This window comes from Ipomoea nil, unplaced genomic scaffold, assembly GCF_001879475.1.
Source record: "Ipomoea nil cultivar Tokyo-kokei standard unplaced genomic scaffold, Asagao_1.1 scaffold2926, whole genome shotgun sequence".
NCBI classification, from domain to species: domain Eukaryota; kingdom Viridiplantae; phylum Streptophyta; class Magnoliopsida; order Solanales; family Convolvulaceae; genus Ipomoea; species Ipomoea nil.
The window spans coordinates 2,220,975-2,337,500 of NW_017619354.1; the positions used below are offsets into that span (position 1 = coordinate 2,220,975).

The 116,526-nt window shown below is 32.0% G+C and overlaps 7 protein-coding genes and 2 long non-coding RNA genes across 19 annotated transcripts; 5 read left to right on the top strand and 4 right to left on the bottom strand.

Moving 5' to 3' along the window:
• Positions 1–781: 781 nt before the first annotated feature.
• LOC109162027 lies at positions 782–2,293 on the bottom strand. The gene is made up of 5 exons (XR_002050996.1): positions 2,201–2,293; positions 2,027–2,092; positions 1,878–1,943; positions 1,342–1,452; positions 782–862 (listed from the first exon to the last, which is right to left on the bottom strand). It is a non-coding gene; the product is annotated as an uncharacterized LOC109162027 (long non-coding RNA).
• A 7,014-nt stretch (positions 2,294–9,307) lies between these two features.
• LOC109162023 (transcription initiation factor IIB-2-like) lies at positions 9,308–12,791 on the bottom strand. Its single transcript, XM_019310665.1, has 7 exons — positions 12,183–12,791; positions 11,822–11,846; positions 10,896–11,025; positions 10,675–10,805; positions 10,425–10,513; positions 10,054–10,130; positions 9,308–9,742 (listed from the first exon to the last, which is right to left on the bottom strand). Exons 1-7 carry the CDS (start codon positions 12,524–12,526, stop codon positions 9,603–9,605), a joined length of 936 nt encoding a protein of 311 aa, XP_019166210.1. The 5' UTR covers positions 12,527–12,791; the 3' UTR covers positions 9,308–9,602.
• Positions 12,792–30,648: 17,857 nt separating this feature from the next.
• On the top strand, positions 30,649–33,208 carry LOC109161982 (EGF domain-specific O-linked N-acetylglucosamine transferase). Of its 2 annotated transcripts, XR_002050982.1 has the most exons (4): positions 30,649–31,104; positions 31,223–31,300; positions 31,711–33,000; positions 33,031–33,208. XR_002050982.1 is itself a non-coding variant. In XM_019310587.1 (3 exons), exons 1-3 carry the CDS (start codon positions 30,906–30,908, stop codon positions 32,934–32,936), a joined length of 1,503 nt encoding a protein of 500 aa, XP_019166132.1. In that variant the 5' UTR covers positions 30,649–30,905; the 3' UTR covers positions 32,937–33,208. The 2 variants fall into 2 exon arrangements, 1 of the variants encoding a protein (XP_019166132.1); XM_019310587.1 differs by having other exon boundaries at positions 31,711–33,208.
• Positions 33,209–34,906: 1,698 nt separating this feature from the next.
• Positions 34,907–38,973, top strand: LOC109161980 (F-box/LRR-repeat protein At5g63520). 2 transcript variants are annotated; one of them, XM_019310586.1, is made up of 10 exons: positions 34,907–35,246; positions 35,323–35,430; positions 35,723–35,815; positions 35,914–36,060; positions 36,202–36,303; positions 36,468–36,501; positions 36,662–36,814; positions 37,109–37,290; positions 37,571–37,689; positions 38,105–38,973. In XM_019310586.1, the coding sequence occupies exons 1-10, from the start codon at positions 35,031–35,033 to the stop codon at positions 38,559–38,561; spliced, it is 1,611 nt and encodes a 536-aa protein (XP_019166131.1). In that variant the 5' UTR covers positions 34,907–35,030; the 3' UTR covers positions 38,562–38,973. The 2 variants fall into 2 exon arrangements, with proteins under 2 accessions (XP_019166131.1, XP_019166130.1); XM_019310585.1 differs by having other exon boundaries at positions 34,908–35,246; positions 36,462–36,501.
• A 1,806-nt stretch (positions 38,974–40,779) lies between these two features.
• LOC109161985 (MADS-box transcription factor 23-like) lies at positions 40,780–43,684 on the top strand. Of its 2 annotated transcripts, none has more exons than XM_019310592.1 (7): positions 40,780–41,125; positions 42,307–42,388; positions 42,507–42,598; positions 42,953–43,052; positions 43,140–43,181; positions 43,270–43,311; positions 43,405–43,684. In XM_019310592.1, the coding sequence occupies exons 1-7, from the start codon at positions 40,944–40,946 to the stop codon at positions 43,531–43,533; spliced, it is 669 nt and encodes a 222-aa protein (XP_019166137.1). In that variant the 5' UTR covers positions 40,780–40,943; the 3' UTR covers positions 43,534–43,684. The 2 variants fall into 2 exon arrangements, with proteins under 2 accessions (XP_019166137.1, XP_019166138.1); XM_019310593.1 differs by having other exon boundaries at positions 42,519–42,598.
• Positions 43,685–45,042: 1,358 nt separating this feature from the next.
• Positions 45,043–47,894, top strand: LOC109161983 (short integuments 2, mitochondrial). The gene is made up of 8 exons (XM_019310588.1): positions 45,043–45,251; positions 45,335–45,439; positions 46,191–46,268; positions 46,342–46,483; positions 46,613–46,683; positions 46,975–47,071; positions 47,185–47,402; positions 47,544–47,894. Exons 1-8 carry the CDS (start codon positions 45,084–45,086, stop codon positions 47,784–47,786), a joined length of 1,122 nt encoding a protein of 373 aa, XP_019166133.1. The 5' UTR covers positions 45,043–45,083; the 3' UTR covers positions 47,787–47,894.
• Positions 47,895–52,009: 4,115 nt separating this feature from the next.
• LOC109161673 (pectin acetylesterase 8-like) lies at positions 52,010–54,531 on the top strand. Its single transcript, XM_019310164.1, has 10 exons — positions 52,010–52,076; positions 52,170–52,249; positions 52,324–52,410; positions 52,761–52,885; positions 53,039–53,102; positions 53,502–53,555; positions 53,648–53,725; positions 53,934–54,024; positions 54,215–54,357; positions 54,454–54,531. The coding sequence occupies exons 1-10, from the start codon at positions 52,010–52,012 to the stop codon at positions 54,529–54,531; spliced, it is 867 nt and encodes a 288-aa protein (XP_019165709.1).
• A 447-nt stretch (positions 54,532–54,978) lies between these two features.
• LOC109161988 lies at positions 54,979–75,118 on the bottom strand. The gene is made up of 4 exons (XR_002050988.1): positions 74,791–75,118; positions 74,132–74,702; positions 72,533–72,669; positions 54,979–55,806 (listed from the first exon to the last, which is right to left on the bottom strand). It is a non-coding gene; the product is annotated as an uncharacterized LOC109161988 (long non-coding RNA).
• Positions 75,119–96,996: 21,878 nt separating this feature from the next.
• Positions 96,997–104,106, bottom strand: LOC109161986. Of its 8 annotated transcripts, none has more exons than XR_002050986.1 (9): positions 103,804–104,106; positions 103,502–103,573; positions 101,423–101,561; positions 101,044–101,139; positions 99,333–99,400; positions 98,130–98,209; positions 97,612–97,694; positions 97,361–97,452; positions 96,997–97,284 (listed from the first exon to the last, which is right to left on the bottom strand). XR_002050986.1 is itself a non-coding variant. In XM_019310596.1 (9 exons), the coding sequence occupies exons 3-7, from the start codon at positions 101,531–101,533 to the stop codon at positions 97,674–97,676; spliced, it is 429 nt and encodes a 142-aa protein (XP_019166141.1). In that variant the 5' UTR covers positions 101,534–101,561; positions 103,502–103,573; positions 103,804–104,106; the 3' UTR covers positions 96,997–97,284; positions 97,361–97,452; positions 97,612–97,673. The 8 variants fall into 8 exon arrangements, 3 of the variants coding, with proteins under 3 accessions (XP_019166141.1, XP_019166139.1, XP_019166140.1); XM_019310596.1 differs by having other exon boundaries at positions 98,130–98,262; XR_002050987.1 differs by lacking the exon at positions 98,130–98,209.
• Between the last annotated feature and the right edge of the window lie 12,420 nt (positions 104,107–116,526).

A 116,526-nucleotide genomic window follows, 5' to 3' on the forward strand; every position in this document is an offset into this window, starting at 1 on the left:
AAGGAAAAAAATCATATCAAGAATGTAAATGTTAAAGAAAATAACTCTGAGAACTATTTTAAAAATTAAAAATAACACTTCAAAAAGGTGAAAATCATTTTAAAAACTAAAAACAACACTTAAAATGAGAAAAACCAAAAAATAAATAAATAAAATTAAAAGAACACTTGAAAATGCAAAACATACCCAAAAAATGAATTAAAAACTAAATAAAGGAACTAAAAAAGTGCTAAAAAGGAATGCTGCAAATCAGATAAAACGAAATTAAATATTCCTAATAAAAAGAGATCAAAAATCGAAAATGAGACTGATTTTCATTTTAAAATTTTAAAATAAATCCTGAAAAAATACTAAAAGAAACAAATAAGTATTCAAAAAGTTTCGAACACCTACAACCATACACCATAAATGGGGAAAAAGAGACAAAACTTGTTAAATATATAAAAGGCTGAAAATCTTTTTAAATGTTCGACACTAATTGGAGTAATTGCATTGAAGTAAACATTCATCACACAAATAAACAAATCCGGGCCAAGATAGTTACAAGAAGCATAAACAAGGAGATAGCACCTCTCAGTAAAGTCGTGATACAGCTCTGTAAAGTCCTCCCCCAACCGGTCTGATGGTTGACCAGTTACAATCTTATAGCTGCAAAGACTATTTGTTGCATTAGGAATTTAGGAGTCTGTAAAAATAATAAATTAACAGAATGTAAATTCATTTGACTACACATAAAGAACAGCACAAAAGAAGGGCGCAAAAGCTTGATTCTTACCTTATGAGCCAGATGGTGAAATGCATACAACAAGCACTCAATATATGTAAAGTTTATTTCTTCAGTCTTTCTCTGAACCATGTATTTCTGAGACAAAAATTAGATACTGCAAGTTTCAATGAGAATGTTAGTATCCCGATACGAAAATGAAGGTATAGCAACTGCATAGAAGAAAAACAGATATTATTGTCTCAAAAAAGACCTAAGATCTGTGAGTAAAGGCCAAGAATTAAGGGATTGCATTCTAAAGGTGCAAAAGAACATAAACTGCCCAATGAATTGGTAAAACCAAAAAATTGAAACACTAGATCACATCTAAAGCAAGGATCCCATATGCAAGTCCCATGAATAAGACTACTACTATAACTAATCTCGAAACGCAAGTTCCATGAATGCATTTTAGCAACAGGTACAGCATTGTGTAATTATTTGAAGAAGTTTGAAAACAGCAAAGTCAAATGATCACAGAAAATTGCCATTTCAACTCTGCCAAAGCACCAAACATGCAGATTCGCATAGGAGGAACAAGCAAATATGCAAGTCTCTTTCACATATTATGGCATTACCTTTAGAAGCTGAACAATGGGTGAAAGAAGCTGACGAGAATCTTGTGGGTTTGCATAGGGGGAACAATCTGCTACATCCTTCAGCAAGTCCAACTTTCGCTCTTCTCAAAGCTGAGTATATAAAAGTATTACTTGCATCTAATAGTTCCAAAATAATCCAAGATGAAGAAAAGAAAAAACGAAAATTGAATTATGAAATACACGAAGTTCTACAAGATGTATTGTAGTTGCTGAACAAGGCCTTGTGAAAGCCAATTTACATCATAAAATAACATTTCATCATTAAATAATTACCAGCACATAAACATCATAATATGTTTTATCTCCAAAATGGAAATTCATTAACCAGCTTTCATAAAACATTTCAAATAGCCAACTTGCAAACATAGTCCTTGCAATAGGAACACAGATTATATACCAGAGATAATTCACAATGCAGAAATAAAAAGAAAAATAAATGAAGTATCCCTAATTATCATATTATTATTATTATTAAAACAAAATGAGAAACATAGATTATGTCACTCAAGCAGTACCTTGTCAAAAACAGGAAAAAATTGCTTGTTCAGATAGTTAAGAAACTTGTTGCTTGATGCTCCCCTCTAAAAAAAATACATTAAGAGGTAACTGAATGCAGAAACAAATTGGAGACTGTCAAATATTCAAATGCTTAAGTGGTATTTACCTTGAAAAAGGGAATGGCCATACAGAGGCCAGATATGAACCGCATAATATGATCCGCATCAGAAACCTATTGGCAAGATAAAATTAAATAACATGCAATCAGTACACAAAATCAGACTATTCAACATTAAGAATTTCATAGCCAAGGCAAAATCAATGTGCACAATGTAGGTACCTATCCCACACCCAGTGGCAAAATTAGGGAAAGGAGGGGGAACCTGCCCCTCTAGCTTTTTGAAAAATCTAAAAATTTAGAAATACTCCATATCTACCAATGAAAATCATTTAAAAACTAAAAAGAATACTTGAAAACACTGAAAATCATTTAAAAAAAAAAAAAAAACTAAAAAGAACACTTAAAAACACTAAAAAAAATTATTTTAAAAACTTATAAGAATACATGAAAATTCTAAAAATCATTTTAAAATTAAAAAAGAACACTTAAAAACGCTAAAAATCATTTTTAAAATATCAAAGTGAAAAGAACCCAGAAATGAAGGAAAAACAAGATTAAGAAAGTAAATGTCAAAAAATAACTCTTAAAACAATTTTAAAAAACTAAAAAGAACACTTGAAAACGCTGAGAAACATTTAAAAAACTAAAAAGAATACTTCCAAATGCTGAAAACCATTTTAAAAACTAAAAAGAACACTTAAAAATGCAGAAAAACATTTTAAAAACTAAAACGCTGAAAATCTAAGATTACTACCATTAAGTTGTTAAGTAGTCACAGGAATGTTCACACTCGTAGACTATATTTTCAATAACGGACAATGGTTGTATACAGTAAACATCTAAGATTACTACCATTATTTCCATGATCCTACCACAGAGAAGTTCAAATTCATTAATCAAAAAGCATTAATGACACAAGGTGATTTACCTGTTAATATCTCATCGGCTTTACTGTTTAATTCTTCAAGCTCTTTCTTTTGCACCTCCCACATAGCCTTCAGTTCAACCTGATCAATTATACAAAGAGTAACATTATATACAAATATAATGTCAACTGGATTGAAGAAAACACTGCGCCCCTCTGGGAATGTAGAGTATAAATTAAAATAATCAAATATGATAAAATATTACCCCCAAGGGAGGTTGAGGGGATTACGATTTTGATGACCTTGCCGTCGACGGAGATGGAGTCGTATTTGAGAAGGTGAGAGGCCTGGTTGACACCGGGTCCGGTGTCGTTGATGGCAATGACATCAAGGGGAGAATCCTTCCTTCCATGCCAGCACCTCAAGAAGTTCCTTCCAATTCTTCCGAATCCATTAATGGCCCCTCCTTTGCTTCCCTTCTCTGCCCTCTTCTATAGCCGAGACAGAGCAATCGGAAATAGGAAAACCTAAATAAATAGCCGAGTAGCCGACCTTCGGCGCCGACTTAAAAATTTAATCCGTGGGAGATTTTGAAATTTAAAGCCGGAGAAGGAAGGGATCGAAGGAGATTTGAGATACTTTAGAGAGAGATGAGAGCGTACGGACAGATCATAGAGGGGGAGCATTATGCTTTGCAACCGACTGCATCTTGTAAGGTGCACACAAAATTGGATCAATAATTTATATATTATAGATCTATAATTTCATATATTATAAATTCATAATTTTTATACTGTAGATTTATAATTTCTATATTGTATAATTATCAAATTATGAACATATAGTTCAGTGATTTGTGAATACAAAGTTCAATAATTGAGAATATGAATATTGAAAATTATGAACATAAAATTTTGTAACTGTGAATATAGAATTCAATAATTATGAATCTATAGTATATAAATTATGAATCCAATTCCGTGTGCACCATGCATGGTGCACACGGTTGCACGACATAATTTGCCTCATAGAGAGAGAAGGGGCTTGTGGTCTGCCTGTCCGAACAAGGGTTAGGCTTTGGATATTTAGGCAAATTATATCGTGCACCACGGTGTATAATCGATTATGCACCGCGCATCAAAACGACGTCGTTTTATTTAATGAAAGAAAACGATATCCGTTTCTCGCTATTCTGTACCATTCCGCAAAAAGTAACTCTGTTATTCAGTTTCATTTTGTATACACTGCAGTTTTAGTTCAACACAACTACAGTTTCATTTCGATATAACTACAGTTTCATTCGATATTTATAAACTCAAATATGTGAAAATGTTATTTAATTTTATTTTATATACACTATAGTTTTATTAAACACAACTACATGATCATTTTGATATAATTACAGCTTCATTGTACAATATACACTCAAATATGTGAATGTTATTCAGTTTCATTTTATATATACTGCAGTTTCATTTCACCACAACTACAATATCATTTTGATATAACTGCAGTTTCATTTGATAATATAAAAATAATATGAGAGACAGTGTCTATTTAGGTATATTGTAGTGTCAGTTGGTAATTAACATACAAAAAAATACGCTATCCGTTAAAACTAACAGCGCGCCGTTTCTTTTTACTTAAAGAAGTGACATATAATGACTCGGATATTTATACGTGGGCCGATGGTTAATGAATTGGGCTTAGCACAGAAAGGTACATGGGTAATTAATTAGGAAAATTATACTGTGGACCGCGGTCCATAATGTATTGTAGTCCATGCATCAAAATGACGTCCTTTTGTTTAATGAAAAGAAACATCACCCGTTTTGCGCTGTTTCACGCCTTTCCGCAAAACATAACTCTGTTATTTAGTTTCATTTTGTATATACTGTAATTTCATTTCAACATAACTACAGTTTCATTTGATATTATACACTCAAATATGTGAAAATGTTATTTAGTTCATTTTATATACATTATAGTTTCATTAAAACACAACTAAATTATCATTTCAATATAACTACAGTTTCATTGCACAATATACACTAAAAAATGTGAAATGTTATTTAGTTTCATTTTATATACACTGCAGTTTCATTTCAACACAACTGCAGTATTATTCAGATATAACTGCAGTTTCGCTGGGGCAATATTCACTCAAATATGTGAAATTGTTATTCAATTTCATTTTGTATACACTGTAGTTTCATTTCAACATAACTACAGTTTCATTTCAATTCAATTGCAGTTTCATTTGATAATATAAAAATAATACGTGAGGCAGTGTTAGTTTAGATACACTGTAATTTCAGTTGGTAATTAACACACCAAAAAATATGCACTCCGTTAACTGTAACGGCGCATTGTTTCTTTACTTAAAGAAACGACGTCGTTTTTGAACCGCGGTCCACACTATAATTGCTGAATTAATTAGGCCATTTTTAAATTATACTCCCCCGTCTCATTTTATGTGTCTGGTTCGATTAAGGAGGCTTGACTGGAGTTATTTTATCAATTTTTCATAATGTTAAGTTTAGTATTAGTATACAAAATTTATATATTTAGAAACTACACTAAAAGAACTATTAAACACAAAAAAAAAAATCAAATTTAAAAATAATTAAAAAATACTAAAGAATATAAACAAAGAAGAAAGAGTTGGTTTGACCAATGAATAGTAAAAATTTTCAAATATTCTTTTTAGCTTTAAAAATAATTTTCAAGAGTGCTCTTTAGTTTAGAAATGATTTCCAAGTGTGCTCTTTAGTTTAAAAATAGTTTTCAAGTGTGTTCTTTAGTTTTAAAAATGATTTTCAAGTGTGTTCTTTAATTTTAAAAAAGATTTTTAAGTGTTTTTTTTAATTTTATTTTTTAGTTTTAAAATAATTTTCAAGTGTGTTCATTAGTTTTAAAAATGATTTTCAAGTGTGTTCTTTAGTTTTAAAAATGATTTCAAGTGTGCTCTTTAGTTTAAAAATGATTGTCAAGTGTGTTTTTTAGTTTTAAAAATGATTTTCAAGTGTGCTCTTTAGTTTAAAAATGATTGTCAAGTGTGTTCTTTAGTTTAAAAAATTATTTTCAAGAGTGCTCTTTAGTTTTAAAAATGATTTTCAAGTGTGTCCTTTAGTTTTAAAAATGATTTTCAAGTGTGCTCTTTAGTTTAAAAATGATTTTCAAGTGTGCTCTTTAGTTTAAAAATGATTTTCAAGAGTGCTCAAAATGATTTTTAAGTGTGTTTTTTAGTTTTAAAAATGGTTTTCAAGTGTGCTCTTTAGTTTAAAAAATTATTTTCAAAAGTTCTCTTTAGTTTAAAAATGATTTTCAAGTGTTTTTTAATTTTAAAAATAATTTTCAAGTGTTCTTTATTTTTAAAAATGATTTTCAATGTTCTCTATTTTAAAAATGATTTTAACATTTTCAAGTGTTGTCTTTAGTTTTTAAAATGATTTTCAAGTGTGCTCTTTAGTTTAATAATGGTATGACTTATGAGAAGACTGTATCCCGTCTTAAAAATCGCATTTAAAAAAAAAAAAAAAACTTCATCGAAGTTTGATAGGACACTTGTCATAGTAGCAAATGTCATGCGCTACTCAATATTTAATTTTTCTCCATAAAGCAAGTAATATTCACTGACTTGTATATTATATTCTTCTAAAATTTTTCTATTATACTTTTCTTGGATTGATAGTGATAACTTTTTATCGACTAAGTTAAAGTCATCAAATATTTTTTTCATTTTTTCCACATTTATCATCAGTATGTAGTTTTGTGTTGAGCAGATCTTCACGCATGTATGACTTATATTTATTCCACAAGTTGTGGGGATTTGAGATATATCACAAAAAAATTAGAAGATTTGCAAATAATCTCCTACCTTGATGGCATTTGGTAGATTTAATTTTTTTTGTTATAGTGTTAAATGTAGTATTTGGCAAAAATTTTACAAAAATTAGCAAAACATCATATGAGGTTTTACAAAATTGCCTCATTTGAGGTTCTATGAAGTTGTATAGTGTGTTGTATGTGTTTTCTTTTAGGTATTATAATGTGTGTGTGTGTTTTGGGTATTATAATATCATTGAAGTGTGATTTATATGCTTGGTTTTATGTCTTGTTGTTTTTTTATACAAATTTTAGAATTTTAACAAGTTTGTAACGATTCAAACAGATTGTTTGCAGCTGAGAAATGCGATACGGCAGAATACAACTATCATAATGTCCTATGTTGGAGTAGTAGTTGACCAGTGTAGGACTTTAGCTTCGTCTTTTAATTATGTCTTGTTTAATCATGTTTCTAGGCAGATTAATGCGCATGCGCACACGTTAGCTTCGTTAGCTTTTATTCAGGATCAAGCTATGTATTAGGATTCTATCCCTCCAGACTGCATTGCAGCTTTGATTCATTAATACAATCATTCATTGGTTGGCTTTCAAAAAACAAGTTTGTAAAATCTCATTAAGATTTAGGGTTTCCAATTGTTGTGAAGAAAAGTTCAAATTCTCTTTTCTTGTTGTCCAATGCATACATTTATACAAATGCATGATGCAATAGACAAATGATTTACAGAGTGCGAATAAAGACATGAAAATGCCTACTAATAAAGAAGTTACTTTTTTCTTGCTCATAAATACGGAGAATCTTGATTATTTAATTAAACATATAAAATAGAGAAACAACTTATTTATGAATTTCGCAGCTTGGAAGTGGACGAATTTGAGATTTTAGAGCTTGGGGAAGAAAAAGACCTTTGATTGTAGGTATAAGAAGAAAAGAATGACGGTTGCACAATGAGTTTCAACATAAGAAGGGGATTATAATATGAAATTCTTATTTTACCCATCTATTATTAAATTGTTTTGAAGTTTTCCGTTAGCTGCAAACAAAATATTAACGCTATAGACCAAACTCGCCACTTTATTCGTAATTAAGAACTAAACTCGGATACGATCATAACTTAGGGACTGAATCGGAACTTAATTATAACTCATGGACTAAAGATACAATTTTCCCTAAAGAAAATAAGGGTACAATTAAATATATTAAGTAGCATGTGATGTATGAGGTCCGGAAAAACATTACAAATACTATATAGAAGTAATAGAACATTGTAATCAATAAGCTTCTCGTCAATTATATACTAATAATTTAAAAGATTAAAATGTAATTCATTTAGTAACAAATATACTTTTATTACATTTCATACATATAATATTGATTTTTTTTATTTAAAAATTGAATTTGAAAGAAAAAGAACAAATAAGCAAAGAAATGAAATCCTCTCTTGCTTTAGGGTTCTCTCTAGGTTTTGCTTGCGCCGCTCAGTCATTCACATGACCACCGCTTTTGCGAAGCAAGCAGAGGTGGTGTTTGATTTCTTCTCTACTCCTCTCTTTCGTCGCCAATTACCCCCTCTTTAGCCATCTCCATCTAGACGGTCCGCCTTCATCGTTTGCTCTTTCAGTTTTCACCTTGCTCCGCTACTAATCGCTTCTCCCTCCTTTTGGTACTATTACTTCCCTTTGTTTTAGTTTTGATTTTAATTTTGGCTTATAATTTTCTATGTTTCCCAATTGTTTTTCTTTGCTTTGTTTTTGAATTTTTAATGTTGCCAGCAGATCTTGCCAGCAGATCTAAGTATTTCTCTATTTCTCTTTGTTTTGTTTGCTGAATTTTAATTTTACTAGTTTTTGTATATTTCTCTTTACTGTTTTGGTTTAATTGATGAGTAACTCATAAGTTTGTTTGCTGAATTTTAATTTTACTAGTTTTTGTATATTTCTCTTTACTGTTTTGGTTTAATTGATGAGTAACTCATAAGTGTGAAACGATAAAATTGGTCATGACATATGTGAATGTCATCTTAAACAACGATAACGACAATAAAAAAGAGACTGCTCTAAACTATGACATACAGTTCAGCCCGATTAAGATATTCTCAATGAAAAGAAGAATGAAAATAGATACCTAGTTTGTATGCAAGACCTTTCAACCATCGGTTTTGAATACGTTTAACCATATCATTAATGATATCAAAGAAGTCTTAAATTCCTCCAATTCTAATGAATTTAGCTTCAAATATGTAAAATAATCTACGAAACAAGTTTGCTGCAACATTACTAAAAGAATTATTTCTATATCTGACTGTAAAGAATATTTTTCATTCCATTGATCTTCATTGTTTCTATGTCTGTAAGGAATGTTTATTTGTTCATTCCATTGATCATCATTGTAAATATTTCAATCTATAATTAATAAATTAACTTCTTTAAGGTCACTTTAACCAGAGAGTAGCCTGACATCCTATTACTATTCAAATTCAGAATACTGTAAACTGAAGTCAACTCCTTTGACCGAAAGATGAGTAAACTCGGCATACAATCCATCAAAGTCTGCTCTTAACCGGCCTGCGTTAGATTAGAATAATGCGAAGAAGGGTATTATAGCACATGGAAAAGAAGACAAATAAATCCCTTTCTCCAATCAGGGACCACGTCAGTCAATTGATTAATCAAAGTTCAAAATTGGATTGCTATCTGTATGGATTGAAGAAAGGGATAAGAAGAAGGATCATGAAAACAATGTAACAATGAAATTTCAATCCATTAACTAAATAATTCCTTCTCTTTTAAATAATCCCATACCGGTAACCAAATTACCCAGCTAAACTCCTACTGCCTACTGTTTCTGATGCCTCAACCACACTTGACTCTCGACATCAATTCGAAGGGAAGACTCACTCAGGCTGTGTTTATGCCTTGGGACTGCAAAGGTTCTTGGTGTCCTTGTCCTTGGTATACCATTCCGGTAAAATTTTTGTAGCATGGGGATATAGATCCTTGTACGCATTCTTGATGGTCCCCTCTGCAACTGTAGTTGCAAGTGAAATATCTGCACACACACTTTCTTTAATCAACAAAATACCATCTTAATCACAGCAAGCTTAACTACCAACTCCATCCAATTCTTGGCATTATTGACCTCAAAAGGTAAGATCAACAACTCACTTAGAATTTGAGATTTGAACGTAAATTATACCATAGAGAAAAAGAACAGTAGAGGGTACTTGATTGCTAATGTTAATCTACCAGACAACCACTTTATCTTGTTTTGGTAAGGGTTTGGTTGGGGTGTAAAAAACCTAATATGCTCTTCTTAGTTCTACAATATGCAATAACAAATTGGAAAACATGTGCTCAAACCTCTCAATGGTTTCTTTGAATCAGAAAGCTGTGTTATCATGTATATAATTGCAGCTGCAATAGATATAGGGCTTCTCCTGCAGAGGAAAAAGGATCAACATTAAGTGAATGGAAAATATGAATGGTATAAGCCTATAACTAGATAGCAACGAGTGATTGGAATTTGGAACGAACTCTTGTTTTCCTAAATATCGATTTCATTCTCATCCACATATAGTGCGGAATTTTGTCAACATACAAACAATGACATTTCAATCTTTTGTACAGTCCCCATACTAGATAGAAGTTGACTAGGGAATAAAACTCACTAACTCAGAGATCTTTAAATAATGGAATTCATCATAATGAGGTGCAAAAAAATCTTAAAGTACCTAATGTCAAACTCCTCTGACTTCTGGACAGTCTCTTGAACAGCTTTAACTTCTTCATTGCTCATACCAAGATTAGAACAAAAACGTCGCTGAAGAATAAAGGACAAAACATGAATTGCACTAATATTGAAAGAATAGTTTATTATTAAAATAACAAAACAGTGCAGAGAAAACATAAACAATTCAGCACTTCCATCAAAAGACTAATTAAATGAGATTGTTTTGAGTCATAGCATTCATTAATACCCACCAGATAGTCCCCTGCATGTATGGTTCCCATCTCCATTGACTCCCCCATTTCAACCTTCAATTGTTTCACAATGAATTCTTTTGCTCGACCAATTTCCTTCTTTGTGGCTCCATTGGCAATCGAGCAAATTTCTAATAAAATTCAGACATTTTGTCAACTTCATAAGCAGTAAGAGTACACCAATAAAAAAGCAACATGCCCAAGTAAAATCTCAGCCGCACCTTTTACTGTGCGAGGTTTGCCTTCTTGTCGACAGGCAATATAAATGCAAGCAGCCACCAAAGCATCCAGATTTCTTCCCCTTGTACACTTCTGGTCTTCCAACCTTTTATAAATCTCACTTGCACGATCCTGCAATTCATAAGTACAAGATGAGATACAATGTTCTTGGCTATTTTGAAGCACCGCATTTGCTCATAAACCCATTTACGAAGTGTTGCAAAAATCCCGTTTCGGCACCGATTAATCGGCGCCTAGGCGCTAAGCGCTGGCCGGCCGCCTAGCGTATCACCGTAAACGGTGGTCTAGGCAACTGGCCTGCTAGGCTGCCTAAGCGCCGCCTAGTCAACCAATTAGCTATTGTTCTCTTCTTTTTTAAATGAGTTATTTCACACAAAATAAGTGACATTGTTTTGAGCAAAATAACCCTAAATTGTTCAAACTCAAGATATTTTTTTGGTTAATATTTAATATTTTAGTATTAACTATTAAAGCACTAGTTTATAATTATCTAAAAAAATTTAAAAAAATTAAACAAATTTTTTAAAAATAAAATAAAAAATACACGGGCGCCGGGTGATCGCCGTCTAGGCGCTCGAGCGCCTAGCAATTTTTTCAACACGTTTATTAGACATCAAAGTTAAAGTGCGGATAAGTACTACTATATTCAACTATGGAGTAAAAATATATTGGCAGATTTATGGTAATATAAATAATACAAATCACTCCCTCAAAATCAGGTGCAACAAATCAAACCATCCCTTGCCAAGTCAGGATTAGTTATAGGATGCCCTTTATGTACAGACAAAATTTCCTCAGGTAAGAAATCATCATGTTCTAAAATTGTAAGCAGAACTCAACGTAAACCACAGAACACGGCAACTGAAATTGAATAAGCAGCACTTGTGGATAAGCATTTTTAAATTACCTTTATAGTAGCAACAAGGCTCAACCTGGAAAGAACAAGAAGGTTAGTTCAATTATATGATCACAAATCTATTTTTTTTAAAAAAAAAAAGTAAAAAAAAATTGAACCAATTTAGGGCAAATTCTGATATTTTATAACCACAGCCCGTAGATGGACTTAGATTGACTAAGATGGACTAAGATGATTCGGGAACCGTCAAGTATCGAAGAGCCATATTTCAATTTGGCCTGATTACCAATTTAATTAGCAACATTTATCATCAGTTAATCTCTGAACTACTCTTTTGATCTCATTGCCGATTTTCTCAATTAAAACCTTCGAAGAAATTATATAAAATAATACATGTATTTCAGAGACCGACCTATCAGCCATGTTAGCTATGGCTTTGAAAGCCATAACGAGTGCTCGGTCAGGATCACCGCCCCGATTCTGCAAGCGGGCCACAGAAGCGTCGCCATTAGAATTTGGGCCCTTGGAAATGACGGTGGAGAGGCCAACATCGCCGAGCAAGGGGTTAACGGGTCCTCCAACACGGTTCGGGTCGTGATCACCAGAATCATCTGCAAACGTACGCCACTCAGATGTCTCGTCGATGGAGCGGGATTCAAGCACGAGCCCGCACTCGGAGCAGACGGTGTCCCCGGCGGCGTGGTCGAACACCACCTCCGTGTTTTTCTTGCAGTCCGAACAGTAGGAGTCAGCCATAAGATCAGATCCGATTGAATTCCCAAACTGAAAAACCCTAGAACGCAGCAATCGGTGCTCGGTGCTTTATTTATATATATATATATATATCGAGAAACAAGTATATGTATATATTTATGTTGAGTAGAGTCTAGAGAGAGACAGAAGGGGGAAGAAGGTTTTTGTTGTTTTTGATCTTCTCTCCCTCTCTCTCTCTCTCTCTCTCTCTTCTCTCTCTCTCTTTCTTACCAAGCTGTCTTTGGTAATTGGTATGGGAGAGAAGAAGTAAACTGGCAGAAGCGGCGTCAAGGGTCTATATATAGACAAAAAAGCTAAGACTCCAGTCGGTAACCGGTGCCATGTGGGCCCAACCGCTCTCTATTTTCGGTTTTTTGTTTTTATCTGTACAAGATATATATTTATTAGGGTGCGTTTGGTTTACAAATCATATTACCTTCCTTCGAGAATATAAAATTCCTGAGAGTGTGTTTAAAATGTGTTTGTTAATATTAGAGGTACGCAATAATGATATGTTTGGTTAAATGTTAAAATCTTTTATACAAAATAATTATGTTACTTTAGTATAATAATAATAATAATAATAATAACAACAATATATATAATGATTTTAAAATTTATTTAAATAAATATTAAAAATACAATACAAAAGTGGGCCTAAATAGTAGTGATGAATGATATTTTTTAAATAGAGGCGGTGTAAAAAATTTAAATTACAAGAGAATTTTAAATAACTTTAAAAAAAATTTTAAAAATCACATTCCTTCATGACAATAGAAATAGCTTATGTGGAGATATAAGACATTCCTTTAAAATCCCAAATAGCCTAAACCAAACACATGTTAATGGAATTCTAATGTCATATATTCCTTGGTAATTTGAGATAACATGAACCAAGCACCCCTTAAGTTATACAATATTATTTAAAAAAAAAAAAAAAGTGACCTTTAAAACATACTATTTTCATATTTAATTCAAGATATACTATTATTTATAGAGAATGTAACAATGTATCATTTCACGTGATATACAAGTTTGCACTTATGCCTTCAACATTAGATCTTGAACGGATTGTTCCTCACTTAGAAAGTCATATGTTTTTTTAAAACTCTTAAGTATATTTACTTATTTTGACATTTTAGTTCTAAATTATTATTATTATTATTATTATTATTATTATTATTATTATTATTATATATGACGAATCAGAGACCACATGCCCAAGAGAGAACTGAGAACAAATCGCAACCGTTCACGTGTCCAAATCTAACGAATTAGAAACACTATTTTAAAAAAAAAAACATGGTGACATTTTTATAAATAATTAATTATTTTGTATAATAGATAACCTTTAACCAAACATGTAAATATTACATACCTCTAATATAAACTAAACACATTTTCAATAGATACTACAATGTAACAGAGTCAGTAGCATTCAAAAAAAAAAAAAAAAAAAAAACACATTTTGAACACAGTCTCATCAATCTTACATTATCTAAGGTAATGAGATATGTGAACCAAACGCATCCTAATAAATATATATTTTGTAAAGAGTAAAAAAATAAAAATGAAAATAGAGAGCTGTGGGGCTCGCATGGCACCGACTACCGACTTGGTTAATACATTGAAGTGCCCACAGAAGCAGACAAGCCGTTACAATCATCCTATATTTGCGCGCTAACAAACATTAATCATGAAGAAATCATCTATGGGCACACGTGTCACCGACTACCGACTTGGTTATTATTAGCCCCCTTGTAAAAATTAGATTCCATCTTTACTTATAAGTATCATGCTAGTGTACTAATTAAGTTAGGGACCGACACTCTACTGATTGGATAATATAACGTTTTTAGTTTAACCCAACCGCCTAATGATTATATATTTATCGTCTTTACTCATGTAGTCATGTGTGGTCAAACCAAAAACGTTATATTATCCAATCAGTAGATGATTTTCTCATGATTAATGTTTGTTAGCGCGAATATAAGATGATTGTAACGGTTTGTCTGCTTCTGTGGGCACTTCAAAGGTATTAACCAAGTCGTTAGCCGGTGCCATGCGGACCCCACAACTCTCTATTTTTGTTTTTATTTGATTCTTATTATTATTTTTACTTTGTACAAAATATATATTTATTAGGATGCGTTTGGTTCACATATCACATTACCTTAGAGATCAAATGTAAGATTGATGAGAGTGTTTTCAAAATGTGTTTAGTTTATATGAGAGGTGTTTAGTTAATGATTATCTATTATACAAAATAATTATTTTAATTTAATATCCCGATAGATTTAATAATAACAAAAAGTGCGCACATGCACACGTGCGCGCACGCGCGCGCACACGCACACACACACAATGACACAAGGCGATGATTGAAAGTTCATTTTATAATTATTGTCAACTTGAAAGTTCACACACACACACACACACACGCACACGTATATATATAAGGCGAGGAATGAACTCAACCATCCATCAGGATTCATCAATAGTTGAATATTTTAGTTAAAAAAAATACAGAGTCAATTTTATAATTATTGAAAAATATTAAGAGTAGGGTTCATTTTATAATCATTGTAAACTTGAGAATTAGTAATAGTACGTAACTAGTAAGATTTTAGCGTTTGATTTATCAAAATGGAGGGCGTGGATGCGTCCACGTGTTCTCATCTGAACCTATACATATATATAATGATTTTAAAATTTATTTAAATAAATATTTAAAATATAAATAAAAATAAATACAATAAAATTGATAAATCTCTTTTTATTCAATGATTACCATGAATCGGTTGGCCTTACACCGTGTTAAAAGAATGAATTTATTTATTAATCAAATACAATTCATATATTGTCACCTTACATAGCAAAAAAAAATTGTCATTGTCTAGTTATTACAAATCATGTTCTAGTCTTATAGTATACTTGTAGTGTTCTTACATTAATCCACTTATTATTACTACGTCTTTTGTACTGTTTTATCCTTATATTTTATGCGGAATTAGTTGATTCATGTAGCATATTCCGAGTCAATTAGTTCTATCACTTTGTAATAAAATTGTTGTAATAAGTGTAATATATGCTTGGATGTTCCAATCCGGCCGGGCTGCAGTTGGTCGGAAGCACTTCTAACGTAACATCAAATCGACTTGATTGGGATGATCACATTCTTGATAACAAATCTCACCCTAATTGTATAAATAACCTTTTTTACTTAAATTATTGGACCTACACATGGAGTAATTAATGTCTAGTAGTAAATACAATATTTGGTTGAGTCATAAACCTTGCCTACAAAAGGCAAAATTTCTTCACCCCCATATCCCAACCAAAAAGAATATTAAATAAATCATGTTGACTTACCAGCCATTAGGTGGAGTCATAAATCTAGTCACCTCTACCCGACAGAACATCCGGGAGTATGTATATAAATCATGATAATTCATCATGGTAACTCAACTGCACCATAGAGGCTAAACTTTTGCTTTCCTCCTCACTTTGAGAGGCTACTCCCACACTGCCGTTGCAAAGACTCGATCCTTGGTCATTCTTCCCAAACTTTATCCTTATGACCCCCTAGGTAGTATTAAGTAATCATGTTCATATATTAGGTTAACAAATTAAAAGACAAATGTCACTAGGAGGAGTATATATAAAGTATAAACAATGTTAAAGAAAGCTGCACACTTAGATGATTCATGAGTATGTAGCTAAAGTATAAAAGTATGAGGTTAGTAAGTGATTCATGAGGATGTAGCAACTAAGAAAGTTAAAAAATGGAGCAAATGACAATGATGCACGTAAACTTAGCTTTCGTATTGTTAACACTGTTAGTCTCTATTTTAACAAAACATCCATAGTTTTAGTAGATGGTTTTAGTTTCTAAAATTTTAATTATTATTGACTCTATTACAATCAATGTTACAAAAATCTCGTCGAGATACCGATTAATCGGCGCCTCTAGGCCGTTTAGGCATCCGCCTAGCGCCTAACTAGGCCGAATTCGACTGAGTAAACTCGTCCATTTCGATCGAGTTAGCCGAGTTAACCTGGCCGACTCGGCCTTGCTAATTTTTTTCATGTATATGACATATATATGTGTGTGTGTGCACTATTTTTCTTTTTTTTTTTTAGTTAGCCGCCTAGGTGCTAGGCGCTACTCTACCGCCCGCCTAGCGCCTAGCGCCTATTGCAAGCATGATTACAATGCAGTATATGTCCATAACTACTTTTTCAATCTACTGAAGTACAAAGAGTTAATATCGCCTTCACTAAAGCGAAAAAGTCTTGAACCCAGTCACAACCTCCCATATGAAAAAGATTAGAATAACTAATTAACCTTATTAATTTTTGGATATCTTTGTATTATCATCTTTGAATAGATATTATATTATTTATTTTATATTTGTAATAATTATATAAAAGAGGGTTTTAGTATTAAAAAAATATAAAAGAGGGTTTCAATTAAATTATTTTACAAAATTTTATTGAAAGTTATAATAACCGTTATAAAAGAGGGTTTCAATTAAAGTGTTCAATGAACTAGCTAGTGAATATAAGATGATTTAATTAATACGGAATATGCAATATGTTTAATTTATATGATCAAAAATTCCATTTTGTTTACAATAAGATATTTAAAATTTGTTACAAATTTATAAATTACAATTGCATCGTTACAAGCAAATCATAGAGACATATGTTTTTGTGATCCATGAGGCGTGGATGATATAACGTGTACCTCTTCTCTATTAACTAGAGGTCTCAAATTCGAGCTTTGGGAATCCTTAAAAACTCTACCCGACACGAACAAAATTAGACTTGATATGCAGACTTGTCTCTAGTTGACTAATTTATTGAAATGAAATATATACATTAGTAAGTACAGAGTAGTTATGTATTTAATACTTCAGAGATTAGGAGAATAGGTAGGCTAGAATTTTATTGAGAACATATTTTCTCAATGTGCATTAAAATGTATTACATTTTAACTAAAAAAAATATTACTCTTATATGAAATAGTAATTTAAATGATCAACTATTGACATGAGCAATATGGACCTTTTAGTTATCGCAGAATGACGATTTTTGTCTCTCTTTTTGCTATGTGACAATTTTTAAAGGTTTGATTCATCAATTTGTTAATGGAGACTTTTAATAGTTTGAAATTATAAATCATAGACTAACATGCTCCATACGTGCAATGTAAAAGGTTATAAGTTTAATGTTTCCCTTGGTAAGAGATCAAAATTAATTGCCACCTTATGACAAATTAAGTGTTCATATACAGTTTAGAAATTATGAATCTACAGTACATAAATTATGAATCTACAGTACAGATATTATGAATCTGCAGTATAGAAATTATGAATCTACTGTATTTAAATTATGAATCTACAGTTTAGAAATTATGAATCTACAGTATAGATTTTATGAATCTACAGTATAGAAATTATGAATCTACAGTATAGAAATAATGAATCTATAATATAGAAATTATGAATCTATAGTACAGAAATTATGAATTAAAATCGTGTGCATCTTATATGGTGCAAACGGTTGCACAGCATAACGTTCCGTAAAAAAAAACAACAACCTTTTTATAAGAGCACTTGAACATACACATACTCACTTTGTTTAATTTTTATTGAAAAGTTGGCATTTTCAATTTCAAAGTTACACACATGGTAGTATAAAATCCATTTTTATTTGTAATGTTTAATATCTTGGCATCAAATTAAATTTTTTTGAATGTTACTGACTCTATTATCAAATTAATTTTTCTTTATTTATTTTTTTTATTTTAGTATTTATTATAAATCTAAATTTTTTGTTTCTATTTAATAGGGGTTTTAATGTAATTAGAAACATACAAAGTATTTTTTTTTTTAAAAAGTAAATTAATTCATATAAAATATTAAATTGTAAATAATATAAATCATTTTTAAATATCATATCTGACATATAAAATGATACAAGCAAATGCATATACTTTAACACAAATATGAAACCAAAGGAAAATAATCTTTCCTTTCAAAAAAAAAAAAAAAAAAAAAAAAAGGAAAATAATCTTAATATCTTCGATTGATACCTAATACGGAAACACTTTAAATCCAAATTATTAACAAATTAATGGAAAAAGTATAAACCTTAATTTGGCAAGGTTTTTTTTTTTTTTATAGTAGAAGTTATCTACGAAAATTTGAAAATAATTTATTAATAACAAAAAAAAAAAAACATGTTTATTGTTCTAAAGGAAAAAAATCCTTATTGCATTTAATCTTGGACTATTTCTCGCACTTTTTAGAATGGAATGAAGTAAGCTGGCCAAAACCTTTGGTAGGACGGAGAAGGTTATGCAAATAACCAAAAAAAAATGTGTTAAATTAGAGCTGAAGCCTTTTTTTTTTTTTTTTTTTTCTCTCTTAGTTAAATAATCAAATCTAGCGTATAAAATGAGACAAACAAATATATACTTTAACACAAACATGAAACAAAAGCAAAATAATCATAGTATATTCTATTGATAAGTGATAACCCAACACGGAAACATTTTAAAACCAAATTGTGAAAACTCATGAAGTTGCACTATATATAGTAAATTATTAACTACCAAATACTATACCATATTTTGTAAGGTACAAATGTTATATATACAATAAGTCGTAAAAGTTTAATATAATCAATAGCATATATATACGACCAAGAAAGGAAGATGTCTTTTATTTATATGATTTTGGTGAATGTTGGTAACATGGTCCATAATAATTATATTTTGTCTAAACAACACGATTTTCATGCTCCGTGAGGGGTGCAGTGACTGAGTGGTATACCATGATTGTTATACTTAAAAATTACGGGTTTAATGATGTCGAATTCTGTTTTGTAAAACGGTCTGCGAATCGGGCTGCCCACATTCTTGCCCGGGCGGCTGTTTCTATGCCAGATTGTGATGAGTGGTTGGATATGCCACCAGTTTATCTTGTAACTTGTCTTGAAGATGATTTAATGCATTAAGGTTACTTTCTCAAAAAAATTACGGGTTTAATTCTTGCTAACACTCCCTTAATCGAACCATCACATATAGTTTAGTCTTAATTTCTTAGTACGATTTGTCTCTCATGTTGTTGCAATTTTTTTTTTTTTTTTAAGTTTCTAAATTTAGGATATCCTGTTCTAATGGAGCAAAACGTGCTCGATCTCCATGGTGTTCACACTACATACCTTACTAAACATTATATAGTTTTAGTATGCAGAACATTACATGATTTACCTCCTCCACAAATTTCGATGAGAGATCTTTAAGTTAATTTGGGACTTATTACAAATTATTACTCCGTATTAATTTAAAATTAAAATCGAGACATTAAACGCTTTTCTTCACAAGAGATTCATGATTATAAATATCCATAACAAGCTAAGGTAGTATGTAATTTGTGAAGGGATACATATTTGAAGTGAATAAGATTTTGTATATAATTCACTAACTACTTTGCTAAGCGGTGCATCTTCCATGATCACATGCGTGGTGCGGAACGGCGTATAGCTATTTGCATCGTCTTTTCTTAGAATGCTTTATTTGTTCGGTTTTTTTTTTTTTTTTTTCTTTTTTAAATCTTGATTGATCATGTGCTAAACAAGTAATATATAGGGTTTTTAATCTAATATATTTTGAAGCATGGTAAATGGAGTGTTAATATAACTATAAGATAACGAATAATTAATTAATAGTAAATGCTTACTTGAAACCTTATTCCACCATCTCTCTATATATAGTGACCAAAATTGCATTTTGCTGGAGTGGCATTTTTCCACGGGATCATAAATGGAATAATTACTTGTTCATAATTTCCACATAATTTGACTTATCTTAATATTACTTCTTAATTTGAATGAAATATGATCAAATTTCAAAAATTATATGTAAACTAAAAAGCATATAATTTGGTAGTTTTTGATATAAGAAATATATTAGGAATTGAATAACATTAAACATTCTTAATCTAAATTATGGGACGTTTGGTTCAAACATCATAAATAAATTACATTCGTAATTAGAATTGAATTTAGTAATTTGGATAATTTTATTTTATTTTTGGTTCAAGAGGAGGGGATATCCAAAAACACTAGCTAAGGACACTAGCAGCCCTGTTTTGCTCCCCGTAGACATGTTGAAAGTCTACTTCGTTTAGGCTTTCAGCTTCTCGTTTGCATCTTCTGAGAACATTAAGGTTTGGAATCTGCCCATACGAATCCCGCTTCGGGCTCTTTATAGTGGTCATTGAATCGCATTAAAAACAATAGTATATTTGTTTGATAATAAATATGTATCAAAATTGAATTAATTAATTATAAATAAAAATAAGCAACTATATAAAATTAATAATATAGCACATACCCTACATACATTCACACACATAGCTCACTACTCAATGATGTGCGTTCTGTAATCATGTTCTTGCGTAATAGGCCACAAACCACTCAGCAGAGGTAAACGAATTAAGGATGTGCACAGTATAAATCACGCTTATGTGGTGCGCACTTGGTAAACCACGCTCAAGTGTACTAGTCTACAAATCATACAGAAAAGATAAACCACATTAGGAAGTCCTTATGCGACAAGTTTGGTGTTGGCAATAATCGAACAAGTGATATTTTGGTACAAGAATTATGCTATATCCGCTCACACACCTTTTTCAAGGCAAATAAGCATATTAAATTCGAATCCAATAATAAAATATTAAAGTATCCAACCAAACCTAATCTATATTTACAAGTTATTTTAATTTTGTAATTCATAAGTGTCTTTGTTGTGTCCATCCATATGTTAATATATTATATGTACTTATTATAAGATAAATATAATATTCATATTCATAGATATAACATTATTGTTGAGTACGAATTTGTGCTCATAGAATTTACTAATCAAATATCACGCATTACACCATTTAATATATGTTTAATGAAAAAAAAAAAGTAATAAAGGTATAAAGAGGAAAAAGGACACAAAAAAATGAAAAAAATTATTAAAAAATAAAATATAAGAAATTAAAATATGTATAATGTACAAATTATTATATTCAATGGTGAAAATTAACAACTTATTAGAGGAAATAAAAAAATGGAAAATTAAAAATAAGGGAAATTGACACTTTTCATCTATGAATTATAGGAAAATATCACTTTTTCGTCCCTTAATTATATAGTCTTCATTTTTGTCCTTTAATTATTTACAAAGTGTTTTTTTGTCCCTCAATTATAATGTTGTCATTTTCGTCTATAATTGAGGGCATAGTGACTTTTTAGTCCATCAATTGCATGTAAAGTGGCTTTTTAAATCGAATTTTAACAAAAACTTAAAGGATGAAAAAAGCTACCTAGTAACAATTATGTATGAAAAGTAGCAATGAATACGATTAAGGAACAAAAAATGTTATTTTCTTATAAGTTATGGAGTATAAATTAAAAAAAAAAAAAACACAATATACAAATTAACACTGAAATTGATTATGTCAACACAATTCCTATTGATGTTAAACTTTATTATTATTTGTTTTTATATACTTTTAGATTAGATGCCTTAAAAAAAAATGTAATTTTAGATTAGATTGGAGGTGGCAAATTATACTGTGCATCCGTATGCACCATGCATGGTGCATACGGATGTAAAAACGACGTCGTTTTAATAAAACGCGCGTCTCCCCTTAAAAAAAAAAAATTAGGTTCGATTCCCAGCAACAACATATGAACTAAAATTCCATAATCGATGAACTATAATTCCATAATCGATGAACTATAATTTCATAATCTAATCTATGAACTAAAAATTCCAGAAGGAATGAACTAAAATTCCATAATCTATAAACTAAAATTTCAGAATCGATGAACTACAATTCCATAATCGATGAACTATAATTCCATAATCGATGAACTATAATTCCATAATGAATAAACAATATAATGTTGTTGCTGGGAATCGAACTTGAATTTTTTTTAAAGGGGAGACGCGCATTTTTTAATAAAACAACGTCGTTTTGGCATCCGTATGCAACATGCATGGTGCATACGGCAATCGTTATACCCTACACCACGGCGCACATAGCACTGTGCGCCGCGCTCCTCCCAAAACGACGTCGTTTTGGGGTCGTTTTGGGAGGCGCGGTAGGAAGTTGCTGGGATTATGTGTATTTGTTCACACAGTTATGTGTATTTGTTCATACAGTTATGTGTATTGGTTCATACAGTTATGTACATTTTTTATACAATTATGTACATTCTTTTTATACAATTATGTACATCCGAATCAGAAAATTTGTGTATATTATGTTAATAGTTGATGTGTATTATGTTAAAAGTTTATGTTTATTATGTATTATGTTAGATTATGTGTATTATCTTTTAAAAAGAGTATGTATATTTTGTTATATAATTATGTACATTCATGTATACAATTATGTGTATTATAGTATAACATTATGTACATTCTTGAACAACGGTTTTTTTTTTTTAAAGAAAAAACTACTGCCATTCACTGGGGAGGGAAATTTCAAAAAAAAAAAAATTAAAACGACATCGTTTTGCATCTTGACGCATAGTGCAACGCACGCCGTGGTGTAGGATATAAATTGCCTGCATACGGATGCACAGCATAACGATTGATTAGAGGTGGCGTCTAGGAATTTATATGGGCCAAGCATATTGAAGGTTACCCTTAGTTGGACTAGGATAAGGCCCTTCTATTGACTGCTAAACTGTTTACGTTTGGAGAAAGCCCAAAATATTTAGAAGTCGACATCATTAGATCTCGATCATTATTGTGTGGACTATATTTTGTATACTGAAAAATAATGTATATTCAGTTTAAAAATAATGTACATTATATTCATGGGATGTACATTATTTTATACTGAATATACATTCAGTACAAAAATAATGTACATTTAATATATTAAAAATGTACTTTTTGTTATGGTCCACATAACACCGTGTGGACCATGGTCCACACAATAATTTGACATTAGATCTCTTCAATTCCTGGCATGGAAGTTAAGTTGCGATCGTCATTCTTTGGCAAGGCGTTTGATTGGAAGGAGAGAATTAAGTAAAAAAAGAAATTGTAATTTTATGGGAGATAAATAATTTGAGAATAATATGGTAATTCAAATTTCAGTATATTTGGTTTGTAGAAATAGAATTATTGAAAATTTCAATTTCAATATTTGATATACATGAAAATTGAAAGGGAATAAATGTATAGTATATATAAAATCCAATATGCCCGCCCATACTTATTATTATTATTATTATTATTATTATTAATGACCAAATTCAAATTTTGATTTAGCAAATTATGTAATACGTTGTAAATAAACTCTAGAATTGCATAACGAAAACAATAAAATAGATAAGAAATATGAAGTAGGGGAAAGATGGATATCGAAGAAATGGTAGGAAAAAAAGAGAGGATTTAGAAAGGAAATAATCCGGGGAATTAAAAAAGTTAACATTTTACGATTAGGCAAGGTTTTGAATCTTATTAGATTTTGAGCAATCGTTATGCCATGGAACCGTGTTCACTATTCATGGTGAACATGGTTTTAACGGTGTTAGTATACCGTTATCTTTTTTTTTTTTTTCTTAATTAATTGCGTGATTTTTCTTCTTCATTTTCACATTTCGCGGTTTCACTTTAATTTGAGGTGAGCAATGATTTCGGACATTCATAAATTATGAATTCATGCATGCACATTCACTTTGGAACCATGTCTACGCATTCCTGTCCGAAATCACGGACATTCATAAATTATGAATCCATGCCTGCACATTCACTTTGGAACCATGCCTACACATTCACTTTGGAACCATGAGATTATGAATTTTCTATTATGAGATTATGAATTTTCAGTTATGAGATTATGAATCTACATTACATTCATAATCTCATAACAGAAAGTTCATAATTTAATAAATATTTTACTTTTATGCGATTATGAATTTTCTGTTATGAGATTATGAATTTTCATTACATTCATAATCTCATAACAGAAAATTCATAATTTGATCAAACGCGCGCCGTTAACTCCACATCCGCGATTTTTTTTTTTTGGCCTAAAAACGACGTCGTTTGGACTTGTGTTCACCATTCACGGTGAACACGTTTCCAGTGCATAATTTGCGGATTTTGAGTTGCACCCCTATCCAAGAGAGAAAACATTTTAGAATTTAGATATACATTTTAATGAATATATATGAGTGCATACTTACATACATTTTCAATGTGGAAGAAAAATGTTAATTAAAACTTTTCAAAACTCCATTTTTTATAATTTTATAAATACATAAAAATCAATTTTTCATTTATTCATTATCCATTTTAAATATATAATATATGAAATTAACATCTCAACTAAGAAAATTTAAATCCACTTTAACATTATCCAAACCAAGAGTTGAATCACTCAAAATAAAATCTTAAATTGATTACTTTTTTTTTTTAGACGACGACACTCATGATTTTTACAATGTAGTATAGTTTTATACTTTCTCAATTCTTTTCAGTATGTCCAAATAATCAATGCCCCAAAATGATTACTTTAAAGACCATTTTATACTAATATTTCCAACATTTTTTCCCCACAAAATAATTAGGAGACTTTTCTATCTCGAAGCAATTAAAGTGGTATGAACTTAGACTTGAACTCTAAAACCCTTGAAATAATGTGGCCTTCACATTCCTAATGGGTTGACCGTAAACATCAACATACATGAAGTGACTTATATATAATAGATTCAGTGAAGTATACATTACCCCAATTCGTTGCATTTGAAGAAAAGCTAAAATTAAAGTTCTCCATAATGGCTACAGTATACACAAGAGATTCAAGGAACTAGCTACTAGCTAGGCAGTGAAGATAGATTCATTATATTATATTATTATATTATTGATCAAAATACATGGCAGAAGAAATATGATCTATAGTCCAAGTTCTGCTCCCCTCGGTGGCAGCATATTTATATAGCTTTTTTCTTTTTATTTTATTATTATTATTGATACATTACGTTTTCCCAGTTTATGCTAGACTAATTTAAATCGTGAATCGTCCAAATAGCTTGTCCTTAACTCCAAAGTCTTGTTGGTGAGAGTCAAATCTTCATCCTAGAGCTAAAGTGGCCGTGGTGATTTTAGACTAGACAATTTAATCTAGAGCAAATACCAAATTTGATCCCACGAGTACTAGCAAAATGACAATTTTGGTCCACATGTTTAATTTCTACTAATTTTCATCGACGACTATTATTTTAGTACCGATTTACATCCACGACTATTGTTTTAGTGCTAAAATTCATCGCACCGGTCACCCACCAATTTAAGACATGTGTAAATCTAAAATTTTTAAGGGTATTTTCGTCATTTTTCAACTTAAGATCACAATTTGAGCATTAATAAATGGAATTAAGCCCTAAGATCGATTCCAATTCGTAGTTTTCCTCCTCATCCTACCTTAATTTGAGGAGGAGAACTGCGAATTGAAATTGATCTTAAAGCTTAAATCCATTTATTCATGCTCAAATTAGGATCGTAATTTGAAAAAAGGACAAAAACACCCTTAATAATTTCATATTTCGGCATGTCTTAAACAAATAGGTAACCAGCATGATGAATTTTGATACTAAAATAATAATCGTGAATAAAAATTACTAGAAATTAAATATGTTAATCAAAATTATCATTTTACTAATACTCGTGAAACTAAAATTGATATTTGGTCATTTAATCTATCACTCGAACTAGTCTCACGGGGCTACTTTTATTTTATAATAAGTTGTGGGTTCACATGCATGCAAATTAAATAAGTGAAGTGTGACATGGTGGGTCCGGTGATGATGGAAATAGTAGGATATGCGGCCAGCTTGGAAGTGGATAAGTGTGTAAAGAAAGGGCGTTGCATCTTTGCTGGGATCCATACGGCTATGGAATCTAAAAACGGTCCAGTCTGTACAACTCTATTGGACCTGACATCCTTGTCACTTCTCGCTACTTTCCTTACAATTATTAACGTACCCTCCGCTCCCCTCTCCACTCTCCATTCAACGGTAAACTTTGAACTAGGCCACTCCTACATACACCAACTTAATTGCATGTTTAAATAATTTGTAATTGGCTAATTGCTACAACCTATACAAAGTTTATCATAGAGAGCAGGGCCGGATTTTAGGCTGTGCAAGCTGGGCTACTGTACAGGATCTTCAATTTTAGAGAGACCCTAAATTTTAGAGGTCCAATATTTAATTTTTACCTAACTAGTTTAGAAATAAATATTAAAAGTTTTCAATTATACTTAAAAGGTTCCATAAAGAGATGGTAAAAATGTGTATTTATTGTATTTTAACTTGGAGGTCAAATGTTCGAAACTTGCATAATATTGGTTTTAAAAATTGTGATTTTGGTTGGACCTCATTAATTTACTAGAATAGGGCCACAAAAACCTAAAATCTGGCCCTGATAGAGAGTAATGGATTGTTTGGTTGGATGTAGTCATCCAATTTAATTACAATATAATTCTATGATTATCGGAATTATCGTATTTGGCTGAAGGGAATTGCAATTCATATCCTACCCATATGAATTGCAATTCAATAGAGAAAGGAAAGGGAAAATAGAAGAAAAAGACTTTTTTACCCTATTATTATTATACCGGGTCATTTTAGTATTTATATCACTTCTTCCATTCTCATTCTCAATAATTCTATTTCTCCGTACCAAACAATGTAATTTCAAAATTTAAAAATTTTAAGGGTATTTTCGCCATTTTCACATTGAGATCCCAATTTGAGCATGAATAAAGAGATTTAAGTCCTAAAATCGATCCCAATTTGCAATTCTCATTTTCATCCTACCTTAATTTGAGGATGACAATTGTGAATTGAGATCAATCTTAGGGCCTCAATTTCTTTATTTACGCTCAATTTGGGATCTTAATTTGAAAATAACGAAAATACCCTTCATAATTTTATATTTCGACATGTTTTAAACGAAGGGGTGACCGGCGTGATGAACGTTGACACTAAAACACTAGTAATTGATGAAAAATTGTACTAAAACAATAGTCGTGGATGAAAATTAGTAGGAATTAAACATGTGAACCAAAACTGTCATTTTGCTAATACTCGTGGAACCAAAAGTGATATTTGCTACCATGAAAATATATGATTAATGATAGATGTAGTGTAATCGTAATGCTCGATCAATGAAACAATAATATTTACGTGTTATAAAACTTCTTTCATTTGAAATCCAACATAGGATTGACTCCATCTCAACTAAAAGTTTAAACTAATATTTGGTCTGCACATTTATATTTATATCTTATATGTTCATCACAATCATTTCAATTACAGTTCATTAAAATAATCTTCTGTAAGATGATTAGAGCACCAAACATTTCAAATATTTTGATTACTCTTTTAAATGCATCTTAAATATATATGATAATGTGCCAAGCACCTTGTGCTCAGATGACATGTAGTGACTCTCTTATATTATAATGAATAGAGTCACTAGCTTTCAATATATATATATGATAATGTTAAAATAAGAATGAAAGAATATTTAATATAATAACCAAAAAGGTAAAAGGTAACCGCCTAGAATTTCTTCCAAAAACTATATTAGTATAAGCAAGTTGCGTATATATGTGAGAGAAGATGGCACATTCTGGTGTTTTAACATGCCCCCATATGGTTTTGTTTGTATGGTGGGGTTGGGCTTGGCAACTGCACGTGACAGGCATGTGCATCGAGACAATGTTTTTTGAAACGCAAAGGAAGCACAAATTCTTTTCTTTAATTTGTAACAAAAATGCCACTAATTAAAAAGCAGTTACTAAAAGTATGCTGCCCAATTTCCCTTCAAGCAAGTTGAATATATGGTTTGAAGATTTCTTGGATTTCTGTTCAATTTGTAGGCCAATAATATTATATTGAATGTGAACATATATCTTTTTTTATTCTATATCATACATGAAGAAATTATTTAGTAAAGTGATAGTATTAATTGTAATATTTTTATAGCATATTTCATTATAAAAAATATTTGTGTCCATGGTTATTTGAAGTATTTATGCTTACAAGTTTGAATAATTTTCACCCGGTGAATAAAAGATGCAAAATTTAAAAGAATATACATTATAAATTATTAGATGGGGGAGGGGGATAATATATATATATATATATATATATATATATATATATATATATATATATTGTAAAATTTGATTAATCTATTAGTGACATAATGAATATGTAGTTGTAACTGAATAAACATGTAGTTATGACATAAATCTGAATTATGCGTTACTTACAATATCTTAATTATAAGTTTTTAATAATATATTTTTATACGTTAATTTTATTTGTACAAAAAAATTAAATTTACGTTTTTTTTTTTAAATAAAATAAATTAGAGAGAAGTATTAATCTATTAAAATTCTAAATATCTTTCAATGTTTTTTAACCACTCAATCACTCATCTCTCAAGCAACCCGATTGAGTTTACAAAAATCTTCTATTATTATAAGTATAATAATAGATAATAGATTCCAACTTCTCTCTCTCCTCTCACCTTCACCTTAATAAATTAAAAAAAAAAAAAAAAAAAAAAAAAAAAAAAAACCTTCAAGAACTCACCAAAATTTCTATTGGGGTTACTCTTGACGTAAGTTGTATATGATGGGATCAAAATGTAGATTATGGGCATTTATAATTTATAAGCTATTTTATCTTGCTTCAAAATGAAAATATCTTATAATGAGCTAGCTTGATATATTGTGTATACACATGCATGAATGGAAGTCCATTATCTCCATTGTTCTCTTTAATATATTGGGAGAAATTAACAAATATTATGCCATTTATTCAATTTATTTACTTGTCAAAATCCAACACGCCAACATTTCAATTAAAAAGGACCCAAAAAAAAAAAAATCAATACTTAAAATTGTGGTGTTAAAGAATTTGGAAATAAATTAAGGTTATAATTGTTACACGAGAAAGTATGTGTAGATAAGATGTAGATGCATTGATGACAAATGACATTATGAGAGCCAATGCTAATGCTAATCAACAAGATAGCTTTCGTATGGAAAATGAAGTGTGTTTGAAAAGAGAAAATGAAGATGGGGAATGATTCGTACGTTTAGACCAATATGGTTAATGTCATAATTGATTGGCAATTGTACATATTATGTAAATTAGTAGATATATGGAACATTATTCTTGTACTAAAAGGTTATATGTTAATGTTTGATTATTGTTAATATTTTTTAGATTACAAGTTCGATTTTTGTTCATACTATTTTAATCGAGCCCATAGCATTGTGCAGAAAAAGAGAAAAGTCAATATGTGTACAAATTTTACGGTAATACATTTTAATTTGAAATTACATAGTTAAAGAATGTGATTATCCCATCTTACCAAAATATAATATGGTACAAAATTTATGCAAAAATGTATATAATTTTGTTATTATTATTATTATTATTTTTTAAAAACCTTATTAGAAAATATTTGGTGTGCACCAATCAATCCAAACATATGTTTAATAAAACATGAGGAACTTAAAATAATAGTTTATTGTAAAATACTATCTCAAATAGCATTTCAAAATAAACTCATGACTTTTTAACTATTTTTTTTCTTTTTTTAAAATCTGTATTAATTTATAAAAATGATACCATTCACCCTTCATTAGTCAAAATCTTAATATTTTAGTTTATCTTTTTTATGTTTTCTTTACAACTAATTCAACAATTAATTTTATCAAACACTTTAATTTTAATTAATTAGCTTATTAGCTATTGTGGGTGTTTGGCAAATAGATGCTATTTGTTAGTTATTAGCGGATTGAGTTAGCGTGTTTGACTAGTTGATAGCATTATCTCATATAATTTATTTTCTTAACAAGTTAATTGAAAAAGATATTTTGAATAATTTTTAGAATTTTAATGTTTTAGAACAATAAGTTGTTACAAAGACTAAATAAGCAAAAATGTTTGAGAAAGTTTTGTTGGCATGTGGCTAATTTGACCATATATTTCTTATTAGTAGACTGTAGACGTTTCAGGGGCGACCCCACAGGATTCCCTCCCATGCCCAACGCCAACTCCATTCTTTCCTTTTTCTTCCTTGTAATCTGCAAAAAGAGTGCAGAAAAAAACCTTCCCTTAAGCAAACCTCCCATACCCATTTTCATTTCCCGAGATACAAACAAAAATCTCTTATTTTACACTGTTTTTTGCCCATAAAGCTATCATCTTTGCTCCATTTTTGCACCGTGTACATACACCCTGGTGCAGGAGTATAGCGATTAGGATGGTGTACTACCAGAGAAACCATCAATCTGTGAAGAAAGGGGTTGATGTTGATCATGAAGACGAGGAATCTCATCACCCCCTGGGTTTGGTGTGTGGGAATAATGGCTATAACAGCAAGAGAGCAAAGCCCAAGCTTCTGTCTCTCCTCTTTCTGTCTCTTATTTCTTGCTGCTTTATTCTTGCACCCCAGCTCCTCAGTAAATCCCTCTCTCTCTCTCTCTCTCTCTCTCTCTCTCTCTCTCTCTCTCTCTCTCTCTCTCATTCTTTGACTCCTTCCTTTTTCTGGTTTCTGATTTTACATCTGTGTGGGAACAGACTCTTTTGGCTTTGAAGGTGATGGGCTTGCTCATGAAACCGATTCAAAGGCTTCCATGTGCTCTTCTATCTCTAATGGTTAGTCTACTCTCTTCTTCTGCTTTTAAAATATAAAGATTCACTTTTTATCAGCTATTTCTGTGGACTAATCTTCAGGGTCTGTTATTTTTATTCTATCTTTGGATTTAACTTAAGTATCAGCATGTACAGTTCCAGATATGGATAACCCATATTTTGATGATTTTGAAGTGTTTTTTTCCTTATTGGTTTGGTGGGTACTGGGTAAGCTTAGTGTCAGCATGGCATGAAATTGTTTTCCAGTTCTATCTATTCAGTTTGAGTAGGATATGATGATGAAATGCTTTAATTTGTTCTTGGATATGTGAAAGGGGAATCTGTTACTTTTGTTTATGTTGTGTAACCTAGTATTTGTGTGTTTAGTTCATTGTCTGCAAATAATAATGGAACAGTAAATTATGTGACTGCAGGGACCATATGTTGTGATAGAAGTAGCTTTAGATCAGATGTTTGTGTTATGAAAGGGGATATAAGAACAGATTCTGGTTCATCATCAATTATCCTTTACAAGAACAATGATTATTTTCTGGGGAGTACTCGTGAAAAGATCAGACCGTATACAAGAAAGTGGGAAACGAGTGTCATGGGCACGATTGATGAGTTAGGCCTTGTTGTGAAGGGGCAGAAATCGGGGGTTCATCACAGGTGTGATGTCCAGCACGGTGTCCCTGCTGTGTTCTTCTCGACGGGAGGGTACACTGGTAATCTTTACCACGAATTCAACGATGGAATTCTGCCTCTCTACATCACTTCCCAGCGTTTCGAGAAGAGGGTAGTTTTCGTTATCCTTGAATATCATAACTGGTGGATTACCAAGTATGGCAACGTTCTCTCGCAGCTCTCTGATTACCCAGCCATAGATTTTCGAGACAATAGAACCCATTGCTTCCCTGAAGTCCATGTCGGTTTGAGGATTCATGATGAGCTAAGTATTGATTCTTCGTTGATGAAAGGGAATAAGGGCATCGGGGATTTTAGGGAGCTTCTGGACCGAGCTTATTGGCCTAGGATACAAGGTCTAATTCAGGATGAAGAACGTGAAGCTAATACCTCAATAGAGATGCCAATATTGCATAAGCAAAACTCGATGGCACCTAAACTGGTCATAATAACTAGGAATGATTCAAGAGCGATAATAAACGAGGACTCGTTGATCAAAATGGCTGAAGAAATTGGGTTCCAAGTTGAGATTTTGAGGCCTGCTAGGACCACCGAGCTTGCAAAAGCCTATCGGGTTCTCAATTCGAGTGACGTTTTGGTTGGAGTTCACGGGGCTGCCATGACTCATTTCCTGTTCTTGAAGCCCGGGGCAATCTTCATTCAAATCATCCCCCTTGGAACAGACTGGGCAGCCGAGACTTACTATGGGGAACCCGCAAAGAAACTGGGACTAAGGTACATTGGCTACAAAATCCTTGCTAAAGAAAGCTCTTTATACGACGAATATGATGAAGATGACCCTGTACTGAAGGACCCTAACAGCGTGAACGAGAAGGGCTGGGAGTTCACGAAAAAGATATACCTCGATCACCAGAATATAAGATTGCACCTTGGAAGATTTCGAAAGAGACTTCTCCGAGCCTATTATCATTCCACTATCAAAAAGAATGAACAACTTGGTCTTCAAAGTCAGTAAATTCTTGATCTTACTTGTGTTTAATTGATTATCACCTATCCATCTCATTTTTAGGCCACTGTAAATTAGATCCAGCAGGAAAGAGTAAAAAAAAATTAAAATCTTGTTGTAGCAAAGATCAAAGATCAAAGATCAGTAGCTATGGGCTATTTTTTTTTATCCTTTGTTTCTTCTCTCTTTGTGCATGTACATCAAGTAGGAATGCAATGGAGTTTTTCTCTTTTGGGAATTTCCTTTCTGAAGCTTTGAATTAAATGATTCTTTGGGTATTATTCCAACCTGGATTTGAGATAGCTCCCACTATTTGCTGCTCTTTATCCACAAGTATTATACTACATTTCCTGGAAACCTTAGATGGTAGTTTGATGAAGTTTAAGCAAGGGAAGCAGCTTCAAACACATTTGTTCATAAGTGATGTGTATGCATTTAGTTTGGTGCCTAACACTAAGGGTCCATTTGGTTCGCGAAAAGTATTTTAAAGGAAATGAAATTGAAATTACATGTAAAAAGTAAGTACTAAGAAGATGAATTTTATTGTTTGATTGGTGGAAAAAAATTATTAGAAATACTAATTCTCTTGTTTGATTAGATTTGGAATTGTAAGGAATAAGAGTATAAAAATCTATGTCCCTACAAATTAATAAGAATAATAAGAAAGAAAACAAGGGTAAAATAGTCAAATTGTATCATTTTTTATACCCATCTTCCATGAAAAATAAAATCTCATGTCTAACCAAGAATTTTGTTTTTTTTAAATTTAAAAAATTCATTTTTCAATAAAGAACCAAATACCAAAAATTAATATTTTCCTTCACTTAAAAAAAAATATTTTTCATAGAAAGACTTTTCCATCCAACCAAACATCCCCTAACAGGATTTCAATTTTCCGGCCCCAATTATTGTACTCTGAGCTTTGGTGAGGATCTGTCAATGCTTATGATTCTGTTGACGAATCATATGGTGAATGTTTAATCCAAGATTATTGGTCTGCATTATTGCACGTGACTACTGAGTCCACTCTGACTTCTGGGCACTTATTTTGTTTTCGTTTTCATTCTTGAGCTTTTGCCTTTTCATTTGTACAAAGCCACTGCACTCCATTCTTTTTTTTCTTTAGGGAAGATTTAGGAAAATTCAGATCCAAAAGTTGTGTATTAGCTAAATTATGCTCACAATGAAGTGCACTGACAAATTTTGTGCGACAAGTTTGACTCAAAAAATACTAGCATTAATCGAATTTGTGACTTTATGATACGAAAATATACTTTACCTATTTGAGTACTTTTTTCGAATCATTGCACTCCCTGCTCCTGTAGAGCCGGCCTAGGGTAGTTCCATAAGACCTCTAAAAATTGGGGGCCAAATTGAAATAAGCATCCCTTAGAGCATCTATACCAATGAATTTTTTTCACTTTTTAGAACAGTAGCATTGATTTTATCTGATGGGAGACAATAGTTTGAAGATAATTTTTTTCTCCTGCAAAACATAATTTTTTGCAGGAGAAAAAAAAAAAAAGATCGTTGGATGCGCGTTAGGCGCACTTTGCGCCTCTACACACGCCCACTAGGGCACGTCAGATTGGCCACCAGGCGTTACGCGCACTTTGCACTTCCACACGCACCCACTAAGGCGCATCAGAGTGGCCATCACTGCCACTTTAACGCCAAAACGTATTTCTTTGTTTGTTTGTTTTTTTTTTTTTTTTTTAAAGTTTTTCAACTTTTTATTTTTGTTTTTCCATTTTGTTTTTTTTTTCCTACACCTTTATCCTAGGTGTCATCTAAAAAACTATAAAAATATCAACAATACTAATTTAATAATTTTAAAATGATACGGAGTATCTTTAAAGAATATTTTTAAATAGGAATATTTATTGTCTCATTATCACGTCATCAAATTCAGTATTTGTAGGGGCCAAAAAGGCAAAAGGTGATCGAAACAGTAATTTATAAAAGTGCGAGGGTTGAAAATAAAATAAGGCAAGTTGTGGCAGATTATTCTCGTTTCTCCATTTCCGCCGCCAGGAGAGTAGTGACCCGGCCCCTAGTCCCTAGACGTAGAGGTGGAGTGATACACTCAACGCCGCCTTGGAAATGGAGGATCCTTCACTCATACACAGACAGATGCACCGAGAAGCCGCCACCATCGACTCGATCGGCGACGATCTTCTTCACAACATCTTCTCCCGCCTCCCGGCGCCGTTTTGCGCCACCGTCGCCTGCGTTTGCCGCTCTTGGAACCTTATCGCCACCCGCATCCTCTCCTACCCCAAGTTCTCCTCCGCTCTCTCTCGCAACCCTTCCCTTCAGGTCTCATGCCCCGATGCCCCGTAAAATTCAATTAATTTTCCGAGAAATTACTAAATTTTGTGGCTACGTGATGTAGGATGCTGTAAATGAGGTAATTGACGAGGTTCTATCACAGCCGATTCGACCTCAGTTCGCCATTGCTTCCGTTGGCCCCAGTTTTAGCTTGGAAGACGCTCATGCACTCGTAAAACCTCTATCTACCTCTATGTTTCTGCTCTCGAGAATTAAATAATCAAATTGAGCTTCAGAATTACTAGTGAATTTACAACGTTTATTATTATTCTGCGAATATATGGATGCGCAGGGTCGATAGCTCATTTCATATGTCTGTGTGACTGTGTGTGTGTATATATATACAACAATGGACAAGTTGGGATTTTAGGAATGTTTTACATTCTCTGAGTCTTATAATTGTTGAGAAGAGTCTCTGTACCATAAGTGTTCTTTTGTTGTAATTGAAATTCTATGGTTTGTAGATTTCTAGGAGATTGGACTCCAGAATTCCAGTAATTACTTGCACATCACAAGGAATTATTGGTAGAGATGCACTAACTCATGAGTTTCAAGAGGTTGGTTCAATGACTAAACAATGTAATGAAACTTTCAGTTTGATTGGTTTGATTTCTGATCATGAAAATTGAGGTGGAAGTCACTGAAATTTCTCCAGGTTCAATGGGACATAGTTGATGATGATGATGGCGACAACGTTGAGGATGTTAATATGTTGCCGAATGCAAATGTAGGAGTCTTGTTGAGTGTTGGTTTCTTGCCGGGATTGAAAGCCAATTTGATCCCTTTATTGTGGAATAATCGGGTAAGAATATCAGTTTCATTTTATGTGGGAGATTGGTGTGCTTGCTTTCAATATTTATATAAGGTTTACTTGTATTTGATTGGATGTGTTATTAATTGTTGTGCATAGATGTTTGAACAATTTGATTGGGCAACATTGCAGGGAACTCGAGGACTCATGGTTGATGAATTTGTGATGAGTATCAGGGAATACTCATCTTTAGTTTCTGGCACCACATCCCCACAGGGGATTATATTGTTCTCAGTAAGTTGTATATCTTTTAATGTTTCAATAATCCATCCCTTTTACACATTACATTGCAGGTGTATAAAGTTGCAACAAAATTTAAGGGCCATTGGGTGCTCTGACGTATTGGTAGGATTTATTTTTGAATCTCACAAATGAGCTAATTGTTGTGCTAGGACCAAGAAACTGATATGAAAGATGTTCTTGTGAAGATGGGTGAGTATTTAATGAAATGGTGCTTTTGTATTTTGAAATTATGGGCAACTATAATTTATATATATGTATCTTTTAGAGCATTATTTTGCCCTCCATTTTTCATTGGAATGAACCAAGACTTCATCTTTTAATTTTGCTTCAACCTTTTTTTGGTTTGCAGATTATGCATTTTCTGGAGAGACTGTAATTGTGGGTGATGGAGCTGGCAAATTCTTATACCAAATTGATAATGGAGTTAATGCCACAATTAATCAAGATTGTACTCCTGCAGCTCTAGCTCTTGTATTTGCAAAGGACAGAGACAAGCCTCCTGGTATTTTTTCTCTCATGAACTAAACATTTGGGTTTGTCTTGTTACCATACGGGAAAGTTGAAAAATAAGAAAGGTGTATGGGGAAGAAGAAATAAAACACACTTAGCTTTTAATGAAGGAATGGAATAATGACAAAACTGGTTTAGTTATAACGAGAGGAACTTTTTGGAGTGAGGTTAAGAAGTTGTTTGATTCTGTTACAGCCTGGGCAGCTGGGCTTTAATGCGTCCATGCCATGCATATATTCTGTAAAACTTTATTGCCATTTAAAATCTTTTGGGCTTCAATGAGCAGGTGTGGGGGAAACTCAATTTCATGTTATGTTGTCCAATGGCATATCAGCTTTTGGACCTACATACAAAGCTGTTTCTGTAAGAGAGAGACGCACTGGCAATACCACATGGCTGACTGCTAAGAGGGGAGCAGAGCAGGAGGACCTTGATGGTCAAACTCTGTTAGAGCAGATCTTTCATGAGGTAGAGTAAAACCTGCAATTGCTGAGTAACTGAGTTGGTACTACTACCACTTCTAATGGACATAATAAACAACTATGGATGGTCGTTATCCCATGTTTGTAGAAGACTGGTCGTTACCTTTTGAGGTGTGGGTGTGTATGAGTTGGTTATTCTCTGTGTACCGTCATGTTGTGTTCACTTATGTTTTTCAATGTTTAATTAACGAAAATTTTAACATGTGCATGTCAAAGCAAGATTTTCTTCCACTGTAATAAATTCTTTTGTCCTTAAATTCCTGCAGGTAGGAGATTATTTCCATTGCCAAGCTCTATTTATTGGAGTCATGAAAAGAAGAAAGTGCTCCATTGGGGAGGAAAAAGTAAAATGGAGTACTTTTCAGGAATTTCATGAGGTCTTGAGGTAATATTTTGCACCCATTTTACTTGTTTGATTTTCTTTGATCTTCATTTCTTGATATTCAGAAAGTAGGTTCTCTCTCCTGTATAACAAGTTAAACATCTAAAATGGCACTTTTCATTAGTGATGTAATGCATATAATGTACAAGGGGCTTTCAGTTGGAATTGTCTATGCTCCCTTTGCTTCATTTTCATTTTCATGTTTATCGGGAGGGAGGTAACTGGAAATGTGTGCTTGTACTACTAGTATTGTACTCTTGGAGAGTATTATTACAATTCTCTTAATGATATATGAGTTGTAGTTTTGCTAGCAAGTAGTTTACTACATTTACATGTGCTTGATGGACATCTTACTCCACTGCATTAATTTTCTCCCTTTTTTCATCCAAGAAAGAAACATGTTTCTTTTTGTTTTCAGAGGAGACGAGGAGTACTTATATGTCAATGGTCTTGGCATCAAAAGTGGAGATTTGTTCCGTTTCTACATTTCAGATTCTAATACTGCACTATCTTCTTGCAAAAAGATTGCCGACAACCTTAGATGTTTGAAGCAGGAATATGACTGCAGAAATCATCCAAGTGGTGATGCTGTAAACATTGATAAGAAGGCAATTTTAGGTGGCATTTCTTTCTGTTGCTGCGGCCGCGGTGAGTCGTTTTTTGGACATGCTAATGCTGATAGCTCGCCTTTCGTGGAAAACCTCCCCATGGTTCCTCTAGCTGGAAATTTTTGCGCTGGGGAAATTGCTCGTGTGGATTTAAGCTCTTACGGGGATGGGCCCGAAGAGCTCTGTTCCATCCGCTGCAATCTACACGTGTTCAGCACTGTCTACCTGGTTATGTCATACACCCCCGCAGGACCTGCACAGCTCTAATGTCTGATCATAACTCCATCCACAAGCCGGAGATAGTTCTCCCCTCTTCCTTGATCACATGTTTACTTCTTACTACAAAATCCCGCAAAAGTATTGCAGTTCAACAGCATGCTCAGCTCTTCAAGAAAGACGAACAGAAAGCTTCTTCCGCTTTGAGTTGAATGTGAGTTGAATGATCATCTCCTCCTCTCCTGGCTTAATATGAAAGATATTTGCTTCCAACTATTTTTCTCCTTCTGGTGTATATGTTTACTTGCACTTTCTGTTGGTATTTCTAGATCTGGTTTTTGGTTGTTTAACTTATTCACATTGCCATAAATTCCTTCTATATTTACAAAATGTAGAAAGGCAAAGCAATGGAGTGCTTTACACTAAAAATGATGATATCAAAATGAAGTATGATTCTTCAGAAGTGTGACACAGCATTACCCAGATAGATGCTTACTTTTTAAGAGTTGTGAAAGTTTAGTATGGGTATTGCTATTTCAGTATACATGCAAAAGGCAACATACTACGCAACTCCTAAAAAAGATTGGAAATTTAAGGCGTATAAAACACAATATTTTATACATCAAGTGCTAAGCAATCAAGAATCCACAAATACACAATTATTCATATTTAGTTCTTTTGTGGTTTATGTTAATAGAAAAAAAACATTATGAATAATTGAGAGTTTAATAACTATATGCTAAAAAAATTTATGAAACAAGAATATTCAAATTTAAAATAGTATGTGTAAAAAAATGTTGAGAAATTTTTTTTTTCGATAACTAGTGTTGTTATCCTTCATAATGTGAGAGTTAAATTCTTATATTTATAAGATATTTTTAACATGTAGAAAAAAAGATAAATACGTAAAGGGTCATATTTGTGTAAGACTATCTCATAAGTCCTTAGACGAGCCGGAAAATGTAATATTTATATGTTACTTATAAGAGAAAGTGAAAATGTAAAAGTATTACACTTTCCCTTGTAAGTAATGTTTGACAGTGTTTGGGTTGATATCATAGAATTAGATTCTCATTGACTCGAAATTTCGCATGTCAAATATTACACAAAAGGTGAATTTTCTGTCTACCAAATGCCATCTTCAAAAGTAGTCAATATGCCTATCAACTTCATCCATTACACCAAATCTTGCCAGCCATAATTTCACCAAGTCTATCGTCATTCTTCACGGGTAGCTCAGTTGATTCTTGAATGACAGATTATGACAATGTGAGAGTTGCACCCATTATAGTGGATTTCTGTGGGTACCATGCACGGATCCCTTCACCTAATGAGTCGTTGGGCCATCATGAATTGCCACCTCCACAAATTTTGTTGGTCAAAATATATTTTGGGTGAGATATTTTGCCTTTTTGGGCAATGTTTTTGTCATGTTAGTAATTATGAACTGTTATATTATATCATATTATGATGCAATTTTAATTTCAGTATCGGTTACCTAAATAAGAATATCACTAGTAAACACATAAATTAAAAAAAAAACGTAATTTCAAGATATTAAAGTGAGGAAATATATTATTTAAAAAGGGAAAATTGTAATTTATGCTCCTTCATAATATGTCAATTATCAATGTCACCCCTGAATTATTAGTGGTGTAAATGTTGCTCCTCAATTATAAAAAGTGATACATATATTGCCCCTCTCGTACTCACTACTGAAAATTCTGAAATTTCCGACCACCTGAAAGTTATCTTAAATCAAGTCAAAAGTCTTGTTCCGACCACTTTTGGTATCCGGAAAAACCCTTGTTGCTATTTCCGCCCACTTTTTGTTTTCAACTTGATTTAAGATCACTTTCAGGTGGTCGAAAATTCAATAATTTTCAGTAGTGACCGTACGGGATGGACAATATATGTACTGTTTTGAAAAACGAGGAGCATCATTTACACTATGAGCACTATATGTACCATTTTGAAAATTGAAGAACAACATTTACACCACTAATAATTCAGGGAGTGACATTGATAGTTGGTATAGGAATGACATAAATTATAATTTTCCCAATTAAAAATTGAAAGGACATAAATAGTACTGGTAATATATATACAGTGTTTGGAGATAAGACAAGGGGAAAGAAATAGCAAAGTTGTGGGAAAGAAGAAAAAGGTGGGATGGTATGATGACTGATGAGAAGGCGTTTATGGTAACGTTCCAAAAAAGGAAATATATATACATATATATACAACAACCCCCACCCCACCCCCCATTATTTCCTTTCTATTTTTCTTCCAAATGCAGTTTCACTTTCCTCCATTAACCCCCAAGATGGCAACAATTTCTACCAAAAATATAACAAAATAAAAACCGCTTATTCATTAGAAGAGATCGAGAGTAATCTTTATTGAGAGAGAGAGAGAGAGAGAGAGAGAGAGATGGGGAGAGGGAAGATAGAGATAAAGAAGATAGAGAACATAAACAGCAGACAGGTGACATTCTCTAAACGCCGGGCGGGGCTGCTGAAGAAGGCTAAGGAGTTGTCCATTCTCTGCGATGCCGAGGTTGCTGTTATCGTCTTCTCCGGCACCGGCAGGCTCTATGAATTTGCTAGTTCCAGGTTCATCTTTTGCTTTCATATGATTTGCCTAACATTTATCTTTTAATTTGCTTCTTTTAATGTTACGTTTGATCATATGTTTTTGGCCGGATTTGGTAAAATAGTTACCACTCAATTTTAGCTTATTTGACCACTATTAGTTGTTTGACTTGGTTAAACAATCAAGGACTTTGTGTAACTGATTGGGTTATATAGAGCATAACTAGTTGATAATATTAGCTGATGGTAGAAATGTGTTTGGTAAATGAGTGTTTGATTAATTAATTAATTTTTTATAACAGCTTATTGCTCCTAAATACTACGGAGTAAAATTTAAAGAGCGGCTCAAAGCATTTTTTTTTTTGATTAGTTTTTTTGAAAAAGTCATTATACATGTAATCATTTATCAACTAACAACTAATTTATCAAATATTTTTCTACAATCACCTAGGCCCTGTTTGGTAAAACGGCTGTTAGCTGATAGCTGTTTGCTGTTAGCTGATTGTGTTAATTAAAGGGTATAAATAGTTGATAACATTAGATGATTGTAGAAAAGTGTTTGGTAAATTAGCTGTTAGTTGATAGCTGTTTGATATAATTTCTTTTCTCAAAAAGCTAATTGAAAAAGTTGCTTGGAGTAGCTTTTTGAATTTTAGCCTTTTGGAGTTGCAAAAAGCTAATTAACCACACATTTCTATTCATATTTTAACTAAATCAAACAATTAATAGTGGCCAAATAACAAAATTGGCCTATAGGCCAATTTTTTACCAAACAGGGCCCTAATGTTATCAACTAGTCAAATTACTAACCCAATCAGCTAACAACTAACAACTATTTACCAAACACCCACAATATGTTTACAACCTATAAGAAAATGAACAATGAATGTCAGCTACTCCTCGGGGCTAGCTCAAATGGTAGATTACTTGACTTAAATCACCGCTCTAATTGTGCACAAAGTCAAGTCAACGACGAGGACTGACTGAGATTTATCTCCTTTAACAACTTATGATTAATTTAGAATAAGCTGAAAATCTAAAGAAAAAAAAAAAAAAGAAGAAGAATGAAAATGAAGTATGGGCTAATATTAATTGGGCAGGGCCCATGTAACTGTTGCATTTTTATTCCTCCAAAAAGGCCTATAGTTGCACTGCCATACACTACACTGAATGGCTCTGATAGATCTTCTTATTGTTTGAAGCATGGAGCGTGTTCTGGCAAAGTACAACAAAGTTCCAACCACTGCAGAATCTCCTGCTAAAGTTGAGATTATTGCTGCAGAGGTAACACTCATTAATGTAATTAATTCATCACAAGGTTTAATTTAAGGCAAACACACTTCTTTAGCTTTGTTACTTGTTACATGATGTGTTGTTTTTAATTTGTTGTTCTTGAATTAAGCATGATTTGCAGCCTCAAGTGTTGAAGCATGATTTGCAGCCTGAAGTAAACGCGTTAAGAGCCGAACTTGCAAACATGCATAAGCTGCACTGGTAAGCCTCCATGCAGATTCATTCAGTTAATACCCAATTTAGTCTATCGATTATGGTAATTTAGTCCTAAATGACTTTTTGTGGGTCCTGAACTTCGATAATTTTACCTAATTGAGTCATCTGGTAGGACATAGATGACTAAATTGGGTATTAACGCCAGAATCATCGTTCAATTTGGCAATGTTTAAACCGGCTAAGAATGATGCACTGAAAACTTTTGGCAAAAAAAAGAGAGTTGGTTCTCCCTCTGCAGAATTCAGAAAAACTGTACTGTTTTGTGTGATTTTGTGATTGAAAATAAAGGACTGAAGTTGGTTAATTTTCTCCATACTTTTTCTTGATTATTATGCGAAGTCGAATGATGGGAAAGGATCTTGAAGGCTTGAACTTCAAAGAGTTGCAGCATTTAGAGCATCAACTGACTGAAGGGATATTAACTGTTAAGGATACAAAGGTATTCATGATTGTAAAATTGACAAAAAAAAAAGGTTTAATTTCTCACAAGCATTTGATTTAAAAGCTGTTGTTAATTATATTTCAGGAGCAAGTACTATTTGAGCAGCTTGAAAAATCAAGATTGCAGGTAACATTATCAAAGAAACCATTTCTTCCAGAAAAAAAGTGTAATTGCAGTGAAACTTAAGTGTCTTCTTTTCTGAACTGAACTGTAGGAGGAAAAGATTAAACTAGAAAACCAAGTTCTACGCGAACAGGTAAATTATTATGGCATCATATATATTCTGCTATCTACTGGCTGTCATCTATCTAACTTTTATGCTTTTATTCGATGAATAAATTAAATGCAGATCGAAGAGCTTCGAGGCAGCTCCAGGCCGTATCTACCTGAAAAGAAGAACTTCTTGGCAAGCTTAAGTGCAATGTGTGATTGCAGATCAAAAAGAGAAGGAAATTCAGACAAGTCTAATGTTCCTTGATGAGCAATATATTCTAGTTTGTTGATTTCACAAAGAAAAATGTGTCTACTGTATTATGACTTGCTATGAAGTTTATGATTAGCATTTGCAGAAGCAAGTCAAAGCCCAGACATATGAACCATGAGAATGAAGAGGGATTGCATTAGCATTATATTAGCCTTCCTGTTTTTACTATGCATCCATTATATATATTGCTTCCTTGGATAATCTATCTTTCTCAATATATATTATTTGTATAAAGGTATAGATTAAAAATATTATCCTATCTACAAAATTACCAATCTTTTTTCTTATAATAGTTTATGGCTTTTTTTTTTTTTTTTTTTTTTTGTATATTATAAAATTTTCTATAAAAAATACTCCCTAAATCAAAATTATAAAAAATTTAGAGGATCAAATAAAACTCCAAACTATTTAGGAAAAGTCAATTGTACCATTTAACTATTAACCTGTACGTTTCCTTCAATATAACTTGTAAAATAGTCTATGTGGCTTCATACAAAGAAAATTATATGTGAAGCTACAACAACATAACCTACAATAACATGTATTTTATTGGTAAAGAGATTTTAATTGCACTTTTTATAAAAATAGATAGTTAATATAAAACTTTGTATTTTTTTTTTGAAAGGTAACAACGAATATATTAATTATTAGAAATCAACTATTGAATACATAAAGGATAAACTGAAAACCAACTACGAAGATAGACTGAGAAGAAGCATCTCTTGCTAATACATGAGCAAGCTTATTCGCTGATCTATAGATAAAACGAAACGGCACATAATCGAATTATCGTTTGAGCTTGAAACAATCGTTGAGAACACAACCCGCATAAGTATTATCGGGAGCCACAATTAATTTTTAAAAAATAGTTTGAGAGCTTATTTGTTCATTCTTTCAAAATTTAAAACGACAAATCAGATTTATGCGGCAAATTATGCTGTGCATCCGTATGCACCATGCAGATGCAAAAACGACGTCGTTTTGCATCAAAACGCGCGTTCTACTTAAAAAAATCAGTTTTGATTCCCAGCAATAACAGTATGTTATTCATTTTTTAGTTCATTCATTCTGGATTTTTAGTTATGAAATTCTGGATGTATAGTTATGAAGTTATGGATGTGTAGTTATGCAATTCTGGATGTATACTTATGAAGTTATGGATGTGTAGTTATGCAATTCTAGATTTATAGTTATGAAATTATGGATGTGTAGTTATATAATTTTGGATTTATAGTTATGAAATTATGGATGTGTAGTCATGCAATTCTGTTTGTTATTTTTTTATTTTTAAATTAGACGTCAAAACGACGTTGTTTTTGCATCAGAATGCACCATGCATGGTGCATACGGATGCACAGCATAACGATCCGATTTATGCTGGCCATAACATTTGGGCCGAGTGGCATCTCAAGGGTCCAAATGATCAACATGGGCCCGAAAGTTTTATAATAACTGGGCCTTGATCCAAAATGATTTCCCTCCGTCTCCGACTCACCGTCGTGTTCTTCACACCGTCGTTCTGAGAGAGAGAGAGAGAGATAGAGATGGCAGGAAGGAGTATAGTGAAGAAGAAAGGATGGTTAGGAGAGTTGGGGTTCAACAAAGGAGGCGGTGTTGTCAATTGGTTCCCCGGCCACATGGCCGCCGCCACCAGGGCCATCCGCCAACGCCTCAAGCTCTCCGACCTCGTCATCGAAGTTCGGGATGCTCGTGTATGTCTTGTCCAACAATCTTATCCATTTTTTTTTCTTATTTTTTTCAAATAATAAATAAATATTTGCACAAATGCGTACAGATTCCTTTGTCGTCGGCACATGAAGACTTGCAACCAATCCTTTCCGGCAAAAGGAGGCTCATTGCCCTCAACAAGAAGGATTTGGCCAATACCAACATCATTCATGTACTCCCTCTCTCTTTCATGGATTATATATCTATTCTATTAAACCCTATGTTTCTCATATCTGTAATTGCTGCTCATTCTCTGATAATTTTTTAATTTTTTACTTCAGTATATCAATTTTTGATCTTTTAAGAACCATCCATGGTTGCTTGATTAGTTTGGTATCTTTACTCCTTTTATTTAGACCTAATATACTCTTGCCCCCATAAGGCCAAATCCCTTGCCCCGGGCCTCCACGTCTCAGCCCGACATGATTTGTGGATGTGTTGTGTTAAATCACTGTGACTCGGCTCGTTAAATGGGAGGACCAATACCTAGTGCCACAAGGAAACACACAAAAGAATCTCATTTGATCTTTCCTTTCCTAAAGTTATGATTTTTTAATTTCTTCTAATAATCAATGCATTGAGTTTAGTTCTTATTGCCGATTTGCATAATTTGAGTATTTCTTGTTGCTGCCTATACAAGGGCACTAGTGTTCTTGATGATAGCTACACTATGTGTAAGAGAAACTGTGACATCTATAGTCTATACTATCAAAAGTTCAAGCTGTCCATCGAGATATTAGTACATATGACCATGTCATATATTTTACCAGCTTCATTGTAGGACATTAAATTATAAGTGAAGCTTGTGTCGATTATGTTTCATACCTTGAAGTTCCACATAGTGGAGGCAATATTCAGTCCATTCTCTGATTTTTGTGATTTGCAATCGATGCTAACATTTGTAGTGACTTGGTTGCATTCAGAGGTGGGTTCAGTACTTCAGTTCGTGTAAACAAGAGTGCCTTCCCATTAATGCACACAGTAGAAGCTCGGTACAAAAGGTTAGAATCATTTGTTTGTGACCCTTTTTCTATTAGGTTTGTATATATAATAATCAACATTCATGTGCTGAAGCTGCTTGATCTTGCGGAGTTTAAACTGAAGGAGGCAATTTCAAGGGAACCCACACTTCTAGTCATGGTAGTTGGGGTCCCGAACGTTGGTAAATCAGCACTAATCAATTCCATCCATCAAATTGCATCGGCTCGTTTTCCAGGTGAGGCATATATATATATTGCATTACTGCTATTTTCTCCCATGCAATAGAACCATGTAAGGGAAATCTAATGGTAATATTGGTTTGGACGCGTTTCTCTAGCAATGACGGTTTTGAGATTTGTCTTAGCGCAGGGAAAGAAAAAAAGAGCCACTGTGGGGCCGTTGCCTGGTGTGACTCAAGATATTGCGGGATACAAGGTCAAATGTTTAAAACTTAGTGAATCTCAAACTCTGGTTTGGACGGGGAGGTTTATTTTATTGGGAATATCTGAACATGTATTTCATAATCATAATTTCTCCATGTGTAGTTTCCATAGATAAGGATTCCATATGGCCTCTGGTGATCACATCTAGTGATGATTTTTGTGGCTCTAATTATTATTTAGATTTGTATATTTTTTCTGCAAAAGACAAATGCGTTGTTATCTCGTATTTTTCATAACTATTTCTAAAGTACACATATTGAAATTAAAATATGATTTTATGCAGATTGCACATCAACCTAGCATATATGTCTTGGACACTCCAGGGGTGTTGGTACCAAGTATCCCTGATATAGAGACTGGGCTGAAGCTAGCACTCACAGGTCATTCCTCATTTTAACATAACACTTTCAAGTTTCTTGATTTAATTAATTAATTGATTTGAAGTTTAAAAACTCATATGATTAGTAGGTTTCTTTGCAAAATCTTTGTTCAGGGTCAGTAAAAGATTCCGTGGTTGGTGAAGAGCGAATTGCCCAGTACCTTTTGGCGGTTTTGAACACTAGAGGCACTCCTCTTCACTGGAAGCACCTGATTAGCCGAGAATCTGATGATCTTCATCTTGATGATGCTCACAACAAACCTGAATACAATATGAAGGATCTCCTCATGCGGAGGAAGCCTATAGATAAATCTGATCTGCGCTACGTTGAGGTAATCAAAAGCTTTGCTGCTTAGTGGTAATAATAGTTTGAGAACCCGAGATTGTTCACTTGATGATCAATCAACATGAATCATTATATTGTTATGATAAATCTGATCTTTCGTGTTTCGATATTCATTCGATGCATGCAGGATATGGTGGGTGCGGTTCAACAGGCGCTCTGTGTTACGCTCTCAGAATTTGACGGTGATTTGGAGAAGGAAGACGAGTTAGAAATTCTGATAGATCAACAGTTCGATGCTTTGCAGAAGGCATTCAAAATACCTCACAAGGCTTCAGAAGCCCGGATAATGATATCTAAGAAATTCCTAACGTTGTTTCGGACAGGCAAACTAGGTACCTTCATCCTTGATGATCTTCCTCATGAAACATAATTCTAATGTTTTTTTTTTTTTTTCTTCTCATTTTTGTATTGTACTACTACTTACGAATTTAATGTGCTCTTGTTCATTTAAATATGATTTAGGAATTTAATTAGAATATATAATACTCAAAAGATTAGAGGAACCATGCATGTTGTAATTGTTCTGTACAGGCAGGTAGACTCAAAAGTCCACCTCCGATTCGAAATGTTCGTCTTCAGCCCACCCCGTGGCCTATTCACGTAGATCTTGACCAAGTCTTGTGGCTACCCTGAGTTTAGCTACAATTAGTTATAAATCCATTGTATAAATATGCATTGTCCAATTATTACAATCGACTTGTAATATTCAAGTTCTAATCCATCCAGTACTACAATAAAAACCGACTATACCACCAACTTTATTCGGTTTTTGCTGTTTTTCCTATTATATTTGTTTGCATGTGTCTATGATTTTTTTTGGCAACACTGCATTTGATTAGAACTTTGACCTTGGTTATTGGTAGGGGTTTACTATAGGTTTGAGTTTAAGAGATAGCGTGTCGCAAATGGCAAGCTACACGGGTCCCGTTGTTGTGGGTTGTGTAACCTGGCATGTTGTTGTGGGTTGTACAACATCAATTCAACTAGGTATGCAAAGGTGAACAACCTCTTAGCAAGCTAGAATAGATGAGGCATAATCGCTAACACCTTCTCAGTCGAGCCATTACATACACAAAATCTTTATAGTGCAGAGTTTATCTCTCTATCTAGTATAGTTTGTAAATTATTATACAGAAATATAATTTTCTCCTTGCACACCCTAAAATAGTACTCCCTCATTATTTAAAAAAGAATAGAGGGAGGAACCCTCTCAGTCGAACCCGTCAAACCTAATTTTCTTAGTGCAATTCAGTTCTCATATATAATTATTAAGATATTATACATAAATACATACACACATTTAAATAGTGATTGCGAACTCTCTCGTCATCCAACAAACATAATAGAGGGGGCATAAATTAAAGTTGTATAATAAGAATGAGGTGGAACACACGCAAGTAGCATACATATATATATATATATATATATATATATATATATATATATTATTAACATAGTTCAGACCCCACAACCATTAATACAATGATAAGTAACTTTACTTTTGTCGCCGTGAACGTTCGACAGCTCATCCCTGCCGTTTTCCCCATCTTTAATATGTCGTCGTTTATATATTGTGGTCTACGCCCATGAAACTAATATTCCGTACGTTTCATTTCATCACAACTACAGTATCATTTTGATATAATTACAGTTTTATTTAATAATATAAAAATAATACGTGAGACAGTGTCGATTTAGACACACTGTAATGTCACTCTCTTATATACGCAGAAACGACGCTATTTTAACGCGTGGTACATAATCAATTATACACTGCGGTGCACGATATAATGAGTGCATGAAACTAATATTTCGTACGTTTTTTTTCTTTTTCTTTTCTTTTTTAATTTTATTTTATTTGTCCAATCCAGGGTTCCCCGACACCTATCAAAATGTTTTTTTTTTTCTTGTCGCCGCCCATTCGTTACACCATGATATATATAATATATATATGAATAATTCCCCTCACTCAAGTTATATTCTAGACCCCAATGAATTGAGTCAATATAATTTCGATACCCAATACATAATTGTATAATTTTGACAATTTATATCCTACACCATGGCGCGCGTTGCACTATGCGCCCAGATGCAAAACGACGTCGTTTTAATTTTTTTTTTTTTGAAATTTCCCGCCCCAGTGAATGGCAGTAATTTTTTCTTTAAAAAAAAACCCGCTGTTCAAGAATGTACATAATTTTATACTAGAATACACATAATTGTATACATGAATGTACATAATTATATAACAAAATATACATACTCTTTTTAAAAAATAATACACATAATCTAACATAATACATAATAAACATAAACTTTTAACATAATACACATCAACTATTAACATAATACACACAAATTTTCTGATTCGGATGTACATAATTGTATAAAAAGAATGTACATAATTGTATAAAAAATGTACATAACTGTATGAACCAATACACATAATCCCAGCAACTTCCTACCGCGCCTCCCAAAACGACGTCGTTTTGGGAGACGCGCGGCGCACAGTGCTATGTGCACCGTGGTGTAGGGTATAACGATTGTATAATTTTACACACAATAAACGAAATCCCAACCTAAACCTTCAATATTCGTGATAAGAATCGAATCACCACCCTACCACAAATAATTAGTCTTAAGTGAGACTTCTCATCCCTTGATAACTCATGTTTCCCCGTAATTATTATTATTATTATTATTATTATTATTATTATTTTAAGATTGATTATCTAATATATATGATGAATAGGATGAAGATGTTATGGGATGCTAGATCGTAATTATACTAATAATTTTATTTCAAAATGTTAAATTTTGTTGAAGACAAAATGTTAAATTTTAATATGTAAACAAACTACTTAAAATTTTTTGAAAATGTCCTTTTTAGTCTTTTTACATTTATCAGCTTATCAAAAAGCTAATTTTACCAAACACTTTCAACCATAACAACTAGTTTAACAGCTCTTAAGTTTTCAGCTCCTAGCTTATAACTTTTCAGTTAGGTTTGCCAAACAGAGCCATTGTATCAGTAGTACTAGGAAAAAATAAAATAGAGGGTTAAAGTTGACATAATGGAATAATGCTAACAAAGTCATAAATCATAATAAGAATAAATGTGATTAAATTAATAAGAACTAATTAATGTGGTTGTTGGAGTATATGGGTGCTGCCAACATACTTCGCTAGCGCTTTCAAATTTAATTATTCATTAATTTTTTCATCGAATAACCATTAGCCTTGATGATATAATGATATATATAGTACGGAGTAATATTTTTCACAATGACTAGATTTAACACTTTTAACAAAGTCAATATTAATGTGGTCAAATTGAGATTCAAAGATGAATTGAAATAAAATTAATATTAAAATCATCTCTTTTATTTATTTAGAAATCATATAAAAATAAATATAATAAGATATAAATCATAGGTACAAACAGTAGTAAAGGCTATCAAAGAAGGAAAATATAACTGCTGCAATGAATAACGTAACCATTAATGAGCAATAACTATGTCAAAGAAACTGAACATAAGAACTCGTCATTCTAAATAAATAGTGAGATTTTTTATGATGACCAGTTTAGTGTTCCCGCAATACCTCACTATATATATTTGAGTGATCGTGTAAGTAAGTTTGAAAACAAAAACTAAAGAAAAGCTAAATTAGGTAAAATATAATACCAACAAAATTCTCTTCCTAAACTACTGATTTTACTTTAGGCTGGTTGAGTTATCATCAGGACCAATGGAAACCAAGCCGCTCATACTGCTCTTATTCTTCTTCTTCTTCGTCTTTCACCTTACAACTTCTAATGGTATAACATATGCCTTCCCTATATATTCTTTTTCTACTTAGTTTTCCCATCTCATCTTAAGCTTTCCAGTTACTTAAGATCCAAAATATTTTACTTTCTTATAATTTTCTGATCTGATAGAATATAGATAACAAGTTAAAGATTTTCTTTTCTTTTTTCAGGATTATTTGTTAATCCAACACTGGTGCAGTCTGATACCGGAGCTGGTAATATTTATTCTATACCTAATAGCTTCTGCCAGGGTTCTAAAACTTTTATTTCCATTCACTACTAGAAATTATGAAATTTCCAACCACCTGAAATAATCTTAAATCAAGTCGAATATCTTGTTTCGACCACTTTTGATATCCGGAAAAATCTTTGTTGCTATTTCTGACATTTTTTTGGTATCAAGATTTAAAATCACTTTCAAGTGGTCGGAAATTTCATAATTTCCAGTAGTGATTTATTTATTATTTCATTAATTAATTTCATAAAATATATATAGTTATATAATGATAATTGTTTCATATATACATATTCCTCTCAGTTTGCTTGACTGGGAAGCCAGCATCCTATTACTTTTTTCGAGGATTTGGCAATGGAATTAACAATTGGATTGTATATCTTCCTGTAAGCTAAGTGTATACATATTAAACAAAAAAGATACAAATCAATTTTTTTTTTTTTGAATTATAAGACACAATCATTAAATTAATTATTTACTTGAATTTCAGGGAGGAGCATGGTGCGCCACTCCTGGATATTGCATCACATATGCTAATGCTAAAAATATGTCCTCAGATCCAAAACCATTCTATTTTGGTAATATTATGAGCGACAACGAAGAAACAAATTCAGGTATATTTTTAATTTAATACACATTTTAATGTTTCCAAGTTCTTTATTGATGACTAATAAATTATTTTTGTGCTAACTTATATTATATTATAGATTTCTTCAACTGGAATAAAGTTGCGATCACTTATTGTGATGGTTCATCATTCACAGGCGACTCCCAAACAACTTACAATGTATGTGTACACCTTGTGTGTGTATTATTTAATTTGCAAACTAAGTAATAAAGTGTAAGTGTACTATTTTGCAGGGTACCAATCTCTACTTCAGAGGTGCTAGGATTTTCGATGCAGTTATGCAAGAGTTGCTTCAGAAGGGAATGGGAATGGCCCAAAATGTAAGAATTTCACACTACTTCTATATATCACTACTGAAAATTATGAAATTTCCGACCACCTGAAAATAATCTTAAATCAAGTCGAAAGCAAAAAGTGGTCGGAAATAGCAACAAAGGTTTTTCCGGATACCAAAAGTGGACGAAACAAGGCTTTCAACTTGATTTAAGATCACTTTCAGGTGGTCGGAAATTCCATAATTAATTTCCAATAGTGTATGCAGATATGATCAGAGTTTATATTTGCCTTCCTATTGTACGTGCATCTAGCCCTATGAAGCATTATTATTGTTGTTGTTGTTGTTGTTGTTGATGATGATGATGTTGCTGTTATTGTTATTATTATATTGTAGGCACTTTTGTTTGGTAGTTCTGCCGGAGGGATTGCAACCACACTTCATTGCGATGGATTTCGCAATTTGTTACCTCATGCTAGTCGAGTAAAATGTTTGTCAGATGCCGGATATTTCTTTCCTTCGTAAGATTCATATATAATTATATTAAACTTCTATCTTCTTTTTTAGACTTTTAGTTTGATATATTGATCGTATAATTTATTGTAGGAAACTTTGACATATAAAAAGATTACATGACTTTTGATATTTGTGTATATATAATTCATAATTAACAGGAAAAAATTCGAAGATGAAAGGAACAGTTTTACACCAACCTTTCAAGGATTGATAACATTACATGTACTTTTCTCTTCTTTCCTTTGTTTTACATCTTCAAAAAATTATATATAAAAACATTGGTGTGTATATATATGTTTTGTTCTTTACTAAGTAGTAAATAAAAATAAACTATGCTACAAACGCCTAATTTTACCACTCACAAATTAAGCTAACTACTCTATAACGTGGTAAAATCCTAGATCGTACGTATGATTATTTTAAAAAAAAAATAATTAAAGTTTAAGATTTTGTCATTGTAGGTAAAAAATAATTGGTTTGTGAGCGATAAATTAAGGTTCATAAAAAATTTTCAATAAAGAATCAATTTGCTTTTTATATACAATTTATTTCTTGCAGAGACTTATATTTATACAATCAAATCAAAAATTTAATTTGCTTTAATTTGTTTATATGGATCAGGGATCGACTAAGTCGTTACCCAAAACTTGCACATCGAGATTAAGTCCACATCTGGTAATTAATATCTTAATTTTAATTGTTTCAGCTTTAATTATTTGGACATCATATAATTATATTAATTATTGTGAATTTGTGAATGGATGCAGTGCTTCTTTCCTCAGAATGTGCAGCAAGACATCCAAACTCCTATCTTTTTCTTGATGTCTGCATATGATATTATTCAGGTTAGATGATAGTACGTATATTACGCTAAAAATGCACTATATGCTATACGATATTGTTACATTAATTAAAAAGATGAAAATTAAGCAGTCCATATATATATGTATGTGGTTGTGTATATATATGTATTTGTTTATAATCTAGTTTCATTTGTCTTCCATTCGTAGTGTGAGTTATAAATGTTGTTATTTTTCCTTTAATATGTTTCAGGTAACATGGACTTTTAAACGGAATGAAACAATACTTAGTTGCATTTTGGATGATAGTTTTTGTTCAACTGAGATTTATAGAGTCTTACAAGGTTGGCACTACTTAATTTAAGTACAAAAAATAATTTTTTTTTGAATGCTATTGACTCTATTACAATGTAGTATCTGTTCATTACAAAAAGTAATTCTTAATTATTATACATTCACACATGCATGTATAGTAGAACTACATACACATCATGATCAAGTAGTTATGTATTTTATATATGTAAAATTTTTCAGATTTCAGACAGGAATTTTTGAGTTTATTGCCAAATCAATCGAATTCTTCATCAAAAGGGGTCTTGATTACCTCCCCTAGTGCTCATGGACAAGAAACATCGAAAAACTGGTATTTAGACATGGTTATTGAGGGGAGTAATGAGGTATATAATCAACCCAAATTAAATTAATTATTTATCTTTATATAATTGATCAAATATTATTTCACTTTATGTATATCTTTTTTTTTTTTTTGACAGACAATTGCAAAACTATTTAGAGATTGGTACTTTGACAAGAGAGGCATTTATATAATAGACAGATATCCATTCCCATAATTAGCAGGGCATGGATGAAGTATAGTATGTGATCATGAACACCATCTGATCCTATGCTTGTATATGTACTTGTTGCAGTCTAAAGAAGTTTATTAATTGAGAAGATGATTAAGCTTAAGCTAGCTAGCAATCATAGATTATATGAAAATAAAATGTACCTTAGTTTTGTACTGGGAGCTATCAATGGGAAGACTAAGACTTTCATCATGTGATTTTCAAATTCTCACATGTTCAAAAGAAGAAACAAACGATGAATGTTGAAAATTAATTCTTGGAATTGTTTAAGTAGATGAAATTAATGGTCGCTCTCACGATTGTTGTTCAAAGGTTTTAAACACATGGGGTAATAATGGTTGTTATTGTTGGTCTTGGGTGAATTCTGAGAATTACAAACTTGCACCTCTTGGCGGTTGAAATTGTATTTTATAATGCTCTAAACACATGAACTTATTGCACGTGAACGAATTAAAAACGTAACTAATCCAACATATAGTTATGATACTTTCAATTACACGTACGAGTAATATAAATATAATGCTTGAAACTTGTCTTTTTTCGAGCTAGTTTCAATGGTACATATATTCTTAGTGTATTCACTAGTACAGAATTGAAAATATAAGTAGTATTTGAAAATATAAGTAATATTTTTCACTACACCTTCAAAATGAAGGTGTCTTATATAGAAAAAGAGAGAACTTTCCAAGGCACCAATTACAAGGAGGTGCCTTGGAAATATTATTATTATTATTATTATAATATGCTAATCCGCGTCTCTCAGATGGACCGGAGCCGCCGCTATAATATTATTATAATAATAATATTAGAATCCGCGTCTCCCAAAAGGACCGGAGCCGCGGCTATAATATTATTATTATAATAATAATATTAGAATCCGCATCTCCCAGATGGACCGGAGTCGCGGCTATAATATTATTATAATAATAATATTAGAATCCGCGTCTCCCAGATGGACCGGAGCCGGGCTATAATATTATTATTATACTCGTATTGAAATCCGAGGCACCCTCTTAGACCGGAGCCTCGGATTCCCATTCAACATTTACCCTAGCTATCAGATTGGGCGAATTGAATTTTAACCCAAGTAAAAAAAAAAAAAATAATCGCCGATCGCAACAGCCGCGCTGAGAGCTGATGAGCCAGTCGTCGTCCCGGCCTTCTCCTCCGATTGTCGTTCGCGTCCCGGCCTTCTCCTTCGATCGTCGTCCGTCCGCCGCGCAGGCTGTCCGTCCGTCAGCTCGTCGTACGTCCGTTCTTCTGAAAAAATATTGTATTTTTTATTATTATTATATTGATTGGTTGTGTCATATATGCTTAATAATACTGGAAAAAAAAAAACTATGTCTAGATTATTTCATGTAATGCTTTTGGGGAGTCAGCATGCATGCATGAATGAGTTTGAATCAATGAATATTACAACATCAATCTAAAGTGAGATTGTTTCTATCAATCAATTATAATTAGGAAAAACAAACAATTTGGTCCCACAATATTTCAGCTTGTAATCTTAATATAGTTAATGTGGAAGAATATTAATATAGGTAATTGACTTCACACTTTTCAATTATTTTTTGCTTTAGTACTACTTTTATGTGGTTAATATTTATGTGCATTATTAGTAATAATGTCAATTGATTATTACATACATTGAAGCCATAATATATGTTAAAACTTTTTTGCATGACTCAAGTATTGTAAACAATTATTTCATCATTTCATTACACAGAACGGTAATCACTGATGTGCATAACTTTGTAAGATGGTCTCTGGCTGTCTAGTTTACATTAGGTATTGCATCCAACACCTATATATATATATACATATATATATATATATATATATATATATATATATATATAGGTTCCGGATCAGGTGAGGACATGAGGACTAATCCAGATCATCCATTTTGAGTGATCTAAAGGCTACGACAAAACAAAAATGCGCTGCCCAAAAAAGTGAGATAGATGCACAACAAACTAGGACAGAATGCACAACAAACTGAGACAGAATGCACAACAAACAAACACAGAATGCACAACAAATTGAAAATGAATGTACAACAAAATGAGTACGAATGCACAACAAAATGAGTACGAAAAATTAAATTCACTGCATATAATTAAATCACAGCCGTTGACTTAATTAAATGAAAGGATCAGATTAGTCCTCACGTCCTCACCTAAGGATAGGCCCTCACCTGATCCGGAATCTATATATATATATATATATATATATATATATATATATAAATCACAGCCGTTGGCTTAATCTGATCCTTTCATTTAATTAAGCCAATGGCTGTGATTTATATATACATACATATATATACATATATATATATATATATATATATATATATATATATTTATTTATTTATTTATTTATTTAAAAGTGAACCCCAATATCACATCACTTTAAAATATTAATAAATACAATAAATAAAAGAAAAACGAAAACAAAATAAGTACTTTCTACAATTAATAAATTCATTAGCAATTAATAGAGTCTTTAGTTTCTTTAAAATTAGGCAAATTATTGTGTGGACCATGGTCCATACAATACTGTATGGACCATAATAAAAATTACATTTTTAAAATATTAAATGTACTTTATTTTTGTACTGAATGTACATTATACAATATAATGTATACTCAGTACACAAATAATGTACATCTCCTAAATACAATGTACATTATGTTTTAACTGAATGTGAATTATTTTTGTACTGAATGTACATTATTTTACGGTATACAAAATATGGTCCCACACAATAATGATTGTCAAAATTGATCCCGAGTCATTTTATTTTGTAAGACTCAAAACAATTTTGCAAGATATATAAGAATATAACTAAGACACATAATGTTCAGTTAATTTTGAGGTGAGCCTGAGATTATTTGGGAAGTTGTGGTGTATGTTTAAGTTTTCAAATTTAAGATTCAGAATGTTCCTTTCATTTTGTGACTAAGCTATCTTTTGATTATTTTGATGAGTGGGGGTGACAGACGTGTCAACTTCAAGCTCTTAGCCATTAGAGATAGTGTTAAAGTTATAAAGTAGTCATAGAATATACTTGACATTATGCTTACATTAAGAGATTCCTACTTAAGGCATGTTTTTAAAGATTTTAGGGATCATACAGTATGCATATTTGGATGGTTTATTTTTCAGTTGCGCATATACTTTTTTTGAGAAACATCCATTAAGGGACTAATAATAAACGTATGATTTGTTCATAAAGAACCTAAGTTAGGGAATCTAAATGCATATGATCATAGAAGATATTACTCACTTGATCAGTAGAGGACATATTACTTTGATTCATGTGTTTTGTTCTTTAATGGAGGTTGTGACTGTACTTGCACTAAGTGGGAGAATGTCAGTATTTTCACTAATATAATATATTATAATATATTGTATTAATTAAGTGGTTGTGGTGCAAATAGATGATTAAGTGAGTTAGTGATTTAGTCAGTTACGTAACTTAGGATATTCAGTTTAGCTTTAACTGAATATCTGTCTATATTGATGACATGTAGGCTTCTAAGAAAAATAGTCCTCCCACAGTTCCTGTTTTCAGAATACAAACACCATCAAATATTCAGGAGAGAAGTGGTACACCAAACGCTAACCCTATTCTGCACGTTTACAATCCCAGGGGCAATACCAACAACTATGGCGAGAGACATTTGGGTAATCCTAAAGCTTTCGCTATAACGAGGTCAGGTTCCTCGTTATTCTAGTTTATGTTAGTTAATATTAATATCTAACACATTCAATAGGAACAGACGCCAGTGTTCCAACAATTATTATAAAGAGTGTTGTTGATGAAGAAGTTGTCTGTTTGGATGGCAGGCCACCAACATATAATTGGGATGCAGGAAAAGATGAATGTGCACGCAATTGGCTACTTCACCTTCAAGGAGGTGGGTGGTCCTTGAATAGTACTCTTTTCCAGACATCCGATCATAACATTCAAAGTTGTGCAAGTCGCGTGTATGGTTCCCTGGGTTTTTCTCTACACATGACGGTCGCTGATAACTTAACAGGAATGTTAAGTGGTGACCCCAAAATAAGTGCTCTCTACAACTGGAATCGAGTCTTCATTCGATTTTGTGATGGAGGATCATTCACCGAAGATGTTGAACTACCAGATCCTGTTACTAAACATTACTACAAGGGTGCAAGAATTTTCAATGCGGTTGTGAAGGATTTGTGGGCCAAAGGAATGAAAAATGCTCAAAATGTATTTCTTTTCGGCGGCTTAGTAGGATGGTTGGGTTCAAGCATACATTGTGATCGCTTTCGAGCTCTATTTTCCAAGAGTGCTAGAGTGAAATGTCATGTCGATGGTGCTCTCTACATTTGTGTGAAAATCCCGAGCAAGCAAAATTTTTGCTACTGTTTTTCGCAATGTAGTTGACCTACATAAACCTGATAAGGCATTACCTGTTGAGTGCACTTCAAAACGGAGTTCATTTGAGTGATTCTTCCCACAATCTTTGGTGCAATATGTGAAATCTCCGACTTGTTTCCTCAATTCGGTAATTGATGCATTTCAAATAAGAAATACATTTTCGTAACATTTGCGTGAAACCATTATGAATCACACCGTTAGTAAAGGTGATATGCGTATGATAAAAAATTTAAGGCGATAATTGATTAGTGTATTGCCCCCACCAAGTAGTAATATCTTTACTCCATAGGGCTTGAAAAACACATGTTCATCGACGAGAAATCCGAGACATTTGAGAGGTCACTTATTGATTGTTTCTTCGACAAACGTTCAGTGAACAAGATAGACACAACAGAGGTGTAAGTATATATTTCTCTATCTACAATTTAGCGTTGCACATATACTAGCATCTCTGTTGGGTCTATCTTGTTCACTGAACGTTTGTCGAAAAATCAATCCATAAGTGCCCTCTCCAATGTCTCGAATTTCTCATCGACGGACATGGGTTTCTTCAAGCCTTGTGGAGTAAAGGTATGTGCGAAGAGAGAAGTAATTACAAATCGTTTTTCACTACTTGATGGGGCCAATACACTAATCAGTTGTCGCCTGGAATCTTTTATCATATGCACATCACTTTTACTAACGGTGTAATTCATACTAGTTTCTCACAAATGTTTCAAAAATGTATTTCTTATCTGAAATGCATCAAATGCCGAATTGAGGAAGTAAATTGGAGATTACACATATTGCACCAAAGATTTTGGGAAGAATCACTCAAATGGACTCTGTTTTGACGTGCACTCAACTGGTAATTCCTTGTCAGGTTTATGTAGGTCAACTACACAGCGAAAAACAGTAGCAAAGAATTTTGATTGCTCGGGAATATTCACACGAATGAAGAGAGCACCATCGACATGACGTTTCACTCTAACATTCTTAGAAAATAGAGCTCGAAAGCGATCACAGTGTATGATTGAACCCAACCCTCCTGCTGAGCCGCCGGAAAGAAGTACATTTTGAGCATTTATCATTCCTCTGGCCCACAAATCCTTCACAAGCGCATTGAAAATCCGGGCACCCCTGTAGTAATGTCTAGTAACAGGATCTGGTTGTTCAGCATCTCCGCCGAATGATCATCTATCACAAAATTGAGTGAAGACTCGATTCCAGTTGTAGAAAGCACTTATTTTGGGGTCACCACTTAACATGCCTGTTAAGTTATCAGCGACCGTCATGTGTAGAGAAGAACCCAGGGAACCATACACACGGCTTGCACAACTTTGAATGTTATGACCGGATGTTTGGTAAAGAGTACTATTCAAGCACCACCCGCCTCTTTGAAGGTGAAGTAGCCAATTGCGCGCACCTTCACCTTTCCCAGCATCCCAATTATATGCTGGTGGGCTACCATCCAAACATACAGCTCCTTCATCAACAACACTCTTTCTAATAAATGTTGGAACACTGGCGTCTATTCCTATTAAATGTGTTAGATGTTAATATGAACTAACATAAACTACAATAACGAGGAACATGACCTCGTTATAGCGGAAGCTTTAGGATTACCCAAATGTCTCTCGTCATACTTGTTAGTATTGCCGCTGGGATGGAAAACTTGTAGAATAGTGTTAGTGTTTTGTCTACCACTTCACTCACGAATACCAGATGGTGTGTGTATGCTGAAACGAGAGTTGTGGGGTGACTATTTTGCTTAGAAGCCTACATGCCATCAATATAGGCAGATATTCAGTTAAAATTATACTTAATATCCTAAGTTACCTAACTAACTAAATCACTAACTGACTTAATCATCTACTTGCACCACAACGACTTAATTAATACAATATATTATAATATATTATATTAGAGAAAATACATTTTCCCATTTGGTGCAAGTACATCCACAACCCTCGTTAAAGAACAAAACACATAAACCATAGTAATATGTCATCTACTAATCAAGTGAGTAATATATTTTATGATAACATGCATTTAGATTTCCTAACTTAGGATTTTCAAAAAAAAAAATTTCCTAACTTAGGTTGTTTATTAATAAACTCTACATTTACTCTTAGTCCCTTAATGGATGTTTCTAAAAAAAAAAAAAAAAAAGTATATTCGCAACTTAAAAAGAAATCATCGAAATTTGCATAAGAAAATATGCACACTTTATGATCCCTAAAATCTTTAAACCATAACTTCAAGTATGAATCTCTTAAATTATCATAATGCCAAGGATATTCTATGACTACTTTATAACTTTTACACTATCTCTAATGGTAAGAGCTTGGAGTTGACACGTCTGTCACTCCCACCCATCAAAATAACCAAAAGATAGCTTAGTCACAGAATGATCGGAACATTATGAATCTTAAATTTGGAAACTTAAACATACTCTACAACTTCCCAAATAATCTCAATGTCCAACTCAAAATTAACTAAACATTATGACTCTTACCTACGTATCTTTGCAATTGTTTTGAGTCTTACAAACCAAAATGGCCCAAGATCAATTTTCAAGAGACTAAAGACTTTATTAATTGCTAAGAAACTTATTAATTGACAGTGCACCACAAGTCAAATGTTTTTGTTCTAATAAACTCATTAGTATTGTTACAACATTTTCATAAATATGTTTCACAACCAAATGTTCAATAAATTTGAACTCATGAATTTATAAGAACAAACTTTAGATTAATACTTGTAGGAACTTTTGGCCTTATTGTTAGACGTACAATCCAATTTAGCCATTAGTTTTACTAAAGTATTTTAATGATTTTTTTCTAAATGATCACTCCCATTGATTAAGATATTCTTTAGCCAAATTATACACATTCATAATTGATTTGACCAACTAAATAATTAAGATATTCAATTCCCCACTATTAGTTGGGCATACTAAATAATCAATATTTGGGTACAATAATAATCCAACTAAAGGAATAATTAACGAGGACATAATTTCACATTATAGTTGGACATACTAAAATAATAAAATATACCTTCCAAAACCAAGTTGAAATCTGGCTCAAAAGATAAAATTTATTATTAGAATCCAAAAGATGTATATCATAGCACGCAACTTACCATAGTTATTCCAAATAACCAAGTAAGCTTCGTGAAACAATTAATAAAATGAGCTTAAATTTTGAGAAGTAACTAAATACATGTCTTTCCAAATACAAATCATGAAACTTAGAATTATAATTGAACTAAAATTTATAAATTTCAAGAAATTGAGATAAACATATTATCTAATGGGTTAATGAATTTATTGACATCAAACTTGTTGGTGGATAAAAGTTTTAATTCTATTAAATTAAATTAAACACTTATGATAAAATTTTAATCTCAATTACTAAATAGCTAGAAGAATCTAGTGAAATAAAACTTGCATGTGGGCAAAAATTTTACTCAATTAGATCCATCTGAAATTTTATGATGAAACAATTATCAAATGAATTGAAGAATCAAGTGACATAAAACTTGCTTGTAGACTAGAGTTCTAATTAAATATAATATATTATTATTATTATAATTGTTATTGTTATTATTATTAAATAATAATAAAATTATGTCACTTTTTTTTTTTTTGATATCTTACACTAAAAGTAAGTGAGTATAATTTAGAATAACATATAGTAAAATTCGGATAATTAATAATATCTCGTTATCTGATGCAAAAATTGTTGCTTTCATGGACTTTAAATGGTGAAACTGAGATGGAATAATAGTACAACTAACAACTAGTTGAGCATTTAAATCACAATAGTGTACCATTTCACCATCTACTAAATATGCCTTGATAAAGATATACTTAAATGACACGATTGCTACCTGCTAGCTTCTTCCATCTCCACCCTAAGGCTGTCCTTATTCCTTCAAATCTCTCTCCCTCTAAAAAAATAAGAAAATGACTGAAATGTGAATGTAGAAGCATACATTTCTCAAAATGTGACTCTACTAAAAGTTGGACAAAAATATAAAAAGCACGTTTGAGAGATGCGTTTAATGTCAGAATTGGTCAAATAAAAAACACAAGTTCCACTTGTGTGTTTTTTTTTTTTTTTTTTTTAATGGTCGCCGGCAACCAGCAACACCCAGCTCTTGATTCATGGTGCTCTCCGGCAATTCGAGAAGAGCTGCAAAGCCGCTGAAGAAAATCAGTCTTTCCAGATATTCCAATCTGTTTATGTGCATCAAATCCAAATGCTCGAGAAGTTGCAGTCGATAAAGCGGCTTCTCCGTAGCAACACCCGTCACCGGTTTCTCCAGCCAAAAGGCCACTGGTTGCAAATTTGACACCAAATACTACCAAATAAATGTAAAAGCAATGAACAACATGAAAGGGAAAGGGAAAGGGAAAGGATCACAAGCATGACAAAGAAACAAAGGAGGAGACCATGGTCTTTCCTGTGGCCCTTTGGTTCGTCTCGCTCTCATGCACGCCATACTGCAGTTGCAGTGTCTGAAACGAACATAGATACCAGCCAAGAATATAGTCATTATAGCGAGTACTCTAATTGGCCATTTGAATAACTAGCAAGGTTGGTCAACATCAAACTTTCTTGTATACTGCATTCAATTCTTTGTTGTGATAATAATATTGTACCTTTAGTCGAACGAAGTCTCTAATGGTAGAGACAACTCTCCCTGTTCCCATGCTGTCAATGGATACATGTGTTTTCTTTTTTGTCATTTAATCTTGATTCCCAGTAAATTAAATTAAACTCATACTTGTTTGGTGCTTTCATCCATGGTCTCCTTTGTTTCTTTGCCAGGCTTATGATCCTTTCCCTTTCCCTTTAATTTCATAGTTGTTCATTGCTTTTACATTTATTTGGTAGTATTTGGTGTCAAATTTGCAACCAGTGGCCTTCTCCTTCACTGGAGAAACCGGTGACCTTCGCTGGAGAAACCGGTGACCTTCGCTGGAGAAACCGGTGACCGGTGTTGCCGGTGGAGAAGCTGCTTTATCGACTGCAATTTCTCGAGCATTTGGATTTGATGCACATAGACAGATTGGAATATCTGGAAAAACTGAAAGGATTTTCATCAGCGGCTTTGTAGCTCTTCTCGAATTGCCGGAGAGCACCATGAATCAAGCCCTGGGTGTTGCTGGTTGCCGGCGACCATTAAAAAAAACAAAAACAAAAAAAAAAAATCAAAACGCAAGTGAGACTTGCGTTTTTTATTTGACCAATTCTGACATCAAACGCATCTCCCAAACGTGCTTTTCATATTTTTGTCCAACTTTTAACAGAGTCACATTTTGAGAAATGTATGCTTCTACCTTCACATTTCAGTCATTTTCCCAAAAAAAAATAGATCTCACTTCCACATTATCCAATTTGCAAATCATTTTCAATTTACATTACATTTTTGCAAATTCAATATATTTTTAAAAGTGGACCCCGATATCACATCACTTTAAAACATGAATAAATACAATAAAATAAAAAGAGAAAAGAAAACAAAATAAGTGATTTCTACAATTAAAAAATTCCTTAGCAATTAATAGTCTTTAGTTTCTTCAAAATTGATCCTGTGTCATTTTGGTTTGTAAGGCTCAAAATAATTTTGCAAGATATATAAGTAAGACTCATAATGTTTAGTTAATTTTGAGGTGGGCCTTGATATTATTTGACAAGTTGTAGTGTATATTTAAGTTTTCAAATTTAAGACTCATAATGTTCCGTTCATTTTGTGATTAAGCTATCTTTTGGTTATTTTGATGAGTGTGAGTGACACTCTTAGCCATGGGAGATAGTGTTAAAGTTATAAAGTAGTCAAAGAATATACTTGGCATTACACTTACATTAAGAGATTCCTACTTAAGGCATTCTTTTAAAGATTTTAGGGATCATACAATGTGCTTATTTTCTTATGCAAATTTGGATGGTTTCTTTTCCAGTTGCGCATATACTTTTTTGAGAAACATCCATTAAGGCACTGAGAATAAACGTAGGGTTTGTTCATAAAGAATTTAAGTTATTAGGGAATCTAAATGCATATGATCATAGAAGATATTACTCACTTGATCACTAGAGGACATATTACTATGGTTCATGTGTTTTGTTATTTCATGGAGGTTGTGCCAGAACTTGCACCAAGCGGGAGAATGTGAGTATTTTCTCTAATATAATATATTATATTAATTAAGTGGTTGTGGTGTAAGTGGATGACTAAGTCAGTTAGTGATTTAGTCACTTAGGTAACTTAAGATATTCAGTTTAACTTTAACTGAATATCTGCTTATATTAATGACATGTAGACTTCTAAGCAAAATAGTCCTCCCACATCTCCTGTTTTCAGCATACACACACTATCAAGTATTCAGGAAAGAATTGGTAGACAAAATGCTAACACTATTATGCACGTTTACCATCCCAACGGCAATACCAAAAACTATGACGAGAGACATTAAGTAAATCCTAAAACTTCCGCTATAACGAGGTCAGGTTCCTCGTTATTCTAGTTTATGTTAGTTCAGATTAATATCTAACACATTAAATAGGAACAAACGCCAGTGTTCCAACAATTATTACAAAGAGTGTTGTTGATGAAGGAGCTGTATGTTTGGATAGCAGCCCACCAGCATATAATTGGGATGCAGGGAAAGATGAAGGTGCACGCAATTGGCTACTTCACCTTCAAGGAGGCGGGTGGTCCTTGAATAGTACTCTTTACCAGACATCCGATCATAATATTCAAAGTTGTGCAAGCCGCGTATATGATTCACTGAGTTCTTCTCAACACATGTCAGCCACTAATAACTTAACAGGCATGTTAAGTGGTAACCCCAAAATAAGTGCTTTCTACAACTGGAATCGAGTTTTCAATCGATTTTGTGAGGGAGGATCATTCACCGGAGATGTTGAACAACCACATCATGTTACTAAACATTAATACATGGGTGCAAGGATTTTCAATGAGGTTGTGTAGGACTTGTGGGCCAAAGGAATGAAAAATGCTCAAAATGTATTTCTTTCCGGCGGCTCAGTATAAGGGTTGGGTTCAAGCATACACAGTGATCGCTTTCGAGCTCTATTCTATAAGAATGCTAGAGTGAAATGTCATGTCAATGGTGCTCTCTACATTCGTGTAAAATCCCGAGCAAGCAAAATTCTTGCTACTGTTTTTCGCAGTGGAGTTGACCTACATAAACCTGACAAGGCATTACCTGTTGAGTGCACTTCAAAACGGAGTCCATTTGAGTGATTCTTCCCAAAATCTTTGGTGCAATATGTGAAATCTCCGATTTACTTCCTCAATTCGGCATTTGATGCATTTCGGAAAAGAAATACATTTTCGGAACATTTGCGTGAAACCATTATGAATCACACCGTTAGTAAAGGTGATGTGCGTATGCTAAAAGATTTCAGGCGACAATTGATTAGTTTATTGCCCCATCAAGTAGTGACAAAGGATTTGTAATTACTTCTCTCTTCGCACATACATTTACTCCACAGGGCTTGAAGAAATCAATGTTCGTCGACGAGAAATCCGAGACATTTGAGAGGGCACTTATGGATTGGTTCTTCGACAAACGTTCAGTGAACAAGATAGACCCAACAGTCGTGACAGTATATATTTCTCTATCTATAATTTAGCGTCGCACATATACTGGCTTCTCTGTTGGGTCTATCTTGTTCACTGAACGTTTGTCGAAAAACCAATTCATAAGTACCCTATCAAATGTCTCGAATTTCTCGTCGACGAACATGGGTTTCCTCAAGCCCTGTGGAGTAAAGTTATGTGCGAAGAGAGAAGTAATTACAAATCATATGTCACTAATTGGTGGGGGAAATAAACTAATCAATTGTCGCCTGAAATCTTTTAGCATACGCCCATCACATTTACGAACGGTGTGATTCATAATGGTTTCACGCAAATGTTTCAAAAAGGTATATCTTAGCCGAAATGCATCAAATGCCGAATTGAGGAAGTAAATCGGACATTTCACATATTGCACCAAAGATTTTGGTAAGAATCACTCAAATGGACTCCGTTTTGAAGTGCACTCAACAGGTAATGCCTTGCCAGGTTTATGTAGGTCAACTACATAGCGAAAAACAGTAGCAAAGAATTTTGTTTACTCGGGATTTTTCATACGAATGAAGAGTGCACCATTAAAATGACATTTCACTCTAGCATTCTTAGAAAATAGAGCTCGAAAGCGATCACAGTGTATGATTGAACCCAACCCTCCTGCTGAGCCGCTGGAAAGAAGTACATTTTGAGCATTTTTCATTCCTCTGGCCCACAAATCTTTCACAAGCGCATTGAAAATTCGGACACCCCTGTAGTAATGTCTAGTAACATGATCTGGTTGTTCAGCACCTCCGGCGAATGATCATCTATCACAAAATTGAATGAAGACTCGATTCCAATTGTAGAAAACACTTATTTTGGGGTCACCACTTAACAAGCCTGTTAAGTTATCAGCGGTCGTCATGTGTAGAGAAGAACCCGGGGAACCATACACGCGACTTGCACAACTTTGAATGTTATGACCGGATGTTTGGTAACGAGTACTATTCAAGCACCACCCGCCTCGTTGAAGGTGAAGTAGCCAATTGCGTGCACCTTCACCTTTCACAGCATCCCAATTATATGCTGGTGGGCTACCATCCAAACATACAGCTCCTTCATCAACAGCACTCTTTCTAATAAATGTTGGAACACTGGGGTCTATTCCTATTAAATGTGTTAGATGTTAATATGGACTAACATAAACTACAATAACGAGGAACATGACGTCGTTATAGCGAAAGCTTTAGGATTACCCAAATGTCTCTCGCCATAGTTGTTAGTATTGCCGCTAGGATGAAAAACTTGCAGAATAGTGTTAGTGTTTTGTCTACCACTTCACTCACGAATACCAGATGGTGTGTGTATGCTGAAACGAGAGTTGTGGGGTGACTATTTTGCTTAGAAGCCGACATACCATCAATATAAGCAGATATTCAGTTAAAATTATATTGAATATCCTAAGTTACCTAACTAACTAAATCACTAACTGACTTAATCATCTACTTGCACCACAGCGACTTAATTAATACAATATATTATAATATATTATATTAGAGAAAATACTTACATTCTCTCATTTGGTGCAAGTACTGTCACAACCTTCGTTAAAGAACAAAACACATAAACCATAGTAATATGTCCTCTACTAATCAAATGAGTAAGGAAGTTGTGGCTACTCCCAACTCATTAAAAGTATAAGATTATTGGTGTTAGCGAACAGAGCTTTCGGCAAACTACTCGTGTTCGTGTTCGGTAAGCATTCGTTTATGTTCGTTTGGTAAGGGAAACGAACCATTAACAAACAAAAATTAGAACTCCGTTAACAAACGAACAGAGCTTGAATAGTTGTATGCGCGTTTGCTAAGAGATCGTGAACAAGCTCGTTTGTGTTCGTTTAATAATGTTCGTGAACAAGCTCGTTTGTGTTCGTGAACAAGCTCGTTTAGTGTTCGTTTAATAATGTTCCCGAACATGAACGTAGATTATTTCTTGTTCACGAACGAATTATGATCACGAACATGTGCATGTATTTAATTATTAAAGGTTCACAAATGTGTTCATGAACGGAAACCAACATGTTCGTGAACGTGTTTGTTATCAAACATGTTTGTGAACATGTTTGTAAACGTTAACGAACACGTTCATGAACGAGTTAGTTAACGTAAACGAACACGTTCGTGAACATGTTCGCGAACGTTAACAAACACTAATGAACACTTAACAAATGAACACGAACAGAATTTTCAAAAACCTTAACAAACGAACACGAACACGAACACCCCAAAATTCTTAACAAACAAACACGAACAACATTCGTTCGTTTATGATCGGTTCGTTAACAGTCCTATATAAGATCACTAGACAATTGTTATTGCCATCTTTATATGATTTGAAATTTAGACAATTTTTAGTAAATTAAAGATGTTGTTGCTACTCTTTAATTAATCTAAAATTGTAATTACTTGGCAAAAGTAAAATTTAAAGCGTAACAAACAAACTATACTGACATATGATAGACAATTTCCAAGTATACTCCCAGGAAAGTTGGTCGGGACAAAGCCTCATTAAAAACCAACTCCTTAGACAGAGTAGCGTCGCAAGAGGACTAGTAGCAAGAAAGCTTTAAGCCAGGACCATAGAACTAGTAATCATCCCCAAGAAACTTCCTTGGTTCATGCTTTCTCATATTCAATGTATAGTAGTTTGATTGGTTCTAAACCAAACAGGATAGTTCACCTATAGGTTAGGCTTTAAATTAGTGAACTAAATTTACGGACTGGACGTGCTTAAATTCAGGTACTATCGCAACTAATTTTTGCATAAAGTTTAACTTAATAAAGAACTAAATCCATTCTCAAACTATACTTTCTAAAGACGTAACAAATCACATAAGAATAATAAAACAGTAATTACCAATAATAATAAAATTGTAATTAATGATTTACGTACCTTAATGGTGCAAACTGCATGTATCCATAGCACTAACATCGATAGCAAAGAAAGCCTCCAAAATTCTCCATCTTCGCGAAGAGTTTAGTTATCTCGTTGATGCTAGTAACCTCAATGAAGCGCTCAATGGTACGTAACAGTTTATTGGTAACACTTAACTGCAGACACTAAATATTATTAAAAAAGAATCACCAAAAGGTTGATGACTCCCTATATATTAATGTGGTTAGTTTGTAAAGAGAAAACAAAAACAAAGAGAAGCATAGCATTACTCGTACTTTTTCTAGCAAGTTTGACAGATCAGATTTTAAAGAAATGGAATGCAAATTCATACTGTTATTCTTCGTCGTTCAACTCACCACTTCTACTGGTATATGCTTGCCTTATTCTTTTTCTAGTTAGTACTCTTAAGCTTTGAAGAAATTTTTTTTTAAGAGTACAAACTAGAAAAAGAATAAGGCAGACATATACTAGTAGAAGTGGTGAGGTGAAGGACTAAAAATAACAGTACGAATTTGCATTCTATTTCTTTAAAATCTAATCTGTCAAATTTTCTAGGAAAAGTACGAGTAATGTTATGCTTCTCTTTGTTTTTGTTCTCTCTTTACAAACTAACCACATCAATATATAGGGAGTCATAAACCTTTTGGTGAATTTTTTTTATGTGATTGGACCCTGGTCCAAAACAATATTTAGTGTCTGCAATTAACATATTATGTGTTTGTAGTTAATAAAATATTGTCTACTACAATTAACATATTATGTATGTTAATGGTTAAGTACGAAACACATAATATGTTAACTACATGTAAATACTATGTTAACTGCATATACATAATATGTTAATTGTATTAGACACAAAATTTATTAACTACAAATACAAAATAGGTTAACTGCGTACACAAAATCTATATGTCATTTTGAATCAAAGTCTACAATACAAAATGAACACTAGTCTATATCATTCTTCCAAAAGGTTGAACCCCAACCCTAAGGGACACTGGTCTATATCATAAACCTATGAACCACAGCCCAAGACCCATTAAAGTTTCAAGTTATTAAGAGTAAATATTATTTTTGGTTCCTTGACTATCATAGCTGAAGCACTTTTGGTCCTTGACTATTGTTTTTTTCAAATTAGGTACATGACTTTCTAACTAGTATCACTTTTGGTCCTCCGGTCTAATTTTTCGACAACATATTACCGGAATTCTAACCGAAAAAAATAATATGTTATAAATTTGAACTTTAGACAATTTTTAGTAAATTAAAGATGTGCTGGCTACTCTTTAATTAATCTAAAATAATAATCACTTGGCAAAAGGAAAATTTAAAGCGTAACAAACAAACTATACTGACATATGATAGACAATTTCTAAGTATACTCCCAGGAAAGTTGGTCGGGACAAAGCCTCATTAAAAATCAACTCCTTAGACAGAGTAGCGTCGCAAGGGGACTAGTAGCAACAAGGCTTTAAGTCAGGGCCATAGAACTAGTAATCATCCCCAAGAAACTTCCTTGGTTCATGCTTTCTCATATCCAATGTATAGTAGTTTGATTGGTTCTAAACCAAACACGATAGTTCACCTATAGGTTAGGCTTAAATTAGTGAACTAAATTTACGGACTAAACGTGCTTAAATTCAGGTACTACCGCAACTAGTTTTTACATAAAGTTCAACTTAATAAAGAACTAAATCCATCCTCAAATTAACTTTCTAAAGGCATAACAAATCGCATAATCTAAAAAAAAAAAAAATATATTATGCTTAGAATAGATAATGCATAAAATTAAATTATAAACTCATATATTCAAATAAATTGCATAACTGAAAACAATTTTGAATATGAGCAATAACAGCAAAGTATACAATTAATATTCAAAACTAGTATGACTTCTAACAAAAATAAATCCACAAAAAAAAAATGAATAATAATGTAATAAATATACACTTTGAAAGATTAAATACTATAAACCCACATGAAAATATTTTAATTGCATAAAATTAAATTTGTGAGAAACAGGCTGAATTCACAAATATCAAGTCATAGTATAAGACTATATGTTATCATTCGTAAATAAAAATCTCACAAATCTTAGTTGCATAATTAAACTTAATATTATGCACTTAATGTGACTGGATACATAAAATAATCTAAAGAGTATGAAAAAACACCAAATTTATATTCACTTATTCATACTCAAATAAATGTGAGCAATAACATCTAAAATCATAATTCAAATACTACATAAATTATGAGATAGATGTAAAAAAAAAAAAAAAAAAAAAAAAAAAAAAAAAAAGACAATAGTCATTTGTTTAGAAAACATGTTTTTCCAAAATTGAGGGGAGCAACCTCTCAAAGTGAAGGGGTTCCTTGTGCGCAATGAGCACAGGTCTAGCCTATGTGGTTCATGTTCATTTTGAGTTACCATGATTTACATCCTCCCAAATGTTCTGTTAGGTCGGGGTGTGGGGGGCCCTTAGGGTTGGGGTTCAGCCTTTTGGAAGAATGTTTTTCCAAAATTATGAATTGATTAAAAATTACTCTCCAAAACTCAATTAATAGTATTATTAATGACATTAAATTACAAATAAATCCAAAAATTACTAAGTATCCATTAATAATATTATTATACTAATTTGGAGATTAAAGTTGGAAAAAACAATTGTTAAACCCGTTCACCTTTAAAACATTTTCATATATAACTTTAAAATTTAATAAAATTTAAATTCCAAAAAATAAATGCCACATAAATCAATTTGGAAACAAATCATTCATCATGACTTAATACCATAAAAATAATATTATCATTAATTAAAATATTAATAGTAATAAGGAGCATTATAATTACCATTAACATTTTAATAATGACAAACATGGTAATACATGTCTTAATATATTCATGGGACCCTATTTTCATATTTTCATATTCTTAAAGATAAAATATGAATATTTCAAAAATAGTTTCTATAACAGTAATTATTGTGCACAAAAAAAATACCAATAATAATAAACTGTAATTAATGATTTACGTACCTTAATGATGCAAATTGCATATATCCATAGCACTAACATCGATTGCGAAGAAAGCCTCCAAAATTCTCCATCTTCGCGAAGAGTTTGGTTGACTCGTCAATGCTAGTAACCTCAATGAATCGCTCAATGGTACGTAACTGTTTATTGGTAACACTTAATAAATAATCAAATAATTATTACGAAAAGCAGTAAACGAGATTCGACCAAAGCTTAATTACAGTAATTAATGAAGCTAATAACTATAATAAAGGCAAAGCTGCAATTAAGAAAATGTCAAATGTGAATCTTAGTTCACTACATAATAATTAATTGAGACTATAATGAGTAGGGAGACTGAAATTAAGGTTATAATCAGATTATCAATGTAAAGGTAATATATCAACTACGTACATTGTTTGCCATAAACTTAATATTATTATTAAGGACATTAGAACTATTGATAGATTAAAACATAATCAACTTAAATAATAGCTATAATTTTTAATGGCCAAAATAATAATTATAATTTTTAATGGCTTCAAATGGTAATTAAAATCATTAAACTCTTAATGACTCAAAATGGGCTAAGACAAATAATTATAGCACTTAATCACTCAAATGAAGCTCATAAACCTCAATGGCCCAAGTCAGTAATAACATGGATGAAAAAATAGTCTAATACTAAAATAGACCCAAAACTTAATATTATTATCAACGATGAATACCAAAATATGATAGTTAGTAATAATTAATTAAAACTTAATAAACATGTTATAAGTCAAATAAAAAAAATTTATAATTATTATTAAAATATCAATCAATAATGGTGGGATTCATACTTTAATGACTCAAGATAGGTCTCAAATAGCTTGTTCAAAATAGATTTTAAAATCTCAAGTGAAAAATAGGACTAAAGTATGTTCAAAATTAAATGAGAAACTACACAAGTTGTCTTGATATGCTATAACGTCTAAAATTGAATGATATTTAATAATAAATTTTTGAGTTAATAATATGCTAAATTCATTCCTAAAATATGTTTTTCTAAATGCATAATTATAACAATAAAAATAATTTATAAATATACCTAGCATGTTTGGATTTGCATATTAATATATTATTAACAAATATATGCTAAACAAATTGTAACACTTAGCCAATTTAATATAAATTTTAATATTAAATTAAAATCCAAAAATAACAAATTAAAACTTAACATTTGTCCCAAATTGAACGATAATTTAATACTAAATTAAGGAAAATTTAATTTTAACAATTAAGTAGAAGAAATCCAAATATGATAATGAAAGAACTGAAGAAGTCCAAATAAAACCAATAGGCCAGAAATTATTATAAACTTTATATTCGGACCTATGTCTGTCAGAATTGGCCTGACCCGGCCCAATGAATTAAAAATTACTCTCCAAATCTCAATTAATAGTATTATTAATGGCATTAAATTACAAATAAATCCAAAAAGTATTAAATATCCATTAATAATATTATTATACTAATTTGGAGACTAAAGTTGGGAAAAACAATAGTTAAGGCCAAGACCGAGCTCTACCAGATACAGTAACACCAACGAGATTACCAGAATGTACATAAAGGAAAACAAACCTCGCCAGAGTAAGGTAGTATATCCGACTTCCATTCAATCATTCGCAGAAGTTTGACCACCGATAGACCCAATTGACCACCGGAAAATACAGAGGAGAACTGGCACGGAGCTTTGACCACCACAAAAATTCAATTGACCAGCCGGAAAAATTAGGAGGAAGAAGACGGTGGACTATTGACCACCAAAGTTCCTTTAATAGAACTGTTACCGGCCAGAAAAAAAAAAAAAAAAAAAGAAGAAATAGGAAGACGGTGTACTGTTGATCACCGGGAAAATTCTAAGCAAGATGCTATTCTCCGGTGAAGACCTCCGTTGACCACTCAAGAAACCCAGATGGATAAACACGAACACCCAAAGGAGAATACGGCGGAAAAGTGAAGGATGGAGAAACCCAGAAAAATCAAGAACTTGGAAAGAAGTTGAAGAAAATTGATTAAAAGAGAAAAGTCAACCAAATTAATTTTTACTAAGATAATTAGACCTGAATGAATTTGATTGATCACATAACGACGCACCATTTACCCATCCAAAGAGATTCCTCCATTTCACCCTCAATACTGTAAAATCTTACTGTTCCAAGAAAATTAGAGCAAGAGTTAGTTAACTAACAAAAAACCTGAGGGTTCGCCGTGATTCATTTTTACTAAGATAATTACACCTGAGGGTTCGCCGCGATTCACACCATTGCTGTGCGCCACCGACCTCCATGACCGCCAGATCTGCTGCTGCCTCGCCGGAGATCAGCCTCTGCCCGTCGCGCCAGAAAAAGGAAGAAGGGGAGAGGAGTCGCCGGAGCTACTACTCGTTCATGCCGGAAGGAGAGTTGCCTCGTCTGCTCACTGCCGTAGCCACAGCTCGCCGGAGGAGCTGCTATTCCGACCTCTCGCCGCCGTCGCCACATCTCACGAAACTCCACCATGTCACCGCCGATGTGCTGCTTGACGTGGAGGAGAGATAGACACCGAGAGACGAGAGACAAAGGAGGAGAGGGGCTGCCGGATGGGATACAGATAAGAAGAAAGAACGGTGATATAGAGGGCAAAGCGAAATTACCCGGGTGATTTTCACCAAAAAAAAAAAGAAATTACACGGGTGATGCATTGGAAAGTATAAAAATATTTTTAATCATTTTGTGTGGTGTTTTATCACATAATTCTTCTCAAATGAAAAGATAACACATAATTGCCTCCTATTCTGTGATGTAATGTCTTATTGAGAATTAAAAATGAACTATCCTAATTGTATTTTGCAACAAATTAAAATTAGACTATTTTGTTAAAAAAAATCATTTTAAGAACTAGCATGTTACCCGGGTGACGCAAGGACTGAAAATTATAAGTATTGTTATTATGTTATGAAACTAATAACTATTAGTCTTATTAAAATTAAATTCAAATAGAACTATGTTATTTTTTTATTTTTTATTTTTTTCCTTTCAAAAAAAATGTTATGTGAAACTTATTAATTTAACCACAAAATTTAAGATTAATTTTCAAATGTTAGTCCGAGTTATTTTTGAAGTGCATAATTTGTGTAAGTCATGTATAAAATAAAAATAAAATAAAAACTATGGAAGTTAGGTAATATAATTCCGAAAAATGATTCACCAGCAAAATTGTAGTATTATGTGATAACATAACACAATGAGGTAACCATTATTTTTTAGCTAAGAGATAAATAAATGGTGTAGGCTTGCTTATATAGTATTCTATGAAAACATAGCACATGGACGTTAACCTTTTACTTTTATCTAAGTGAAAAAAAAATATACAAATCGTCTTTTGTCCCTATTAATTTTATTTATAAGTTTTTTAACCAAAGAAACTTAACTATTATTAGAGATTTGAAAATATAAGGAGAGAGTACATTAGCATTCAAAAAAAAAGGAGAGAGTACATTACCAAACCCTTGAAAACTTGGGGACAAATTAAGTTTGAGGAGAAATCAAATACGGAGTAGTATTTTTCTTTCTCTACAAACGTAACAACAATAATTCATTTTCATTTGGAAAAAGTATTACTTGAATTCAAAAGTTTTACTTCCTATTTTTACTTATACAATTAAAATTTTAATATTGACATTTTTCTTAGAATCCACAAGATGAATAATTGAATATTACTTAGTAATAAATTTATGTTGATGTTTTAAAAAATAACCAAACATAAAAAATATAAATTTTTAATTGGGAAAATTGCAGTTTTCGTCCCTAAGTTACAGGGTAATTGTAGAATTCGTCCCTAACTGTTGACCATACTCACTTTTCGTCCTTAAGTTATCATTGACGTTGCACTTTTCGTCTCTCTACTAATAAAACATTAGAGACGAAATTTGTAATTTTAGTATCACTCAGGGACAAAAAGTGAGCACGAAAGGACAAAAAGTGCAATGACAATGATAACTTAGGGATGAAAAGTACGTGAGCATGACCACCACTCAAACACGAATTCTACAATTATCCTATAACTTACGGGGCGTTTTGTTAGATGTAATTTAGTTGTAATTGAATTGTAATTCAATGAAGGCTTCAATTACAGTGTTTGGTTGGAGAGAATTGCAATTTCCTCCTTTTGTTGAATTGCAATTCATAGGGTACCCCGTGAATGAGGTCACTTAACGTCCCAAAAGTTAAAGTGAGGTCTCTTAAGGTATGACAATAACTTTAGAGTTCTAATACATGTATTCTAAATTTTACTCAGCTCCTTCACTTTTATTCTATGACATGGCAAGTAAAAATTGAATATTTTCATTACGTGAATCTCAAGAAATGTGTTTATATTAAAAATTTATAAGAAGAAATATAAGTTGAGAGTAAGAAATGAGAGTCCATGTAATATTTTTTATAACTTTAACGTCCCATAAATTAAAATGAATGAGATCTCTTAAGTTATGGTGTATATATTATTGCCATGACCCCATGAGGTCACTTTAACGTCCTATAAGTTAAATGGTAGAATCAAACATAACTTTTTCACCAAAGTAACCTGCATTTAATAGGAGAGTTAAATCTAATTTGTAAGAATTAATTTCGAATAAATTCAATTTTAATTTTTAAAAATTAACGGTCGTAATCATTGTGTTAAAATTTTATATTAAATTATAAGTTGTGTTACAAATTTGATTTAATTCAGATGTTAATTTCACTTTTCATTTTCTATTTATTTTTTTTTCTCCTATAAATACCTTGTATTGGACAAATACTTTGATGACTAGTTTTTAAACAACTCCAAGTTTCGATTTTCTCTCTCTCTCAAAAATAATTTTCTTTAGAAAATTTCTACCAACACTTCAAAAAAAAAAAAAAAAAGTCAAAATTTTATGTTCTAGTACAGTTCACGTAGAGTCATATAGATTCAATGATTAACTATATTATTGTAATCTATTTTGTTTTGGAGACTAACTTTACCATGCTCCTCCTAGCGTCATCAAAAGGTAACGAATTAGTTTTAAGGAATCAGCTTTAATGAAAGTGTGCACAACCTAAATTTTTCCTTTATTCATTCTTTCATTTCTTTGGGATTTTTTTTTTAAAAAAAAATTCTAATCTTGTTATTATATTTACTTTTTATATATAAATTTAATTTATAGACTTATTTATCTCTGAATATATCAAAAATTTGTAAGTAATAGTAGAAAATAGGTGTCCACATAATATTTTGCTCACATGTTAGTGTTAGCTATATTTTCATCTATTTTATTTTATTTGTGAAGCTTTGTATATAGGGAAAAAAAAATTGATTATGTATAATGAAATTCATTGATTAGGTAAAGTCCTATATTTGAACACAACACTACATCCAATGTACATCCATTAGTTTTACCTATGTATCGAAATAATTATAAAAAGAGAAAATAGCATTTTTTTTTCATTAATATATATTTATAGCATTTTTTTTCTCATAAATTATTTATGTGGCAGTTTTCCCCCTTGATATATTAAATGGACATATTTACCCTCAAAATAAATATTTCATTTATTTATCTTTTCTAACAAATTATGACCACGATTTGGTTCAAACCGAACATACAATATAGCAACCAAATCAAACGGTTTCGATTACAACTTAGAACCAGAACCCGATATTTAGAATTTATTAAAATCGCGATCCGAAACATCTGATTCATGTTCCGGAAAAAAATAAAATACATTAATCATAATAAAATTTGGTTATATTCCTAAGTTATTAAAACAAAACAAAACAAAAAAAATATTACTGGGGACTTCATTAATTTATTTTCTTTAAGTTACGTTAAGCTAAGTTAGCTAACTATATAGAAAGAGGTCAAGAAGTACGACCTCATGTATAAATATCAATAATTATTTTACATTAATTTAAGCCATACATATAAGAGTTACCTACCAGCTTGGAAAGAGAGCCTATGAAGGCCTTACACTCTAGCTATCTAATTTGATCTTGTTGAATGGTAACCTATATTTAAGATTACGGATAAATGCAATTTATATTACTATATTAGAAGGCATGTCTAATTAATTTCTATCCATAAAACGAATGAGTAGATAGGATTATATTGTAGATACTATTTTTTTTATTTTTTATTTTTTTAGAATAAAAGCATACTAAATTTTATTTTTATGCTATAAGTTTGAATTATTTGTACTAGGGGATGGGGATGGGGATGGGGGTAATGAAAATGCAAAAGGAGAGGAAAGCTATGAATGGGCACTTTGAATTTATTGGTACGAGGGGATGGGGTAATGAAAATAATGCAAAAGGAGAAGGAAAATTGTGAATGTGCAAGCTTCATCTAAATCACTGCTTGAAAGCAAATGCTCTATCCATTTTCAATTATTCTTTTATTACAAATTGTCAAATAAGCTTCATAACAGAGTGTACTCCAAAAAAAAAAAAACAAAAAAAAAAACAAAAACAAAAAACAAAAAACAAAAAACAAAAAAAAAAATTATGTTACTGATTCTATTACATTGTAGTATATGTTCAAACATATTTTTTCAACCTTTATTGAATCACAAAGAGTCAACAAATAATAAATAAATATCAATTTTGAGTGCAATTTAATTTTTTGATCGGATGACATGTAGTGATTTTCTCATATGAGAGGTCATGAGATCGAATCTTAGTGGATGCATTATTGATTTTGTGCTAATTTTAAACAAATATCAATACCACTTTTTGCTCCCAAGTGCAACTTAATTCTTCAATTGAAAATAATAAACAAATAAATAAATTATAGGTATTTTGCTCTTCAATTTCAATTCCGATCCTTTTAAATATCAAGTTTTTGAGTAAAGAAAGAAACTTACATCCACTATTCGAAGGTGTGTACTAGTTAAATCCCACGTTGTGACTCTAACCAGTAAAGATTCACAATGAGGTAAAACAACCTAGATTGTCCATAACTGATCAATTCAAATCAAAAAGTCAACAAATCACAATCATTATTTGATGATGTGTAGTAAGTAAATCCCGTCTTCTGACTCAAAATGATAAACCAACTATTATCTTTTTTTTTTTTTAATAACTATTAACTTTTTCAATTTTCAATTTTCAACTTAGCTTTTAATAAACAAACCATATATGAACGAATTCATTAGTGCTGATGTATCAATCGCAACTAGTATTGTTCCATTTGTCCATTTGTACAACCTTGAAAATTGAAGGTGACGTGGTTCAATTAATTACCCGGGTACCTAGCCACCTACCTAATATTATTGTTTTTTTTTTTCTAAGAAAATATTGTTGTTCTCAAAACTTGAAACTCCAAACTCCAACTAACTCTTCACATCACGCCCCAAGCATTTTAATACTACATATTAACTTTTAATATTTTTTAAGAGATGAATGATGAATTATCAATCTTGGAAGAGTAATATTACACATACTTTCATTTTAATACTACATATTAATTTTTAATATTTTTGCCAATATGAACAACTGAGTTGGTCACATTGGTGAAGTTTAAGAATAATGATCAAGGTTTGAGTCTTACCTGCGACTGTGTGAGAGGAACCTCTCAAAATGAAAAGGGTTCCTTGTGCATAGTAAGCAAATGTGTCTTTGGCGACTGTATGAGAGGAACCTCTCAAAATGAAAAGGGTACGTTCCTTGTGCGTAGTAAGCAAATGTGTCTTTGTGGTTCAGCTGAGTTACCATAATTTACATCCTCTCAAATGTTCTATTGGACCCTTAGAATTGGGGATTCAACCTTTTGGGAAGAAGAATTTTATACTTCATTTCTTATTTCCCGCATTTCTCATTTCCCGCTTATGTGACATATTCTGATTCATCTAAAAAAATTAGTGGGTCACAATTTTTATTATTTTCTTTATTTTCAATCAATCAAATTATAACACATATGACGAGAGTTTTACTCAATGAGAATACATGTATCATTTTCCATCTTGGAATCCAATTCTCATGGCATCTTCACCCATTTTAATTTGTCTTTTTTTTTTTTTCTCCCAACTCTTCTTACCTTAGATGATTTATATTGAGTTAAACTTAGGTTCTTCGACTATTGTAATTTATTATTTAAAAGGTCATTTATTTAATATTTTGCTCGATTTAGTCTCCTAACTATTAGAATATTACCTTTGTTAGGTGCTTGTTAGTTTTATCGTACGTTAATCGTTAAATCTAGAGACAATGTTCAAGAATACACTAGAATGAAATACCAAAAAATGCACCACACATAATGATGTATTTTTTAACACTGTGTGGTGCATTTATGTATACCTAATGGTATATGCCTCTTAACCGCATGGGAAGACCTGTTCTCACACGAACCTGACCCTATACACACACACACACACACACACATATATAATATATATATATATATATATATATATATATATATATATATATATATATATATTAATCAAATAAGAAACGAGACATGCATTTTCCCTTTTTTCGGGTATAAAAGTTGCTTTTTAAAAAGAAGAAAAAGAGAGAAAAAAACAAAAAAAAAAAAAAAAAAAAGAGCTATGTGATTGGCTTGCCCACAAAAGGCAATTGATGGGCATCTAGATGCCTTGAAAATACAAAAGATTTTTTTTTTTATATAATGACTATATTTAAAAAGAATTTTTTTTTATATAATGACTATATTTATAATGACTATACAAAAGATTTTTTTTTTATATATATATAAAAGTTGCTTTTTAAAAAGAAGAAAAAGAGAGAGAAAAAAAAAAAAAAGACAAAAAAAGAGCTATGTGATTGGCTTGCCCACAAAAGGCAATTGATGGGCATCTAGATGCCTCGAAAATACAAAATAATTTTTTTTTATAATGACTATATTTAAAAGTATTTTTCTTAGTGTTTAGATAAATTAAAAATTTATATTTTTTACGTTTAGTTATTTTTTAAAACATGAGCATGTATGGAGTAGAGTTTAGGTGTCGTAGCGTCTTCCCGTGCGCTCAGTGTAATCGCACTAATAGTTATGTAAATATGCACCAATAATGTTAAAAAATGCACAACAACAAAGTGCACAAATTAAGTACGCATCACAAAAAATGCACCAGTATGAATAAAAGCACCACACAGTGTCCAAATATGCACAATTAGGGGTTGGGGAGTTATGGTGCATTTTATTGGAAACGTGGTGCATTTTTTAGTATATTTGTGCATTTCATTGCAATTTGACACATCCATTCCCTAATTAAAAAGGGATATCACTCCATCTTATTGGTAATATGAAGAGTTAATTACCAAAATGGTCCCTTGACTATAGCGAAATTACCAATTTGGTCCTTAACTATTTTTTTAACCAATTAAGTCCCTCAACTTTAAAATTTTTAACCAATTTAGTCCTCCGTTAGTTTGACCGTTAGTCAACCGTTAACTTGGGACCAAATTGGTAATTTTGCTATAGTCAAGGGACCATTTTGGTAATTAACTTTAGGGGTGGGCAATTCGGTTTAGTTTTCTCGAATCGAACTGTACCGAACCGAACCGAACTAGTTTGGTTCGGTAATATACCGAACAACCGAATGGTATTGGATTCTTGTATACCGAACGGTTCGATAAAAAATCGATCTGAATTGTTCGGTAAAATATTGAACTGAACCAAATACCATTTGATTTTTTTAAAAAAATATAATAATAATAATAATAAATAAATAAATATATAAAAAGTAAATCAAAGTCCCTTGCTGCTTGCTTTGCCGTTCAGCTCATATTCTCCAAAGTCTAATATAACAAAATAGCAATCCAAAGTTCAAACGGTATTCGGTTCGGTTTTTACTGAACAATTCAGTTCGGTTCGAGTTTTTACCGAACCATTCAGTATACAAAAATCTATTACCGTTCGCTTGTTCGGTATATTACTGAATCTAACTAGTTTGGTACGGTACGGTTCGAGAAAACTGAACCGAATTGCCGACCCTTAAAGTTAATTACCAAAATGGTCCCTTGACTATAGTAAATTACCAATTTAGTCCCAAGTTAACGGTTGACTAACGGTCAAACAAACTGAGGACCAAATTGGTTAAGATTTTTAAAGTTGAGGGACTTAATTGGTCAAAAAAAATAGTCAAGGACCAAATTGGTAATTTCACTATAGTCAAAGGGACCATTTCGGTAATTAACTCTAATATGAATTAGTGCTTTTAGATTTTTGTTTCTATTTTTTTTTTCATATTGGTGCTTTGATTTTTTATTTTTATATTAGAATCAAATGCCTTGATTTTTTATTTTTGTATTTTTAAAATCTTTATTTCCATTATAGGGTCATAAACAACCAAAAACATCAATATTGATAATCATTCAAATTTCATCCTACTACCAAATATGAAAAATATTTTCAACAAAAATCATTACAATTATCAAGTATTTGATTCTCGTTCTAATTCCAATTCTCATGTATGAACCAAACACAATTTCAATTTCAACCAAGCAACGGAATCAATATTCCCAATCATTTTTTTCACCAACCAAACAATAGAATTAATTTTTCTGTTAATTTCTTTTCCATGAAATTCAATTTCATTATTTATCAAATATTTTTCACAAACCAAACGGGTTAATGTAGTTTCTAGATATACAACTTTTATATACTAATACTAAACTTATAATTAAAAAAAATTGAATTATAAGTATCTTCAATGGAACTAGAGACTAATAAATATGTGGATGTATGTATATGTATATAGAAAGTGTTATATTGCAATAATAAATGGGTTGTAAATTCAAATTACCTAAATTGAAAGAAAACTTAGTAAAATTAACATTTTGGTTGAGTTTATCCCTTGTCCACTCCGAACATATCAAAACAATGTTGCTTATTAGACCATCTTCATGGGCACACGAAATCACCACCTAAAAAAATAAATAAATAAAAAAACGGCGTAAATGAACTCCAATGGACTCGCCATCCCACCAAATATTTGGTGTGAGATGAACAGTGCCTCACTGTTCATCTCACACCAAATTCGTTTTTTTGTTTATTTCTAAAATGCCCTTTGTTTTTATTTATAAATTTTATATTATTAAAAATAAATTATATCATTTAAAAGATCTCATCAAGACGATTAAAACAATACTAATATTAAACATTGAATAATTAAAAATAAAACTACATAAAACATAAATTTAACAAAATTAAAGAAATTAATTTAAAATTACTGTAAACAAAATTAACATAATATTTACATTATAATTATATTTTATATTAAAATATTTAAAGATAATACAAAGTCTTAATTTATGAGAAAACAAATTATTTTAGTGAAGATTTAAAATTTGGTGCAGAATTTAGTGTAATAGGTTAGAGATAAATAAATTTAGTGTAAGAATATGCAGAGAATATTTCTTTTGGTGTAAAATTTGCTGTAGAGGGTTGGAGATAACCTTACAATCCTAATAAATCCTAATAATCTTTAGATACCACTGTAGACACAGGAAATTTGAAGTCGATAAATGGGCTGTTCATATGTTTGGGGCTTCGTTGGATGAAATTGGACCAATTATTGATTTATTTGGATTAATTAAATTGTCCAATTGAATTGGCCCAATTCTCCGAATTAAATATAAATTGAAGACTAATGCACTCGGATTATAAGGACGATCTGTATTTGGCCAGCAAGAAGATATTCAATTTAATTATTGAATTTAAATATGTGACAAGATATTCATATATTTCGATTAGTTAGTTATTTAATTTGAATATGTGATAAGATATTCATATATTTAAATTAATTAATTATTTAATTTGAATATGTGATAAGGTTATGAACCTGAATATAATGGTGGCTAGATACATTGTGGATAAATGTTCATATTATCTTAAAATGTTAATTGATAATATAAGGGTAATATTGAAGAGTTTGGGTTCTAGTGAAAGTCTTCCATACTCTCCCCTATAAATAGAGCTCTTCATTCATTCCAAAAATCACACTTGAAGACTTAAAGAACACTTGAAGAATTGAAGAAAAGTTCTGAAGCTAGAGGATTGAAGATCAAATCAAGCTAGGTGGATTGAAGATCAAATATTTCAACCATTCAAGCTAAGCTAAAGCGGACTGAAGATCAAGCCAATTAAAGACCGGAAGCCCTTCAACGAAGATTAAGCAACAAAGCCCTTCATTGAAGAACAAGCGGCGTTCCGGAGGCCCTTTAGCCAAATTTTCAAATCAAGTAAACCAAGTGGAGAATCAGAGGATTTTCTTGATAGAGATCTTGTACCCGCGCAATTTGAAATTTGAATATATATACCTGTACAACTTTTCTTTGTTCACAACCACATTGGCTCCGTTTGGCAGAGCTTATTTAGGAGCTTATAGCGTATAACTTATTTTAAGCTACTAACAAGCTATAAGCTCTGTTTGATAATATTCTCAAAATAAGCACATAGCTTAAAATAAGAGCTTATTTTGGAACGCTATCTACCTTAGGTAGCGTTTCAAAATAAGCTAGGAGCTCCGTAACTTTTTTTTTTTCATCGTTATCCTTATTATTTTAAAGAAATGACATCATTTACCCTTCCTAATTAAAATTCTTTTCTATTGTGCCTCGATCCCTTTTTATGTTTGCCCAAATATATTAATTTTTAGAGTTAATTATCGAAATGGTCTATTGACTATAGCGAAATTACCAATTTGGTCATTGACAAATTTTTGACCAGTTATTATTGTGCTTAATGTGCGTGAGTTTATTTTCTAAATGTATTTTGTTTGTGTGTTTAATGTGCGTGTGTTGTGTACTTAAAGTGCGTCAGTGTAATGCTTAATGTGCTTCCAACCGCACAACCGCATGGGAAGCCTCAAATACACCTGATCCCTTCCCTATATAATAATAATAATAAGGGAAAATGGCACTTTTTCCCCTGAGTTATATACCTATAGCATTTTTTCCCCCTAAGTTATTGAAGTGGCTGTTTTTCCCCCTGAAATGTTAAATGGACATATTTACCCTTAAACTAAATATTTAATTTATTTTTCTCTCCAACAAATTATGAACATAATTTGGTTCAAACTAAACAAACACTATAGCAACCAAACCGAAATATTCCAATTACAATTTAGAATCAAAATTTGATATTTAGAGTTTATTAAAATCGTGAACCGGAACGGACGGTTCATGTTCCGAAAAAAAATAAAATACATTTATTGTTGAATTTAGACTATTTTAAAATAAAAAATAAAATTTTAAAATAAAGACGGTTCAAAACCGCGAATCAGATCCGGAACCACCGGTTCACGGTTCAAGATTCAATTTTTTGATACATAATTTTAATAAATTGACATTTAAATATTGGGTTCTAGATATGAATTATAACCGTAAACTATTAATTCGATTGCTTTAGTATCCGGTTCAATTCAAATCGAACCGTAATCATCCCTACATATACGCAATAATTTCTTGGAGTAGTAAAATAAATAAAATGTTTACTTTAAGGGTATAAATGTCAATTTAATATATCAGGGGGGAAAAAGCACCACTTTTAGAATAATTGAGGGGGCTAATGTGCTTACCTAAATAATTGAGGGGGAAAAAGTGCTATAAGTATATAACTCAGGGGTAAAAAGTGTCATTTTCCCTAATAATAAAAATTACAGTTGAACTTTCCATCCCTCATCCAACTACATGTTAGCGTTATTATCCTTAAAAGGTATATATTAAAATGGATAATAAAAGTTGACTTTTTTTATTAACAAAATTAAAATAAAATTAATATGGACCAAAGATTATTTGTATGTATTTTTCTCTTAGAAAAAAAATGGTTGATTTTCAAAAATAAAAAATAAAAAATGGCTAACATGCATCCATGTGCTATGTTTTCATATAATACTATAAAAGCAATCTCACCTTATTTATTTTTCTCTTAGGTAAAAGAAAAATGATGTCACATGTGCTATGTTATCGCCTAATACTATCACAGGGAAAAAGGCAATACACAATTGGCTCCCATATTATGATTTAAGAATGGACTATCATATCCTAACGGTGTACTGCAACAAAGTTTGACTATTTTGATGGTGAGTTAGTTTTGGGAATTATAATACCTAACTTCCGTAAGTTTTTTTATTTTTTATTTTTATTTTTACATAGTTTATTCAAATCCAAGCACTTAAAAAATAACTTGGACATAAAATTGAATTAAGTAGTAAAATCAATTAAATAATCCATTTTAAAATATTAAGTCAAGATATCAATTTCTAAGGCATTATCACTAAATTTGGAATACTAAAGAAGAAAATAATGGAGTATTTCCAAAAATAAATAAATAAATGAATTTTCTTTATGTGTAGTGAACTAACAAGTTTTTACTCTGTTCTAGAACGCTTTAATAATGAAATTCTTATTTTAAAAAGATTCAATGGGATTAATGCACTTAGATGATTCAGCCACTTTAATTTCATAATCATCAGTTTAATTATTAAAATTTCATCGCTCTTATATTACTTATTAATGATCCTTAAAAATAGCTTGTGTATTTTAATGGATCACATTCGATCTTTGAACTCTACATAACAAACACTACACATTTAAGCCGTCCCCAGTAAGGAATTATAAACACAGATTTTAAAATTCATATATAATGTTCTTTATGTCATAGTTTTTTATATAATCATAACGGACTTAAACCGTGTACATTTTCAAACAAGAAAGACTTGTGTAATTGCACCAAACTAAAGAAAAAAAAAATGTACAATCTACTGAGATTTATTCTAAGCAACAAAACTTCTTGTTAAACTGGAAGGGACTTGCGTCATCTCATCCGTTGATTGGAGATGGTGACTGGTTGGTCGCCTTCTCCGTCCGTTGGAGATCGACGGAGAAGGCAATCACAACTCACTAACTAGTTTTTGGGCTTCATTGCACCAAAATAAAATGTTAATGGATATATTACACCTTTAAAAAAATTTAAACACCTAATTGACTTTTCTGATAAATTTCGAAGACTTATTTGACCCTTTTCTCTTTTTAAAAAGCTATGTGCTAGGCTTGCTCACAAAAGGCAATTGATGGGTAACTAAAGATAAGAAATTTGTTTTGAAAGTAATTGACTCTATTACACTGTAGTATCTGTTCATACGTAAATAATTAATTTTTAATTGAAAACGGTACAATGATCAATGATTTAAAAAAAATGAAAAATAATTAAAAAGTAAATGACATTGCATGCATATATATTCTAAGTAAAATGCTAAGGTTATTTACATTTTTTGTAATTTTCTCACTTTTAAAATAACATTTTATTAAATTTATAGTTAATCACCATTCATTCTTCATACATGCAATTCTCTTTCCTTTTTTAAAAAAATGGTCTTACTTTCACATCACTTTATAAAAAAATTATTTCTTTAATAATAATAATAATAATAATAATAATAATAATAATAATAATAATAATAATAATAATAATAATAAATAAAAAGTGAATTTGCAATTCTGCAGTCAAAATTTAAAAAAAAAAAAAAAAAAAAAAAACAAACAAAACAAAACAAAAAAAAAAGGAATTTTAAGTTAATTTGAAAGGATATCAATTTTAAGGGTGAAGGAATAGAATGAAACAAAAGCAGTGTGAGTAGTGTTTTAAGTTATATAGGAAGGAGAAAATGAGCTAGACACGATTGGCAGGTAGTTTTTTTTTTTTTTTTTTTTTTTTTGAAAGTGGCAGGTAGTTTGGTATGGCTATTTTTTTTTTTTTTTCTTTTTTTGAAAGTTACTGGCTCTATTACATTGTAGTATCTGTTCATATACTTTCTCAACTTACTGAAACACAAAGAACCAATAACGCCTCCACTGAGACTCAAACTTACAACCTTCCAAATGGAAGTCCAACCCGGGTACCATTAAACCACATAGTCCTGGTAATATCTTTGTTAATTAAATTTGTATAATTTATCTTTATTAAAATTAGTATCTTCACACGTGCGTTGCACGAAATGAATTTGCTATAATATTTTAAAAATATTTTGATCGATATATAATTATATAAATTATAACAACGAATATTATATAGTGTAATATTTGGGTGACCTGTTACTAACCTGCAAAACCTGTAAATTAGACTAATTAAAAGAAATTGGTTAATTTAGTGACCTAATTGTTATTTTTTAGGTTCAGTAGCCTAATTGCATTATTGTGTGCAGTTCGATGGCCCATTTCACCCTTATTCCATTATGATATTATAGTTTACTTTTTTCTCCTAATTTTTGAACAATTATTACCAAACAAAAGGTGCTTGCTCGATGGTTTTGTTAAACCCCATTTCTTTAAATGTTAGATCCATGTCTCCCTCACTTTTTTTTTTTTTCTTTCTTCGTTCCCATAACATACAATAGATTCCTTTATTTTTTTTTAAGGCACTGCTAAACTGATGTTATACTATTTTAAGCGAGTTAGATTTTAATTTTTCGTTCTAATTCACTATTAAATATTCTTAAAATTAATTTTATTTTTAGTCCTAGACTTATAAGTGTTATTCTACTTTTAGTCTCTCTTTTTTAAAAAAAAAATTAATTTTGTTTATCATAATATTATTGTGTCATGATCATTTTTGATCCTCTGTAGTCAACAAATATATTTAAATGACGTTAAATACGATAACATTTTTAATGACATTAAATAAATTGACATAATAGACACATTTAGATAACAAATTTTAAGAATTAATTCCATATGTGTATATATATAGTACTCCGTACATTATAGTGGAAGTTTTTTTTATCCATGTAGTATGATTTGACAATTTTACTAATGATGAAATGTAATTCAATTTTCCTTAGGGAGTGCTTGCATAGATAATTATTCTTACATTATTCTACCGGATAGATAATTATTCTTAGGGGGTGTTTGGTTCACGAAATGTTAGATTAACTTAGAGAATGTTATATTGCTGGAAATGTTAGACTCTCGTGTTTGATTTAAAATTAAGATATGTAAATAAGACAACGGTAATAAGATAAATTGATTAAAACGTCCAAAGCTCAACATTAGTAATAAGACAATAAAATTTTAGATTACCTAAGAAATTGGAGGGTATCTCACATTCCCTTCCAATAGTTAAAAACTTAATACGGAGGTTATCTTATATTCCCTAAGAAAGTTACATAACCTGAACCAAACATGAGAATCTTATATTACGGAACAAATATAACCTTGGTTATCTTATATAACCTGAACCAAACGCCCCTTACATTATTCTTCGGGAAGTATTGTTTAAAAAGAGTTTTACTACATGTAATTCTAAATTCTATTCCCTTACTTTTACTTCATGACATGGCAAACAAATATTGGATATTTTCATACATGGGTTCCAAAAACTGTGTCTACGTCAAAAATTTGTGTGAAGAAGTATAAATTTAGAGTAAAAAATGAGATTCATGTAGTATTTTTTCGTTTTAAAATTTTCATTTGTTCTTAACAAAAAAATTGATTTCATTTGCACAGCTTCTAACGTATAATTACATCTTGCGACCAACTACGAGGGGCATCCTAAAGAGTTCTACTACATAGATTCTCAAAATTTTACTCCCTCATTTATACTCTCTGATTTGACAAATCAGGATTGGTTATTTTCATCATGTGAGTTCACAAAAAAATGTCTAGAGCATGTGAGAGGGAGTACAAGTTGGGGGTTTAAAATGATAATATACCAAGTATTTTCCCATCCTAAATTAGAGTTCTACTACATGTATTCCCAAATTTTACTCCCTCACTTGTATTCTATGACATGGTAAACAAAAATTGACTATTTTTATCATGTAGGTCCCAAAGAATATGTCTATATCAAAAATTAGTGAGAGGAAGCAAAAAATTGAGACTAAAAAATGAGAATATATGTAGTATTTTTCTCTAAATTATGATGTTAGTCTTACACGTATATGATGATGCATACTTTTTATTGCGGTTTAGTATGCTCACTCTATTCTAGTAATTGAATTGATATTTGGTTGTTGTTTTATGCCTATCACGTGGCTAGTCTTCAAGCTAGGCTGAAAACTTGGAAAAGGAAAAGTGAGTTTAGTCTAGTCTACTAGGGATTGGGGTAGCCACTAGCCAATCCCATCTAAGTCTGTGAAGAATGTTGTTTAATTTGATATGGTGGACTTCTTGAGATTACTTAACATGAAATCTTTTGTTTTGGATTGTAAACTATCTTGATTGTAATCATGGATAATAATTTTTATTGTCTATCCAAACAAGATTCAAACTTCAGATGAACTCGATTAAATTTTACTTTTTTAAGTTTAAGTTTGACTCCGCTCAAACTTGAACTATTCACTCGATGCATTAATATTTTTCGTCTGCATTTTTATAATAGTATAATTATACATTATTTTACAAATATTATACTATTATTTTTTATTGAGACAAAATTGTTCTTACATTATTGTTAGACATATGCAACTTTTTTTTTTTTGAATGTACATATGCAACTTAATTAACTACAAAGTTGTTGATCAGAAATACAACTATACCTGAATTATAAAGGATAGGACCATTGTCCAAAGAATTAACAAATATTGACATCTCATTTACTCCAATTAAACAAGTTTACACATCATTCTCTGAATTTTATCAATGCATAAAAACTTTTTTAAAAAAATTATAAAGTAATTTTTACTATATCATTATCACAATAAAATTTTTGGAAACTGAAAATTTCTTGTCCAATCAACTTTTAGTCAAATTAGTTTTTTTTTTTTTTTTTTTTTTTTTTTTTAACGTAGTCGTCAAACTAGTATAAATAATCATAATATTTAAGTAAATTTTTTATTTTAAAATAATTAAAACTTCATAAATTCTTAATAAGAATCTAAATTTAAACTATAAATATTTGAGAACAAGTTAATTTATATTACCGAATAGTTATCTCTCAATTTTTTCATAGAAACATATTTTTTAAAGTATATTTTTCTACTTGTATTGCGTAAGTCAATCTATCTATATATATTTTATATGTGCAAAGATTGTAAAGTAATGTAAAGCGGCAATTTATGCCATCCTCGAATTGAAATAGTATTTTTTGTCACGATTTGAACTAAAATAGTTTATTGTGCAGTGGATGCCACCCACACACACACACACACACACACACACACACACACACACACACACACACACACACACACACACACACACACACACACACACACACACACACACACACACACACACACACACACACACACACACACACACACATATATATATATATATATATATATATATATATATATATATATATTAATTTTTAGAGTTAATTATCTAAATGGTCCATTGACTATAGCAAAATTATCAATTTGGTCATTGACTATTTTTTTGATCAGTTAGGTCCCTCAACTTTAAAAATTTTAAATAATTTAGTCATTCGTTTGTTTGGCCGTTAGACATCCGTTAATTCGGGACTAAATTGATAATTTCGATACAGTCAATAGACCATTTCGGTAATAACTTTTCGGAAGAAGTGGTGCATGTGATGACCGAAATGGTCTCTTGACTATGCAAAATTACCAATTTAGTTCTGAATTAACGAATGTCTAACGACAAAACAAACGGATGATCAAATTGGTTAAGATTTTTAATGTTGAGGGACCTAATTGCTCAAAAAAATAGTCAATGACCAAATTGATAATTTTACTATAGTCAAGGGACCATTTTGATAATTAACTCTAATTTTTAATTGACCAACGATTACGTTAATGTGAAAATTTTGTGGCCATATATAAAAGATGCATTTTTATTTTTACAAATAATAATTTTGTGTGACGAGTTTAATAAGGAGGACAATGACAAAAGTTAAAGTTGTGAATTAATCTTGATAGTATAATAACATGTGCCCAAAAATGACTTAATTGTTACCAAGTGGTTTGTGGTCTACTGGTATCGGATTGTTCCTATATGTGGGATGTCTAGGTTTTGAGTTTTAATGTAGGTGTATATTGTATGGGTATTCCCCTTCCTTTATAATTAAAAAAAAAATGACTTAATTGACTATAAGTATTCAAAGTTACGAAAACATTGAACAAAAGAGATAGTATAAGCTAAGGCAAAATTGATTTAAACAATCAATTTTGATTGACCAGTCCATTATAAATATTGTTGAGTTATTTATTTATTTTATAAATTTATGATGAGTTCTTAAATCTTAGGAGTTTTATATTATATATAAATGTTTATTCACCAATTTCGTTTTTCCCCAACTCACCAATTTCTTATTGTAGTAATTATTATTTATTCTTTACACTAGAATCAATATCAAGTGGTATTTAATTATATTCTCTTTTTTTTTTCTTTTCTTTTTTTTTTTTGCAATATATCTTATTGAGTACCCTCTTTAAAAATAGACACGGGCAATATCATATTTGCGCAAAACGCATAAAATACTAATAATATTACAATCGTTGCAATATCTTTTTAAATGTACATAATCAAATAGATATAACAATGTTACGTAATTAAATTGGTTTTAATATTATAATAACCTAATATTTTTATATTAATATCTATAGAAATAATCATTGTAACATATTAAATAATTCTTTACATTTAATTTGAAATTAAAGGGTGGGGTGGGGTGGAGTGAGGAAGGGGAGGCAACTGTCTTAATTGTCTCCTTATTGGATTCTATCCGTCAAATAATTTTAAAACAAGTTCTATCAAACCAAACTTATATATCTTCATTTATGATTTTGTTCTATTTTATTTTATTTGTGAAGCTTTAATTTGTATATAGTATAAAAAAGCTATTGATTAGGTATAATGAAATTCATTGAAATTTTTGGTAGGGTCAGTCCTATATATGAACACAACACGTGATGCAATGTACATTCATTAAATGCATATCTTCTTTTAAAATTTGAGCATTTCGATGATTCCCTATATTAGTAGATGTGATGTAAAGAAAAAGTTTGGCATATGAATTGCATAGTTTGATTGAGCAAAATGTCGATGGGTTAGGTACTACATATATATATGTGTGTGTTATCTTTTAAAAAATTGATAGAAAATTAAAATTATTACAATATAGTATGAATTGTATAAATTTCACAGACCACATATAAGAGATAAATCGCATTAAGAAAATCTTATGCAACGAGTTCGGTCAAAAGGATCGGACAATAACAAAACTTAAACTAGGGAATTAATCTTGATGGCATAATAGCATATATATGCCCGAAAATGACTTAATTGACTTTAATTATGCAAAGTTATGAAAATCTTGAACAAAAAAGATAGTATAAGGGAAAATTGAATTAAACAATCAATTTTGATGGGCTGATCGATTAGAAATATTGTTGAGTTATTTATTTATTTTTAAAAATTATATTGATGATGAGTTTTCAAATCTTAAGAGTCTTATATTATAAATAAATGTTAACTCAGCAATTTCTTTTTTTCCCAACACGTGCACCGATTTTTTTATTTTAGTAATTATTTATTCTTTATGCCCGAATTATTATTAAGAAGTATTTTTTTTTTATAGTACTATTGACTTTATTATATTGTAGTATCATCATTAAGAGGTATTCTTTTTTGAAAGCGAACCAAACAATGATTGTATTAATGAACCAAAGCTGTGATAAAGTCAGGAGGGATTGAATCTCAATACATAAACTGTCCTGATCAAATGCTAAAGAAGCTAGGATATGAGCATGATAATTTAAATCTCTAGAAATATAACTTAAAGTGCAATAATTAAACGATGTCATGGCCTCCCTACATTGATCGACCATAACGCCAACATAGGATAGAATATTTGCTGACACCTGGCGTAGAATGTTCCGTAAGTCCATACAATCCGTGAACAGGTCCATCGATGTTACACCTTTCTCTAACAACCAAGATAGAGCTTCCTTACAGGCATGGGTCTCCGCCATGAGTGGCGAAAAACAAGGCGGTAACCTTCCGTTTTGAGCCGCCGTAAACTGGTCGTCCGACAAGAGAAGGACAATACAGAAGGTAGCCAGGGCCGATTTTTAGATTTTTTGGCCCTGCTCGAGTAAATAAATAAGGCCCTATCAAAATTAAAATCTTTAAAACTAATACCGTAATTTTATTATCTAAATATATAACAAAAAAAAATTATCCGTGCATCGCACGCACATTGCACGCGTACTGCACGGATAATTTGGCAATTATTTACTCGAATTCAAGCAAAGATAACATAAAAAAACATAATCGATACAACCTATTTCATCAATTGCACTATATAATATTCGTTGTTATAATTTAAAAATTATAACAAATCTTTTCCGTGCCGCCGAGGAGGACGGTGGTTGGCTCTCTGGTACGCACTCAATGTCGTGGCCACCATCCTCCATGCGCCGTCCCACATTTAATTATATATAATTTTAAAATATTTAGAATATCAATTAGGAAACAACTAAGGCAACATAATTGCATAAATAATGACTAATGAAGAGGTAATCCTATTATTTAACGAGAGATCATACAAAAACAAATATCCTTCGCATTCAATTAACTGTTATCCTTTATTTTAATCTACAGAAAACAAATTTTGTCCAAAAAGCCAATAAATTAATTAGGCACAAGGTTATAGGTCATGCATGTGATTAGGAACACGTCAATATTATACCACCATTTACAGAAATTAATTCCTCCTTCCCCAAATTAATTCTTCTTTTTCTACTTTTATGGGTGTTGCTATTTGCACCACCCTTTGACTAAAACTGGATATAAAACACCTTGAAATTATAAAAAGGTAAAAACTTTTAATAATTAATAGGTGGTGTAAATAGCCAAATTGAATTACCCTTTGCTATTTGCACCACCTGGTCAAACTTCAATTAATAATTTATTAATTCAATATTTTATTAATTAAAAAAAAAACGAAGCGTCACCTTCTCCGGTGAGAAGGCCGAGGAACTGCCTTCTCACCGGAGAAGGCAGCCCGACTATGTGGGTTGCCTTCTCCGGGTAGAAAGCTACCTGGGTCGCCTTCTCCGGTGAGAAAGCGACCCACTGGGCTGCCTTCTCACCGGAGAAGGCAGCCCAGTTGCCTTCTCCGGTGAGAAGGCAGCCACTCGCTTTTTCACCGGAGAAGGTGACAGATTATTTTTTTTTTTTTTTTTAAACTTTGCTGTCTTCTCCGATGAGAAGGCAGCCTAGTGGGTCGCCTTCTCCGGTGAGAAGGCAGTCCATCGCCTTCTCACCGGAGAAGGTGACGGGTGGGTTATCTTTCTTCTTCTTTTTTTTTTTTTTTAAATTAATATTTTGAGGATAAAAAAAATGGAATAATAAATATTAATATCTGACCACATTTAAGGATGTTGACTTTTCTATTTGCACCACCTACAAAGTTGTTATACCTATTAAATAGGGTGGTGTAAATAGCAAATAGGGTGGTGCAAATAGAATTACCCTTTATATTACATAATTTTTTTTCAATTTAACTTTATTTTTCTCCTTTAATTTTTCTACAAATAAAATTAATGTATAAAAAATATATCATTAAACTTTTTTATTGACACATATTACAAATAAATCTAAATCTCCCTATAATTACAATTGTACACAATGAATTTACGCGTTTAAGTTTTGTCTTCACCATCTTAGTCGAACTTGTCGCACAAGATCTTTCTAATGCGACTTATCTCTTATATGTAGTTTGTAGAATATTAAAATAGAGCAAAGTTTACACAATGAATACTATATTGTAATAATTGCAAATTTCTACCAGCTTTCTAAAAAATAACACACATACGTAGTACCTAACCCATCCACATTTTGCTCAATCAGATAGATTATGCAATTCATATGCCAAAATTTTTCTTTACTTTACATCTCTAAATATAGGAAATCATCAAAATATTAGAGAAGCTATGCATTTGATGAATGGTGGACAGAAATTTTTACAATTATTTAGATACATAGGTAAAAATAAAGGATGTACATTGCATGTAGTGTTGTGTTCAAATATAGGATCCTACGTAATATTTCAAAGCTTCACAAATAAAATAAAATAAAATAGAATAAAACCCATAAATAAAGAGATATGGATTTTCTTTTGTTATAAAGGAGGGGATACCCCTTATATATACACACTACTTGTCTCAAGTGAGGTTTAGATATGGATTTTCTTTGATAGAACTTAACTTCACCAGTACAAAATTGCAGATACGCTACCATTGTAAAAGACAATAGGCAACCATTGTACAATGGTTGCCTATGAGAGGCTCGCGGAAAGTCATGGACTTTACGCGACCATTTAAAAATGGTCGCGTATTGTTTTTTTATTTTTTTTATTCAAATGTAATACGCGACCATTCTTGGATAGGAATGGTCGCGTATTGTTTTTTCTTTTTTTTTTTTTTAAAATCATCTTTCCGCGACCATTCTTCAACAGTCGCGGATACTGTTTTAAAAAAATAAAATAAAAATTAAAAATAATTTAAAAACCATTATGAAAGTAAAAAACATAAATGAAATTACATATTTACAATTCTATATTTATTTATGCTTGTCACTTTACTAATCAATGAATGAATTGAACTAGCATCAACTAGCAGAGAAAGAAATGCAAAGCATTCCTCTTCTCAGTTAATTCCTACTCTTTATCCAAAGATAGATGCTCCCTCCATTTCTAACATTCTAACAATAGCTGAGCATCAGGTAGATTTCCCATAACCATAGGGGTTTTTGCTTGCCCAATTCTACTGATCTCTGCACATCTCATCAATGCCATATTTTGCCTTGAAGAAAATTAAATGTTAGCTTGAGGCCCCAATTATGGGTTTTCATTATTCTATCCGCCAACCACACACTTACTTCCATTTTAATTCCCGTTCCGCTTTCTCGTTTGCTGCATACACAATTTCAGCATCACCAGGTCGTCGGGCAGCCATCACCAGTGAAATTTTCTATCCAAACACAAAAATGGATTTGTTAATATACCATACCACGACTAAAGCAACGCCTAACGTTATGAACTCTTTGAAATATTATAACCAAATACCTAGACAGACATTAATCACAACAACTAAGCAAGAATAAAATGAACCATCCAAGCTTGCTTTTACCTTTCCTGATACTTTCTCGAATGCTGTTACCATTTCCAAGACTGATGTACCTTTTTAAGTTCCTAAGTTGTATACTTCACAGCCTGGAGGAACAAAAACAATATAAGAAAGCTATTATATAGAGACTATGACAATGAAAGTAGATTACTTCTTAAAAGGTAAGTAATCTCATTATTCATTACAGAATGAATAAATGTGTCATGTGACTCAAGCATGAATGCTGTATATCAACAATTAATTAGTTCATTTAACTCATGAAAGAATTTAATGGCCTAATTTACACTTACAGAAAGGATTACAGAAAAAGCACCAAGTTTTCAACATCAAAGTAGATACCCAATATGTGAAAGATGTAGGAAAGCACAAGTCTAATGAAATGAGAATATATCGTAAAAAGAATAAATAACAGTGGGCAACAGAAGTCGGTATTACATCAAGGTTTTGCTTGGCAAGAATCATCCGATGAAATATGTTACCTAGTGCATCAATGAACAGTTAATAACAATGACTAGAGAAACCTGGAAGATAGAGTTTTGGTCATATGCATAGAACAGTCCAGCAGACGCATCACTGCATAACCCACTGATTCCCCTTAAAACTGCATCAGGTGTTTGATCAAAAACAAGTTCTTCTACTATCTGCTTACTAATCCTGTTCACAATCTACCAATAAAATAATCTTGTGGGCTTCTACATAATGCACCAAGAATTGTGAAAACAAAATATTAAATTAGATGCTTGGGGGAAATTATATGCTTCAAGTAAAAATATGTACAAATAATCAAACAAGTTCCCATTATGCCCCTGAAATGTTATGACAAGCTGCCAACTAGTTTCCAGAATCAACATTCAGAAATATGACTTCAAGTACTACTGAGATGAATGGCTCTATACTGCAAAAGTCATTATGTGTAACACACTAAAAAAAATCTCTAGAAAACTAAGAAAGTTGCTAATACCTTGACTGCCAGTTTGGTTCACAGAAATAAAACTAGATAATAAGAATAGGATTTCATAAGGAATGGAATAGAGGAAAAATATACTAGAAATACTATTTCATTATTAAAGAATAATATGGTTGGGTTAAGAAATGGAAGATGAATAGAAATTAGAAAGTCATTAACAGAGAGTGTGTGTGTGTTATACATGCGTATGTATATGTGCATGTCAGCGTGTGTTAGCGTATAATGTACACCTACATACACACTCTATCATAACATAATACAATAGTGGTTGAAAATACTAAAATATAGGGTATTTTTATCTCAAAAACATGGTCAATTCCACAGTCAATGGAAATAGTTCATTCCATGGGAGAATCTGAAATGGCTATTCTGCTTGCAAAGGATAATGATTTCGAATAATATAGGGTATTTTTGCAAATAGATCCTCTGCAAAAAGAATAATGATTTCGAATACATGTGAAGTCAAGAGCTTAAAATCTATAATGATTTACACACAAAAGATAACTATCCCTGATTTACAGTATTGCAATTTCATAGCAATACGCTGCATTAGTTCCATAAATATATTCATGTTAATACTGCAGGCATTTTTTCTGTCACACTAGAGTTCCAAATTACACAATTTCATTGAAGAATATTTTAGATATTGCACAGGCAGGCACCAATTGTATCCTTCCACATTTAAGGAGAAAGCAAAGATTTTGTCCAACACCCATTATATTTGACAATATAATATGTAAAATTGTAAAGAACTTACCTGTTAGGTATGTCACCAGGAAGCTCCATGAAATGTACTGTGCGGTCCACATAACTAGCAAAAACAGACTACACCGAAGAAAAAAAAAAACAATTAAACAGAAGTGCAAAGCATGGAAAACACAAATGTCATGTTCATAGGCAAGAGTGCACAACAAAAGAAGTTGAAAATTAAGTTACAAACAAAAGATGTTAGCTAGATATTTTAATGTAGGACTTAAAAATAGCAATTGACACTAGGGCGTATTTAGTTCATTTTTTTGTTTTCTTTTTCCACAGTTTTCTCATTTTTCTTTTTCCATTGGGAAAATGATAGAAAAATCAAAATCGTATTATGAGCATCTATTTTATATATTATTTTCCAAGTCATCAAATACAAAGTTATTTGAAATTCTTTTTCTTCTGTTCATTTTAACCTACAATGCTAGTAATAAGCACCAATAATATTGAGTGGTGTGTGCATCAGATCGGGTTGGTATCAAGGTTATCAAGGCGGGCTTTCTAGGCGAGATGCCACCAACTGCCTAGTCGACTAGGCGACCGCCTAGGCGATGACTATTAAATAAATAAAATATATAAAATATATACATATATATTAAAAATATTGTCTTGGGCAACCTATTTACTTCAAGTTGCCTTTAGTAGATGAATAGTTTTTCCTAGAATAATGAGAAGTTTAGTATTTATTGTATATATTGGAAATATCTTGTCTTGGGAAGCCTTTTTGAACCCTATTTACTTCAAGTCATCTTTGATAACCCAGACGCCTAGGTGGCGACGCCTTGATAACCCTGGTTGGTATTATCTAAATATTATTTTGAATATTCAAAATTAATACTTTTAGAGTTTTAATTAGTATGATTTAAAAAACATCTAGGAATAACAAGAAGTTGGGTAATACCAAGTACCCAACCCTCCCAGACCCTAATAGAACAAGTTCAGATAGTTGAAAATTAGGCTTGGGATGAGTTTGGGCAGACAAAACCGCAAAATAATACTCGTCACAGGTTCAGGAAGTAGAGAAACCCCCCTGTGTGTGTATGTGCACGTGCTGTATTTATCTTTTTTGTTCAATATATTAAACTGGTTTCGGGTACCATACAAGTAGTGTGGAACAGGTTTGGACAAATACAAGTAATATTTATTCAGGTACGGGACGAGTTCAGAAATGGCTAAAGGGGTTGGTACCCTAGCCATTGTCATCCTAAATAACATTTAATCCTAGGTGCAAGTAAGTAGATTATATTGAAATAAGTAGATGGAAATATAGAAGATAGATGATGGTGGGTGAAGTAAGAAAAACAGCATTAAATGTAGTTATAGCGGTGGTATATATACTAGGCGTAATGGAGATTATGGAAGAAAAGTAGATAGGGATGATGATAGGGTAGGTAGGTGGAGGTAGGGGTATATAGATAGGTGGGTGGATAGATGGTAGGAGTAGATAGAATGATAGATAAGTGAAGTTTAAGTTTGTAGGTAATGATTATAAATGGAGTTATCTGTATTTTTGTATTTGGAAAACAAGAAAAAAAATGTGTTCCAAATCCTTTGTCAAGTTGGGAAAATGGAAAACAATGCTTAAAAAATGAAAAACTAGTTACTAAAATAATCCAAAAGAAAATGAAGAATTTATTTTTGTTTTCCTTCTATTGTAGATGTCCAGGAAGTTACATGTAAAATGAATCTGATAAACACAAAAATGAAATTACCTCTAGCGACCCAATCCCAGTAAAAGAATATAGGCGTGTGGGAGTAACAGCCATCACATAATATCTAGTTCCATTGTTTACAATAGCTGTTTCCATCTGAAAGGAAGAAAAAAAAAAAAACTATCATATTACTCCATCCCTTTTGAAAGAAAAAGAAAAACGAAACTAAAAGCTGTAAAGTAGAAGATCAATTTAAGAGTATGAGTAAAGCAAGTAGATGAGAAAAATTAAAAATAAAAAGCAGAGCCAACCTAGAGATGCTCCACGGACCAATGAAACTAAATAGAAGGAATATTAAAAAAAAAACAAAAACTAAAATAAATAATAAAAAGAGACATAGAGAGAGAGGGGAAAAAGATGAAGCTAGAAAGAATTAAACCTGCAAACCCATGAAAGTCTCAGGTAGTTCCTTGAGTTCAAATAGCAACTTTATGTGCTTCTCCATCTTATCCTTTGCATCCACATATATCTCACACAGTTGGCGAACCATAAACAGTTGCTGATGATGAAAACACAAGCTGAATTGATGGAAATAAAAAATAGTCAGGACAAAGCAATAGAACTAGTGAAGAAGATGAATGAGACCTGAATTACATATAGTTAATACATAGATCATTTAATATTCCAATTACATATAGTTAATACAGAGTAATACACATTTGATAATTCAGTAACACATTAAATTTTATCATTACTCAAAAATAACTTAGTTTATGTTCTGCACATAAATTGTGAACATCCATAGCAGACAAAACTAAATACTATAAGAAACAGAGTTGTGTGACTGATTTAATTGTTGAGCAGGTGCAAAAAATATGGTGTAAACTAGAAACTTAACTGAAAACTAGAATAAACAAATATGTGCAAATGAGCAGATGAAAGGGATAAAAGTAACACCCAAAAACCAATTCTTTAATTTGTTCCCTCAGATTTACTCTGGTACACAGCTTCTAGACATTCTTTTGCTCTATGCACCTTTGATTGGAGATAGAAGCTTCCGTTCTTTGCATTTTGCTCAAACAAGTTATCGTACTTTTGCACAAAAATAGAAAAACATAGAGGTTCATATGTGAGGAAAAAGAAAGCATCAGAAAGAGCAAGATTTAGATGAAATGAACATGGATGATTTCTTCCCATGACGAATTCTCAGCAACGGCAAGGACTTGCCTTGCCTCAGTTTCAGTTATTGCTTTGCCTGCCCTTTTAATGTTTTGTGCAACCTCTTGAGCAGCACCAGTCTTTGAGGCATCTGGCATCATAACCAAAAAACCCAAAAGACTCAAAGAGCCATCAAGCCCATTTGGCCATAGCAAATCTGTCCAGCTTCCAATCAGGCCCAATTCGGCCATATGCAGCCCATCTTCAATTTCACATGGCCAATCAGCACTGCCAATTCTTTGCATCAGCAGTAGCACAGCTGCAAAGAATTCTAATCCATGTCTAGATCACAAACCATTTTCCAAATTGTGAACCATAGTCCCCCTATCCAAGTGGACTAAGTCATCATTTTAGAATAGATCTGCCACTTAAACCTGCAATTTACCAACATAATTCAGCTACCAAAGCAGCTTTAAGATTGCAATGCAGCCTCTCATCTTCATGCTTCACATGCTGCAAATCAGTGTTTATTCAAGTCCAATCTCCAAACAGATCAGTCTAGACCAGCAATCCAGATAGTAATCACTAAGCCGTGGATCATCCTTGAGTTTATTTAAAGACAAATCAGACCTGTTAGTATTGCAGAGGCTCAGCACCTGTTTTTAGAACCTGCAATAAGCTGAATTGTATGCAATTTCAGCCATTTCCATATCACCAATTACTCAGGACTGTTAGTGTAACACTTCAGCTTCTAATCACTCAGAATCCTCTTCATTCAGATTAAGAGATCATCTAGATCAGTCTTCTATCCACCTTCCTTGTTCCTCCTTTCTCAATTTGACTATTGGAGTATAACAGATCATTGCAAATGCAAGACTCAAAGGCAAAACTGCATCTCAGCTCTGCAACTGTTGCTGTAGAAAAGTTTTGCATCAAATTACCCAGTTCAGCAAAGGTGCCCAACTGCAAGGTCCTCCTTATGCCTCCAATCCAAAGAAAAAATGTTCCATCAACCTCATGGCTTTGACTTCCCTTTACATTTTAAAAGCTTCTAGGAATTGTTGCAAATCCAAACTCATCTTCTGCTTTTCTGTTTCAAAGAAGCTCACAAGACATGGGACATCATTTCCCATGGTGGGATCAACCCCATGGCAGCCCAGTTCTCTGCCTTAAAGGCTTAAGGCAATTATATTTAATTGAGGAATTCATCCAACAACCTAATTTGTAATCAACAAGGTATGTATTGAGCCAAATTCACATTTATATACCATACCAACAGAGCAATGGGTAAGCTAAACAGACTCACTCAGCTTTTAACATAATCAGCTAAAATAAAGTTTTAAAAAAGCATTGAAATTACCTTTTTGAAAGAATTTTCTTGCCGTTTTGCACTGGAATCAGCTAACACCTACCATTTCAATTCTAATCGCATCTGAATAATGAGAAAAACAAAAGGAATTAGGGATTTAGGGTTGGAATGGGAAATTGAACAATTGTGTGGGGAATGAGAAAAACAAAAGGAATTAGGGATTGGATTTAGGATTGCCGTTTTGCACTGGATTGCTTACTGGAAACTTCTTATAACCCTTCGGAGAATCATGAATTGAGGGCACAATTTAAAATCAATAACAAAAAAAAAAAAAAAAAAAAAAAAACACTAACCTGCTGATCGGACGAGGAAGCCGCGCCGGCAGCCCCAATCTCCGGCTGAAGAAGGAGGCGGGAGACTGGCGTCACAGAGGAGCCGGGGTCGTCGTCCCGGGGCAAGGAGGAGCTTCAGATCTACGGACGTTGGCGGTGGTGGCGTCGGCGTCGCGGTGGCGAGTGTGCGACGGTGGATGGTGCTGTGCGGAGTGGCGTCGCCGCAGGCCAACGACGTGGTGGCGGTGGTGAGACGATTGGTGCGACGGTGGATCGTTCTGATCTGAGACGCGAGCGATTTCGTTCTGATTTGAGACGCGAGCGACTTCGTTCTGATCTAGTAGATATAGGTTTAATATTAGACAACCATTTTTATTAGAAATGGTTGACTATTAAAAAATAATTTCTATTTTAAGGCTACCATTTCTATTAGAAATGGTTGCTTATTAAAAATTAATTTTTTTTTAAATATATAAAAAATACAATGGGCAACCATTACAGCTATATCGGTGGCGGATTATTGATCATTTATTTATAAAATTGCCATCGCAATTTTTTGGGTAAGATTAGGTAACCATTCTTTCAACAATGGTAGCCTATGATCAATCATTCTTTCAACAATGGAGACAAAGAGTTTCTTCGTCTCCGGCCATGGAGACGAAGAAACTTTTTTTTTTAATATATTTTAATTTATTGTTTTTAAATAATAATTTTTTAAAAAATTATTTTAAATTTTTTGGATGACCTGTTACTAACCTGCAAAATCTATAAATTAGACTAATTGAAAGAAATTGGTTAATTTAGTGACCTAATTGTTATTTTTTAGGTTCAGTAGCCTAATTGCATTATTGTGTACAGTTCGATGGCCCATTTCACCCTTATTCCATTATGATATTATAGTTTACTTTTTTCTCCTAATTTTTGAACAATTATTACCAAACAAAATGTGCTTGCTCGATGGTTTTGTTAAACCCCATTTCTTTAAATGTTAGATCCATGTCTCCCTCACTTTTTTTTCTCTTTCTTCGTTCCCATAACATACAATAGATTCCTTTATTTTTTTTAAGGCACTTGCTAAACTGATGTTATACTATTTTAAGCGAGTTAGATTTTAATTTTTCGTTCTAATTCACTATTAAATATTCTTAAAATTAATTTTATTTTTAGTCCTAGACTTATAAGTGTTATTCTACTTTTAGTCTCTCTTTTTTTAAAAAAAAAAAATATTTTTGTTTATCATAATATTATTGTGTCATGACCATTTTTGATCCTCTATAGTCAACAAATATGTTTGAATGACGTTAAATACGATAACATTTTTAATGACGTTAAATAAATTGACATAAAAGACACATTTAGATAACAAATTTTAAGAATTAATTCCATATGTGTATATATATAGTACATTATAGTGGAAGTTTTTTTTATCCATGTAGTATGATTTGACAATTTTACTAATGATGAAATGTAATTCAATTTTCCTTAGGGAGTGCTTGCATAGATAATTATTCTTACATTATTCTACCGGATAGATAATTATTCTTAGGGGGTGTTTGGTTCACGGAATGTTAGATTAACTTAGAGAATGTTATATTGCTGGAAATGTTAGATTTTCGTGTTTGATTTAAAATTAAGATATGTAAATAAGACAACGGTAATAAGATAAATTGATTAAAACGTCTAAAGCTCAACATTAGTAATAAGACAATAAAATTTTAGATTACCTAAGAAATTGGAGGGTATCTCACATTTCCTTCAAATAGTTAAAAACTTAATACGGAGGTTATCTTATATTCCCTAAGAAAGTTACATAACCTGAACCAAACATGAGAATCTTATATTACGGAACAAATATAACCTTGGTTATATTATATAACCTGAACCAAACGCCCCTTACATTATTCTTCGGGAAGTATTGTTTAAAAAGAGTTTTACTACATGTAATTCTAAATTCTATTATCTTACTTTTACTTCATGACATGACAAACAAATATTGGATATTTTCATACATGGGTTCCAAAAACTGTGTCTACGTCAAAAATTTGTGTGAAGAAGTATAAATTGAGAGTAAAAAATGAGATTCATGTAGTATTTTTTCGTTTTAAAATTTTCATTTGTTCTTAACAAAAAAAAATTATTTCATTTGCACAGCTTCTAACGTATAATTACATCTTGCGACCAACTACGAGGGGCATCCTAAAGAGTTCTACTACATAGATTTTCAAAATTTTACTCCCTCATTTATACTCTCTGATTTGGCAAATCAGGATTGGTTATTTTCATCATGTGAGTTCACAAAAAAATGTCTAGAGCATGTGAGAGGGAGTATAAGTTAGGGGTTTAAAATGATAATACACCAAGTATTTTCCCATCCTAAATTAAAGTTCTACTACATGTATTCCCAAATTTTACTCCCTTACTTGTATTCTATGACATGGTAAACAAAAATTGACTATTTTTATTATGTAGGTCCCAAAGAATATGTCTACATCAAAAATTAATGAGAGGAAGCAAAAATTGAGACTAAGAAATGAGAATATATGTAGTATTTTTCTCTAAATTATGATGCTAGTCTTACACGTATATGATGATGCATACTTTTTATTGTGGTTTAGTATGCTCACTCTATTATAGTAATTGAATTGATATTTGGTTGTTGTTTTATGCCTAGCACGTGGCTAGTCTTCAAGCTAGGCTGAAAACTTTGGAAAAGGAAAAGTGAGTTTAGTCTAGTCTACTAGGGATTGGGGTAGCCACTAGCCAATCCCATCTAAGTCTGTGAAGAATGTTTTTTTTTTTTTTGAAACCATAACAAGCTTATATTAAATCAAAGGACAGAGCATTACATATGAAGGAAGGAGGGGTGGAAAACCACTCCATACGTTCAGACATAGAAACGGACTCCCTCGTTAGGAGATGGGTCGTCCGATTCGCAGAACGTTTAACAAAAGAGATACAACAATGAGCAAAAGTGCTCAACATATCTTTAATATCAGCTAGAAGTAAGTCAAATGAGGTGACAAAAGAAAGAGATGAAAGCCCTTGAACAATCAATAAAGAGTCAGATTCCACATGAATGAATTGGATATTATGCAGCTTCGTCCAACTGAGAGCTTCCCGGATAGCTAAGGCTTCGGCTTCTTTGGGAGAGAAGACACCATTCCATGGATAGCGTGGCTGCTGCAACAAATATGCCGTGATGGTCACGAAGAACCCAGCCAAGTCCCATCTTGCCGGAATTAACATCTAAAGTTGCGTCGACATTGAGCTTAAACCACCCCTGTCTCGGCTTACTCCATTTCAAAACATTCTGATGCTGTCTGAGCCTTTGCTGACCACCCACATTAGTGCAAGAACTCCAATCTCTCCAGAAAGCTTTTGACTTTTCCACAATAGCTTTGGCTGGCACAAAAGTGTTCTTCCAAACTTTATCGTTCCTTGCACGCCAAATATTCCAACAGATAATAATAAAGAGACTGACTTGTGAGGGCTGCAAAGAGGTGAAAACCTTGGCGAACCAGTCCGCACAGTTATGGAACATACTAAAATCTGGCAGAGGACCAAAAAAACTCCAGCACTGTGCTGCAAATCTGCATTCAGTAAGAAGATGGATAGCTGATTCCTCGGCATTAAGACACATAGGACACAGAGGACTGCAATCAATTCTCCGTTGGCGCAACTTGTCTGCGGTTGGGAGACAGCCGGAACAAGCTTGCCAGATGAAGGTCTTCGCTTTAGGTGGGAGATGTGCCTTCCAAACGACAGCCCAATTTGCAGTAGGGACACTGCCCAGATCACCTGAGATGGATTTGTAACAGCTCCTAACCGTAAAGATTCCTTTCTCGTCGTTGGCCCAAATCACCATATCTTCCCTAGCAACCTGCGGAATAGGAATTCTGAGAATAAGCTGAGCATCCCTGGGATTGAAGATGTCTCTAACCACACCCTCATCCCAGCCCGATCCCTGGACATTCAAGAGGGAGCTCACTGTTGCATCAGAAAGATAAGGAAAAGGAGGAGTTGTGACCATGGGATTGACCACATCAGGTAACCATTTGTCGTGCCATATGCGAACAGAAAGCCCATTTCCGATTCTCCATCTACAATTTCGGTTAATGATGTTTTTTGTTTCAAGCAGACTAGACCAAACGAAAGACGGGTTACCTCCCTTTGTTGCCTCAAAGAACTGTGAATTTGGATAGTACTTTGCCTTCATAATTTTTGCAGCAAGAGAATCGGGGTAGTTGATCAACCTCCAAGCTTGTTTCGAGAGCAAGGCTAGATTAAAATCCTTGATCCTACGGAAACCCATACCACCCCACTTCTTTGGAACACACATTTTTTCCCAAGCCATCCATCTTAAACCCCTCCCCTGCGCTCCACCTTTCCCCCACCAAAACCCATTCATTATCCTCTCTATATCACTCACCAGCCCCTGGGGGAGCAAAAACAAATTCATAGCATAGGAAGGTATCGCTTGGATAACACTCTTTAAAAGGATCTCCTTTCCGGCTCTAGAGAGGAATTTGTGGTTCCAGGAGAATGTTGTTTAATTTGATATGGTGGACTTCTTGAGATTACTTAACATGAAATCTTTTGTTTTGGATTGTAAACTATCTTGATTGTAATCATGGATAATAATTTTTATTGTCTATCCAAACAAGATTCAAACTTCAGATGAACTCGATTAAATTTTACTTTTTTAAGTTTAAGTTTGACTCCGCTCAAACTTGAACTATTCACTGGATCCATTGATATTTTTCATCTGCATTTTTATAATAGTATAATTATACATTATTTTACAAATATTATACTATTATTTTTTATTGAGACAAAATTGTTCTTACATTATTGTTAGGCATATGCAACTTAATTAACTACAAAGTTGTTGATCAGAAATACAACTATACCTGAATTATAAAGGATAGGACCATTGTCCAAAGAATTAACAAATATTGACATCTCATTTACCCCAATTAAACAAGTTTACACATCATTCTCAGAATTTTATCAATGCATAAAAATTTTTAAAAAAAATTATAAAGTAATTTTTACTATATCATTATCACAATAAAATTTTTGGAAACTGAAAATTTCTTGTCCAATCAAATTTTAGTCAAATTAGTTTTTTTTTTTAAATAGTCGTCAAACTAGTATAAATAATCATAATATTTAAATAAATTTTTGATTTTAAAATAATTAAATCTTCATAAATTCTTAATAAGAATCTAAATTTCAACTATAAATATTTGAGAACAAGTTAATTTATATTACCGAATAGTTATCTCTCAATTTTTTCATAGAAACATATTTTTTTAAAGTATATTTTTCTAATTGTATAGCGTAAGTCAATCTATCTATATATATTTTATATGTGCAAAGATTGTAAAGTAATGTAAAGCAGCAATTTATGCCATCCTCGAATTGAAATAGTATTTTTTTGTCACGATTTGAACTAAAATAGTTCATTGTGCAGTGGATGCCACATATATATATATATATATATATATATATATATATATATATATATATATATATATATATATATATATATTAATTTTTAGAGTTAATTATCGAAATGGTCCATTGACTATAGTAAAATTATTAATTTGGTCATTGACTATTTTTTTGATCAGTTAGGTCCCTCAACTTTAAAAATTTTAAATAATTTAGTCATTCGTTTGTTTGGCCGTTAGACATTCATTAATTCGGGACTAAATTGGTAATTTTGATACAGTCAATAGACCATTTCGGTAATAACTTTTCAGAAGAAGTGGTGCATGTGATGACCGAAATGGTCTCTTGACTATGCAAAATTACCAATTTGGTTCTGAATTAACGAATGTCTAACGGCAAAACAAACGGATGATCAAATTGGTTAAGATTTTTAATGTTGAGGGACATAATTGCTCAAAAAAATAGTCAATTACCAAATTGGTAATTTTACTATAGTCAAGGGACCATTTTGATAATTAACACTAATTTTTAATTGACCAACGATTACGTTAATGTGAAAATTTTGTGGCCATATATAAAACATGCATTTTTATTTTTACAAATAATAATTTTGTGTGACGAGTTTAATAAGGAGGACAATGACAAAAGTTAAAGTTGTGAATTAATCTTGATAGTATAATAGCATGTGCCCAAAAATAACTTAATTGACTATAATTATTCAAAGTTACGAAAACATTGAACAAAAGAGATAGTATAAGGCAAAATTGATTTAAACAATCAATTTTGATTGACCAGTACATTATAAATATTGTTGAGTTATTTATTTATTTTATAAATTTATGATGAGTTCTTAAATCTTAGGAGTTTTATATTATAAATAAATGTTAATTCACCAATTTCGTTTTTCCCCAACTCACCAATTTCTTATTGTAGTAATTATTATTTATTCTTTACACTAGAATCAATATCAAGTGGTATTTAATTATATTCTCTTTTTTTTTTTTTTTTTTTTTTTGCAATATATCTTATTGAGTACCCTCTTTAAAAATAGACACGGGCAATATCATATTTGCGCAAAACGCATAAAATACTAATAATATTACAATCGTTGCAATATCTTTTTAAATATACATAATCAAATAGATATAACAATGTTACGTAATTAAATTGGTTTTAATATTATAATAACCTAATATTTTTATATGAATATCTATAGAAATAATCATTGTAACATATTAAATAATTCTTTACATTTAATTTGAAATTAAAGGGTGGGGTGGGGTGGAGTGAGGAAGGGGAGGCAACTGTCTTAATTGTCTCCTTATTGGATTCTATCCGTCCATAACTTTAAAACAAGTTCTATCAAACCAAACTTATATATCTTCATTTATGATTTTGTTCTATTTTATTTTATTTGTGAAGCTTTAATTTGTATATAGTATAAAAAAGCTATTGATTAGGTATAATGAAATTCATTGAAATTTTTGGTAGGGTCAGTCCTATATATGAACACAACACGTGATGCAATGTACATTCATTAAATGCATATCTTCTTTTAAAATTTGAGCATTTCGATGATTCCCTATATTAGTAGATGTGATGTAAAGAAAAAGTTTGGCATATGAATTGCATAGTTTGATTGAGCAAAATGTGGATGGGTTAGGTACTACATATATATATATGTGTGTGTGTGTGTGTGGAGGGACGGAGCCAGGAATTTTGTTGAGGGGGGCGAAATAGGGACCGATTCACAAATTTTTTTCAGTAAAGGCGAAACATTAAAATAAAAGAGATATTTTAAAATAAATAAATAAATTACCTAAGAAATATAGGTGTAAATATTATTAGATATGGCGAAAAATAAAACAAATCGAAACTTTATAAAAATATTCATAACAAAATATGAAACATAATTAATTTGATAAAATAATTTGAATATATATATGTATGTGTGTAACAAATATTAAAAAAACTATTAAAACGTGATTGTGTTAGAGTCATAGGGAAGGAGCCAAAAAACTATATGATTCAAACGCCTAACCTTTATTATAACCAAACGCATGCTCTACCAACTAATTTAACTCATTTCTTATGAACAATTAACAGTTTTTATATACTAATACTCAAAAATGTACTATATACACATACATACATACAAAAAATTATATATGGAGTAGGGATAGGGGTAGGGGTGGGGGTGGGGTGAGGGGGGGCAGCTGACCCCCCTGCCCCCCCCCCCCCCCCTTTGGCTCCGTCTGTGTGTGTGTGTGTGTTATCTTTTAAAAAATTGATAGAAAATTGAAATTATTACAATATAGTATGAATTGTGTAAATTTCACTTATTTAAAATTTCACAGACCACATATAAGAGATAAATCGCATTAAGAAAATCTTGTGCAACGAGTTCGGTCGAAAGGATCGGACAATAACAAAACTTAAACTAGTGAATTAATCTTGATGGCATAAAATTGAAGCATGTGCTCCATCTCAACTAAAAGCCTAAGCTGATAGTTGGATTTCACATTAATGGCTCAACACGCCCCCTCACGTGTGCGGTGGGTTCCAAGCAACACGTGGACCGTAGTCGCTTATGGGTGGCGGTGAGATTCGAACCCATAACCATAACCTTTGATCTGGCTCTGATACCAAATTGAAGCATGTGCTCCATCTCAACTAAAAGCCTAAACTAATAGTTGAATTGCACATTAATGGCTCAACACATAATAGCATATATATGCCCGAAAATGACTTAATTGGCTTTAATTATGCAAAGTTATGAAAATCTTGAACAAAAAAGATAGTATAAGGGAAAATTGAATTAAACAATCAATTTTGATGGGCTGATCGATTAGAAATATTGTTGAGTTATTTATTTATTTTTAAAAATTATATTGATGATGAGTTTTCAAATTTTAAGAGTCTTATAATATAAATATAAATGTTAACTCATCAATTTCTTTTTTTCCCAACACGTGCACCAATTTTTTTTTTATTTTAGTAATTATTTATTCTTTATGCCCGAATTATTATTAAGAAGTATTTTTTTTTGGTACTATTGACTTTATTATATCGTAGTATCATATCATTAAGAGGTTTTTTTTTTTTTTTGAAAGCCAACCAAACAATGATTGTATTAATGAACCAAAGCTGCGATTGAGTCAGGAGAGATTGAATCTCAATACATAAACTGTCCTGATCAAATGCTAAAGAAGCTAGGATATGAGCATGATAATTTAAAACTCTAGAAATATAACTTAAAGTGCAATAATTAAACGATGTCATGGCCACCCTACATTGATCGACCATAACGCCAGGTGTAGAATGTTCCGTAGGTCCATACAATCCGTGAGCAGGTCCACCAATGTTACACCTTTCTCTAACAACCAAGATAGAGCTTCCTTACAGGCATGGGTCTCCGCCATGAGTGGCGAAAAACAAGGCGGTAACCTTCCGTTTTGAGCCGCCGTAAACTGGTCGTCCGACGAGAGAAGGACAATACAGAAGGTAGCCAGGGCCGATTTTTAGATTTTTTTACCCTGTTCGAGTAAATAAATAAGGCCCTACCAAAATTAAAATCTTTAAAACTAATACCGTAATTTTATTATCTAAATATATAACAAAAAAAAAATTATCCGTGCACCGCCCGTGCATCGCACAAACATTGCACGCGTACTGCACGGATAATTTGGCAATTATTTGCTCGAATTCAAACAAAGATAACATAAAAAAACATAATCGATACAACATATTTCATCAATTGCACTATATAATATTCGTTGTTATAATTTAAAAATTATAACAAATCTTTTCCGTGCCGCCGAGGAGGACGGTGGTTGGCTCTCTGGTACGCACTCAATGCCGTGGCCACCATCCTCCATGCGCCGTCCCACATTTAATTATATATAATTTTAAAATATTTAGAATATCAATTAGGAAACAACTAAGGCAACATAATTGCATAAATAATGACTAATGAAGAGGTAATCCTATTATTTAACGAGAGATCATACAAAAACAAATATCATTCGCATTCAATTAACTGTTATCCTTTACTATTTTAATCTACAGAAAACAAATTTTGTCCAAAAAGCCAATAAATTAATTAGGCACAAAGTTATAGGTCATGCATGTGATTAGGAACACATCAATATTATACCACCATTTACAGAAATTAATTCCTCCTTCTCCAAATTAATTCTTTTTCTACTTTTATATTGGGTGTTGCTATTTGCACCACCCTTTGGCTAAAACGGGGTATAAAACACCTTGAAATTATAAAAAGGTAAAAACTTTTAATAATTAATAGGTGGTGTAAATAGCCAAATTGAATTACACTTTGCTATTTGCACCACCTAGTCAAACTTCAATTAATAATTTATTAATTCAATATTTTATTAATTAAAAAAAAAACGAAACGTCACCTTCTCCGGTGAGAAGGTCGAGGAACCGCCTTCTCACCGGAGAAGGCAGCCCGACTAGGTGGGTTGCCTTCTCCGGGTAGAAAGCTACCTGGGTCGCCTTCTCCGATGAGAAAGCGACCCACTGGGCTGCCTTCTCACCAGAGAAGGCAGCAAAGTTTAAAAAAAAAAAAAAAACTGTCACCTTCTCCGGTGAAAAAGAAAGTGGCTGCCTTCTCACCGGAGAAGGCAACTGGGCTGCCTTCTCTGGTGAGAAGGCAGCCCAGTGGGTCGCTTTCTCACCGGAGAAGGCTACCCAGGTAGCTTTCTACCCGGAGAAGGCAACCCACCTAGTCGGGCTGCCTTATCTGGTGAGAAGGCGACCCACTGGGCTGCCTTCTCACCGGAGAAGGTGACGCTTCGTTTTTTTTTTTTTTTAATTAATAAAATATTGAATTAATAAATTATTAATTGATGTTTGACTAGGTGGTGCAAATAACAAAGTGTAATTCAATTTGGCTATTTACACCACCTATTAATTATTAAAAATTTTTACCTTTTTATAATTTCAAGGTGTTTTATATCCAGTTTTAGCCAAAAGGTGGTGCAAATAGCAACACCCAATATAAAAGTAGAAAAAGAAGAATTAATTTGGAGAAGGAGGAATTAATTTCTGTAAATGGTGGTATAATATTGACGTGTTCCTAATCACATGCATGACCTATAACTTTGTGCCTAATTAATTTATTGGATTTTTGGACAAAATTTGTTTTTTGTAGATTAAAATAGTAAAGGATAACAGTTAATTGAATGCGAAGGATATTTGTTTTTGTATGATCTCTCGTTAAATAATAGGATTACCTCTTCATTAGTCATTATTTATGCAATTATGTTGCCTTAGTTGTTTCCTAATTGATATTCTAAATATTTTAAAATTATATATAATTAAATGTGGGACGGCGCATGGAGGATGGTGGCCACGGCATTGAGTCCGTACCAGAGAGCCAACCACCGTCCTCCTCGGCGGCACGGAAAAGATTTGTTATAATTTTTAAATTATAACAACGAATATTATATAGTGCAATTGATAAAATATGTTGTATCGATTATGTTTTTTTATGTTATCTTTGCTTGAATTCAAGCAAATAATTGCCAAATTATCCGTGCAGTATGCGTGCAATGTGCGTGCGATGCACGGATAATTTTTTTTTTTTGTTATATATTTAGATAATAAAATTACGGTATTAGTTTTAAAGATTTTAATTTTGTTAGGGCCTTATTTATTTACTCGAACAGGGCCAAAAAATCTAAAAATCGGCCCTGGATACCTTCTGTATTGTCCTTCTCTCGTCGGACGCCCAGTTTACGGCAGCTCAAAACGGGTGGTATAAATAGCAAATAGGGTGGTGCAAATAGAATTACCCTTTATATTACATAATTTTTTTTTTCAATTTAACTTTATTTTTCTCCTTTAATTTCTACAAATAAAATTAATGTATAAAAAATATATCATTAAACTTTTTTATTGACACATATTACAAATAAATCTAAATCTCCCTATAATTACAATTGTACACAATGAATTTACGCGTTTAAGTTTTGTTTTCACCATTTTAGTCGAATTTGTGCACAAGATCTTTCTAATGCGATTTATCTCTTATATGTAGTTTGTGGAATATTAAAATAGAACAAAGTTTACACAATGAATACTATATTGTAATAATTGCAAATTTCTACCAGCTTTCTAAAAAATAACACACATACGTAGTACCTAACCCATCCACATTTTGCTCAATCAGATAGATTATGCAATTCTTATGCCAAAATTTTTCTTTATCTCTAAATATAGGAAATCATCAAAATATAATATTAGAGAAGCTATGCATTTGATGAATGGTGGACAGAAATTTTTACAATTATTTAGATACATAGGTAAAAATAAAGGATGTACATTGCATGTAGTGTTGTGTTCATATATAGGATCCTACGTAATATTTCAAAGCTTCACAAATAAAATAAAATAAAATAGAATAAAACCCATAAATAAAGAGATATGGATTTTCTTTTGTTATAAGGAAGGGGATACCCCTTACATATACACACTACTTTCCTCAAGTGAGGTTTAGATATGGATTTTCTTTGATAGAACTTAGCTTGTTGTCAAGACCTTATGGTTTAATGACACCAAGGTCGGACTCTCATATGAGAGGTCGTGGGTTCAAGTCTCAGTGGAGGTGATATTGACTAGTAATTTATGAACAGATATTATATTGTAACATATATATAATTGAGTACATGTATTTTCGTAAAAATGTGTGAAATAATCTTAATTGTCTATTTCAAAGCATTAATTACCCTTGCGCGGCTAGCTATGAAATGTAATAATAAGAAAAATAAATGCATGCATTAATTCTTCCCAAACACGTAATGAATATAGATGGATGGAGTGATGTGGTAGTATATTTAATGAATATAGATGGATGGAGTGATGTGGTAGTATGGGTGTTGCTATTTGCACCATCCTTTGACTAAAATGAGGTATAAAGCACTTTGAAAATGTAAAAAGGTAGTAAATATGGGTGGTGCAAATAGCCTAATGGGTGGTCAAAATGTTATTTGCACCACCCTATTAAATTTACAATTATGAGGTCAAAATGTAATTAAAAAAAAAAAAAAAAAAAAAAAAAAAAAAAAAAACGGAGCAGCCATCGCCTTCTCCGGTGAGAAGGCGACGGACTGCCTTCTCACCGGAGAAGGCAACTGGGCTGCCTTCTCCGGTGAGAAGGCAGCCCACTGTGTGGGTTGCCTTCTCCGGCGAGAAGGCGACCCAGTTGCCTTCTCCGGTGAGAAGGCAGTCCTTCTCACCGGAGAAGGCGATCATTTTTTTTTT

Excerpts from the sequence above, each read along its gene's own strand:
- LOC109162023 (XM_019310665.1), bottom strand. The coding sequence starts at position 12,526 with ATGGCTGACTCCTACTGTTCGGACTGCAAGAAAAACACGGAGGTGGTG. Across the intron at positions 11,026-11,821 it reads GCCTTGTTGCTACTATAAAG|GATCGTGCAAGTGAGATTTA; the intron begins GTAATTTAAAAA and ends TATGAATTGCAG. Across the intron at positions 9,743-10,053 it reads TTCAAAGAAACCATTGAGAG|ATATTTCACTTGCAACTACA; the intron begins GTTTGAGCACAT and ends GTGTGTGTGCAG.
- LOC109161982 (XM_019310587.1), top strand. The coding sequence starts at position 30,906 with ATGGTGTACTACCAGAGAAACCATCAATCTGTGAAGAAAGGGGTTGAT. Across the intron at positions 31,105-31,222 it reads TCTTGCACCCCAGCTCCTCA|ACTCTTTTGGCTTTGAAGGT; the intron begins GTAAATCCCTCT and ends GTGTGGGAACAG. Across the intron at positions 31,301-31,710 it reads GTGCTCTTCTATCTCTAATG|GGACCATATGTTGTGATAGA; the intron begins GTTAGTCTACTC and ends ATGTGACTGCAG.
- LOC109161980 (XM_019310585.1), top strand. The coding sequence starts at position 35,031 with ATGGAGGATCCTTCACTCATACACAGACAGATGCACCGAGAAGCCGCC. Across the intron at positions 35,431-35,722 it reads TGGAAGACGCTCATGCACTC|ATTTCTAGGAGATTGGACTC; the intron begins GTAAAACCTCTA and ends TATGGTTTGTAG. Across the intron at positions 36,502-36,661 it reads AGATGTTCTTGTGAAGATGG|ATTATGCATTTTCTGGAGAG; the intron begins GTGAGTATTTAA and ends TTTGGTTTGCAG.
- LOC109161985 (XM_019310592.1), top strand. The coding sequence starts at position 40,944 with ATGGGGAGAGGGAAGATAGAGATAAAGAAGATAGAGAACATAAACAGC. Across the intron at positions 41,126-42,306 it reads TATGAATTTGCTAGTTCCAG|CATGGAGCGTGTTCTGGCAA; the intron begins GTTCATCTTTTG and ends TATTGTTTGAAG. Across the intron at positions 43,182-43,269 it reads TTGAAAAATCAAGATTGCAG|GAGGAAAAGATTAAACTAGA; the intron begins GTAACATTATCA and ends ACTGAACTGTAG.
- LOC109161983 (XM_019310588.1), top strand. The coding sequence starts at position 45,084 with ATGGCAGGAAGGAGTATAGTGAAGAAGAAAGGATGGTTAGGAGAGTTG. Across the intron at positions 45,252-45,334 it reads TCGAAGTTCGGGATGCTCGT|ATTCCTTTGTCGTCGGCACA; the intron begins GTATGTCTTGTC and ends AAATGCGTACAG. Across the intron at positions 46,269-46,341 it reads GTAGAAGCTCGGTACAAAAG|CTGCTTGATCTTGCGGAGTT; the intron begins GTTAGAATCATT and ends CATGTGCTGAAG.
- LOC109161673 (XM_019310164.1), top strand. The coding sequence starts at position 52,010 with ATGTCCTCAGATCCAAAACCATTCTATTTTGGTAATATTATGAGCGAC. Across the intron at positions 52,077-52,169 it reads CAACGAAGAAACAAATTCAG|ATTTCTTCAACTGGAATAAA; the intron begins GTATATTTTTAA and ends ATTATATTATAG. Across the intron at positions 53,103-53,501 it reads AAGGATTGATAACATTACAT|GGATCGACTAAGTCGTTACC; the intron begins GTACTTTTCTCT and ends TATATGGATCAG.
- LOC109161986 (XM_019310594.1), bottom strand. The coding sequence starts at position 101,533 with ATGGTTCGCCAACTGTGTGAGATATATGTGGATGCAAAGGATAAGATG. Across the intron at positions 101,140-101,422 it reads AGACTTTCATGGGTTTGCAG|ATGGAAACAGCTATTGTAAA; the intron begins GTTTAATTCTTT and ends TCTTCCTTTCAG. Across the intron at positions 99,401-101,043 it reads CTGGGATTGGGTCGCTAGAG|TCTGTTTTTGCTAGTTATGT; the intron begins GTAATTTCATTT and ends TCTTCGGTGTAG.